At 42.9% G+C, this 110956-nt stretch overlaps 3 protein-coding genes and 1 pseudogene across 3 annotated transcripts; all 4 read right to left on the minus strand.

Annotated features, from left to right (window-relative positions):
• Nucleotides 1–24885: 24885 nt before the first annotated feature.
• LOC130070687 (chymotrypsin-like protease CTRL-1) lies at nt 24886–27265 on the minus strand. The gene is made up of 7 exons (XM_056235172.1): nt 27161–27265; nt 26943–27043; nt 26771–26850; nt 26585–26666; nt 25647–25827; nt 25393–25523; nt 24886–25297 (listed from the first exon to the last, which is right to left on the minus strand). The coding sequence occupies exons 1-7, from the start codon at nt 27204–27206 to the stop codon at nt 25136–25138; spliced, it is 783 nt and encodes a 260-aa protein (XP_056091147.1). The 5' UTR covers nt 27207–27265; the 3' UTR covers nt 24886–25135.
• Nucleotides 27266–35549: 8284 nt separating this feature from the next.
• LOC130070688 (chymotrypsin-like protease CTRL-1) lies at nt 35550–37902 on the minus strand. The gene is made up of 7 exons (XM_056235173.1): nt 37822–37902; nt 37607–37707; nt 37435–37514; nt 37249–37330; nt 36311–36491; nt 36057–36187; nt 35550–35961 (listed from the first exon to the last, which is right to left on the minus strand). Exons 1-7 carry the CDS (start codon nt 37865–37867, stop codon nt 35800–35802), a joined length of 783 nt encoding a protein of 260 aa, XP_056091148.1. The 5' UTR covers nt 37868–37902; the 3' UTR covers nt 35550–35799.
• Nucleotides 37903–46206: 8304 nt separating this feature from the next.
• On the minus strand, nt 46207–65107 carry LOC130070668 (transmembrane protease serine 9-like). The gene is made up of 21 exons (XM_056235150.1): nt 65016–65107; nt 64798–64898; nt 58645–58724; nt 58459–58540; nt 57534–57714; nt 57280–57410; nt 57031–57184; nt 53761–53913; nt 53546–53646; nt 53374–53453; nt 53188–53269; nt 52263–52443; nt 52009–52139; nt 51754–51913; nt 48479–48631; nt 48264–48364; nt 48092–48171; nt 47906–47987; nt 46968–47148; nt 46714–46844; nt 46207–46618 (listed from the first exon to the last, which is right to left on the minus strand). The coding sequence occupies exons 1-21, from the start codon at nt 65059–65061 to the stop codon at nt 46457–46459; spliced, it is 2553 nt and encodes an 850-aa protein (XP_056091125.1). The 5' UTR covers nt 65062–65107; the 3' UTR covers nt 46207–46456.
• A 28952-nt stretch (nt 65108–94059) lies between these two features.
• Nucleotides 94060–97444, minus strand: LOC130070669 (uncharacterized; annotated as a pseudogene).
• Nucleotides 97445–110956: the final 13512 nt, after the last annotated feature.

The following is a 110956-nucleotide window of genomic DNA, read 5'->3' on the forward strand; positions in this document are numbered from 1 at the left end:
CTAAAAAATATCTTTGCATGCCGGCAGCAGCAACAAAGGTCCCTTGTGAGGGGATTTTTTCAAAGGCTGGAGAAATTATCCGTAAAAAAAGAAGTAGGCTAAGTCTTTCCACAGCAGAGACATTCATATTTTTGAATACAAATCTCTAAAAAAGTGAGACATTGTGGCTTGATTTCTTTTATTAATATTCATTTTGCAGGACCAAAATAACATTATGCACAGTGAGGAGCCTATAGGTTACAAGCTTCACATATTAGAAAAATACAATAATAAAAAAACAACACATTTTTTAATGGCTCGTAAAGGTTGTTTCAGATCAACACCTGCAAGTGACCACTAGGTGTCACCGTGGAGACGGGTGTCGGATTGATTCGAAGCCTCGAAACAAAATGGCCCATTTGGTTCAACTGTTTCATTGCTTCACGAAGCCTCGATCTGCCCATCACTACCTGATGAATTGAGTGCTGAAGGGAGACTTGTATGGCAAGCCGTTTTAGCTTTAATTGTACCCAGCATTACTCGTCGTAATTACATTTTTACTAGTAATAATTCAATTAGAGAGCTCTACAATTCAATTATTACTAGTAACAATTACAATTAGAGAGCTCTCTAATTCAATTATTACTAGTAACAATTACAATTAGAGAGCTCTCTAATTCAATTATTACTAGTAACAATTACAATTAGAGAGCTCTATAATTGAATTGTTACTAGTAAGAATTACAATTAGAGAGCTCTCTAATTCAATTCTTACTAGTAACAATTATTATTAGAGAGCTCTCTAATTCAATTATTACTAGTAAGAATTACAATTACAGAGCTCTCTAATTCAATTCTTACTAGTAACAATTGCAATTAGAGAGCTCTACAAATGAATTTTTACTAGTCATATGTCTCCATTGACTTCCATTCATTTTTAATTGGAGAGCTCTATAATTGAATTGTTACTAGTAAGAATTACAATTAGAGAGCTCTCTAATTCAATTATTACTAGTAAGAATTACAATTAGAGAGCTCTCTAATCCAATTCTTACTAGTAACAATTACAATTAGAGAGCTCTCTAATTCAATTCTTACTAGTAACAATTACAATTAGAGAGCTCTCTATTTCAATTCTTACTAGTAAGAATGCAATTGCAGAGCTCTCTAATTCAATTATTACTAGTAAGAATTACAATTAGCGAGCTCTCTAATCCAATTATTACTAGTAACAATTACAATTAGAGAGCTCTCTAATTCAATTCTTACTAGTAAGAATGCAATTACAGAGCTCTCTAATTGAATTTTTACTAGTAAAAAAACAAATTAAAGATATGTATAATTGCAGAGCTCTGTAATTGAATTAAAGAGCTCTGCAATTGCATTCTTACTAGTAACAACTGAATTAGAGAGCTCTCTAATTGGAATTCTTACTAGTAATAATTGGATTAGAGAGCTCTCTAATTGGAATTCTTACTAGTAATAATTGGATTAGAGAGCTCTTTAATTGCATTCTTACTAGTAACAATTGAAATAGAGAGCTCTCTAATTGAATTAAAGAGCTCTGCAATTGAGTTGTTACTAGTAAGAATTGAATTAGAGAGCTCTATAATTGAATTGTTACTAGTAAGAATGCAATTAGAGAGCTCTATAATTAAATTACAGAGCTCTTTAATTGTAATTGTTACTAGTAACAATTCAATTAGAGAGCTCTACAATCAAATTGTTACTAGTAAGAATTGAATTAGAGAGCTCTCTAATTGTAATTGTTACTAGTCATAATTGGATTAGAGAGCTCTCTAATGGAATTGTTACTAGTAACAATTGAATTAGAGAGCTCTCTAATGGTAATTCTTACTAGTAACAATTCAATTGTAGAGCTCTCTAATTGTAATTCTTACTAGTAACAATTCAATTAAAGACCTCTGTAATTAAAAATGAATGGAAGTCAATGGAGACATATGACTAGTAAGAATTCATTTGTAGAGCTCTCTAATTGGAATTGTTACTAGTAAGAATTGAATTAGAGAGCTCTGCAATTGTAATTGTTACTAGTAATAACTGAATTAGAGAGCTCTCTAATTGTATTTTCACTAGTAAGAATTGAATTAGAGAGCTCTCTAATTGTAATTGCTACTAGTAAGAATTGAATTGTAGAGCTCTCTAATTGAATTAAAGAGCTCTGCAATTGCATTCTTACTAGTAAGAACTGAATTAGAGAGCTCTCTAAATCAGTTTTTACTAGTAATAATTGCATTAAAGAGCTCTCCTAATGTAATTCTTACTAGTAAAAACTGATTTAGAGAGCTCTCTAATTTAATTCTTACTAGTAAGAATGCAATTGCAGAGCTCTTTAATTGAATTAAAGAGCTCTGCAATTACATTCTTACTAGTAAGAATCGAATTAGAGAGCTCTCTAATCGCAATTGTTACTAGTAAGAATTGAATTAGAGAGCTCTCTAATTGTAATTGCTACTAGTACGAATTGAATTGTAAAGTTCTCTAATTAAATTTTTACTAGTAAAAATGAAATTACAACAAGTAAGGCTGGGTACAATTTAAGCTAAAACGGCTTGCCATAGACTTGATTCTCATGTTGAGTTGAAGAGGTCCCACAGAGAGAAGAGATCCCCAAGTGAATTGAATTAAATTCTAGCCATTTAGGCTTTATTTGGATTGTAATGTTGTCAACATTATCATGTGTACATTATAAAGTATTGACTTCAGTTTGTACACAGTGCTGGGAAAGACAATCTTCCTCACGAACAACACAATAATTCCGGCTCGCGTACCCCGAAGTGATAAAATAAAAACAAAATTCTGTATCAAAATTTTTAGGCAAGAAAAGTAGTTTGTTTAGGCTGGGTTGTATGAATTACAAACCTGCGCACATATTTTAAAAAGCACATAACTATAGAATTCTGAATGAGCATGTGAACGCCGTCAGCGTTAATCACAGGTTCGCGTTTAAAGTCTGATCATTTCGACGGAGGTGAATCAATCAAAGTTAACTTTAGCTGGAAGTAACATTATTCAAGAACCGCTATAACGCCAAAACAATCTGTTACCTTAAATGATATGCTTATCTCTGTAAAGCTGCTTTGAAACAATCCATTGTTAAAAGCGCTATATAAATGAAGATGACTTGACTTGACTTGACAATAGAATATGAAAGATATTTTACATAACCACTGAGAAACATGTAAAAACACCTTTGCTTCATCCAATCACACTTATAAGAAAGCGATGGACCATGTCTGCTTAGAAAAAGGAAACTGTATTTAAAACATTTATAGAATCACCATATCTCTGTGAACCGTAAAAAAAAAACAGCAAGATATACTGGCTCATCTTGTTTCAAACACATAAAAAATAAATAAAAAAAAAACAGTGTACTGATTCTGCTCCTGAATTGTTACTAATGTAAACTTCCTTTTTTAAAGTTCTTGAGTTGCCAGAAGTGCCAGGCTATTTTAAAAAAAACTGGATCATTATGGAAAAGATTGTAATAAATGTTAATGATTGATATAATTACTGTAGAGTCTAGTTGTGGCTGAAATCTTGTTTACTTAATGGCTGGTTTTGTATTCCTTATGCTCTTTTTATTTTATTAAAATATTTTATGCTCTCAAGCTAATATATTTTTAACTTGATCGAGTCAGCGATCAGTGTGTTTGTGTCTGTCTTCATGTGCAATTTCAACTGTTGACATGGGACATTAATGAAGAACAGTTTGCAAGTCTTCACAAAACTATTATTGGATTCCACATGGCACAAAATAGTAGCCTAATTATTGTGCAGTCTCTTTAAGATCATTCATTTTAAAATACGAGTACAGCTAAAAGTGGGTTTAGTTTCGGTTTTAATCATCAGTTACATCTCAGATATTCACAAATGTTCTGTGACGACAATGCAAGACAACAATGATGTCCTCCAGATGTCCTGAGAAGGAGGATATGGTTCCCTTTCGAGGGAACTCGCGATGCGTCACTTGACGCTTTGGGAACGCCCCCAGCGTGCATGCGTCTGAGCATCAATGTCAACTAGTCGAATGGAAAGAATGAGCGTCACGGGCGGGTGACGTCATGACCAGGAAGGGATAAAGGCTCGCCCAGTGAAATGCGGCATTAGCTTCTGCGTCTCAGCAAGCGATCTGTGTCATTTTGTCTCTGTCTATTTACTGTTGTCTGTTGCGGAAAAGGATGGAAACTAAACAAGTGTACAAACAGTGTGCTTCTCCCTGCCCGCGTTATTTAACGGGTGGGGACACACACGAGCTTTGTGTCGTTTGTTTGGGAGTGGAGCATGCGGTCTCAGCCTTCGAGGGGGCTGAGTGCCAGCATTGTGAGATGTTACCGCTTCGCATGCTCCGCTCTCGCCTGTGTAAGGACTGGGCTAAAAGGGTGAATCTGAAAGGACTAAAGACATCCTGCTAAAGACCCAAAAAGCCTGGAATGTAAATTTACACACACACACAGCCACACACACACACACACACGCACGCATCCCCCACAAATGAAGCCTGCTCAGGACAGAGCGTGGTTTCCTGTTACGAGACACTTGTATGACTGACTTGGAATTTGATGTTCAAAGAGAAAGAAACTTCTTTTCTTTAAAAGACATTTAACCCGATATATTCGATGTGTTTTTATGTGTGTCCATTTGCCCATGTCACATTGTAATGACTATAATTTGTCCGTAACTTAAAAGTGAATTATAAATACCCTAGGTGTATTTTTAATGTAAATGTTTACCTATAACAGTCGTGTTTGATATCGTAAAAATGCCCTTGACTTGACTCAGCCAGATATATGTATGAACACACCGTAAAAGGTATGATTATGTGTATAACACATCTCTGCAGTAGAAATGACCCTTCCTAACACAGGTCATAATTTAATTAGACAAGCAGTCTGACAAGACAAAGAGAAATAAAACCCAAAGTCCCGCCTGTAAACTTCCAACCCTCTAATTGGCCAAGCCAACAGGAAGAGGCTGGATTTCTCATAGTGTGATAAATGACGCTTCTCCCCTGCGCTCACTCTCTTCCTCCCGTGTCCTCGTGTCATGATGTAACGTCTCGCCTCCGGGCGAGTTCTTCGCCTTTCTTTTATTTGTTTCTAGTTTAGTTTGTGTTTTTCAGTTGTAGATAAGTCTCTGTGTTTAATTCCAATCGACGATTGAAAAGAAAACCCCGTGACATATCTCTTCAGTAAATCCATCTACAAGGGACCTTTAAACGAGCGCGCGCTCGCTTTGAAGGAGAAACACGCGCACGTGACCGCGTGACGCGCCGGACCGAGCGAAGCACGCGCTTCTTCGCCAGCCATGCACAGATGGAACATTAACTCCTCGTGATTCCTCCGTTCTACGAAGTGAAACGAACTCAGCCGAACTATTTTCCTTCGGTAATGTTACCCCAAAGACTGTGAACCTCCGTTCAACACGCGCGCCAAGCAGCCCACGTGATGCTTCCTCACACACAAAGGAATCCTCTCACGCACGCGGCCAGACAAGGCCGCGCAGGATTTCCGCGACACAGAGAGAGACCATAACATAAGTTGATTGCAAGTATATCTCTTTATAGAGCTTCTAAGAAGTTTTAAGATGATGTTTCGTGTTGTTATCAGAGAGGTGAATGTCTTCCTGCCAATGAAATTCTCCCAATTTCTCTGTTCTCTCTCTCCCCATCCCCTTTCCTCTCTCTCTTACTCGCTCACGCGTGTAAGTTATCCATTGTCCAAACTTTACGCATTTCTCGTTCATTGATGTCTTATTGTATTGTTCATTGATGTCTATGTGTTTGTAAATACATATATCCCGTGTAACCGTAGTAAATACATAAGTAGTCATGCCTTTATTAAATCCATTATATTCATTTTGATTGATGTTACTGTGTCTGCTCATACTCCAGGTCTCTGAAATGAATAGATCAAGCTACGGCTTTATAAATTAAACATACTTTAAAGAGTATGTGTTTATAGGGCAGAAAACCCAGTTCTTCTGGCCAGAGAATTGCGTTTCCTGAAATCCTATGAAGTAAGATGATATGTGGGATTCCCCCAATATTAATCTGACAATTGAGCTAATTAAATTTTACCTGTCTGTAAAACGTGATCTATGCAATCAACTTGTAGTTAAAATGCAAGGATACACGTATGCATGCAGGTAAAATGATAGATCCTCCCTTAGAGGGAGAGTAAATTCAATGTAAGACTGATCTAATCCAAACATGTATGAATAATTATTAATTACCAATTATTAATTAATTTATGCAAATTCCCCACGGATTAGATCCGCCCTGAATCCTTACAAAATGGTGGAGAAAATGCTAAGCACATTTTAAACTTGTTTATGAGCAATTCAGATTCAATCTAATGTGTATATTGTTATTTAATATTGTTTATGTAATATTTAATATTACACGTGCGCATCGGAGTGAACGCTTGCGAACTCCCGATCTGATTTAACAAGCTGCTAAATGTTCAAACATCTTAGTCACTTTTAATCGCTAAAAGTAAACTGCAGTTCATAGTATTAAATTTGTCCCACAAAAGACGAAGAAACCTCTTTTGAACGACGACATTTTTAATGTTAAACTCCCCTGTCCGAACGATGTTCTTCTGTCAGGGTGAAGACAAGACTTAGTGAATCGATGCTCTTTCACTATTCTTAAAAAGGCCTTATTTTATAATCGTTAGATTAACGATAAAACTCCTGGTTAAAACATTGACTTAGCTACTCAATTGTAAAAAACCGAAAAGCATATTATCACAAGTGCTATTTGATATATGCTTGGAGTCGAAAACAGATGAATAATTCCTGTTTCCTTTTGCACGACGCAGCGAAGAAAACCTGCTAACGTGTTAAATAAATATAGCACCGATAAAAATCCAAAACTGAAAACATTTTTAATCAATGCCATTTGATAAATGTTATTTGGAGTTGAAAACAGATGAATAATTCCTGTTTCCTTTTGCACGACGCAGCGAAGAAAACCTGCTAACGTGTTAAATAAATATAGCACCGATAAAAATCCAAAACTGAAAACATTTTTAATCAATGCTATTTGATATATGTTATGGGAGTCGAAAAACAGATGAATAATTCCTGTTTTCTCTCGCACAACGCAGCGACGAATCCTGCTAGATGTGCTTGTAAAACATAGCACCGAGAAAAAAAAAATCCAACACTGAAAACATTTTTCATCATATATGCTATTTGATAAATGTTATTTGGATCCGAAAAACAGATGCCTAATTCCTGTTGTCCACAATTTACGTGTAGTGCAGCGAAGAAATCCTGCCACACACTTGTGTGAAATATAGCATCGAAAAAAAATCCAAAGCCTAAAAAAACATTGTAAATCATAAAATGCTATTTGATAAATGTATTTGTATCCGAACGACAGACGTATAATTCCTGTTGTCCCTATGTGTGTGTGTAGGAAAAATCCTGCCACGCCGTTTTGTGAAATATAGAACCGGAAAGAAATCAGTCGATATTTAAATTCCGCACTATTTCGGATTGATGCAGCAATTGAGGCGTGTAATTCTTTGCACGTCCTCTGAGACAGTCACATGTGAAAGCAGGCGGGTTGCCATGCTACTGCCAAACGCTAGGGCGCGCCCTTGAGTTTCCCAGTATCAGACGGCCTCCACGTCCTGACTTTACCCTCCATGAGCGAGATGTCGCCATCGTGTGGACAATGGTAACAAGGTCATCCTTTCCTAAATAATTTTCTCTCAGCACCATTTCAGATTGTTCCAGTGAATTCCTGAAATTGTGTTTCTAACTTTCAATGCATGTGCAAGTTCCAGTTTTAATAACATGATTTCACTACTGACTGTGTACATTTATTTTGAATTTAGTTCAAACCACGTTTGAATTTAAAATTCAAAAGTAGGTATTAGCAGTTTCTGATGACTAATCAAATATAATGCCAACCTTCAATTTCCTACACTTATTCAAATTTGGTTTGAAACAAACAAATTTCAAATTAATTTGAAGGAAGTCTCCGTTCCTGTCGGGAATGGTTTTATGGCTTTATTTCTATATTTCCTTTTTCAAATTATTTTTAGTAATTTTGATTCGATACGTTATGACAACTGTATCCTTACTTTCTAGAAGTTACTTAACATCTATGCATATGCTTGATTTGAATTGTAGTTAAACCAGTTTGAATGCAATTTACATCAAGGTCTCTGTCAGCCAGATTGACCACTAGGAGGAAGTGGCCCAAACCCTTAGTGGCCCAAACACGCCACTGCAGCTTGCTTCCTCCTGTGCTCTTCCTGCTGCACTTAATCTCTTCTCTGAATGGAGGCTAGGTTGTTCCGATAATTAACATCGTCATAATTTCCTTTTTGTTTGTACCATAATTTTAGTAAAGCCGCTGCCTTCGATTTTTTTTTCTACAATAAATAGACACTCAATTTGATTGAGATAAAGAGAGCTTTAATTCACGTTGAGGTTCACTTGTCCTTCATCCTGTTTTGTGTTTGTAGGTAGAAATTTATCTCGTGCTGTGGTGATTTGACAGTCATCTCTGCTTGGGGTCCAGCAAGCGGGTTCGTCTGACCTGCGTCACCAGCGCTGACTGAGCGCGAGTCTCGGACTTTCCCGTATCTCTCCGTTGGTGCGGCCCGCAACACATTACCAATTTGGCACTGCCGGTTGCGTGAGAGGGCGCACATCGGTACAGATATACGGAAGGGCCCGGGACACTGCTGTCAAGTGTTTGGGGATGACAGGAAGACCAACCACAATGCTGACTCCAACCCGAATGACCTCATTTCACCCCAGGCAAACTAGAAAAAGGTATTAAACCCATCCACTTAGTATTGGCCACAGAATCTATGAATTCCCCCGGTCATTGAAGCGTGTGGCTCCCTTCTCCTCTCCGAGCCACAAACCGCAGGCTTAGGCCTCCTCTTCCCTTGTAACACTTCCTGTGTACTATTGACGCCATTTCATTACAGACCTTTCCATCTTTGATGGTTGCATGTTATTTCAAACTCTGCTATCTTGCCACTGCTCTTTTCTGTTGTGCTCTGTTCCTTTCAGTTCACCTAGAAGACAGAGCCTATCTGAGACAACAAGGAACGCTGAATAATAGTTTGACACACCAAGCCGTTAGCATCAACAGGTGACCACTAAGCTACCGCCCTGTTAAATTTTATTCAGGCCCATACTGAACTACCTAAATTGTCCCACCGAATGATTTAACTGTCTGCATCAGTTAACCAAAATTTTCATACACGGCATAACCCGTATTATAGCTCGTTAAACGTAGAACGAAATTGCACTGGTCTCTCTGCGTGTGTTGTGTTCCTCTCGCCCACAGTGAAGCCAGTTTGTTCCGGTCCTACAGTCCCACAACCCGCTGGGACAACCTCGACACATGGCTGACGGCCATGACGGCTAACTTCCTGCCCGAGGACGCTAGTGACTCAGAGCCTCGAGCCAAGAGCATCGCAGACGTGGACAAGCTGACGGCGCACAAACCAAGCCAAAGCTCCCACGACAAAGACCGGTCAGACACGTCAACCTCACTTGCCAGCTCATCACACAAGAACGTCTCCACGAAAGGAGCCGCATCGCCCTGGAGCACAAAGTTGCAACGCTAAGGATGCAAGCCGAGGATGACAACGACCCCGAGCTACAAGAAGGAAGTGGAAAGACTTCAAACCGCCCTGGCTAACCTTCATCGACACAGACCGAAGTGAATAGTCAGAGAAAAGAACCAGAGAGGAACTCGACGAGAAACTCCGACAAAGTGAAGCCTCTTGCAAAGAGCAGAGACAAGATCTCGAACACGAACTTGGCACCGATCACACAGAGTCGCCACACTCTGTTAGACTGCAGCATGACCTGAAAAGGGGAAACACACACCACAAGTTTCCCCTGACCGGTCCGCACATTTCAGCCAACGTACAAGAGCTGAAAAGGGGGGTGAAAAAGCCCGCCTTCCACACATCTCTGACAATCTACAGGACATTGATTTTTCACCTGCAGTCTCCAACCGGTGAACACACGTCACAGACACCCAGCAGCACAGACCTAGAAGAACCTGTGCTACCACCACCGGCTCCGAACGAGTTTGCTGAGGAACTTACAACGAACCTGTGACTGAGGACACAAGTTTCAAGAAACTTTCCCTCCAAAACCCGTCAGCCACCATAGTTCTTCTGCCCCCACGCAATGCCCACTCAACGATGCGTGAAGGTCCCCTCAGTAAGAATTCCTAAAACCCCAAATTCCTGAACTGCAAAACCAGAAGACACACTGCACGAACACCGTGCAAGACTCAGCTAAAAGGTCCTTGATCAACATCGGACATAAAACTTTTAAAAGTAGATGAAAGTGTGCTCAAAGAGTTGCAAGACTCTGCGTCTGTAAAATTAGAATTTTACTGATTTAAAGGAATCTTAGACGGACATGTAAGCCTAAACGGCCGACAGACTATGCACGACTCTTTTGAAACAAACGGTTTCTAGATGTTGAGTAAATCGGCACCGCTAAACATTAGGTTCCGTGACAGTGAAGAGTTACATAGAACACCAGCTCCAAATAGGGTATACGTTACCTTGACGCCAGAGTGTAGTAAAATCACCTGAGTTCTAAACTACCGTTAACCCACGGGCGTGCACTTGATCATCGCGATCCAACTAAAACAAAACGTGCAATACGTGTTTCGATCGCTGGCTTGTCTAAATGCCGATAAAACAATAGCCGGAATTGACATCTCTACTTCAAGTAAAAGAGCCTTAGATTCTCAACTGGTATCAGTAACTTCAGCATTAAAGCGTAAGTCTGTGTGAAAAAGGTATCATCTCAGCAGCTTGTAATCTGTACCGATATCCATTCCGCTTTGGTTAAAAAGAAATCCAAATCGCGGTATGACTAAAACCTGTTTCTGACAAAGAAAACTCAGAACAGTGTTATCTATGTAGACCCGGGTGATGCTCCCCTTTCTACGATGTAAAGGCCCTCAGAAAAAAAAAAGAAAAATTTATTTGTTGCTAGATTGATGTAATTCACCTAAATTTTGGCTGCATCTACAAGCAGAAAGCTACTAAGCGATCAAACCAAGTCACGTGCTGAAAAATCAGCATTTATGCACGAGAAGAAACGTAACTACATACGCTTAGACAAGCGTTGACTTGCAGCAATTCTATTTCCTTACTTTGTAAACAAATAGAATAAGTCATGTAAAGTAAAGAGCAAAGTTCCATTAGTACAATTAGCAAATGCCAAAACACATCTGCAGTTTACTAAATGGAACATCAAGTTCTTGAAAAACAAAGTATAGGCGCCTCCTGTTAACCCGTTAAAACGTGTGTGATTCATGTAAAATGTACAGACATTCTTCAAGTACTGTTGAATTGTTCTGACATGCTCTGGTTCCCATGACAACAACTTGCCACAGGAAGTGTTAACTCGTAATGTCACTTTTGTAAACAAACCAGCCTGGGTGGCTAAGCTAAATCTAGCCTAGCATCCAGTTAACTTGGGCTAAGCTAACCTAGCCTAGCATCAAGCTAACTTAGGCTAAGCTAACCTAGCTTAGCATCAAGCTAACTTAGGCTAAGCTAACCTAACCTAGCTCCCGTACAGCATAGGCTAAGCTAAATAACTTCCACAGTTAGCAGCTAGCATCATTTACTTGAACCCTTTAATCACCGCCTGTGTTCCACAGGGCAAAGTATTCTAGAATACTTTCCTCAACACCAGTTAGGGTTTCTAATTATCCACTTTCCGTGTTTGCAATTCTTATTAGCTAAAGTTCACCTTCACTGGTTTAGGAATACTCCTTGCTAACCGTTGAAGACTAACTTCGCAGATCCCCTGTTAATTAAACTTAAGTTTAACTACATGTAAACTGCGTAACTAACTACAGAAGAATTTGTATAACCATAGGAATTTTCATCTGCATGTGGACTAAACCTTTGGAGGGACACACACGAGGTGGTTTTGAACATGCAACCGCTACAACCCACTATAAAGTGTTGATCAAAGCAAATCCAAAGTTTAGTCACTAATGCCACTGATTATTCTCGACTTCAGATCATTCCCGTAGTTTTGATCACTTTTATTTCTTTTCGCTTTTAATTTTTTTTTGCTCTTTGTTAATTCTTTAATTTCTTTGACTTTAAAAATAATAGCACTCAGCTATTCCCTTGGCTATTCGATCATCTATATGATTTACTTTTATTTCCTCTCTTATTCAAATGTGGTTCCAGTCCCCATAGGGCCCAGAAAGGAAACAGAGACACCTATACTTGTGATTGTGTTTATTTTCAACAAGCGCACTCATTTTTGTGACCCTGAAACACAAGTATTTCAGCACTTTACTAGGGCACAACTATAGTCCAGAGAATTGATAATAAGGATTATTCAAATAGGACAGCTGTCCTTTTTCCCCCTATCATTCACTTCGTCAAGCCGTAGTGAACCATGACTATGCCCTTTTCAGGACATACTCTCGGAACCACATAAAGTCTTGGCCTCCTAACATCCACAGCTAAGATAAGGATACAAGACACACTTCACTAGCTAGCCACACGTGAAACACCTAGCTTTATGCTACATACCTAGTGAACCCGTTAAACCGTGGTTCTGAACTTTTAGGGTAATGGATTAGTCTCTCCCCACAAGTGTGACAAAAGTCACAGAGCCCCTGCTTCACCTGACCTTAACCTTTCAGCTTACCAAAGACTATGACAAAACAATGGACACTATGAGAAACCACCTCTAACCCCTCCAACCACCCACGGACGCCGTCTGCACAAACCGACAACCGGTGCCCCAGACAACCTACGTCAACAAGCACATGCTGCGTGCACTAAACAACATTCAGCGTTCTGCACCTGATGCCATCACCGCGCCACAACTTGTGATGCCACAGTGCAAAAGGGGGGTAATGCCATAGACAGTAAAAGAAATGGACAGAGCGATCTCATTGGAACTCAGTTGAGACAGTTGAAGCCCACTTTTAGCGATTTTTGAGAACTTCCGTTCCTGACGCGCAGACTCAGACCGACTCAAACTAAGCTTGATGACGTGAGCAACCTGTCTGACAGACGTGAATCTTCTAGTAGCTGTGCGTGAAAATTGCCAACGTTAATCTTGCAGAGACGGGGAACTTGAGCAAAGAGTTCTTTGGCGTGAGTGAGCAGGAGTAAGTATTCCGTTGCTTTTATGGACTCATTATCTATGGGCTTCTCCCTTGACGGGACGTGCCCCCGATTGCCTGCGAGCTTCTCCTGCTGTCTATACGGTCATTTCTGCACAGCGCGACAGAGAGTCGAGTGGTTATGACGCAATCGTTAGCTTATTTTTACTAAATCTGTTTCTACGGGGCCATAATGTAACATAGAAGGTAATGGAGCACTTTATACATTGTCGTGTTTCTTTAGAAATAAATAATGGACAAATGGAGTCTTTAAACGCCTCAGATGTAAAGTTATTCGCTGTCAAAGTGACGCCAAAATGAATGGGATTCAATGGGAATGCTAACGCAAGTGAAGTTCTGCTACAACATGGCGGCACCCGGCGGGCTTCAACATCCGGTCGATGGATTACCCCCTTGGGTAATGCCAATGTATGCCGCTGCACGCCGCAGCACCAGAGACACTTGCAAGACACCGAAGCAAGTGGCATACCGGCGTTCTCAAAATGCCAATGTATGCCGCTGCACGCCGCAGCACCAGAGACACTTGCAAGACACCGAAGCAAGTGGCATACCGGCGTTCTCAAAGTGAAAAAAAAAAAAAAACTGTCCTAGCCAAAAGGACGAGACTCACTGAAATTTTTCCTCCCTTTCTCTCTTTCTCTCTCCCTTTCACTTTTACCAGGATGCTGCTGTGCCTCCAGCCAACCAGAGGGCAACCGTAATCGGACATCTCACCAGGTCTGGCACCAGGACTCCTTTTCTGCCGGACCCGCACTCAGAAAGTGAATGTGCCACCTGATCCTCACAACGCCTACAGAACACACTACCCCAACGTAACAACACAATACAGCTGGGTAGGTGCCGATGGACAAAGGACTCCCGCACTCACGCTGAGACCGTGGTTGAACACATGCTCAAGCAACTTGAGAAAATGACTGTCACGCTAGCGGAGCCAGGTGGCCACAACCACCGCCGCACTGCCGTCAGAACTCTGTTTAACACTTGTATGTCCAGCATGAATGCAGCAAACCTCGCCAACGTGGGACGGCATGTAGCCGAAATTCAGACTGAGATTCCACAGATAAAAGAGCACTCACAACAGAGTGCATCCCTGCAGACCATCGACAAGACACTAAAGGGAACTGTGGTAACTTTCAACACTCACAGCGTTGAACCCCATGCACTCCAACACTCACTCCATGAAACAGCTGTTTACTGTCTTCCAGAATGACTTTGCTCAAACTGAGCTGGTAACAGCCCTGATGACAAACCTGCTGCAGGGGGTGAATTCCTCCATCGACAGCCTCGCCAGGGGTAGAATTCCACCGCACCTGATACCCTTAAGCCTCGTGAAAACCGTGCTGGCGTCCGCCATCACCACGCCAACTGACTCTTTACAAATACACCTTTCCTACTCTCTGGGTAGTGCCATCCCTCTCTGCGTCGACTACAAGCAGAGAAGGGGGGGGGCTTTCTCTCGAACTTGCCCATCATAGAGTCAAGCCGAATCTACCGGCTCAAGAACATTGTCAAGGTCAGATTTTGAAAAGTAACATTCACATCAAGATCCACACGCCGGACGGGGTTGACTGCAACGACAGCAACACAAAGCCGTCCTAAGCTCCGAACCCGTACGTGTGCACATTGACCAAAGAAATTCACTATCTCTGCCCTAACAAGCCTTTCCTCAGAGACAACACTGACGGAATCTGCGGGCTGCAGATCAGCGACACCCGCTGCCCTGCCGAAGCCAAGCTACGCACTCAAGGCATCAAGACCCAAGCAGAGAGTGTAAGTGACAGGCGGCTCGCTAACACTCCTGTGCGCACAGCTGCACTCACTTACGACCAGAATGACACTGACACCTGTGTCACCTCGCTCCACTAGAGCCTGTGAATCCAAGCACCGGAAAGTGCCATCCTTCACCTTGACGACCTGGCATGATACCATCTTCCATGCAAAGAGTACAAATTAAAACTGGAAATCCCATCCTTCTCCAGGTACCACACTTTCACCCTAACTCCAGAACGGGAGTTGTGGTTTGCGAAAGGGGGGTGATCCCAGCTAATTGACATTGCTCCTATCGACACAGCTCTCCAAGCTTTGTCTCGACTACCCATTCTGACTACCTCACCTGTTGTCCAAGCCGGGACCGCAGCCGACACTGCACTGTGTACCTCTATGGTAGTCAGACACACCCTGACACTGGGCTTGACCTTCATCCTATACAGGAGAATCAACGAGATACCAACATCTTCAGCCAAGCTCACGAAAGGTTTCGGACGAAACCCGCAAAAAGGGGGTGCCAAGTCAGAGACCAGGCCAGAGGCAGCTTCGAACCTCATAGAGCTGAATCCTCAGCCTTAACAGCAACCTGCTACCCGATCATCATGATTCACCTGTCATCCGTCCATTGTGATGATTGTGTCCGATGATGTCCACACCGGGACTTCATCAGACAAAAAGGGGGACTGTAAGGACTGGGCTAAAATGGTGAATCTGAAAGGACTAAAGACATCCTGCTAAAGACCCAAAAAGCCTGGAATGTAAATTTACACACACACACAGCCACACACACACACACACACACGCACGCATCCCCCACAAATGAAGCCTGCTCAGGACAGAGCGTGGTTTCCTGTTACGAGACACTTGTATGACTGACTTGGAATTTGATGTTCAAAGAGAAAGAAACTTCTTTTCTTTAAAAGACATTTAACCCGATATATTCGATGTGTTTTTATGTGTGTCCATTTGCCCATGTCACATTGTAATGACTATAATTTGTCCGTAACTTAAAAGTGAATTATAAATACCCTAGGTGTATTTTTAATGTAAATGTTTACCTATAACAGTCGTGTTTGATATCGTAAAAATGCCCTTGACTTGACTCAGCCAGATATATGTATGAACACACCGTAAAAGGTATGATTATGTGCATAACACATCTCTGCAGTAGAAATGACCCTTCCTAACACAGGTCATAATTTAATTAGACAAGCAGTCTGACAAGACAAAGAGAAATAAAACCCAAAGTCCCGCCTGTAAACTTCCAACCCTCTAATTGGCCAAGCCAACAGGAAGAGGCTGGATTTCTCATAGTGTGATAAATGACGCTTCTCCCCTGCGCTCGCTCTCTTCCTCCCGTGTCCTCGTGTCATGATGTAACGTCTCGCCTCCGGGCGAGTTCTTCGCCTTTCTTTTATTTGTTTCTAGTTTAGTTTGTGTTTTTCAGTTGTAGATAAGTCTCTGTGTTTAATTCCAATCGACGATTGAAAAGAAAACCCCGTGACATATCTCTTCAGTAAATCCATCTACAAGGGACCTTTAAACGAGCGCGCGCTCGCTTTGAAGGAGAAACACGCGCACGTGACCGCGTGACGCGCCGGACCGAGCGAAGCACGCGCTTCTTCGCCAGCCATGCACAGATGGAACATTAACTCCTCGTGATTCCTCCGTTCTACGAAGTGAAACGAACTCAGCCGAACTATTTTCCTTCGGTAATGTTACCCCAAAGACTGTGAACCTCCGTTCAACACGCGCGCCAAGCAGCCCACGTGATGCTTCCTCACACACAAAGGAATCCTCTCACGCACGCGGCCAGACAAGGCCGCGCAGGATTTCCGCGACACAGAGAGAGACCATAACATAAGTTGATTGCAAGTATATCTCTTTATAGAGCTTCTAAGAAGTTTTAAGATGATGTTTCGTGTTGTTATCAGAGAGGTGAATGTCTTCCTGCCAATGAAATTCTCCCAATTTCTCTGTTCTCTCTCTCCCCATCCCCTTTCCTCTCTCTCTTACTCGCTCACGCGTGTAAGTTATCCATTGTCCAAACTTTACGCATTTCTCGTTCATTGATGTCTTATTGTATTGTTCATTGATGTCTATGTGTTTGTAAATACATATATCCCGTGTAACCGTAGTAAATACATAAGTAGTCATGCCTTTATTAAATCCATTATATTCATTTTGATTGATGTTACTGTGTCTGCTCATACTCCAGGTCTCTGAAATGAATAGATCAAGCTACGGCTTTATAAATTAAACATACTTTAAAGAGTATGTGTTTATAGGGCAGAAAACCCAGTTCTTCTGGCCAGAGAATTGCGTTTCCTGAAATCCTATGAAGTAAGATGATATGTGGGATTCCCCCAATATTAATCTGACAATTGAGCTAATTAAATTTTACCTGTCTGTAAAACGTGATCTATGCAATCAACTTGTAGTTAAAATGCAAGGATACACGTATGCATGCAGGTAAAATGATAGATCCTCCCTTAGAGGGAGAGTAAATTCAATGTAAGACTGATCTAATCCAAACATGTATGAATAATTATTAATTACCAATTATTAATTAATTTATGAAAATTCCCCACGGATTAGATCCGCCCTGAATCCTTACACCTGTCACTCTTTGATAAAGAGAGTGGGCAGGCTCGCGATCCACAGGGATCAGGACCCGCGTCTGCTGAGGCAGCGCGGAGAATGCATTCCTGGGGATCGCAAAAGGATCTTTCGGAGGGGTTGGAGACGGGTCCGAGGGCTCTTTCTCCTTCCTTACCCGAGAGATCCAGTGCTCTCTCCCCGGTGTCGGAAGCACGCTCTGCGGTTTCTTTCGCCCGGGGAGAGAGCCCTCCATTACTTTATTGCTCTTCCTCCGAGGAGGTTGATGCGATGAGTGTGGAGAGTGTAAGCACACACATGGGGGAAAGAGATTCACAATTTATTTCCCCAGCATATGATGAGCTGGTGGATGTTATGTCGCGGGCTGTAGAGAAATTAAATATTGAATGGCCATCTGAGAAGAAGGGCGCTCGTCCTAAAAGCAAATTAGATGAGCGCTTTTTATCTTCCACCACATTATCTCCACCACGAGGGCTTCCATTTTTTCCCGATTTGCACAATGAAATTTCTAAATCGTGGAATAAACCATACTCATCACGTCTTTTCAGCCCTCATGTTAACACTTATTCGAGAATAAGAGGGCTGAAAGAGTATGGTTATGAGGCGATGCCCCAGGCGGAAGAGAATTTAGCCAGTTATCTTTCCCCTGGTCCCGCATCGTCTCTGAAAGCCTCGGCTTTGCCCACTAGACCGCTTAAAGCCACTTCGGTGTTAGTGGGCAAAGCTTATACGGCAGCAGGTCAAGCTGGAGCATGTCTGCATACTATGGCAGTGCTCCAGGCTTATCAAGCTGACCTGCTGGGGGATCTGGATAGTAGTGAGGGAGTCAGTCATGACGATATTCGTGAACTTCGTGGGCTACCGATCTTTCTCTCAGGGCTACTAAGGAGACCGCCAGAGCAATTGGGCGGTCTATGGCAGCCTTGGTAGCTACTGAGAGACATTTGTGGTTAAATCTGTCTGAAATTAAAGAAAAAGATCGAGCTTTTTTATTAGATGCTCCGCTTGAACCTTCTGGTCTCTTCGGCGACGCAGTCCACGCGGTCGTCGAGAGATTTCAGGAGTCAAAGAAACAAGCGGACGTTTTTAAAAAGTTTATCCCTCGCCGGGTCCAGCCCCCTGGGACTGCTGGGCGTGAGCAGCCCCAGCCGTCGAGCTCATCATATCGTGTGCATCAGAAAGAGAGTGTTGCGTCTCGTGCACCTCCACGTAGAGACTGGAGACGGACGCAACCCTCTCAACCGAAGTCTTCTAAGTCGAAGCCGGATCTGAGGACCGTTCTTCAGGCGAAGAAGACTTCGGTTAAAAAAAAAAAAAGGTCCTGATGTTCATGCATCAGGCCTGTGAGGACAGCCCCGACCGAAGTGGAGCGGTGTACACCTCATTATACGGTGCCCGTTCCATTTCGGGGTCCTCACGAGACCGTTCTGCCAACCCTGCCACCCTTGGTGCTTCAGGGCGCAGCGGTCTCCAGCGAGTCGCTGATGCTATGCTGCGGCACAGCATCGGTTTCGCGCCCTCTGAGGGGGGCCTTAGAGCGGCCAGTTCAGGTAGTTCCTGCCATTATGTTTCAGGCTCCGGAATTGGCTGTCTCGATAACACCAGAGACCAGCCTCGAGAGGCTGGTTCCCTTAGTAAATTTTCTGGCAGCGTGGAAGCTTCTGCCGAATATTTCTCATTGGGTCCTGCAGATTGTAGAGAAAGGATACAGAATCCAGTTTGGTTCTCGTCCTCCTCGTTACAACGGGGTGCTGCCCACAGTGGTGCATCCCGAGCAGGCTCTGGTAATGGAGCAAGAGGTAAAGGCCCTGTTAGCAAAGGAAGCTATAGAACAGGTGTACTCACCCGACAGAGAGTCGGGTTTTTACAGCCGTTATTTCATTGTTCCAAAAAAGGATGGGGGGTTGCGTCCCATTTTAGATCTTCGTCTGTTGAATCGTTCAGTACAGAAACTCAAGTTCAAGATGCTGACACTCAAACAGATCGTGACTCAAATCAGATCCGAGGACTGGTTTGTCACGATAGATCTGAAGGACGCCTACTTCCATATCTCCATCCTCCCTCAGCACAGGAAGTTCCTAAGGTTTTCTTTCGGGGGCAAAGAATACCAATATCGGGTTCTTCCTTTCGGTCTAGCTTTATCACCCCGCACGTTCACGAAATGCGTGGATGCAGCTCTAGCCCCTCTCAGGCTTCAGGGCATACGTATTCTGAACTACATCGACGACTGGCTGATTCTGGCGGAATCAGAGCAGTTGGCGGTTCGGCACCGAGGTGTCGTTCTCGCCCATATGCAGATGTTGGGGTTGAGGCTCAACGCCAAGAAGAGTGTTCTTTCTCCAGTACAGAGAACCACTTTCCTTGGTGTGGTATGGGATTCAGTGACGATGCGGGCCACTCTATCGCCCGTTCGTGTAGCTGCTATCCTGACAGCCACCAAAGAGCTAAAGCTAGGCCAGTCACGCACTGTGAAACAGTTCGAGAGACTGTTGGGTCTCTTGGCGGCAGCGTCCAACGTGATTCCTTTTGGCCTGCTGTACATGAGACCTCTACAGTGGTGGCTAAGGACCAGAGGGTTCTCCCCGAGGGGAAACCCACTTCGTATGATCAAGGTCACGCGGCGGTGCCTTCGTGCCTTAATTATATGGAGGAAACATTGGTTCTTAACCCAGGGTCCGGTATTGGGAGCTCTTTGCCATCGTGTCACGATCTCGACAGATGCTTCCCTCACCGGCTGGGGAGCGGTAATGGAAGGCCGCTCGGTTCAGGGTCTGTGGAAAAGTCATCATCTTTCGTGGCACATCAATTGCCTGGAGATGATGGCTGTCTTCAATGCGTTGAGACAGTTTCTCCCAGACCTGAGGGGCCATCATGTGCTTGTACGAACAGACAACACATCAGTGGTCTCTTATCTGAACCGTCAGGGGGGTCTGCGGTCGCGTCCGCTCTGCAAACTGGCGCACCAGATCCTCCTGTGGTCTCTGGGGAAGGTACTCTCCCTGAGGGCAGTGTATATTCCTGGGGACCAGAATGTGGGGGCAGACATCCTGTCGAGGCAGGAGCTGAGGCCAGGGGACTGGAGACTCCACCCCGAGGCGGTGGAGAAAATTTGGGAGTTTTACGGCCAAGCAGAGGTGGATCTGTTTGCGTCTCAGCACACGACGCACTGTCCACTTTGGTTCTCCCTTACTCACCCAGCCCCCCTGGGGCTGGATGCTATGGTGCAGACGTGGCCGAGGCTACGTCTGTACGCATTTCCCCCTGTTGCTCTGCTCCCAGGAGTTCTGGAACGAGTCCGCCAGTACGGAATAAGCCTACTGCTTGTAGCACCACGCTGGCCGAGTCGGATCTGGTTTGCGGACCTGATCCATCTCTTAGACGGTCCTCCCTTGGAGATCCCGATCAGGAGAGACCTTCTGTCTCAGGCCGGGGGCACAATATTTCACCCTCGACCAGAGATTTGGAACCTGTGGGTTTGGCCTCTGAGGGGGCCCAACTCATAGAGAGTGGTCTCTCAGCTGAGGCTGCTGAGACCATCCTAAGCTCCAGAGCTCCAGCTACTAGGAAACTATATGCGCTGAAATGGAAAGTTTTTTCTGTATGGTGTCACCGACATCAGTGGGATCCGGTTAACTGTTCTGTGAACACAGTACTCGAGTTCTTGCAGGAGCGCTTTACGTCAGGTTTATGTCCTTCCACACTTAAGGTTTACGTGGCGGCCATTGCGGCTTACCACGCCCTGGTTGGGGGTACATCGTTGGGTCGAGACCCCCTGATTACACGTTTCCTTCGTGGCACATTGAGGCTGAGGCCTGCAACTCGCACTAGGGTGCCAGCTTGGGATTTGGCAATAGTACTAGAAGGCCTGTCTAGGGCTCCATTCGAGCCCTTAGATTCGGTTTCAGAGAAATTTCTTACCCTTAAGACTATCTTTCTGCTAGCTATTTCGTCCCTTAAAGTGTCTATGTCAGGTTAAATTTTTTTTTTAGATATATTAAATAAGGGTTAGATGTCTGAGTGAAAATGTAATTATCATTAAAATTATTACTGTAATTACCCTACAGTAAGCTTTATAGCCATTTCTGTCAAGATCATATTTTTAAAACACAGCTGAGCTGTGACGTCAGAAGAGGGAGTCGTGCCACAAACGTTCTATTCAAGTATGGAGAGTTTTGAGTCTGAGCAGATCCAAAATCCCCCTCAAAATCCCCCCACAGCCATACACTTTTGAGCCTCCCAGGCGTGAGACAGATGAGGAGGCAAACAGAAATTTAAATAATTCCTATCGAAGAAACATAAATATCTGGTGTGAAGATAACCAGTGGAGAGTTGGGCAGGTGCATAGGCATAACTTAGAGGTGGAACGGTAGGCTACATGTATACCGATACGGTACGGGCGTCACGGTTCAGTGCATGAATACACGAGTATTAAAATAAATAAAACTCGCGTGCACATTAATTAATGCGGAACTACTGTTAGATACGCGGGTTATTTAGGGACACATAATCTGTAGCTCCGCCTTAGCTCTGAAGCTCCGTGGCTATAATGAACAGGCTTCGATGTCAAGATTGCAATGCTGGAATATGTTGGTGTTGGTGTGTGTGTGTGAAGCAGCACTAAAGTAGAGAGAGAGACGCGCGAGAGAGAGAGACGCGCGAGAGAGAGAGACGCGAGAGAGAGAGAGAGACTCGAGAGAGAGAGATAGAGAGAGAGAGAGAGACACGCGGGCGCGATCGAACAGTGGAAACATAAAAACTGGAAGAAATGTGCGCTGCAAATGACCGAAGTCTTGGATACCGAAGCAGCACTGAAGTCAGCGCGTTTGGTCCGAACAAAGTTGACCCAGGCACGGAACACAGACCTGCTTTTTGGGAAAAAGTGGACTCTGTGACCGGTTTTAACTGTGTTTTAGCACCCAGCACAAACGCAGTAATTCACCATTGTGAAAATACGCCTGCATATACCTAACTAACTACCTAACTTAAATAGCCAACTAAATAAATAAATGTCCTAATCACTAATTCTCTCGATCTATCACTCGTACAATTATCAACACAGCTCACAGACTCACTTTCTCAGCGACCTGGGGAGACGTCTCCCTCTTATGACGTCAAACGATCCGTTTGGGCGGAGGAGCAGTTTTAAGTGAGTCCTGAAAATAACGAACTTTTTCATCTTATATTCTGCCTTTAGGTATCGAAAATCATACAAAACAATACAACAACTTGTCAAACGTGCATTTCCCCTAACTATTTTGTGTTAATCCTAATTACAAATTTAACCTGACATACGCACTTTAAGAGAGTTGGAGACCTTCAGGCCCTTTCGGTTTCCCCCACTTGCCTTGAGTTTGCACCGGGGATGGTCAAGGCATTCTTATATCCAAAACAGGGATACGTCCCTAAGGTGCCGACCTTGATTCCGAGGCCTATCGTGCTGCAGGCTTTCTGTCCTCCTCCTTTTACATCTGCGGACCAGGAAAGGCTGAACCTCTTGTGTCCAGTGCGAGCACTGGATACTTATGTTCATCGGACATCTTCTATGAGGAAGTCCGACCAGTTATTTATTTGCTTTGGATCACCTAAGAAGGGTCTTCCTGCTTCTAAACAGACGGTTAGCAAGTGGATAGTCGAGGCTATTTCACTTGCATACGAGTACTCTGACCATCCGTGTCCCTTGGTGGTCAGAGCTCACTCAACGAGGGGTATGGCGGCCTCTAAAGCCTTGTTATTTGGGGTTTCCCTCCAAGACGTTTGTGATGCGGCAGGCTGGTCCTCAACGCTCACATTCGTCAGGTTTTACAGTTTGGACCTGGATGCTGCCCCAGGTTCTCAGTTGCTTAGTGCTTAGTTCCAACAGACTGACACTACTTGGAATTCTGGCGGTTTGGGTATTCTCGTTCCCAAAGCGTCAAGTGACGCATCGCGAGTTCCCTCGAAAGGGAACGTCTCAGGTTACTACTGTAACCATAGTTCCCTGAGTAAGGGAACGAGACGATGCGTCACCCTGCCATACTTCCTGCTTCCCTGTGATCGGCTTGCTTCGACTTTTTGAAGCTAATGCCGCGTTTCACCGGGCGAGCCTTTATCCCTTCCTGGTCATGACGTCACCCGCCCGTGACGCTCATTCTTTCCATTGGACTAGTTGACATTGATGCTCAGACGCATGCACGCTGGGGGCGTTCCCAAAGCGTCAAGTGACGCATCGTCTCGTTCCCTTACTCAGGGAACTATGGTTACAGTAGTAACCTGAGACGTTTTGTGGGTATGAGGAAGTTTCTCAAGGAAGGAACTTAATTAAAAACACTGCAGCTTGCTGAAAAATCATTGAGTTTCTGTCACCAGTGGAGACGGCAAACTATATCTTTATTTAATGTCACAATGTTCCGGCTCCTGCTCATTCTGTACATCAAAATGGACAGTTTGCTTGTAAACAAAAATAATCAAAACAATCAAAATGTGATTTTCCCCCTCAAAAGCATTTTGTTCTATTGACAATGGCCACTTATCTGTAAAATGCAACCCCCCCCCCCCCCCCCCCCCCATCATTTCAAATCTTTTTAAAGTTGTGTACATAAGATAATGTTATGAAACTGAAAAACAACAGAGTATTACTAAGTCATCCACTAGACTAACAAACAGTCATAACAGTATAGTGCTCATAAAAGTGCATCTAAATCTATAAACAATAAGAATTTTTATACTTGTGCTATGACTTAAATTTTAGTCATTGTCTGAATCAGTATATGGACCAGTGTTTGTCATATTCTAATGGAAGCGTTTCAACAAGTTTCTCTCCAGTTTGTATCTGGGTGTCTTTTGCTTCTGATTGAAGACATCACACAGGTTTCAGCACCATGGATAGAGGATTAAACATATCTGTGTCATCTTGGCATGTTTACAAAAGGGAATACCAAAGAAGATTTTCAACGTGATCAGAAGGATTTTTTCTGGCTGTCTTTATCTATCTTTATGCCTGTATGTTTGGTGATAAGAGAACATCATGAGCATTGTATTACCTTTGGTAAATAGTTTATCTGTACAGGTGAGAACATCTGATAATCCTGACTTGTTTGGAAGTTAGTATCTAGTAGCTTTTCATGCACTGTTGTTAAATATTGCAACACTTTTGTCAGTCATTTGTTACTGTGAAAGTGGAACAGTTTTTTTTTTTTAAATTGCAAATTAAATGTATATATTTGTAAAGTACTTATATTTTTAAGGAAAATATTTTATATTTAATTTTGTTTGCTGTACATTATGTGGATTATTGGTTGTAATTTATATTTTAAGTCCAGATAAATGAGTGCACTTCATTACAATTTATTGCATTCGTTTCATTTTATTTTCATTATTTCATTACCATAAGTTTTCATTTATTGTTTAAAACCGTTACATGTAACATGAACCAAAAACAAAACATTGAACTCAACAGGCAGGTCACGGGAGCCCAGACTGACACAAGGCCAAAAGTCATAAACAAAAAGACCATCAACAAGGACCAACTGTGATACAGATTAATGATTAAACTCTGCTTTTGCCTCCTTTGAAGGGTAAATGCTCAGACTGGCTCTAGTTGGAAGCGATAGTCTTGTCGATCCAGGAGCGCTGTTGGGAGATGCGGGCGTAGACTACTGGGTAACGGGTGTCACAAGTGCTGGTGCCCCAGGACACAGACCCTACCAGAGTCCAGACCCCTGAACTCTCACACACCAGAGGACCACCAGAATCACCCTGTGGGAAACACACAGACACAAACACACATTTGAGATCGAAACAGCAGCAACGTTAATATGGTAATGTGTTTTTCTTGATCTGTCTTCACGTACCATGCAAGATGAGGATCCAGAGGCTCCAGCACAGATCATGGCATCAGTGATTCTGCTCTGACCCCAGATCTGTCTGCACACAGCAGGACTTGTGATGGGCAGACCTGTTTGCTGCAGGATTAGAGGACTCGCTGAAAAAAGAGAACATCAGACAGACTGTTCAGATTCATGTGGAAAAAACAAAACAAAACAAGTAATATACAAGAGTAAATTTTGCAATTTGTCTTTGTCTAACAGGTCTTTGTCTAACTTACTTGTGGTGGCAGTTTTGCCCCATCCAGTGGTGAAGCAGCGAGTTCCAGGCAGGATGTTGATGGTTGATGGAGCCAGACATACAGGAGAGATACGGGGAGTGAAGACAACTGGAGACGCAAGTTTCAGCAACGCAATATCATTGTTGGTGGTCGAGCTGCTGTAGAGCGGATGTGTGATGACCTGCACAGACAGAAACAAGCGAAAAAGATGGGCGGTTACTATAGTGGACTTTATGGATGGTAATCTAAGATATACATGTAAGCATGTCTTAACGTCTTAAGCCTGTCATGCATTTCCTTTTACATTCAGAATGAATGTTCATTTGAGAATATGGTACAGATGTTTTCTTTCCTATGCTCAATTTAAAATCTGTAAATCTATTTGGGTAATTTTTAGGAGTAAACTAGACTTCAAAGCTGACAGACATTGACCAAAAGTTAATCTATAGATAATTTGACTACTACCTATTTCCCCACTTAATTCAATTTAACAGGTAAAAAAAAAAAAAAATCGTATTTTTTGGATGAACTTTCAAGTAATTTAAAAATTATAATAATGGATTCATAATAACATTTATAATGCATATAATTTGGTATGTCTTTGTTGTTCTAGTCCAGTAATCTCTTGTTTTATTATTGTCAAGTGAAGTCACCTTTATTTATATAGCACTTTAATATTGATCACAGTAATACACAGGAAAATAACAGAATCAATGATGCAAAATTCACCAAATATAAGACACATACACATTCTACTGTAAAGCAGCACTAAAAACACAATAGTGTCATTATTCAGCTCAAGTCAGTTCAGTGTTGATTCAGTTCAATTCAGTTGTGTGAAAAAGCAGAAATGAACTAACAATTACAAAACGTTCCGTTATTGAACACTGAAATAAATAGTATGAGTTGATCTCTAATTTTGATATTCATCGCTTTACCTTGGAAACTAGTTTGACCTGGATGGGTTCAACATTGGAGCCACGATCATGTTCTCCAAGAATGACACGATGATAGCCGACCCTAAAAAGAGAGCAGTAAAGACAAAACTAACTGTAAAAACGAAAGATAAACAGCATCTATAAAGCACTATTGTATGTGGCGTTTGTCAGATTAAAGACTCTTACGCGACACCACAGTGAGCAGCAGTGAGAACCCAGTTCTGGTTGATCAGGGATCCACCGCAGAAGTGGAATCCGCTGGGTTGCTGTTTCAGAGGTAAAAGCATTGAAAACATGACATATACTCGATGACCAAATCAGGCAAATGCAGGATAAAAGTCGGTCAATACACAGTTACCTGGAGAGAGACCTGCCAGGGCCAAGAACCAGAGATGGCATTCTGTCCGTTCACAATCTTGCTGCCAATCGTCTGTGGCTTAATCGAAGGCACTCCACAACCTGTAGATAAAGAACAGAAGTTCATGACACATGAAGCTCTGTGTGTAGGTTTTGCATTTTGTGAATATATATGTTCACCCATACCTTTTCTTGCAAACTTCTAAAGAAGACACTTACCCAGAGCAGAGGCCACTAGGGCAAGGCATGTGATGGCGAAGATCATGATGTCGATGAGTTCGTGATGTCTCACTGTTGTACCTGTAGGTTCTCTCTCTCTCGCTTTTATATCATCTATTAAATGTGGGATGTGATCGAGGTCCATCCCAGCAGCTCAAATGACCTCACAGCTGAGGAATGTTGAGATCTGTTATCGCTGGAGACAATGTGCATCTTCTGAAGGTGTGACTTCTTTCTGTATCTTTGAAAAGCATCATACTTCCTCTGTCATTGTAGGTTATGAAATATATCTGATGTGAACAACTTTTTGTTGTTGTCTGTTGTGAGGTTATTTATTATATGTAAAGTGTTTCTGTAAATGAAGTGAAGACTAAAAAATGTATTTCTTAATGCTCACGGTTAATTAGTGGCTTTACCATTAAGTCTTTGACCTGTTGATCTGTCTATCTGTCTGTTTCTATCTATATATCTGACTGTCTACCTATCTATCTATCTAGCTGCCTCCTTAATCAACCTGTCAAGTCATTTAAGGCAGTGATGCGAAGAGGAAGAGAATGATGTTGAGTGATTAAGTTACATTGTGATTAAGTCACACTATTAGAGCTGAGGGAAAGTAAAACTAAAAATTCTTAATGTTAATCAACCGGTTGAATAAGTTGACAATCACAGTTACCGGACAGAGTGTTGTGCAACTGTGTGCTTTTCTGCAACATCACTTACATTTACTTTTTAGAAAGAATTATATTACAGTAAACTCTATTGATAAAAATAAAGTTTGTTACATGTACCTTTAACACAGTAATGGCAATTTTTTGGGTTAGTTTTGTTTTAGTTTATTTGTATGTATTACTTTTCATTTCCTTTTGATTGGTTTGTTTTATTTATTTATTTTTTATAAAAAAAAAATATATTGAATATATATATATATATATATATATATATATATATATATAAATAAATTATTGCCATATATTGACATAGTCAGTGAGACTCACAGTATGTGGACTGATGATGTAATGAAAGTTAACGCTAATTGTTAAATGCAATTGAAGTGTTTTATTAGAATTCAGATTTGTGAGACTCATTTTGATTCGAGCTGATTTAAATTCTAGCCATTTAGGCTTTATTTTGAATTGTAATGTTGTCAACATTATTATGTGTACATTTTGAAGTATTTACACAGTGTGTACACAGTAGGAAAGACAATCAAACTTCCAAAAACAGGAAAGAAAACCAGCAAGATAATCGTGTTCATCTTGTTTCAAACACATGAAGGAAAAAAAAGAAAGAAAAAAAACAGAGGTAAAAAAAGCAAGATTATCTGGCTCATCTTGTTTCAAACACATGAAGGAAAAAAACGGGGCAAAAAAAAAAAACAGCAAGATAATCTGCTCATCTCATTCCAAACACATGATTCTGCTCCTGATTTGTTATTAATGTAAACTTCCTTTTTTAAAGTTCTTGAGTTGCCAGAAGTGCCAGGCTATTTTAAAAAAAACTGGATCATTAAGTAAAAGATTGTAATAAATATTAATATTTCGTATAATTACTGTAGATACAGTCTAGTTGTGCATGATATCTTGTTCACTTTATGGTTGGTTTTGTATTCCTTATGCCTCTTTTTTGTTTTATTTAAATATTGTATGCTCTCAAGCTAAAATATTATTAACTTGATCGAGTCAGCGATCAGTGTGTTTGTGTCTGTCTACATGTGCATTTCAACTGACATGACATGGGACATCAATGACAGTGGAACAGTTTAGAAGTCTTCACAAAACTATTATTGGATTCCACATGGCACAAAATAGTAGCCTAATTATTGTGCAGTCTCTTTAAGATCATTCATTTTAAAATACGAATACAGCTAAAAGTGGGTTTAGTTTCGGTTTTAATCATCAGTTACATCTCAGATATTCACAAATGTTCTGTGACGACAATGCAAGACAACAATGATGTCCTCCAGATGTCCTGAGAAGGAGGATATGGTTCCCTTTCGAGGGAACTCGCGATGCGTCACTTGACGCTTTGGGAGCGTGCATGCGTGCATGCGTCTGAGCATCAATGTCAACTAGTCCAATGGAAAGAATGAGCGTCACAGGCGGGTGACGTCATGACCAGGAAGGGATAAAGGCTCGCCCGGTGAAACGCGGCATTAGCTTCTGCGTCTCAGCAAGCGATCTGTGTCATTTTGTCTCTGTCTATTTACTGTTGTCTGTTGCGGAAAAGGATGGAAACTAAACAAGTGTACAAACAGTGTGCTTCTCCCTGCCCGCGTTATTTAACGGGTGGGGACACACACGAGCTTTGTGTCGTTTGTTTGGGAGTGGAGCATGCAGTCTCAGCCTTCGAGGGGGCTGAGTGCCAGCATTGTGAGATGTTACCGCTTCGCATGCTCCGCTCTCGCCTGTCACTCTTTGATAAAGAGAGTGGGCAGGCTCGCGATCCACAGGGATCAGGACCCGCGTCTGCTGAGGCAGCGCGGAGAATGCATTCCTGGGGATCGCAAAAGGATCTTTCGGAGGGGTTGGAGACGGGTCCGAGGGCTCTTTCTCCTTCCTTACCCGAGAGATCCAGTGCTCTCTCCCCGGTGTCGGAAGCACGCTCTGCGGTTTCTTTCGCCCGGGGAGAGAGCCCTCCATTACTTTATTGCTCTTCCTCCGAGGAGGTTGATGCGATGAGTGTGGAGAGTGTAAGCACACACATGGGGGAAAGAGATTCACAATTTATTTCCCCAGCATATGATGAGCTGGTGGATGTTATGTCGCGGGCTGTAGAGAAATTAAATATTGAATGGCCATCTGAGAAGAAGGGCGCTCGTCCTAAAAGCAAATTAGATGAGCGCTTTTTATCTTCCACCACATTATCTCCACTACGAGGGCTTCCATTTTTTCCCGATTTGCACAATGAAATTTCTAAATCGTGGAATAAACCATACTCATCACGTCTTTTCAGCCCTCATGTTAACACTTATTCGAGAATAAGAGGGCTGAAAGAGTATGGTTATGAGGCGATGCCCCAGGCGGAAGAGAATTTAGCCAGTTATCTTTCCCCTGGTCCCGCATCGTCTCTGAAAGCCTCGGCTTTGCCCACTAGACCGCTTAAAGCCACTTCGGTGTTAGTGGGCAAAGCTTATACGGCAGCAGGTCAAGCTGGAGCATGTCTGCATACTATGGCAGTGCTCCAGGCTTATCAAGCTGACCTGCTGGGGGATCTGGATAGTAGTGAGGGAGTCAGTCATGACGATATTCGTGAACTTCGTGGGCTACCGATCTTTCTCTCAGGGCTACTAAGGAGACCGCCAGAGCAATTGGGCGGTCTATGGCAGCCTTGGTAGCTACTGAGAGACATTTGTGGTTAAATCTGTCTGAAATTAAAGAAAAAGATCGAGCTTTTTTATTAGATGCTCCGCTTGAACCTTCTGGTCTCTTCGGCGACGCAGTCCACGCGGTCGTCGAGAGATTTCAGGAGTCAAAGAAACAAGCGGACGTTTTTAAAAAGTTTATCCCTCGCCGGGTCCAGCCCCCTGGGACTGCTGGGCGTGAGCAGCCCCAGCCGTCGAGCTCATCATATCGTGTGCATCAGAAAGAGAGTGTTGCGTCTCGTGCACCTCCACGTAGAGACTGGAGACGGACGCAACCCTCTCAACCGAAGTCTTCTAAGTCGAAGCCGGATCTGAGGACCGTTCTTCAGGCGAAGAAGATTTCGGTTAAAAAAAAAAAAAAGGTCCTGATGTTCATGCATCAGGCCTGTGAGGACAGCCCCGACCGAAGTGGAGCGGTGTACACCTCATTATACGGTGCCCGTTCCATTTCGGGGTCCTCACGAGACCGTTCTGCCAACCCTGCCACCCTTGGTGCTTCAGGGCGCAGCGGTCTCCAGCGAGTCGCTGATGCTATGCTGCGGCACAGCATCGGTTTCGCGCCCTCTGAGGGGGGCCTTAGAGCGGCCAGTTCAGGTAGTTCCTGCCATTATGTTTCAGGCTCCGGAATTGGCTGTCTCGATAACACCAGAGACCAGCCTCGAGAGGCTGGTTCCCTTAGTAAATTTTCTGGCAGCGTGGAAGCTTCTGCCGAATATTTCTCATTGGGTCCTGCAGATTGTAGAGAAAGGATACAGAATCCAGTTTGGTTCTCGTCCTCCTCGTTACAACGGGGTGCTGCCCACAGTGGTGCATCCCGAGCAGGCTCTGGTAATGGAGCAAGAGGTAAAGGCCCTGTTAGCAAAGGAAGCTATAGAACAGGTGTACTCACCCGACAGAGAGTCGGGTTTTTACAGCCGTTATTTCATTGTTCCAAAAAAGGATGGGGGGTTGCGTCCCATTTTAGATCTTCGTCTGTTGAATCGTTCAGTACAGAAACTCAAGTTCAAGATGCTGACACTCAAACAGATCGTGACTCAAATCAGATCCGAGGACTGGTTTGTCACGATAGATCTGAAGGACGCCTACTTCCATATCTCCATCCTCCCTCAGCACAGGAAGTTCCTAAGGTTTTCTTTCGGGGGCAAAGAATACCAATATCGGGTTCTTCCTTTCGGTCTAGCTTTATCACCCCGCACGTTCACGAAATGCGTGGATGCAGCTCTAGCCCCTCTCAGGCTTCAGGGCATACGTATTCTGAACTACATCGACGACTGGCTGATTCTGGCGGAATCAGAGCAGTTGGCGGTTCGGCACCGAGGTGTCGTTCTCGCCCATATGCAGATGTTGGGGTTGAGGCTCAACGCCAAGAAGAGTGTTCTTTCTCCAGTACAGAGAACCACTTTCCTTGGTGTGGTATGGGATTCAGTGACGATGCGGGCCACTCTATCGCCCGTTCGTGTAGCTGCTATCCTGACAGCCACCAAAGAGCTAAAGCTAGGCCAGTCACGCACTGTGAAACAGTTCGAGAGACTGTTGGGTCTCTTGGCGGCAGCGTCCAACGTGATTCCTTTTGGCCTGCTGTACATGAGACCTCTACAGTGGTGGCTAAGGACCAGAGGGTTCTCCCCGAGGGGAAACCCACTTCGTATGATCAAGGTCACGCGGCGGTGCCTTCGTGCCTTAATTATATGGAGGAAACATTGGTTCTTAACCCAGGGTCCGGTATTGGGAGCTCTTTGCCATCGTGTCACGATCTCGACAGATGCTTCCCTCACCGGCTGGGGAGCGGTAATGGAAGGCCGCTCGGTTCAGGGTCTGTGGAAAAGTCATCATCTTTCGTGGCACATCAATTGCCTGGAGATGATGGCTGTCTTCAATGCGTTGAGACAGTTTCTCCCAGACCTGAGGGGCCATCATGTGCTTGTACGAACAGACAACACATCAGTGGTCTCTTATCTGAACCGTCAGGGGGGTCTGCGGTCGCGTCCGCTCTGCAAACTGGCGCACCAGATCCTCCTGTGGTCTCTGGGGAAGGTACTCTCCCTGAGGGCAGTGTATATTCCTGGGGACCAGAATGTGGGGGCAGACATCCTGTCGAGGCAGGAGCTGAGGCCAGGGGACTGGAGACTCCACCCCGAGGCGGTGGAGAAAATTTGGGAGTTTTACGGCCAAGCAGAGGTGGATCTGTTTGCGTCTCAGCACACGACGCACTGTCCACTTTGGTTCTCCCTTACTCACCCAGCCCCCCTGGGGCTGGATGCTATGGTGCAGACGTGGCCGAGGCTACGTCTGTACGCATTTCCCCCTGTTGCTCTGCTCCCAGGAGTTCTGGAACGAGTCCGCCAGTACGGAATAAGCCTACTGCTTGTAGCACCACGCTGGCCGAGTCGGATCTGGTTTGCGGACCTGATCCATCTCTTAGACGGTCCTCCCTTGGAGATCCCGATCAGGAGAGACCTTCTGTCTCAGGCCGGGGGCACAATATTTCACCCTCGACCAGAGATTTGGAACCTGTGGGTTTGGCCTCTGAGGGGGCCCAACTCATAGAGAGTGGTCTCTCAGCTGAGGCTGCTGAGACCATCCTAAGCTCCAGAGCTCCAGCTACTAGGAAACTATATGCGCTGAAATGGAAAGTTTTTTCTGTATGGTGTCACCGACATCAGTGGGATCCGGTTAACTGTTCTGTGAACACAGTACTCGAGTTCTTGCAGGAGCGCTTTACGTCAGGTTTATGTCCTTCCACACTTAAGGTTTACGTGGCGGCCATTGCGGCTTACCACGCCCTGGTTGGGGGTACATCGTTGGGTCGAGACCCCCTGATTACACGTTTCCTTCGTGGCACATTGAGGCTGAGGCCTGCAACTCGCACTAGGGTGCCAGCTTGGGATTTGGCAATAGTACTAGAAGGCCTGTCTAGGGCTCCATTCGAGCCCTTAGATTCGGTTTCAGAGAAATTTCTTACGCTTAAGACTATCTTTCTGCTAGCTATTTCGTCCCTTAAGAGAGTTGGAGACCTTCAGGCCCTTTCGGTTTCCCCCACTTGCCTTGAGTTTGCACCGGGGATGGTCAAGGCATTCTTATATCCAAAACAGGGATACGTCCCTAAGGTGCCGACCTTGATTCCGAGGCCTATCGTGCTGCAGGCTTTCTGTCCTCCTCCTTTTACATCTGCGGACCAGGAAAGGCTGAACCTCTTGTGTCCAGTGCGAGCACTGGATACTTATGTTCATCGGACATCTTCTATGAGGAAGTCCGACCAGTTATTTATTTGCTTTGGATCACCTAAGAAGGGTCTTCCTGCTTCTAAACAGACGGTTAGCAAGTGGATAGTCGAGGCTATTTCACTTGCATACGAGTACTCTGACCATCCGTGTCCCTTGGTGGTCAGAGCTCACTCAACGAGGGGTATGGCGGCCTCTAAAGCCTTGTTATTTGGGGTTTCCCTCCAAGACGTTTGTGATGCGGCAGGCTGGTCCTCACCGCTCACATTCGTCAGGTTTTACAGTTTGGACCTGGATGCTGCCCCAGGTTCTCAGGTGCTTAGTGCTTAGTTCCAACAGACTGACACTACTTGGAATTCTGGCGGTTTGGGTATTCTCGTTCCCAAAGCGTCAAGTGACGCATCGCGAGTTCCCTCGAAAGGGAACGTCTCAGGTTACTACTGTAACCATAGTTCCCTGAGTAAGGGAACGAGACGATGCGTCACCCTGCCATACTTCCTGCTTCCCTGTGATCGGCTTGCTTCGACTTTTTGAAGCTAATGCCGCGTTTCACCGGGCGAGCCTTTATCCCTTCCTGGTCATGACGTCACCCGCCCGTGACGCTCATTCTTTCCATTGGACTAGTTGACATTGATGCTCAGACGCATGCACGCTGGGGGCGTTCCCAAAGCGTCAAGTGATGCATCGTCTCGTTCCCTTACTCAGGGAACTATGGTTACAGTAGTAACCTGAGACGTTTTGTGGGTATGAGGAAGTTTCTCAAGGAAGGAACTTAATTAAAAACACTGCAGCTTGCTGAAAAATCATTGAGTTGCTGTCACCAGTGGAGACGGCAAACTATATCTTTATTTAATGTCACAATGTTCCGGCTCCTGCTCATTCTGTACATCAAAATGGACAGTTTGCTTGTAAACAAAAATAATCAAAACAATCAAAATGTGATTTTCCCCCTCAAAAGCATTTTGTTCTATTGACAATGGCCACTTATCTGTAAAATGCAACCCCCCCCCCCCAAACCCCCCCCCCCCATCATTTCAAATCTTTTTAAAGTTGTGTACATAAGATAATGTTATGAAACTGAAAAACAACAGAGTATTACTAAGTCATCCACTAGACTAACAAACAGTCATAACAGTATAGTGCTCATAAAAGTGCATCTAAATCTATAAACAATAAGAATTTTTATACTTGTGCTATGACTTAAATTTTAGTCATTGTCTGAATCAGTATATGGACCAGTGTTTGTCATTATTCTAATGGAAGCGTTTCAACAAGTTTCTCTCCAGTTTGTATCTGGGTGTCTTTTGCTTCTGATTGAAGACATCACACAGGTTTCAGCACCATGGATAGAGGATTAAACATATCTGTGTCATCTTGGCATGTTTACAAAAGGGAATACCAAAGAAGATTTTCAACGTGATCAGAAGGATTTTTTCTGGCTGTCTTTATCTATCTTTATGCCTGTATGTTTGGTGATAAGAGAACATCATGAGCATTGTATTACCTTTGGTAAATAGTTTATCTGTACAGGTGAGAACATCTGATAATCCTGACTTGTTTGGAAGTTAGTATCTAGTAGCTTTTCATGCACTGTTGTTAAATATTGCAACACTTTTGTCAGTCATTTGTTACTGTGAAAGTGGAACAGTTTTTTTTTTTTAAATTGCAAATTAAATGTATATATTTGTAAAGTACTTATATTTTTAAGGAAAATATTTTATATTTAATTTTGTTTGCTGTACATTATGTGGATTATTGGTTGTAATTTATATTTTAAGTCCAGATAAATGAGTGCACTTCATTACAATTTATTGCATTCGTTTCATTTTATTTTCATTATTTCATTACCATAAGTTTTCATTTATTGTTTAAAACCGTTACATGTAACATGAACCAAAAACAAAACATTGAACTCAACAGGCAGGTCACGGGAGCCCAGACTGACACAAGGCCAAAAGTCATAAACAAAAAGACCATCAACAAGGACCAACTGTGATACAGATTAATGATTAAACTCTGCTTTTGCCTCCTTTGAAGGGTAAATGCTCAGACTGGCTCTAGTTGGAAGCGATAGTCTTGTCGATCCAGGAGCGCTGTTGGGAGATGCGGGCGTAGACTACTGGGTAACGGGTGTCACAAGTGCTGGTGCCCCAGGACACAGACCCTACCAGAGTCCAGACCCCTGAACTCTCACACACCAGAGGACCACCAGAATCACCCTGTGGGAAACACACAGACACAAACACACATTTGAGATCGAAACAGCAGCAACGTTAATATGGTAATGTGTTTTTCTTGATCTGTCTTCACGTACCATGCAAGATGAGGATCCAGAGGCTCCAGCACAGATCATGGCATCAGTGATTCTGCTCTGACCCCAGATCTGTCTGCACACAGCAGGACTTGTGATGGGCAGACCTGTTTGCTGCAGGATTAGAGGACTCGCTGAAAAAAGAGAACATCAGACAGACTGTTCAGATTCATGTGGAAAAAACAAAACAAAACAAGTAATATACAAGAGTAAATTTTGCAATTTGTCTTTGTCTAACAGGTCTTTGTCTAACTTACTTGTGGTGGCAGTTTTGCCCCATCCAGTGGTGAAGCAGCGAGTTCCAGGCAGGATGTTGATGGTTGATGGAGCCAGACATACAGGAGAGATACGGGGAGTGAAGACAACTGGAGACGCAAGTTTCAGCAACGCAATATCATTGTTGGTGGTCGAGCTGCTGTAGAGCGGATGTGTGATGACCTGCACAGACAGAAACAAGCGAAAAAGATGGGCGGTTACTATAGTGGACTTTATGGATGGTAATCTAAGATATACATGTAAGCATGTCTTAACGTCTTAAGCCTGTCATGCATTTCCTTTTACATTCAGAATGAATGTTCATTTGAGAATATGGTACAGATGTTTTCTTTCCTATGCTCAATTTAAAATCTGTAAATCTATTTGGGTAATTTTTAGGAGTAAACTAGACTTCAAAGCTGACAGACATTGACCAAAAGTTAATCTATAGATAATTTGACTACTACCTATTTCCCCACTTAATTCAATTTAACAGGTAAAAAAAAAAAAAAATCGTATTTTTTGGATGAACTTTCAAGTAATTTAAAAATTATAATAATGGATTCATAATAACATTTATAATGCATATAATTTGGTATGTCTTTGTTGTTCTAGTCCAGTAATCTCTTGTTTTATTATTGTCAAGTGAAGTCACCTTTATTTATATAGCACTTTAATATTGATCACAGTAATACACAGGAAAATAACAGAATCAATGATGCAAAATTCACCAAATATAAGACACATACACATTCTACTGTAAAGCAGCACTAAAAACACAATAGTGTCATTATTCAGCTCAAGTCAGTTCAGTGTTGATTCAGTTCAATTCAGTTGTGTGAAAAAGCAGAAATGAACTAACAATTACAAAACGTTCCGTTATTGAACACTGAAATAAATAGTATGAGTTGATCTCTAATTTTGATATTCATCGCTTTACCTTGGAAACTAGTTTGACCTGGATGGGTTCAACATTGGAGCCACGATCATGTTCTCCAAGAATGACACGATGATAGCCGACCCTAAAAAGAGAGCAGTAAAGACAAAACTAACTGTAAAAACGAAAGATAAACAGCATCTATAAAGCACTATTGTATGTGGCGTTTGTCAGATTAAAGACTCTTACGCGACACCACAGTGAGCAGCAGTGAGAACCCAGTTCTGGTTGATCAGGGATCCACCGCAGAAGTGGAATCCGCTGGGTTGCTGTTTCAGAGGTAAAAGCATTGAAAACATGACATATACTCGATGACCAAATCAGGCAAATGCAGGATAAAAGTCGGTCAATACACAGTTACCTGGAGAGAGACCTGCCAGGGCCAAGAACCAGAGATGGCATTCTGTCCGTTCACAATCTTGCTGCCAATCGTCTGTGGCTTAATCGAAGGCACTCCACAACCTGTAGATAAAGAACAGAAGTTCATGACACATGAAGCTCTGTGTGTAGGTTTTGCATTTTGTAAATATATATGTTCACCCATACCTTTTCTTGCAAACTTCTAAAAACACTTACCCAGAGCAGAGGCCACTAGGGCAAGGCATGTGATGGCGAAGATCATGATGTCGATGAGTTCGTGATGTCTCACTGTTGTACCTGTAGGTTCTCTCTCTCTCGCTTTTATATCATCTATTAAATGTGGGATGTGATCGAGGTCCATCCCAGCAGCTCAAATGACCTCACAGCTGAGGAATGTTGAGATCTGTTATCGCTGGAGACAATGTGCATCTTCTGAAGGTGTGACTTCTTTCTGTATCTTTGAAAAGCATCATACTTCCTCTGTCATTGTAGGTTATGAAATATATCTGATGTGAACAACTTTTTGTTGTTGTCTGTTGTGAGGTTATTTATTATATGTAAAGTGTTTCTGTAAATGAAGTGAAGACTAAAAAATGTATTTCTTAATGCTCACGGTTAATTAGTGGCTTTACCATTAAGTCTTTGACCTGTTGATCTGTCTATCTGTCTGTTTCTATCTATATATCTGACTGTCTACCTATCTATCTATCTAGCTGCCTCCTTAATCAACCTGTCAAGTCATTTAAGGCAGTGATGCGAAGAGGAAGAGAATGATGTTGAGTGATTAAGTTACATTGTGATTAAGTCACACTATTAGAGCTGAGGGAAAGTAAAACTAAAAATTCTTAATGTTAATCAACCGGTTGAATAAGTTGACAATCACAGTTACCGGACAGAGTGTTGTGCAACTGTGTGCTTTTCTGCAACATCACTTACATTTACTTTTTAGAAAGAATTATATTACAGTAAACTCTATTGATAAAAATAAAGTTTGTTACATGTACCTTTAACACAGTAATGGCAATTTTTTGGGTTAGTTTTGTTTTAGTTTATTTGTATGTATTACTTTTCATTTCCTTTTGATTGGTTTGTTTTATTTATTTATTTTTTATAAAAAAAAAATATATTGAATATATATATATATATATATATATATATATATATATATAAATAAATTATTGCCATATATTGACATAGTCAGTGAGACTCACAGTATGTGGACTGATGATGTAATGAAAGTTAACGCTAATTGTTAAATGCAATTGAAGTGTTTTATTAGAATTCAGATTTGTGAGACTCATTTTGATTCGAGCTGATTTAAATTCTAGCCATTTAGGCTTTATTTTGAATTGTAATGTTGTCAACATTATTATGTGTACATTTTGAAGTATTTACACAGTGTGTACACAGTAGGAAAGACAATCAAACTTCCAAAAACAGGAAAGAAAACCAGCAAGATAATCGTGTTCATCTTGTTTCAAACACATGAAGGAAAAAAAAGAAAGAAAAAAAACAGAGGTAAAAAAAGCAAGATTATCTGGCTCATCTTGTTTCAAACACATGAAGGAAAAAAACGGGGCAAAAAAAAAAAAACAGCAAGATAATCTGCTCATCTCATTCCAAACACATGATTCTGCTCCTGATTTGTTATTAATGTAAACTTCCTTTTTTAAAGTTCTTGAGTTGCCAGAAGTGCCAGGCTATTTTAAAAAAAACTGGATCATTAAGTAAAAGATTGTAATAAATATTAATATTTCGTATAATTACTGTAGATACAGTCTAGTTGTGCATGATATCTTGTTCACTTTATGGTTGGTTTTGTATTCCTTATGCCTCTTTTTTGTTTTATTTAAATATTGTATGCTCTCAAGCTAAAATATTATTAACTTGATCGAGTCAGCGATCAGTGTGTTTGTGTCTGTCTACATGTGCATTTCAACTGACATGACATGGGACATCAATGACAGTGGAACAGTTTAGAAGTCTTCACAAAACTATTATTGGATTCCACATGGCACAAAATAGTAGCCTAATTATTGTGCAGTCTCTTTAAGATCATTCATTTTAAAATACGAATACAGCTAAAAGTGGGTTTAGTTTCGGTTTTAATCATCAGTTACATCTCAGATATTCACAAATGTTCTGTGACGACAATGCAAGACAACAATGATGTCCTCCAGATGTCCTGAGAAGGAGGATATGGTTCCCTTTCGAGGGAACTCGCGATGCGTCACTTGACGCTTTGGGAGCGTGCATGCGTGCATGCGTCTGAGCATCAATGTCAACTAGTCCAATGGAAAGAATGAGCGTCACAGGCGGGTGACGTCATGACCAGGAAGGGATAAAGGCTCGCCCGGTGAAACGCGGCATTAGCTTCTGCGTCTCAGCAAGCGATCTGTGTCATTTTGTCTCTGTCTATTTACTGTTGTCTGTTGCGGAAAAGGATGGAAACTAAACAAGTGTACAAACAGTGTGCTTCTCCCTGCCCGCGTTATTTAACGGGTGGGGACACACACGAGCTTTGTGTCGTTTGTTTGGGAGTGGAGCATGCAGTCTCAGCCTTCGAGGGGGCTGAGTGCCAGCATTGTGAGATGTTACCGCTTCGCATGCTCCGCTCTCGCCTGTCACTCTTTGATAAAGAGAGTGGGCAGGCTCGCGATCCACAGGGATCAGGACCCGCGTCTGCTGAGGCAGCGCGGAGAATGCATTCCTGGGGATCGCAAAAGGATCTTTCGGAGGGGTTGGAGACGGGTCCGAGGGCTCTTTCTCCTTCCTTACCCGAGAGATCCAGTGCTCTCTCCCCGGTGTCGGAAGCACGCTCTGCGGTTTCTTTCGCCCGGGGAGAGAGCCCTCCATTACTTTATTGCTCTTCCTCCGAGGAGGTTGATGCGATGAGTGTGGAGAGTGTAAGCACACACATGGGGGAAAGAGATTCACAATTTATTTCCCCAGCATATGATGAGCTGGTGGATGTTATGTCGCGGGCTGTAGAGAAATTAAATATTGAATGGCCATCTGAGAAGAAGGGCGCTCGTCCTAAAAGCAAATTAGATGAGCGCTTTTTATCTTCCACCACATTATCTCCACCACGAGGGCTTCCATTTTTTCCCGATTTGCACAATGAAATTTCTAAATCATGGAATAAACCATACTCATCACGTCTTTTCAGCCCTCATGTTAACACTTATTCGAGAATAAGAGGGCTGAAAGAGTATGGTTATGAGGCGATGCCCCAGGCGGAAGAGAATTTAGCCAGTTATCTTTCCCCTGGTCCCGCATCGTCTCTGAAAGCCTCGGCTTTGCCCACTAGACCGCTTAAAGCCACTTCGGTGTTAGTGGGCAAAGCTTATACGGCAGCAGGTCAAGCTGGAGCATGTCTGCATACTATGGCAGTGCTCCAGGCTTATCAAGCTGACCTGCTGGGGGATCTGGATAGTAGTGAGGGAGTCAGTCATGACGATATTCGTGAACTTCGTGGGCTACCGATCTTTCTCTCAGGGCTACTAAGGAGACCGCCAGAGCAATTGGGCGGTCTATGGCAGCCTTGGTAGCTACTGAGAGACATTTGTGGTTAAATCTGTCTGAAATTAAAGAAAAAGATCGAGCTTTTTTATTAGATGCTCCGCTTGAACCTTCTGGTCTCTTCGGCGACGCAGTCCACGCGGTCGTCGAGAGATTTCAGGAGTCAAAGAAACAAGCGGACGTTTTTAAAAAGTTTATCCCTCGCCGGGTCCAGCCCCCTGGGACTGCTGGGCGTGAGCAGCCCCAGCCGTCGAGCTCATCATATCGTGTGCATCAGAAAGAGAGTGTTGCGTCTCGTGCACCTCCACGTAGAGACTGGAGACGGACGCAACCCTCTCAACCGAAGTCTTCTAAGTCGAAGCCGGATCTGAGGACCGTTCTTCAGGCGAAGAAGACTTCGGTTAAAAAAAAAAAGGTCCTGATGTTCATGCATCAGGCCTGTGAGGACAGCCCCGACCGAAGTGGAGCGGTGTACACCTCATTATACGGTGCCCGTTCCATTTCGGGGTCCTCACGAGACCGTTCTGCCAACCCTGCCACCCTTGGTGCTTCAGGGCGCAGCGGTCTCCAGCGAGTCGCTGATGCTATGCTGCGGCACAGCATCGGTTTCGCGCCCTCTGAGGGGGGCCTTAGAGCGGCCAGTTCAGGTAGTTCCTGCCATTATGTTTCAGGCTCCGGAATTGGCTGTCTCGATAACACCAGAGACCAGCCTCGAGAGGCTGGTTCCCTTAGTAAATTTTCTGGCAGCGTGGAAGCTTCTGCCGAATATTTCTCATTGGGTCCTGCAGATTGTAGAGAAAGGATACAGAATCCAGTTTGGTTCTCGTCCTCCTCGTTACAACGGGGTGCTGCCCACAGTGGTGCATCCCGAGCAGGCTCTGGTAATGGAGCAAGAGGTAAAGGCCCTGTTAGCAAAGGAAGCTATAGAACAGGTGTACTCACCCGACAGAGAGTCGGGTTTTTACAGCCGTTATTTCATTGTTCCAAAAAAGGATGGGGGGTTGCGTCCCATTTTAGATCTTCGTCTGTTGAATCGTTCAGTACAGAAACTCAAGTTCAAGATGCTGACACTCAAACAGATCGTGACTCAAATCAGATCCGAGGACTGGTTTGTCACGATAGATCTGAAGGACGCCTACTTCCATATCTCCATCCTCCCTCAGCACAGGAAGTTCCTAAGGTTTTCTTTCGGGGGCAAAGAATACCAATATCGGGTTCTTCCTTTCGGTCTAGCTTTATCACCCCGCACGTTCACGAAATGCGTGGATGCAGCTCTAGCCCCTCTCAGGCTTCAGGGCATACGTATTCTGAACTACATCGACGACTGGCTGATTCTGGCGGAATCAGAGCAGTTGGCGGTTCGGCACCGAGGTGTCGTTCTCGCCCATATGCAGATGTTGGGGTTGAGGCTCAACGCCAAGAAGAGTGTTCTTTCTCCAGTACAGAGAACCACTTTCCTTGGTGTGGTATGGGATTCAGTGACGATGCGGGCCACTCTATCGCCCGTTCGTGTAGCTGCTATCCTGACAGCCACCAAAGAGCTAAAGCTAGGCCAGTCACGCACTGTGAAAAAGTTCGAGAGACTGTTGGGTCTCTTGGCGGCAGCGTCCAACGTGATTCCTTTTGGCCTGCTGTACATGAGACCTCTACAGTGGTGGCTAAGGACCAGAGGGTTCTCCCCGAGGGGAAACCCACTTCGTATGATCAAGGTCACGCGGCGGTGCCTTCGTGCCTTAATTATATGGAGGAAACATTGGTTCTTAACCCAGGGTCCGGTATTGGGAGCTCTTTGCCATCGTGTCACGATCTCGACAGATGCTTCCCTCACCGGCTGGGGAGCGGTAATGGAAGGCCGCTCGGTTCAGGGTCTGTGGAAAAGTCATCATCTTTCGTGGCACATCAATTGCCTGGAGATGATGGCTGTCTTCAATGCGTTGAGACAGTTTCTCCCAGACCTGAGGGGCCATCATGTGCTTGTACGAACAGACAACACATCAGTGGTCTCTTATCTGAACCGTCAGGGGGGTCTGCGGTCGCGTCCGCTCTGCAAACTGGCGCACCAGATCCTCCTGTGGTCTCTGGGGAAGGTACTCTCCCTGAGGGCAGTGTATATTCCTGGGGACCAGAATGTGGGGGCAGACATCCTGTCGAGGCAGGAGCTGAGGCCAGGGGACTGGAGACTCCACCCCGAGGCGGTGGAGAAAATTTGGGAGTTTTACGGCCAAGCAGAGGTGGATCTGTTTGCGTCTCAGCACACGACGCACTGTCCACTTTGGTTCTCCCTTACTCACCCAGCCCCCCTGGGGCTGGATGCTATGGTGCAGACGTGGCCGAGGCTACGTCTGTACGCATTTCCCCCTGTTGCTCTGCTCCCAGGAGTTCTGGAACGAGTCCGCCAGTACGGAATAAGCCTACTGCTTGTAGCACCACGCTGGCCGAGTCGGATCTGGTTTGCGGACCTGATCCATCTCTTAGACGGTCCTCCCTTGGAGATCCCGATCAGGAGAGACCTTCTGTCTCAGGCCGGGGGCACAATATTTCACCCTCGACCAGAGATTTGGAACCTGTGGGTTTGGCCTCTGAGGGGGCCCAACTCATAGAGAGTGGTCTCTCAGCTGAGGCTGCTGAGACCATCCTAAGCTCCAGAGCTCCAGCTACTAGGAAACTATATGCGCTGAAATGGAAAGTTTTTTCTGTATGGTGTCACTGACATCAGTGGGATCCGGTTAACTGTTCTGTGAACACAGTACTCGAGTTCTTGCAGGAGCGCTTTACGTCAGGTTTATGTCCTTCCACACTTAAGGTTTACGTGGCGGCCATTGCGGCTTACCACGCCCTGGTTGGGGGTACATCGTTGGGTCGAGACCCCCTGATTACACGTTTCCTTCGTGGCACATTGAGGCTGAGGCCTGCAACTCGCACTAGGGTGCCAGCTTGGGATTTGGCAATAGTACTAGAAGGCCTGTCTAGGGCTCCATTCGAGCCCTTAGATTCGGTTTCAGAGAAATTTCTTACCCTTAAGACTATCTTTCTGCTAGCTATTTCGTCCCTTAAGAGAGTTGGAGACCTTCAGGCCCTTTCGGTTTCCCCCACTTGCCTTGAGTTTGCACCGGGGATGGTCAAGGCATTCTTATATCCAAAACAGGGATACGTCCCTAAGGTGCCGACCTTGATTCCGAGGCCTATCGTGCTGCAGGCTTTCTGTCCTCCTCCTTTTACATCTGCGGACCAGGAAAGGCTGAACCTCTTGTGTCCAGTGCGAGCACTGGATACTTATGTTCATCGGACATCTTCTATGAGGAAGTCCGACCAGTTATTTATTTGCTTTGGATCACCTAAGAAGGGTCTTCCTGCTTCTAAACAGACGGTTAGCAAGTGGATAGTCGAGGCTATTTCACTTGCATACGAGTACTCTGACCATCCGTGTCCCTTGGTGGTCAGAGCTCACTCAACGAGGGGTATGGCGGCCTCTAAAGCCTTGTTATTTGGGGTTTCCCTCCAAGACGTTTGTGATGCGGCAGGCTGGTCCTCACCGCTCACATTCGTCAGGTTTTACAGTTTGGACCTGGATGCTGCCCCAGGTTCTCAGGTGCTTAGTGCTTAGTTCCAACAGACTGACACTCAGGTACTTGGAATTCTGGCGGTTTGGGTATTCTCGTTCCCAAAGCGTCAAGTGACGCATCGCGAGTTCCCTCGAAAGGGAACGTCTCAGGTTACTACTGTAACCATAGTTCCCTGAGTAAGGGAACGAGACGATGCGTCACCCTGCCATACTTCCTGCTTCCCTGTGATCGGCTTGCTTCGACTTTTTGAAGCTAATTCCGCGTTTCACCGGGCGAGCCTTTATCCCTTCCTGGTCATGACGTCACCCGCCCGTGACGCTCATTCTTTCCATTGGACTAGTTGACATTGATGCTCAGACGCATGCACGCTGGGGGCGTTCCCAAAGCGTCAAGTGACGCATCGTCTCGTTCCCTTACTCAGGGAACTATGGTTACAGTAGTAACCTGAGACGTTTTGTGGGTATGAGGAAGTTTCTCAAGGAAGGAACTTAATTAAAAACACTGCAGCTTGCTGAAAAATCATTGAGTTTCTGTCACCAGTGGAGACGGCAAACTATATCTTTATTTAATGTCACAATGTTCCGGCTCCTGCTCATTCTGTACATCAAAATGGACAGTTTGCTTGTAAACAAAAATAATCAAAACAATCAAAATGTGATTTTCCCCCTCAAAAGCATTTTGTTCTATTGACAATGGCCACTTATCTGTAAAATGCAACTCCCCCCCCCCCCCCCCCCCATCATTTCAAATCTTTTTAAAGCTGTGTACATAAGATAATGTTATGAAACTGAAAAACAACAGAGTATTACTAAGTCATCCACTAGACTAACAAACAGTCATAACAGTATAGTGCTCATAAAAGTGCATCTAAATCTATAAACAATAAGAATTTTTATACTTGTGCTATGACTTAAATTTTAGTCATTGTCTGAATCAGTATATGGACCAGTGTTTGTCATATTCTAATGGAAGCGTTTCAACAAGTTTCTCTCCAGTTTGTATCTGGGTGTCTTTTGCTTCTGATTGAAGACATCACACAGGTTTCAGCACCATGGATAGAGGATTAAACATATCTGTGTCATCTTGGCATGTTTACAAAAGGGAATACCAAAGAAGATTTTCAACGTGATCAGAAGGATTTTTTCTGGCTGTCTTTATCTATCTTTATGCCTGTATGTTTGGTGATAAGAGAACATCATGAGCATTGTATTACCTTTGGTAAATAGTTTATCTGTACAGGTGAGAACATCTGATAATCCTGACTTGTTTGGAAGTTAGTATCTAGTAGCTTTTCATGCACTGTTGTTAAATATTGCAACACTTTTGTCAGTCATTTGTTACTGTGAAAGTGGAACAGTTTTTTTTTTTTAAATTGCAAATTAAATGTATATATTTGTAAAGTACTTATATTTTTAAGGAAAATATTTTATATTTAATTTTGTTTGCTGTACATTATGTGGATTATTGGTTGTAATTTATATTTTAAGTCCAGATAAATGAGTGCACTTCATTACAATTTATTGCATTCGTTTCATTTTATTTTCATTATTTCATTACCATAAGTTTTCATTTATTGTTTAAAACCGTTACATGTAACATGAACCAAAAACAAAACATTGAACTCAACAGGCAGGTCACGGGAGCCCAGACTGACACAAGGCCAAAAGTCATAAACAAAAAGACCATCAACAAGGACCAACTGTGATACAGATTAATGATTAAACTCTGCTTTTGCCTCCTTTGAAGGGTAAATGCTCAGACTGGCTCTAGTTGGAAGCGATAGTCTTGTCGATCCAGGAGCGCTGTTGGGAGATGCGGGCGTAGACTACTGGGTAACGGGTGTCACAAGTGCTGGTGCCCCAGGACACAGACCCTACCAGAGTCCAGACCCCTGAACTCTCACACACCAGAGGACCACCAGAATCACCCTGTGGGAAACACACAGACACAAACACACATTTGAGATCGAAACAGCAGCAACGTTAATATGGTAATGTGTTTTTCTTGATCTGTCTTCACGTACCATGCAAGATGAGGATCCAGAGGCTCCAGCACAGATCATGGCATCAGTGATTCTGCTCTGACCCCAGATCTGTCTGCACACAGCAGGACTTGTGATGGGCAGACCTGTTTGCTGCAGGATTAGAGGACTCGCTGAAAAAAGAGAACATCAGACAGACTGTTCAGATTCATGTGGAAAAAACAAAACAAAACAAGTAATATACAAGAGTAAATTTTGCAATTTGTCTTTGTCTAACAGGTCTTTGTCTAACTTACTTGTGGTGGCAGTTTTGCCCCATCCAGTGGTGAAGCAGCGAGTTCCAGGCAGGATGTTGATGGTTGATGGAGCCAGACATACAGGAGAGATACGGGGAGTGAAGACAACTGGAGACGCAAGTTTCAGCAACGCAATATCATTGTTGGTGGTCGAGCTGCTGTAGAGCGGATGTGTGATGACCTGCACAGACAGAAACAAGCGAAAAAGATGGGCGGTTACTATAGTGGACTTTATGGATGGTAATCTAAGATATACATGTAAGCATGTCTTAACGTCTTAAGCCTGTCATGCATTTCCTTTTACATTCAGAATGAATGTTCATTTGAGAATATGGTACAGATGTTTTCTTTCCTATGCTCAATTTAAAATCTGTAAATCTATTTGGGTAATTTTTAGGAGTAAACTAGACTTCAAAGCTGACAGACATTGACCAAAAGTTAATCTATAGATAATTTGACTACTACCTATTTCCCCACTTAATTCAATTTAACAGGTAAAAAAAAAAAAAAATCGTATTTTTTGGATGAACTTTCAAGTAATTTAAAAATTATAATAATGGATTCATAATAACATTTATAATGCATATAATTTGGTATGTCTTTGTTGTTCTAGTCCAGTAATCTCTTGTTTTATTATTGTCAAGTGAAGTCACCTTTATTTATATAGCACTTTAATATTGATCACAGTAATACACAGGAAAATAACAGAATCAATGATGCAAAATTCACCAAATATAAGACACATACACATTCTACTGTAAAGCAGCACTAAAAACACAATAGTGTCATTATTCAGCTCAAGTCAGTTCAGCGTTGATTCAGTTCAATTCAGTTGTGTGAAAAAGCAGAAATGAACTAACAATTACAAAACGTTCCGTTATTGAACACTGAAATAAATAGTATGAGTTGATCTCTAATTTTGATATTCATCGCTTTACCTTGGAAACTAGTTTGACCTGGATGGGTTCAACATTGGAGCCACGATCATGTTCTCCAAGAATGACACGATGATAGCCGACCCTAAAAAGAGAGCAGTAAAGACAAAACTAACTGTAAAAACGAAAGATAAACAGCATCTATAAAGCACTATTGTATGTGGCGTTTGTCAGATTAAAGACTCTTACGCGACACCACAGTGAGCAGCAGTGAGAACCCAGTTCTGGTTGATCAGGGATCCACCGCAGAAGTGGAATCCGCTGGGTTGCTGTTTCAGAGGTAAAAGCATTGAAAACATGACATATACTCGATGACCAAATCAGGCAAATGCAGGATAAAAGTCGGTCAATACACAGTTACCTGGAGAGAGACCTGCCAGGGCCAAGAACCAGAGATGGCATTCTGTCCGTTCACAATCTTGCTGCCAATCGTCTGTGGCTTAATCGAAGGCACTCCACAACCTGTAGATAAAGAACAGAAGTTCATGACACATGAAGCTCTGTGTGTAGGTTTTGCATTTTGTAAATATATATGTTCACCCATACCTTTTCTTGCAAACTTCTAAAAACACTTACCCAGAGCAGAGGCCACTAGGGCAAGGCATGTGATGGCGAAGATCATGATGTCGATGAGTTCGTGATGTCTCACTGTTGTACCTGTAGGTTCTCTCTCTCTCGCTTTTATATCATCTATTAAATGTGGGATGTGATCGAGGTCCATCCCAGCAGCTCAAATGACCTCACAGCTGAGGAATGTTGAGATCTGTTATCGCTGGAGACAATGTGCATCTTCTGAAGGTGTGACTTCTTTCTGTATCTTTGAAAAGCATCATACTTCCTCTGTCATTGTAGGTTATGAAATATATCTGATGTGAACAACTTTTTGTTGTTGTCTGTTGTGAGGTTATTTATTATATGTAAAGTGTTTCTGTAAATGAAGTGAAGACTAAAAAATGTATTTCTTAATGCTCACGGTTAATTAGTGGCTTTACCATTAAGTCTTTGACCTGTTGATCTGTCTATCTGTCTGTTTCTATCTATATATCTGACTGTCTACCTATCTATCTATCTAGCTGCCTCCTTAATCAACCTGTCAAGTCATTTAAGGCAGTGATGCGAAGAGGAAGAGAATGATGTTGAGTGATTAAGTTACATTGTGATTAAGTCACACTATTAGAGCTGAGGGAAAGTAAAACTAAAAATTCTTAATGTTAATCAACCGGTTGAATAAGTTGACAATCACAGTTACCGGACAGAGTGTTGTGCAACTGTGTGCTTTTCTGCAACATCACTTACATTTACTTTTTAGAAAGAATTATATTACAGTAAACTCTATTGATAAAAATAAAGTTTGTTACATGTACCTTTAACACAGTAATGGCAATATTTTGGGTTAGTTTTGTTTTAGTTTATTTGTATGTATTACTTTTCATTTCCTTTTGATTGGTTTGTTTTATTTATTTATTTTTTATAAAAAAAAAATATATTGAATATATATATATATATATATATATATATATATATATATATATATATATATATATATATATAAATAAATTATTGCCATATATTGACATAGTCAGTGAGACTCACAGTATGTGGACTGATGATGTAATGAAAGTTAACGCTAATTGTTAAATGCAATTGAAGTGTTTTATTAGAATTCAGATTTGTGAGACTCATTTTGATTCGAGCTGATTTAAATTCTAGCCATTTAGGCTTTATTTTGAATTGTAATGTTATCAACATTATTATGTGTACATTTTGAAGTATTTACACAGTGTGTACACAGTAGGAAAGACAATCAAACTTCCAAAAACAGGAAAGAAAACCAGCAAGATAATCGTGTTCATCTTGTTTCAAACACATGAAGGAAAAAAAAGAAAGAAAAAAAACAGAGGTAAAAAAAGCAAGATTATCTGGCTCATCTTGTTTCAAACACATGAAGGAAAAAAACGGGGCAAAAAAAAAAAACAGCAAGATAATCTGCTCATCTCATTCCAAACACATGATTCTGCTCCTGATTTGTTATTAATGTAAACTTCCTTTTTTAAAGTTCTTGAGTTGCCAGAAGTGCCAGGCTATTTTAAAAAAAACTGGATCATTAAGTAAAAGATTGTAATAAATATTAATATTTCGTATAATTACTGTAGATACAGTCTAGTTGTGCATGATATCTTGTTCACTTTATGGTTGGTTTTGTATTCCTTATGCCTCTTTTTTGTTTTATTTAAATATTGTATGCTCTCAAGCTAAAATATTATTAACTTGATCGAGTCAGCGATCAGTGTGTTTGTGTCTGTCTACATGTGCATTTCAACTGACATGCCATGGGACATCAATGACAGTGGAACAGTTTAGAAGTCTTCACAAAACTATTATTGGATTCCACATGGCACAAAATAGTAGCCTAATTATTGTGCAGTCTCTTTAAGATCATTCATTTTAAAATACGAATACAGCTAAAAGTGGGTTTTCGGTTTTAATCATCAGTTACATCTCAGATATTCACAAATGTTCTGTGACGACAATGCAAGACAACAATGATGTCCTCCAGATGTCCTGAGAAGGAGGATATGGTTTTGTGGGTATGAGGAAGTTTCTCAAGGAAGGAACTTAATTAAAAACACTGCAGCTTGCTGAAAAATCATTGAGTTTCTGTCACCAGTGGAGACGGCAAACTATATCTTTATTTAATGTCACAATGTTCCGGCTCCTGCTCATTCTGTACATCAAAATGGACAGTTTGCTTGTAAACAAAAATAATCAAAACAATCAAAATGTGATTTTCCCCCTCAAAAGCATTTTGTTCTATTGACAATGGCCACTTATCTGTAAAATGCAACCCCCCCCCTACCCCCATCATTTCAAATCTTTTTAAAGTTGTGTACATAAGATAATGTTATGAAACTGAAAAACAACAGAGTATTACTAAGTCATCCACTAGACTAACAAACAGTCATAAAAGTATAGTGCTCATAAAAGTGCATCTAAATCTATAAACAATAAGAATTATTATACTTGTGACTTAAATTTTAGTCATTGTCTGAATCAGTATATGGAACAGTGTTTGTCATATTCTAATGGAAGCGTTTCAACAAGTTTCTCTCCAGTTTGTATCTGGGTGTCTTTTGCTTCTGATTGAAGACATCACACAGGTTTCAGCACCATGGATAGAGGATTAAACATATCTGTGTCATCTTGGCATGTTTACAAAAGGGAATACCAAAGAAGATTTTCAACGTGATCAGAAGGATTTTTTCTGGCTGTCTTTATCTATCTTTATGCCTGTATGTTTGGTGGTTAGTGAACATCATGTGCATTTTATTACCTTTGGTAAATAGTTTATCTGTACAGGTGAGAACATCTGATAATCCTGACTTGTTTGGAAGTTAGTATCTAGTAGCTTTTCATGCACTGTTGTTAAATACACTTTTGTCAGTCATTTGTTACTGTGAAAGTGGAACAGTTGTATATATTTTTAAAGTACTTATATTTTTAAGGAAAATATTTTATATTTAATTTTGTTTGCTGTACTTTATGTGGATTATTGTAATTTATGTTTTAACTTCAGATAAATGAGTACACTTCATTTCAATTTATTGTATTCATTTCATTTTATTTTCATTATTTCATTACCAGAAGTTTTCATTATTTTTTTTAAGCCGATACATGTAACATGAACCAAAAAACAAAACATTAAACATAACAGGCAGATCACAAGAGCCCAGACTGACACAAGGCCAAAAGTCATAAACAAAAAGACCATCAACAAGGACCAACTGTGATACAGATTAATGATTAAACTCTGCTTTTGCCTCCTTTGAAGGGTAAATGCTCAGACTGGCTCTAGTTGGAAGCGATAGTCTTGTCGATCCAGGAGCGCTGTTGGGAGATGCGGGCGTAGACTACTGGGTAACGGGTGTCACAAGTGCTGGTGCCCCAGGACACAGACCCCACCAGAGTCCAGACCCCTGAACTCTCACACACCAGAGGACCACCAGAATCACCCTGTGGGAAACACACAGACACAAACACACATTTGAGATCGAAACAGCAGCAACGTTAATATGGTAATGTGTTTTTCTTGATCTGTCTTCACGTACCATGCAAGATGAGGATCCAGAGGCTCCAGCACAGATCATGGCATCAGTGATTCTTCTCTGACCCCAGATCTGTCTGCACACAGCAGGACTTGTGATGGGCAGACCTGTTTGCTGCAGGATTAGAGGACTCGCTGAAAAAAGAGAACATCAGACAGACTGTTCAGAGTCATGTGGAAAAAACAAAACAAAACAAGTAATATACAAGAGTAAATTTTGCAATTTGTCTTTGTCTAACAGGTCTTTGTCTAACTTACATGTGGTGGCAGTTGCGCCCCATCCAGTGGTGAAGCAGCGAGTTCCAGGCAGGATGTTGATGGTTGATGGAGCCAGACATACAGGAGAGATACGGGGAGTGAAGACAACTGGAGACGCAAGTTTCAGCAACGCAATATCATTGTTGGTGGTCGAGCTGCTGTAGAGCGGATGTGTGATGACCTGCACAGACAGAAACAAGTGAAAAAGATGGGCGGTTACTATAGTCGACTTTATGGATGGTAATCTAAGATATACATGTAAGCATGTCTTAACGTCTTAAGCCTTTCATGCATTTCCTTTTACCTTCAGCATGAATGTTAATTTGAGAAAATGGTACAGATGTTTTCCTTCCTATGCTCAATTTTAAATCTGTAAATCTATTTGGGTAATTTTTAGGAGTAAACTAGACTTCAAAGCTGACAGACATTGACCAAAAGTGAATCTAGAAATAATTTGACTACTACCTATTTTTCCACTTAATTCAAATGAACAGGTAAAAAATCTTATTTTATTGGATAAACTTTCAAGTAATTTAAAATGATAATAATGGATTCATAATGAACATTTATAATGCATATTATTTGTAGTTTCTATATTCTTCTAGTCCAGTGATCTCTTGTTTTATTATTGTCAAGTGAAGTCACCTTTATTTATATAGCACTTTATACAATATTGATCACTATTAAACAGGAAAATAACAGAATCAAGGATGAAAACTTTACCAAATATAAGACACATACACATTCTGCTGTAAAGCAGCTCTAAAAACACAATAGTGTCATTATTCAGCTCAAGTCAGTTCAGTGTTGATTAAGTTCAATTCAGTTGTGTGAAAAAGCAGAAATTAACCAACAATTAAAAAATAGTATATAGTATTGATCTCTAATTTTGATATTCATCGCTGAAATTATTCAACATCTTTACCTTGGAAACTAGTTTGACCTGGATGGGTTCAACATTGGAGCCACGATCATGTTCTCCAAAAATGACACGATGATAGCCGACCCTAAAAAGAGAGCAGTAAAGACAAAACTAACTGTAAAAACGAAAGATAAACAGCATCTATAAAGCACTATTGTATGTGGCGTTTGTCAGATTAAAGACTCTTACGCGACACCACAGTGAGCAGCAGTGAGAACCCAGTTCTGGTTGATCAGGGATCCACCGCAGAAGTGGAATCCGCTGGGTTGCTGTTTCAGAGGTAAAAGCATTGAAAACATGACATATACTCGATGACCAAATCAGGCAAATGCAGGATAAAAGTCGGTCAATACACAGTTACCTGGAGAGAGACCTGCCAGGGCCAAGAACCAGAGATGGCATTCTGTCCGTTCACAATCTTGCTGCCAATCGTCTGTGGCTTAATCGAAGGCACTCCACAACCTGTAGATAAAGAACAGAAGTTCATGACACATGAAGCTCTGTGTGTAGGTTTTGCATTTTGTAAATATATATGTTCACCCATACCTTTTCTTGCAAACTTCTAAAAACACTTACCCAGAGCAGAGGCCACTAGGGCAAGGCATGTGATGGCGAAGATCATGATGTCGATGAGTTCGTGATGTCTCACTGTTGTACCTGTAGGTTCTCTCTCTCTCGCTTTTATATCATCTATTAAATGTGGGATGTGATCGAGGTCCATCCCAGCAGCTCAAATGACCTCACAGCTGAGGAATGTTGAGATCTGTTATCGCTGGAGACAATGTGCATCTTCTGAAGGTGTGACTTCTTTCTGTATCTTTGAAAAGCATCATACTTCCTCTGTCATTGTAGGTTATGAAATATATCTGATGTGAACAACTTTTTGTTGTTGTCTGTTGTGAGGTTATTTATTATATGTAAAGTGTTTCTGTAAATGAAGTGAAGACTAAAAAATGTATTTCTTAATGCTCACGGTTAATTAGTGGCTTTACCATTAAGTCTTTGACCTGTTGATCTGTCTATCTGTCTGTTTCTATCTATATATCTGACTGTCTACCTATCTATCTATCTAGCTGCCTCCTTAATCAACCTGTCAAGTCATTTAAGGCAGTGATGCGAAGAGGAAGAGAATGATGTTGAGTGATTAAGTTACATTGTGATTAAGTCACACTATTAGAGCTGAGGGAAAGTAAAACTAAAAATTCTTAATGTTAATCAACCGGTTGAATAAGTTGACAATCACAGTTACCGGACAGAGTGTTGTGCAACTGCGTGCTTTTCTGCAACATCACTTACATTTACTTTTTAGAAAGAATTATATTACAGTAAACTCTATTGATAAAAATAAAGTTTGTTACATGTACCTTTAACACAGTAATGGCAATTTTTTGGGTTAGTTTTGTTTTAGTTTATTTGTATGTATTACTTTTCATTTCCTTTTGATTGGTTTGTTTTATTTATTTATTTTTTATAAAAAAAAAATATATTGAATATATATATATATATATATATATATATATATATATATAAATAAATTATTGCCATATATTGACATAGTCAGTGAGACTCACAGTATGTGGACTGATGATGTAATGAAAGTTAACGCTAATTGTTAAATGCAATTGAAGTGTTTTATTAGAATTCAGATTTGTGAGACTCATTTTGATTCGAGCTGATTTAAATTCTAGCCATTTAGGCTTTATTTTGAATTGTAATGTTGTCAACATTATTATGTGTACATTTTGAAGTATTTACACAGTGTGTACACAGTAGGAAAGACAATCAAACTTCCAAAAACAGGAAAGAAAACCAGCAAGATAATCGTGTTCATCTTGTTTCAAACACATGAAGGAAAAAAAAGAAAGAAAAAAAACAGAGGTTTAAAAAAGCAAGATTATCTGGCTCATCTTGTTTCAAACACATGAAGGAAAAAAACGGGGCAAAAAAAAAAAACAGCAAGATAATCTGCTCATCTCATTCCAAACACATGATTCTGCTCCTGATTTGTTATTAATGTAAACTTCCTTTTTTAAAGTTCTTGAGTTGCCAGAAGTGCCAGGCTATTTTAAAAAAAACTGGATCATTAAGTAAAAGATTGTAATAAATATTAATATTTCGTATAATTACTGTAGATACAGTCTAGTTGTGCATGATATCTTGTTCACTTTATGGTTGGTTTTGTATTCCTTATGCCTCTTTTTTGTTTTATTTAAATATTGTATGCTCTCAAGCTAAAATATTATTAACTTGATCGAGTCAGCGATCAGTGTGTTTGTGTCTGTCTACATGTGCATTTCAACTGACATGCCATGGGACATCAATGACAGTGGAACAGTTTAGAAGTCTTCACAAAACTATTATTGGATTCCACATGGCACAAAATAGTAGCCTAATTATTGTGCAGTCTCTTTAAGATCATTCATTTTAAAATACGAATACAGCTAAAAGTGGGTTTAGTTTCGGTTTTAATCATCAGTTACATCTCAGATATTCACAAATGTTCTGTGACGACAATGCAAGACAACAATGATGTCCTCCAGATGTCCTGAGAAGGAGGATATGGTTTTGTGGGTATGAGGAAGTTTCTCAAGGAAGGAACTTAATTAAAAACACTGCAGCTTGCTGAAAAATCATTGAGTTTCTGTCACCAGTGGAGACGGCAAACTATATCTTTATTTAATGTCACAATGTTCCGGCTCCTGCTCATTCTGTACATCAAAATGGACAGTTTGCTTGTAAACAAAAATAATCAAAACAATCAAAATGTGATTTTCCCCCTCAAAAGCATTTTGTTCTATTGACAATGGCCACTTATCTGTAAAATGCAACCCCCCCCCCTACCCCCATCATTTCAAATCTTTTTAAAGTTGTGTACATAAGATAATGTTATGAAACTGAAAAACAACAGAGTATTACTAAGTCATCCACTAGACTAACAAACAGTCATAAAAGTATAGTGCTCATAAAAGTGCATCTAAATCTATAAACAATAAGAATTATTATACTTGTGCTATGACTTAAATTTTAGTCATTGTCTGAATCAGTATATGGAACAGTGTTTGTCATATTCTAATGGAAGCGTTTCAACAAGTTTCTCTCCAGTTTGTATCTGGGTGTCTTTTGCTTCTGATTGAAGACATCACACAGGTTTCAGCACCATGGATAGAGGATTAAACATATCTGTGTCATCTTGGCATGTTTACAAAAGGGAATACCAAAGAAGATTTTCAACGTGATCAGAAGGATTTTTTCTGGCTGTCTTTATCTATCTTTATGCCTGTATGTTTGGTGGTTAGTGAACATCATGTGCATTTTATTACCTTTGGTAAATAGTTTATCTGTACAGGTGAGAACATCTGATAATCCTGACTTGTTTGGAAGTTAGTATCTAGTAGCTTTTCATGCACTGTTGTTAAATACACTTTTGTCAGTCATTTGTTACTGTGAAAGTGGAACAGTTGTATATATTTTTAAAGTACTTATATTTTTAAGGAAAATATTTTATATTTAATTTTGTTTGCTGTACTTTATGTGGATTATTGTAATTTATGTTTTAACTTCAGATAAATGAGTACACTTCATTTCAATTTATTGTATTCATTTCATTTTATTTTCATTATTTCATTACCAGAAGTTTTCATTATTTTTTTTAAGCCGATACATGTAACATGAACCAAAAAACAAAACATTAAACATAACAGGCAGATCACAAGAGCCCAGACTGACACAAGGCCAAAAGTCATAAACAAAAAGACCATCAACAAGGACCAATTGTGATACAGATTAATGATTAAACTCTGCTTTTGCCTCCTTTGAAGGGTAAATGCTCAGACTGGCTCTAGTTGGAAGCGATAGTCTTGTCGATCCAGGAGCGCTGTTGGGAGATGCGGGCGTAGACTACTGGGTAACGGGTGTCACAAGTGCTGGTGCCCCAGGACACAGACCCCACCAGAGTCCAGACCCCTGAACTCTCACACACCAGAGGACCACCAGAATCACCCTGTGGGAAACACACAGACACAAACACACATTTGAGATCGAAACAGCAGCAACGTTAATATGGTAATGTGTTTTTCTTGATCTGTCTTCACGTACCATGCAAGATGAGGATCCAGAGGCTCCAGCACAGATCATGGCATCAGTGATTCTTCTCTGACCCCAGATCTGTCTGCACACAGCAGGACTTGTGATGGGCAGACCTGTTTGCTGCAGGATTAGAGGACTCGCTGAAAAAAGAGAACATCAGACAGACTGTTCAGAGTCATGTGGAAAAAACAAAACAAAACAAGTAATATACAAGAGTAAATTTTGCAATTTGTCTTTGTCTAACAGGTCTTTGTCTAACTTACATGTGGTGGCAGTTGCGCCCCATCCAGTGGTGAAGCAGCGAGTTCCAGGCAGGATGTTGATGGTTGATGGAGCCAGACATACAGGAGAGATACGGGGAGTGAAGACAACTGGAGACGCAAGTTTCAGCAACGCAATGTCATTGTTGGTGGTCGAGCTGCTGTAGAGCGGATGTGTGATGACCTGCACAGACAGAAACAAGTGAAAAAGATGGGCGGTTACTATAGTGGACTTTATGGATGGTAATCTAAGATATACATGTAAGCATGTCTTAACGTCTTAAGCCTTTCATGCATTTCCTTTTACCTTCAGCATGAATGTTAATTTGAGAAAATGGTACAGATGTTTTCCTTCCTATGCTCAATTTTAAATCTGTAAATCTATTTGGGTAATTTTTAGGAGTAAACTAGACTTCAAAGCTGACAGACATTGACCAAAAGTGAATCTAGAAATAATTTGACTACTACCTATTTTTCCACTTAATTCAAATGAACAGGTAAAAAATCTTATTTTATTGGATAAACTTTCAAGTAATTTAAAATGATAATAATGGATTCATAATGAACATTTATAATGCATATTATTTGTAGTTTCTATATTCTTCTAGTCCAGTGATCTCTTGTTTTATTATTGTCAAGTGAAGTCACCTTTATTTATATAGCACTTTATACAATATTGATCACTATTAAACAGGAAAATAACAGAATCAAGGATGAAAACTTTACCAAATATAAGACACATACACATTCTGCTGTAAAGCAGCTCTAAAAACACAATAGTGTCATTATTCAGCTCAAGTCAGTTCAGTGTTGATTAAGTTCAATTCAGTTGTGTGAAAAAGCAGAAATTAACCAACAATTAAAAAATAGTATATAGTATTGATCTCTAATTTTGATATTCATCGCTGAAATTATTCAACATCTTTACCTTGGAAACTAGTTTGACCTGGATGGGTTCAACATTGGAGCCACGATCATGTTCTCCAAGAATGACACGATGATAGCCGACCCTAAAAAGAGAGCAGTAAAGACAAAACTAACTGTAAAAACGAAAGATAAACAGCATCTATAAAGCACTATTGTATGTGGCGTTTGTCAGATTAAAGACTCTTACGCGACACCACAGTGAGCAGCAGTGAGAACCCAGTTCTGGTTGATCAGGGATCCACCGCAGAAGTGGAATCCACTGGGTTGCTGTTTCAGAGGTAAAAGCATTGAAAACGTCTCAGGTTACTACTGTAACCATAGTTCCCTGAGAAAGGGAACGAGACGATGCGTCACTTGACGCTTTGGGAACGCCCCCAGCGTGAATGCGTCTGAGCATCAATGTCAACTAGTCCAATGGAAAGAATGAGCGTCACGGGCGGGTGACGTCATGACCAGGAAGGGATAAAGGCTCACCCGGTGAAACGCGGCATTAGCTTCAAAAAGTCGAAGCAAGCCGATCACAGGGAAGCAGGAAGTATGGCAGGGTGACGCATCGTCTCGTTCCCTTTCTCAGGGAACTATGGTTACAGTAGTAACCTGAGACGTTCCCTTTCGAGGGAACTCGCGATAAGTCACTTGACGCTTTGGGAACGAGAATACCCAAAACGCCAGAATTCCAAGTACCTGAGTGTCAGTCTGTTGGAACTAAGCACTAAGCACCTGAGAACCTGGGGCAGCATCCAGGTCCAAACTGTAAAACCTGACGAATGTGAGCGGTGAGGACTAGCCTGCCGCATCACAAACGTCTTGGAGGGAAACCCCAAATAACAAGGCTTTAGAGGCCGCCATACCCCTCGTTGAGTGAGCTCTGACCACCAAGGGACACGGATGGTCAGAGTACTCGTATGCAAGTGAAATAGCCTCGACTATCCACTTGCTAACCGTCTGTTTAGAAGCAGGAAGACCCTTCTTAGGTGATCCAAAGCAAATAAATAACTGGTTGGACTTCCTCATAGAAGATGTCCGATGAACATAAGTATCCAGTGCTCGCACTGGACACAAGAGGTTCAGCCTTTCCTGGTCCGCAGATGTAAAAGGAGGACAGAAACCTGCAGCACAACAGGCCTCGGAATAATGGTAGGCACCTTTGGAACATATCCATGTTTCGGGTAAGAATGCCTTGGCCATCCCCGGTGCACTCAAGGCAGGTGGGGACCGAAAGGGCCTGAAGGTCTGACTCTAATAGGGACGAAATAGCTAGCAGAAAATAGTCTTAAAAGAAAGGAACTTCTCTGAGACCAAATCTAAGGGCTCGAAGGGAGCCCCAGATAGGCCTTCTAGAACTATTGCAAGGTCCCAAGCCAGCACCCTAGTGCAAGTTGCAGGCCTCAGCCTCAAAGTGCCACGAAGGAAACGAGTGATCAGGGGGTCTCGACCCAAAAATGTACTACCCACCAGGGCGTGGAAAGCCGCAATGGCCGCCACGTATACCTTAAGCGTGGAAGGACATAGACCTGATACAAAGCGTTCTTGCAGAAACTCGAATACTGTGTTTACTGAACAGTTAACCGGATCCCACTGACGCTGGTAACACCAAGAAGTGAAAAACTCTCGAAATAGTGAATATAGTTTCCTCGTAGCGGGAGCTCTGGAGCTTAGAATGGTCTCAACAACCTCGGTTGAGAGACCACTCTCTATGAGTTGGGCTCCCTCAGAGGCCAAACCCACAGTTTCCAAATCCCCTGCCGGGGGTGCAATATTGCATCCCCTGCCTGAGACGGAAGGTCTCTCCTGATCGGGACCTCCAAGGGAGGTCCGTCGAGGAGAAAAATTAGGTCCGCAAACCAAATTCAGCTCGGCCAGGGTGGTGCTACTAAATAGGCTTATTCCATCCTGGCGGAATCACTCCAGAACTCCTGGGAGCAGAGCAACAGGGGGAAATGCGTACAGACGTAGCCTCAGCCACGTCTGCACCATAGCAACCAGCCCTGTGGGGACTGGTTGAGTGAGGGATAACCAGAGTGGACAGTGCGTCGTATGCTGAGACGAGAACAAATCCACTTCTGCCTGGCCATAAAACTCCCATATTTGCTCCACCGCCTCGGGGTGGAGTCCCCTGGCCTCAGCCCCTGCCTCGACAGGGTGTCTGCTCCAATATTCTGGCCCCCCTGGAATATACACTGCCCTCAGACAGCGTAATTTCCTGAGGGACCAAAATAATAGGCCACCACCGTGTTGTCTGTGGGTCAAGAACCAGAGTTTCCTCCATATAACCAAGGCGCGGGGATACTGCCGCGTGATCTTGATCGTACGGAGTGGGTTTCCCCTCAGGGAGAACCCTCTGGTCCTGAGCCACCACTGTAAAGGTCTCACGTACAGCAGGTCAAAGGGTATCACATTGAACGCTGCTGCCCTGAGGCCTAACAGTCACTGTTTCAGAACAACACATGATGGCCCCTCAGGTCTGGGAGGAGATGTCTCAACGCATTGAAGACGACCATCATCTCTAGGCAATTCATGTGCCAAGCGAGATGATGACTCCTCCCAAGCCCTGAGCTGAGCGGCCTTCCAATACCGCTCCCCAGCCGGTGAGGGAAGCATCTGTCGAGATAGCAACTCGATGGCAAAGAGCTCCCAACACCGAACCCTGGGTTAAGAACCAGTGTTTCCTCCATATAACCAAGGCACGAAGGCACGGCCGCGTGATCTTGATCATACGAAGTGGGTTTCCCCTCGGGGAGAACCCTCTGGTCCTGCGCCACCACTGCAAAGGTCTCATGTACAGCAGGCCAAAAGGTATCCCGTTGGACGCTACTGCCACAAGACCCAACAGTCTCTCGAACTGTTTTACAGTGCGTGACTGGCCTAGCTTTAGCTCTATGGTGGCTGTCAGGATAGCAGCTACACGAACGGGCAATAGATTGGCCCGCATCGTCACTGAATCCCATACCACACCAAGGAAAGTGGTTCTCTGTACTGGAGAAAGAACACTCTTCTTGGCATTGAGCCTCAACCCCAACATCTGCATATGAGCGAGAACGACACCTCGGTGCCGAACCGCTAACTGTTCTGATTCCGCTAGAATCAGCCAGTCATCTATGCAATTCAGAATGCGTATACACTGCAGCCTGGCGGGGCCAGAGCTGCGTCTATACCAGGGCTGGACTGGGACAAAAAATCGGCCCGGGCATTTTTGGCCCAGACTGGCCCACCATATAACACAACCGAACTTTGCACGCCCTTGAATATGTATACCAACTCCTATTAAAACCACTAATGCCATAAGTGAATAGTAGTGATTAAGAGTTTAACCGATGAAATAACTACTAAGTTGAACTATACTCCACAGTGATGAATTCTAAAGAAAGCTATAAGCTGGGATAGCAATACCGTTTTTTCGCACAGGTTTCTTGTGAAATCTGTGGTGAGTGCACCTCTGTCCCTCTAGGGGGGTTCGGGGGCATGCTCCCCCGTAAGAAAATTTTGTGCTTTTTAATGTTAAATTCATCAATCTGGTGCACTTTGAGAGTTAAAAATAAAGAGCTCCAACTCATATTCAGTGTGCAAATTGAACAAAGAAAAACTCAAAACTCTTTTAGTTGTGATATAGTGTCTGTCTACATTAAACTACTGCATAATAATAGTTATAATATTAATCCCATGGCAGTAATAGCCATATGTTGTAAAACAAATGCACTGAAAAATAAAAGCAACTTTCATAATTAGTTTCGTACTAATTTCTATACAGAGAAGCACATGATCTTTTATTTTGACGGAAACGGCATCGAGCTTTTATTTTGAAGAAAAATATGGTTTACAAACTCATTACTCATTATTGTCTCATTACAATTCGAATAAAATTCGTAATCGTCAAATATGCAGATGTGTAAATAATGGGTAACTGGGTAGTGGGTTCCTACATAGCATGGTGTGTTCACACCGAACGCGAATTTAATTATTTGGGCGAGTAGATTACATACAAAGTCAATACAAAGACGCGAATAGACGCATCATTCGCGCCGGGCGTTGCGAATGACGCGAATTGAACGACGCGTTTGCCGCGAATGTCTTCCGCGCAAGTTGAAAAATTTGAACTCGAGCGAATGTTCAAGCGTCTAACTAAACGCGATAGACGCGTATTTGACGCTCTATTCGCGTTCGGTGTGAACACACCAAGTGTTGTGACAGTAGCCTAGTTCTGCTTACCACAGTTCTCTGCACTCACTCATCTCTCTCCTTATCCTCCTCACTATCCTCATCAGACACTTGAAGGGCCTTTGAAGTTTCTTTTTTCACGCTATTTCTCTGCACATTCCTTGCGTTTCTTCTCCATCGCTCTGACTATTTTGACAGATACACACTGACATTGCTCGCTCACTCAGAGCTCAAAGGGGGAGGAGTTTAAAGATGTGATTGGACCAGCCCAGTGTCAATCAAGAAAATAACCAATGCGCTGCTGATTTACGCGTTTCATCATGCGCCGGTCTGTGAGAAAAAGAAAAAACTACGTGGACTTTTTTGTCCAATGCATTACACCGGCACAAAGATCCCAGAGCCGCCAATTAAACAAAACTAAACGCAATGGGCCGCCGATGTACAAGTTTTATGGGCCGTTCAGACAAAAAAAAAAAAAAAAAAAAAAACTTTTTGTGTACACTTTCAATGCCCAGCACATCTACCTCCTCGGAGGTAGAGCACTGAAGCATTGATTTCTCTCCCCGGGCGGAAGAGACCGCAGCGCGGGCTTCCGAGACCGGAGAGAGAGCACTGGATCACTCGTGGAAAGGGAGGAGATAAGATCCGCGGACCCGTCTCCAACCCCGTAACGAGATCCTATTCGCGATCCACAGGAATGCATTCTCCGCGCTAGGGCTGACTTCTAATAGTCGAGGATTCGACGATTCGATTCGGAGAGGTCTGATTCGACTGTGAACCTCATAGTCGAATAATAGGGAAGTGTTATGTTACGTAACCAATAGGGGTGTATTATATTACCGTGAGACGATGGTTATAGGTGAACACCGTCATTAGAACTCTATAACCGCCAAAACCGTGCTATTCAAATATTTTTTACAAACATTTTTTATCATAGAGAATGTTTAAATACTAATATCATCTTATGAGGGAAGCGGAGGCGGAGTTAGTGGTGCGATCGGAGGCTGAGTGCTGGAGATGATTCGGGAGAGGTCTGTGCCCCTTTACCGATCAGAGCGCGCGCTGACACGGAGTAAAGCCTTGTTTATACTCGACGCGTCCGCACGAGCGCGAAGGTGCGCACGGCAAAAAATGACGCGTTGGGTGCAAGACCGGCAAGACCCCATTTCGCTTGGCTGTGTGCACAGCTTTTTTTGTAACAGCGCGCGGCGCCGCATCCGAGGATGAACGACTTCAAGCCGAATCTGCCCGAGCATGTAGGCTATGTCTCACCGCACCGGCTCGCAGTTTGCGCGTCTAAATTGCAAAGTTCATTGCAAAGTTTTTGTTGTTAAGGTTTTGTTTACTGTGTGTGATTTATTTAAAACAAAGCACGTTCATTGCAACGTTTTTTTTTTTTTTTGTTAAGGATATATTTAATGGAAAGCACATTCACTTCTAGTTGTCTTGCTGTTCATTTTAAATAAACGTAGAGCGAGTTGTCCTATAACAGACGAACAGTTATTCAACCGAACGTCTAGCTGCTATCTAAAAAAAAAAAAACGACTATCAGTCGACTACGGCAAAATCTAACGAATCAGATTCGACTATGAAAATCCTTAGTCGAAAACAGCCCTACTCCGCGCTGCCTCGGCAGACGCGTGTCCTGCACCCCGAGGATCGCGAGCCTGGCCACTTTCCTCGAAAAGTGACAGGCGGGAGTGGAGCATGCGAAGCGAAAGCTTCTCACAATGTTGCAATCAGCCCCCTCGGAGGCTGATACCGCATGCTCCACTCCCAAACAAACTACACAAAGCTCGTGTGTGTCCCCACCCGTTAAATAACGCGAGCAGGGAGAAGCACAGAGTTTGTAAAGTTGTTTCGCCATAACTCTTCCCAATAATATCGTAACAGACAACAATAAATAGACAGAGACAGAGTAACACAGATCGCTTGCTGAGACACAGAAGCTAATGCCGCGTTTCACCGGGTGAGCCTTTATCCCTTCCTGGTCATGACGTCACCCGCCCGTGACGCTCATTCTTTCCATTGGACTAGTTGACATTGATGCTCAGACGCATTCACGCTGGGGGCGTTCCCAAAGCGTCAAGTGACGCATCGCGAGTTCCCTCGAAAGGGAACATGACATATACTCTATGACCAAATCAGGCAAATGCAGGATAAAAGTCGGTCAATACACAGTTACCTGGAGAGAGACCTGCCAGGGCCAAGAACCAGAGATGGCATTCTGTCCATTCACAATCTTGCTGCCAATCGTCTGTGGCTTAATCGAAGGCACTCCACAACCTGTAGATAAAGAACAGAAGTTCATGACACATGAAGCTCTGTGTGTAGGTTTTGCATTTTGTAAATATATATGTTCAGCCATACCTTTTCTTGCAAACTTCTAAAGAAGACACTTACCCAGAGCAGAGGCCACTAGGGCAAGGCATGTGATGGCGAAGATCATGATGTCGATGAGTTTGTGATGTCTCACTGTTGTACCTGTAGGTTCTCTCTCTCTCGCTTTTATATCATCTATTAAATGTGGGATGTGATCGAGGTCCATCCCAGCAGCTCAAATGACCTCACAGCTGAGGAATGTTGAGATCTGTTATCGCTGGAGACAATGTGCATCTTCTGAAGGTGTGACTTCTTTCTATATCTTTGAAAAGCATCATACTTCCTCTGTCATTGTAGGTTATGAAATATATCTGATGGGAACAACTTTTTGTTGTTGTCTGTTGTGAGGTTCTATTTATTATATGTAAAGTGTTTCTGTAAATGAAGTGAAGAGTAAAAAATGTATTTCTGAATCCTCACGGTTAATTAGTGGGTTTACCATTAAGTCTTTGACCTGTTGGAAATTACTTAATCAACCTGTCAAGTCATTTAAGCCAGTGATGCCGAAAAGGAAGACAGTGACGTTGAGTGATTAAGTTACATTGTGATTAAGTCACACTATTAGAGATGAGGGAAAGTAAAACTAAAAATTCTTAATGTTAATCAACCGGTCGAATAAGTTGACATCACAGTTACCAGACAGAGTGTTGTGTAACTTTTTGGAAAGAATTATATTACAGTAAACTCTCTATTGATAAAAAATAAAGTTTGTTACATACCTTTAACACAGTAATGGCAAATTTTTGGGTTAGTTTTGTTTTTAGTTTATTTCTATTTATCACTTTTTATTTCCTTGTTTATTGGTTTGTTTTATTTATTTATATATATATTATTGTTGGCAAGTTGCATTTATAGCCATGGCATTTTGTACTGACCACCTTTATATATACCTCATCTATCTTCTCTCTGTCCCCTGGTTATACTTACACTCACCTAAAGGATTATTAGGAACACCATACGAATACTGTGTTTGACCCCCTTTCGCCTTCAGAACTGCCTTAATTCTATGTGGCATTCATTCAACAAGGTGCTGAAAGCATTCTTTAGAAATGTTGGCCCATATTCATAGGATAGCATCTTGCAGTTGATGGAGATTTGTGGGATGCACATCCAGGGCAAAAAGGTCCCGTTCCACCATATCCCAAAGATGCTCTATTGGGTTGAGATCTGGTGACTGTGGGGGCCATTTTAGTACAGTGAACTCATTGTCATGTTTAAGAAACCAATTTGAAATGATTCGAGCTTTGTGACATGGTGCATTATCCTGCTGGAAGTAGCCATCAGATGATGGATACATGGTGGCCATAAAGGGATGGACATGGCCAGAAACAATGCTCAGGTAGGCCGTGGCATTTAAACGATGCCCAATTGGCACTAAGGGGCCTAAAGTGTGCCAAGAAAACATCCCCCACACCATTACACCACCACCACCAGCCTGCACAGTGGTAACAAGGCATGATGGATCCATGTTCTCATTCTGTTTACGCCAAATTCTGACTCAACCATCTGAATGTCTCAACAGAAATCGAGACTCATCAACATTTTTCCAGCCTTCAACTGTCCAATTTTGGTGAGCTCTTGCAAATTGTAGCCTCTTTTTCCTATTTGTAGTGGAGATGAGTGGTACCCGGTGGGGTCTTCCGCTGTTGTAGCCCATCCGCCTCAAGGTTGTGCGTGTTGTGGCTTCACAAATGCTTTGCTGCATACCTCGGTTGTAATGAGTGGTTATTTCAGTAAAAAGTTGCTCTTCTATCAGCTTGAATCAGTCGGCCCATTCTCCTCTGACCTCCAGCATCAACAAGGCATTTTCGCCCACAGGACTGCCGCATACTGGATGTTTTTCCCTTTTCACAGCATTCTTTGTAAACCCTAGAAATGGTTGTGCGTGAAAATCCCAGTAACTGAGCAGATTGTGAAATACTCAGACCGGCCCGTCTGGCACCAACATCCATGCCACACTCAAAATTGCTTAAATCACCTTTCTTTCCCATTCTGACATTCAGTTTGGAGTTCAGGAGATTGTCTTGACCAGGACCACACCCCTAAATGCATTGAAGCAACTGCCATGTGATTGGTTGATTAGATAATTGATTAATAAGATTAATCAATTATTAATGAGATTAATTTCTCATTAATGAAAAATTTAACAGGTGTTCCTAATAATCCTTTAGGTGAGTGTATATTGGTTATACTTAGTAATACAGTATTTATGACTGGAAGATAAAGCCACCCTGCTTTACTTTATTAACTGTTAAATGCAATTTAAGTGTTTTATTAGAATTCAGATTTGTGAGACTCATTTTGATTCGAGCTGATTTAAATTGTAGCCATTTAGGCTTTATTTTGAATTGTAATGTTGTCAACATTATTATGTGTACATTATAAAGTATTAACATCAGTTTGTACACAGTGCTAGGAAAGACAATCAAACTTCCTCACAAACAGCACAAAATAAAATAAAAGATATTTTACATAACCACTGAGAAACATGTGAAAACGCCTTTGCTTCATTCAATCACACTTCTGAGAAAGCGAAAGAAAATATGTCTGCTTAAAAAAAGGAAACCTGCTTTTAAAACATTTATAGAATCACCATATCTCTGTGAACCATAAAAAAAACCCAGCAAAATAATCTGGCTCATCTAGTTTCAAACACATGAAAAAAAAAACAACAACTAAAAAACAGCAGGATAATCTGGCTCATCTTGTTTCAAACACATGAAAGAAAAACAACGGGAAAAAACAGCAAGATAATCTGGCTCATCTTGTTTCAAACACGTTCTGTTTCTGCTCCTGATTTGTTGCTACTGTTATCTTCCTCTTTTTTAAGTTCTTGAGTTGCCAGAAGTGGCTATTTAAAAAAAAAACTGGATCATTATGTAAAAGATTGTAATAAATGTTAATATGGTATAATAAATGTTAATATGGTATAATTACTGTACATACAGTCTAGTTGTGCCTGCTATCTTATTCACATTATGGCTGGTTTTGTGTTCCTTATGCCTCTTTTTATTTTATTAAAATATTGGTAACACTTTATTTTAAGGTGCTTGTAATAAGCAGTAATTAACAGTTAATAAGACACTTATAAGACCTTATAAGATGCATATAAGATGCATATAAGCATTAACTAATGATAATAAATAAATTAAATTAAATAATACATTTCTCAAGTATCAATACATTGCACTTTTAGAACAGCCGAACAAACATAAATGGTAACACAAACTCCCAGTACCTTAAAAATTGGCCTTCCCAAGAGGGAGTAGTTTCCCTGATCTCTTCAGGGCCTGGACCTTTAATTAACCCTTATATGAAGTAGTTAATGCTTATATGCATCTTATATGCATATTATATGCATCTTATAAGGTCTTATAAGTGTCTTATTAACTGTTAATTACTGCTTATTACAAGCACCTTAAAATAAAGTGTTACCAAAATATTTTATGCTCTCAAGCTAAAATATTATTAACTTGATCGATCGATCGAGTCAGCGATCAGTGTGTTTGTGTCTGTCTACATGTGCATTCCAACTGTTGACATGGGACATCAATGACAGTGGAATAGTGAAGTCTTCACAAAATTATTATTGGATTCCACATGGCACAAAATATAATAGCCTAATTATTGTGCAGTCTCTTTAAAATCATTCAATTTAAAATACGAGTACAGCTAAAAGTGGGTTTAGTTTCGGTTTTAATCATCAGTTACATCTCAGATATTCACAAATGTTCTGTGACGACAATGGTTTTGTGGGTATGAGGAAGTTTCTCAAGGAAGGAACTTAATTAAAAACACTGCAGCTTGCTGAAAAATCATTGAGTTTCTGTCACCAGTGGAGACGGCAAACTTTACATATCTTTATTTAATGTCATAATGTTCCGGCTCCTGCTCATTCTGTACATCAAAATGGACAGTTTGCTTTAAAACAAAAGTAATCTGTAAATTCAGTCACTTATCTTTAAAATCTTTTTTAAGTTGTGTTCATAAGCTAATTTTATAAATCTGAGTCATCCACTCACAGTAGACTAATGCCGAGTTCAGACTGCACGATTTTAGCCCCGATTTTGGCTCGCCGACAGGTTTTGAGAAATCGCAGACAAATGCCCGAAATCACAGGCAAATCGGTGCTCGTTCACGCGAGTGTCAATCACGCAGTGTGAATGAGCAAATACGCGATCTGAGAGAATCGCCGACGAGTCGCCGATGCCCGTGAGATATTTGGCATAATAAATATCTGGACCTGTCAGCGATTCACAATCCTGCTGTGTGAATGTGTTCTGACTGAAAACTACATCGGCGATGACCGACAGCCAATGAGAGAGCAAGATACAGGGAGGAGGAGGACCAGAATATCAGTATTTTAATAGATATGCCTATATTTACAATTATATCAAACAGAAACAAAGCACAAACATTTTGATGACCAGCAGCAACAGCAAGACATTTGCAAAATGATTTATTTACCCCCAACTCTCTTTGCAAAACACAGTCCTTGCTCCCCTCGTCTTCCCAACCATTTCCTGCATAAACTGTTTATTATTATTTTTTTTTTCATTTTCGCTACAAATCAGTGCACAGACAATTTGTAGGCTATCATTTTTAATAACAAATTCAGTGTCGCGCAAGAACTCCGGTCTCACGCATGTGTGATCTTCCGTTATTTCCTATCACTTCTCGCGTTTGTTTGGTTGTGAAACGTAGTTTGCGGACCAGGCAGAAGTTGTCGGCGATTCTTTCTTTTGTAAAGTCATGCAGTGTGAAACCTCCTGTCGCCGATCCATCGTGCAGTGTGAACACAGCAGCAACTGAATGTTACCCCAGATAGTCATGCAGTGTGAAAACAACAGTGACCCGATTATTTTGAAAATCGTGGAGTCTGAATTCGGCATAACAGTCATAAAAGTAGTTCTCGAGAGGTTCTCTCGTACTGCGTAATATCTTACGCTAGGGGAAAACCTCTTTTCCACAAGATATTGAAGCCAAAAATGATCCTTAATTTTGTATTCATTTAAAACGTGTTGCGGCAGCATGCAGACATAGGCAAGGCGGCTTGCGTGCCTATTGGCCGTCCTGCGGCAACTGCAGGAGCCTATCGAGGGAGGCCCTTTGGTGACGGTCAAAAGGGGGCACTTCGCGCCCACTGCGTCACCTTCCCGCCGATGTAGGCGTGGCCTAGCCCTATAAATATACCTCGATGGGCTATAAGGGGTATACAGTCAAAGACCCAGAACCAGATATGAAGAATGAAGACCCGGAGTCAGAATTATAAAAAATTAAAGAAAAGTTTTACTGAAGATAGTTTGCATTTTCATCAGCAGAAGTCAGCTTCAAGACTCACACAGGAGTTCGTAGGCCGCCCCGCTTACAGTTACAAAGATCACAGCAGTTATACCATTTCCAAGGTCTAAGCTACGTCATTGCTTACAGGTTGAATGATTCTCATTGGCTAAGAAACATGAAAGCCTAAACAATTTAACACATGTGAGGAGATAGGGGTGCCTATCGCCATTAGTAAAGATAGTTGTCGTCCACTCATTGGATTTAGGTCTGTGGTGGCCTCGCAGGTTAGAGAAGGGCGCCGGGTGTCTGGTCCGACCGTCCAGAACCTACATAGAATGTCATACGCACACACACACAAATAACAGACACTAGCAAATAACAGCTCCCATCAAGGCTGAAGAGAGTCTGAGCTCCTTATTATCAGTTAAGTATACCAAAACATAATGCTAAAACATTCACTCATTTAGGAGAAAAACAGATCACTGGCATTTACTCCCAAGGAAGGAAATATACTGAAAAGAATACATTTTAATACAACAATTAAAGTTTGATAGTAACGCTCAATATAGCTTGACCATATGTCCAGCGAAGAATCATATGTGCCCACGCTGCCTTTAGGACCCTCTAACCTTTCTACTGATCCCAGAGAAAGAGACAAACGGCCTTGTGGGTTACGTGGCCTTCGTGTCCTGCGTGTACTACGTGCAATCTCAAAGTAAGATTGGAATGCACCTAAAAGAAACTGGTTACTTGCATCCATGCATTTAAGAAAATATAACTTCACAAGCACAAGAATATAAAAATTATTATGTGATAATGAATATATTTGATTATTGATTTTTATAAAGGAAGTATATAACCATTCAAAATGATATATGATTATATATGTATTTGAAGAGGCAAGGGATTTTGACCAACCCTTCAATCTGAAGTCGCTGGCCTTCATCTCGCCGCCTTCAGTCGCCGTCCTGCTACGCTATCCGGCGTCTATATCCTTTACACTCTGCAAAGTGTTTGCCTTCGCGACTCACACTCTCTCTCTTTACCTAAAAGAGCAGCGTCTTTTTAAAGATGCTTCGTTCCTGTGGCTCGTGCCGAGCCGCACTCAGCGACGGGGACCGCCATTTCATCTGCGTTTCCCGCCTGGGTAAGGATCATGCAGCTCTCGCGCTCGCTGACGGCAGCTGCCATCATTGCGAGCTGTTGCCATGGTGACTCTGAGGACTCGCCTGGCATTTTTTCTCCGAGTCTGCACTTCCACCCGCTGTAATGCCGCGCCGTAAAAGTGCCGTACTCAGCGGGTCCCTGAGCCTTCTCCAGCCCATGAAAGCTCGCCGGTTCGCCCGCCAGCTCGAGTCGCTCACTGACGGACAACGGCCGCCGCACGCCGCCGCTTTCGCCATTAATGACGACGAGATAGCTGCATCTGTAGAGAAGGCCAGCTGCTCTATCCTGGCGTCGGACAGTGAGGATTGGGCGAGCTCTGTGGACCTCCCCCTTCTGTCGTCAGGGAAACGGGCCAGCATCAAAACTGCGGCTAGCTTTCTTTACGTTATAAGAAAGCTGCCCCGCCCCCGCCCCCCGTGGGCATGCGTCACCGGCGAAATGAGGAAAGAGTGTGTTTTAGTCCCGCCGAGGCCGGACCAATCTCCATTTCTCAAACATTTCTCAGCTCCTCTTAGTTTGAGCGGCTGAAAATCTCAATATTGCAGCAATGAGCCTGTTGTATAACATGCACGCCTGCAAACAAACGCCGACACACTCTCTTATCTGCTCAAGCAAATGTCGTTTCCCCCTGTGGCTCAGTGGCGAAACCCAAAGCCTTCGCACAAGAGACCGGTGTTTGATCCCGGCTCTCGCAGCAGATAAAATTTAGTCTCGCCGCGGCCAGACTTCCACCGAAACTTTTCGCTCGTTCAGTTCCAGAAAATGCGACTGTTCCAGTGTATTTTGCAGTAACCAAGCCGGTACCACGGTCCGCTTGCCTGCACACAAATGCCGTTTCCACGGTGACCCAGATAAATCACATAAGCAGTGTATTTTCTGGTTTTCTGGCCACAGCCGATGGTGTTATGAGTGTAATAAAATGCCCACAGCCCAGTGTTCATTTCTACACACAAACACAGCCCGCCACATTACAGGGCTCGCACAAATAAAATCGACTCATGTCAATTGTGCATTAAATGTAGTGAACGTGCCCACGGCTCAGTGCCCACAAACACTACACACCACATGTCCACATGTTCTGTAAAAACGAAACCAACACACATACAGTCAGCTCTGGCTGACAGTGTTTTCAGTGTAGTAAATGTGCCCGCTGTCCAGAGCCCCCATATATACTCACAGACATGTTAAGCCCCACGGGGCTCGGCCCGCTCGCTCTCTCTCAGCAAACTGCTATAAGGGAAACGAGCGCGGCCAGGCTGCCCGCCGCGATCTGCACGCCCCCCGCCTCAGTCACTGCAAGCACAGTGTTTACGTTACAGCACACCAGAGCTCCCTTGTTGCCACTATGTCGCGACCAGAGCCCAGCTCTCATTCTATCCCTAGCTATTCATGCAAACACGTGGGCACAGCTTCCAGGGGTATAAGAATGGGTGCTGAACACTAAAAAAAGAGGCTATTCGCTACAGTTCGCTCGACGCCCCCGCCACTACACGGCACGTCGAATCTACGGTAAAAACCGAAGTAGCCCATCTACTTCGAGCCGAAATAGCAACATTATTGAGCAAAGGGGCAATAGAGCCTTTATCTCAAGCTCAGAGCGAAGGGGGTCAGTACAGTAGATATTTTCTGGTACCGAAAAAAGACGGGGGTCTCAGACCCATTCTAGATCTAAGACAGCTGAACAAATTGCTTATGAAACGCCAGTTCAGAATGCTCACAACCAGGAAAATATTCGCGCAAATTCGCCAAGGGGATTGGTTTATGTCAATAGATCTGAAGGACGCTTACTTCTAGATACAAGTAGCGTCACGTCACAGGCGATTCTTGAGATTCGCCTTCGAGGGCCAGGCATATTAATACACAGTCCTAACGGTTGGCCTGTCTCTTGCACCCCGTACATTTACAATGTGCATGGACGCAGCTCTCGCACCCCTGAGACTTCGGGGCATGCGAGTTTTGAACTACTTGGACGATTGGCTGATTCTAGCTCGATCTCATTCAGAGCTCATAGAACACAGGACCATATTACTCGAGCACCTCGAGAATCTGGGTCTCACAGTCAATTGGGCGAAAAGTTCGCTGTCTCCCAGTCAGGAAATATCCTTCCTGGACACAGAACTGAACTTGCTGTCTATGACAGCGCAACTGTCGCCAGAGCGCAGACTGAACATTCAGCGCATCACAAAATCCTTCCGCTGCGGCACTATAGTCCCGCCCAAGAGGTTTAAAAAAATGCTGGGTCTCATGGCCTCAGCATCATCAGTACTCCAGCTGGGTCTACTACGCATGCGCCCACTGCAGTTATGGCTAATAGCACGAGTACCGCCTCAAGCTTGGGCCTCCGGTCTGTTTCGCCTCAAGGTCGATCAGAAATGCGTCACAGCTCTGATACCTTGGAGAGTGACCGACTGGTACCAGTCAGGTGTAAGCCTGGGGACTTCCTCGAGTGTGCAGGTGGTGTCCACGGACGCCTCCACCTCGGGATGGGGAGCGCTGCACGAGGGCAGACCGTTCTTCGGCCAGTGGTCAGAGCGAGAGAAGCTCCTACACATAAACTGTCTAGAAATGATGGCAGTCGACAGTGCGCTGAGGCGCCTTTGTCCCCGTGTAAAAGGGCACCACATCTTGGTCCGCTTGGACAACATGTCGGTGGTAGCCTACATAAATCACCAGGGCGGCGCCAGATCCTGAAACCTTTACAGGCTGACGGAACGCCTCCTGGTCTGGGCTCAGTACAATCTGCGCTCACTGGGAGCAGGACATGTGCCTGGTTGCCTGAATTTGGGGCCAGACAGACTGTCCAGAAACAATGTTCCAGCAGGAGAATGGTCTCTGCACCCGCAGACGGTCCTTCTGCTGTGGGAGACATTCGGCAGAGCGCAGGTAGACCTGTTTACGTCCCAAGAGAACGCTCACTGTCTGAAATTTTTCTCCAAGAGCAGGGATGCGCTGGCCCATGTCTGGCCCCGCTGCCCGCTCTATGCTTTTCCCCCAGTTTCGCTCCTGCCTCAGGTGTTGGAACGAATCAGGGAAAACGGATGCTCAGTGCTCCTTGTGGCTCCGCTCTGGAAAAACCAAGCTTGGTTTCCAGTCCTGATGCAGCTGACGAGCACTGCCCCATGGCCAATACCGATGAGGAAAGACCTCCTCTCTCAGGCCAAGGGCTCAATTTGGCATCCTCGCCCGGAGCTGTGGTCCCTGCACGCATGGGCCATCAACGGGTACCCGCAAATCTCCCCAAAGGGAGTGTTAAACACGATCACGCAGGCTAGAGCGCTGTCTACTAGACGACTCTATGCCTCGAAATGGTCAGTGTTTGCTGGCTGGTGCAAAGCCCGAGGCTTTTCACCCCCAGACTGCGGGGTTACAGAAGTGCTTTCCTTCCTTCAAGAGCTGCTGGATAAGGGCAGAACCCCATCCACGCTCAAAGTTTATGTGGCGGCCATAGCTGCGTTTACAAAACCCGCGACTGGCCAGTCACTGGGGAAAAAATATCTGGTCATCCGCTTCCTAAAAGGAGCTAAGAGGTTAACCCTCTTGGGACCAAGAACGCACCTGTGTGTTTTGGCAGATTTTTTTCACATAGCAGAAAAATAGACTTAAACTACTCCATCATTTCTGGTCATACAGAGTTATGAAACATAAAAAAAAAACTGTTAAATGTCTACTTTTTTATGTGCCCACCTACAATCGAAATAAAATATTGTGCTTTTGTAAAATAAAGAAAATAAACAGGGTGTGCGTTCTGCCTCTCCGTGTCCGTGAACTTTTTTTCTGGAGCACGTCTCTTAAACTTAAACAAAACTCAGCGAATACTATTCACCCAGACATGAGCAATATATGTTTATGATCATTTAAGTTTGTATTTTTAAATTATCTAATTTAAAACTAAAATAAATATTCCCTGTTTATGTAATATATATAAAAAGAGAGAGGTGTCAGCCGTTCTCAGTATCGTTCTCACATCTCATTATTCTGCTAATGTGACACGCCCACGGAGTTCGCACGCTATTCAAACGCTAATGATCTGAAGCAACACATTGAGACGTGTAAACGCCCATATAAACTCTGTAAACACACTATATTTAGTCAGATTAATGTACTGCCGTCTTGCGCGGCTGTGAGGAATAATCCTGGGACATTTACCTACCTCATAACAAGTGCTGGTTTATTTTCACTTCGAGGAGCGAGCTGAACGGTAAGTGTTTTTATTTTTGTGCTTTGTTCTAATCGCGATATATAATAACGTTAGTGTCTGTAAACGCAAAAATAGCCTGTTTAAATTTGAATCATGTTTCTGTGTGTGTGTGTGTGTGTGTGTGTGTGTGTGTGTGTGTGTGTGTGTGTGTGTGTGTGTGTGTGTGTGTGTGTGTGACTAGTTTTGGATAGATTATAAAGTTTTAACTCTAAAATAGACATCAAATAAGCTTTTGTTAGCAGTTTCTGCTCATATGTTAAATATACAGTATGTTTTGTCAATAAACTAACCAACTAAGAATAGTGTTTGTTCCAATGCAAGCTATATCAAAATAATGAATCCTTAACTTTGAAATATTTATGATAAAATGTATTGGCCTAATAAGACATTTATGGAAAAAGACCATTTTCTTTTCAAGATGTTTCCAACTCTAACTTTGAACCAATTCTGTAGAATGGCCCATATAACCTATTTGAACAGGATTTGTTTCCAGGTATGACAAAAAATGTGCTTTTGACTTTCATTTTATATTTTGATTTTGATATATATATATATATATATATATATATATATATATATATATATATGTATATGTATGTATGTATGTATGTGTGTGTGTGTGTGTGTGTGTGTGTGTATATATTGTCCTTGCATTCTTTCTTGTGTGACACACCTGAATGAAGGGCTCATTAATATGTGGGTCGTCTTTGTCTTCTCAACCACCTAATTATTCACAATGTGGTTGGGCCGTTCACGCCCATTCGCATATTGCCTTGGCTAACAAAAAAATGTTTTTCACAATTTAAAAGAATCTATTGTACGGAATTTAGCTCTGGGAAATATCAATAATCAAAAATAACTTGTTATGATTCATTATGAATATATGGGTCAGTTAATTGAATTATCTTGACATGGCTAAATTAATATTACAATCAATTAATCCGTTCATCCCACGAACTCTTTTGATTATTAATTTATTCTATGAAAAGGGTATCTTCCACCACCACATACACTCTATTTACACATGACTGTGTAGAAGCTCCTACACATAAACTGTCTAGAAATGATGGCAGTCGACAGTGCGCTGAGGCGCCTTTGTCCCCGTGTAAAAGGGCACCACATCTTGGTCCGCTTGGACAACATGTCGGTGGTAGCCTACATAAATCACCAGGGCGGCGCCAGATCCCGAAACCTTTACAGGCTGACGGAACGCCTCCTGGTCTGGGCTCAGTACAATCTGCGCTCACTGGGAGCAGGACATGTGCCTGGTTGCCTGAATTTGGGGCCAGACAGACTGTCCAGAAACAATGTTCCAGCAGGAGAATGGTCTCTGCACCCGCAGACGGTCCTTCTGCTGTGGGAGACATTCGGCAGAGCGCAGGTAGACCTGTTTACGTCCCAAGAGAACGCTCACTGTCCGAAATTTTTCTCCAAGAGCAGGGATGCGCTGGCCCATGTCTGGCCCCGCTGCCCGCTCTATGCTTTTCCCCCAGTTTCGCTCCTGCCTCAGGTGTTGGAACGAATCAGGGAAAACGGATGCTCAGTGCTCCTTGTGGCTCCGCTCTGGAAAAACCAAGCTTGGTTTCCAGTCCCGATGCAGCTGACGAGCACTGCCCCATGGCCAATACCGATGAGGAAAGACCTCCTCTCTCAGGCCAAGGGCTCAATTTGGCATCCTCGCCCGGAGCTGTGGTCCCTGCACGCATGGGCCATCAACGGGTACCCGCAAATCTCCCCAAAGGGAGTGTTAAACACGATCACGCAGGCTAGAGCGCCGTCTACTAGACGACTCTATGCCTCGAAATGGTCAGTGTTTGCTGGCTGGTGCAAAGCCCGAGGCTTTTCACCCCCAGACTGCGGGGTTACGGAAGTGCTTTCCTTCCTTCAAGAGCTGCTGGATAAGGGCAGAACCCCATCCACGCTCAAAGTTTATGTGGCGGCCATAGCTGCGTTTACAAAACCCGCAACTGGCCAGTCACTGGGGAAAAAATATCTGGTCATCCGCTTCCTAAAAGGAGCTAAGAGGTTAACCCTCTTGGGACCAAGAACGCACCTGTGTGTTTTGGCAGATTTTTTTCACATAGCAGAAAAATAGACTTAAACTACTCCATCATTTCTGGTCATACAGATTTATGAAACATAAAAAAAAAACTGTTAAATGTCTACTTTTTTATGTGCCCACCTACAATCGAAATAAAATATTGTGCTTTTGTAAAATAAAGAAAATAAACAGGGTGTGCGTTCTGCCTCTCCGTGTCCGTGATCTTTTTTTCTGGAGCACGTCTCTTAAACTTAAACAAAACTCAGCGAATACTATTCACCCAGACATGAGCAATATATGTTTATGATCATTTAAGTTTGTATTTTTAAATTATCTAATTTAAAACTAAAATAAATATTCCCTGTTTATGTAATATATATAAAAAGAGAGAGGTGTCAGCCGTTCTCAGTATCGTTCTCACATCTCATTATTCTGCTAATGTGACACGCCCACGGAGTTCGCACGCTATTCAAACGCTAATGATCTGAAGCAACACATTGAGACGTGTAAACGCCCATATAAACTCTGTAAACACACTATATTTAGTCAGATTAATGTACTGCCGTCTTGCGCGGCTGTGAGGAATAATCCTGGGACATTTACCTACCTCATAACAAGTGCTGGTTTATTTTCACTTCGAGGAGCGAGCTGAACGGTAAGTGTTTTTATTTTTGTGCTTTGTTCTAATCGCGATATATAATAACGTTAGTGTCTGTAAACGCAAAAATAGCCTGTTTAAATTTGAATCATGTTTCTGTGTGTGTGTGTGTGTGTGTGTGTGTGTGTGTGTGTGTGTGTGTGTGTGTGTGTGTGACTAGTTTTGGATAGATTATAAAGTTTTAACTCTAAAATAGACATCAAATAAGCTTTTGTTAGCAGTTTCTGCTCATATGTTAAATATACAGTATGTTTTGTCAATAAACTAACCAACTAAGAATAGTGTTTGTTCCAATGCAAGCTATATCAAAATAATGAATCCTTAACTTTGAAATATGTATGATAAAATGTATTGGCCTACTAAGACATTTATGGAAAAAGACCATTTTCTTTTCAAGATGTTTCCAACTCTAACTTTGAACCAATTCTGTAGAATGGCCCATATAACCTATTTGAACAGGATTTGTTTGCAGGTATGACAAAAAATGTGCTTTTGACTTTCATTTTATATTTTGATTTTGATATATATATATATATATGTATATGTATGTATGTATGTATGTGTGTGTGTGTGTGTGTGTGTGTGTGTGTGTATATATTGTCCTTGCATTCTTTCTTGTGTGACACACCTGAATGAAGGGCTCATTAATATGTGGGTCGTCTTTGTCTTCTCAACCACCTAATTATTCACAATGTGGTTGGGCCGTTCACGCCCATTCGCATATTGCCTTGGCTAACAAAAAAATGTTTTTCACAATTTAAAAGAATCTATTGTACGGAATTTAGCTCTGGGAAATATCAATAATCAAAAATAACTTGTTATGATTCATTATGAATATATGGGTCAGTTAATTGAATTATCTTGACATGGCTAAATTAATATTACAATCAATTAATCCGTTCATCCCACGAACTCTTTTGATTATTAATTTATTCTATGAAAAGGGTATTTTCCACCACCACATACACTCTATTTACACATGACTGCTCTGCTTCTCTCTGCTCCAATCTCATTGTTAAATTTGCAGACGACACAACAGTGCTCGGACTAATTAACAACAACAATGAGGCGGATTACCGGACCGAGGTGCAACATCTAGCGTCATGGTGTGTCAAAAATAACCTGTCTTTGAACATCAAAAAGACTAAGGAGATTATTGTGGACTTCCGCAAAAGCAGACCCAATCACTCTCCTCTCTGTATTGGAAATGAAGTGGTAGAGAGGGTGCCACATTTTAAATTTTTGGGAGTATCTGTGACTGATGACCTGTCCTGGGGAATCAACATCACCTCTGTGATAGGGAAGGCCCAGCAACGCCTCTACTATCTGAGGCAATTGAGGAGCGCCAGGATTCCTAAACAGCTGATGGTCAACTTTTACAACTGTGCCATCAGCAGTGCTCTGACGTATGGCTTCTTAGTGTGGTATTCCAGCTGCACTAAAGCCCATCAGCAAGCACTCCAACGAGTGGTTAATACAGCGGGTAAAATCATTGGGACCACTCTTCCAGAGATCAGCAACATCTATGATACCCGCTGTCTGCAGAGAGTGCATAGCATCTTACTGGACCGGCATCACCCGGCCCATCATTTGTTCCACCTGCTGCCTTCAGGGAGAAGGTACAGGTCTATTGGTGCCAGTAAAACCAGACTGGCTAACAGCCTGTACCCTTACGCAGTGAGGCTGCTTAATGCTGCTTAATGATGCCCTTCCTCACCCTCCCCCCTAAGGACAGTAAACTATATCTCATTGTGAAACAGCTGTGAACAGGACGTTGCATTGTTGCATTAACCACATCCATCCTGCTTAATGATGCTTAATGATGCACCCCCCCCTCCCCCTCCCCCTCCCCCTCCCCCTCCCCCTCCCCCTCATACCCCTCATACCTATCTGTGAAATAACTGTGAACTGGACTTTGCATTGTTGCATTAATCACATCCATATCCAACTCTGATTATCATACTCATCATACTTTTTGTCCTGGTTGTCTTTTTGTTTTGTAAAGCCTCTTGCTGCTATTAAGAGTGAATGTCACTGGTTCTGTGTTTTAAACAACTATATACTTCGATGTGCCATGTTTACACAGGGGTATTTATTACTTATTTTGTTAGTGCACTCTAAGACACCATGTACGGTTGTGGTATGCTCCAAACACAATTTCGTTGTTGTTCTCTGGATGACAATGACAATAAACGTGAAATGAAATAATTATTTCTTAGCATGTACAGCGCTTTGAGGCTGTAGCAAGATCAAGATCGTAAAAGAGACGTTGTCTGCAAGCAGTGAATCAGAACCAAATACATAAAGTGCACAAGTTTTATTAACTAAATCATTAACATGAATAAACTAAACAAACATACATAAATACATGGGTAGGAAAAAGGAGTGAGAGATGGAATGATGTAACGATGGAGAAGATCCATCTAACTATGAGAAGAACCAACAGCATTTCATTTTCACATTTCATTGAATTGAATACTTGCATTTGTAGTGGGAACAATTCTTGAAGTTGTGGAAAATTGAAGTTGTTGAGGGTTCCGGCTGTGGCAAGTGGAAGTTGTTTGAAAGTTATCTTTCTCCATGAGCACATGAGGTTTGGTCAAGCACCCAGGAGAAGGGAGGAAGTTGGTGGTTGTTGGTGGTTCCGTTCGTTGTTGGTTGAGAGAGTCTTCTCTCTCCATCCTAAATGTGAGTCCAGGGCTAGCAGTTTTCTGGATTGAAGAAAAGGCAGTCTGACTCCCTTTTGAGCGCATGAAAGCATGGCCTGCTGGGCCATTGGGCCCCCGTGGAGGGGGAGGGGTTCCCCAGTATCAGCAGCAGTGTGTTGCATCCGAATGAGAAAACTAAGAGAGAGCGGTCACATGTGGACTGTCTCTAATAAGGCCTGAGATAGATCCAACCCCTAAGGGTTGACTGACCAATAAGAAAGGTGACATGTCTGAGAGGGAAAGTGGCTCTTAGTTGATTTATGGTCTTTGTCTCCAGCGTGCTTAGACTATTCATTCATGCTCAGATAGATATAACAAATCCACATTGCATTCTAAGAGAAGGTAATGTACATCAAAGTGTGAGTCATTAATTAGGTAGGAGGCATGATACAGGTGAGGTTACATTGACCGTTAGCTGGTTGTATAATAAAATACATACCGTAATATAATCGTACACAAGACAGTAAATCATTTACACCATGCTATGATGCATGTTCATTTATAGATCAGTTAGTCTATGATTAATGCAGAAAAGTCTGTTTTAAAGAGGGTTTCTGTCTTCCCATTGTCTCTCTCTTGTGCATGTGGCCAAAGGAATGTGGTCGTAAAATCCTCCTTATCAGCCCTGTAACACGACACTTTGTTTCTGCCCTTGTGTTCATTTCATTTGGGATGTTAGTTTTGGAGTTTCATAAACCTTTGTATATAATGAATAATTAGTGTGTGTCTGATGGGTCCAGACCCTACACTATTGTGTTATGTGAATGATTAGAAAGGATGATTTTCAGATCATTTTGAAGCAAAAACTCTAGGCCACAACTTCCATTAGTCAAAGGTCTTGTGGAGACATTTTTAGTATGTTTGTGGCTTTATTTCAGAAACTTGAATTTTTAGTTTTTCAATAACCAGGCATAAACAATATTCTCTCAAAAAAATACAAACATGTACATACATGTTGCTCACATATTATGGTAGCCCTGCTTGTGCTAAATAGAGTGTAATTTCACCTGTGCCATTAATATATTTATAAGCAACTGAAAAAAGCACAAATGTCAGGACCCCAAAAACACCTTGGTCCCCAGAGGGTTGAATCCTACCAGACCCCCCTCAATCCCCATGTGGGACCTTTCCACGGTTCTGGAAGCCATGAAAGGTGCCCTGTTTGAGCCGATCCATCTGTCGGACATGAAACACCTGGTTGGTTGGTTGGTTGGTTGGTTGGTTGGTTGGTTGGTTGGTTGATACTTTATTGATCCTTTGCAGGAAATTATATTGTCACGGCAGCTTTAACACTCAGTAGCAAAAACATAATACAAAAAAAAAAAAAAAAAAAAAAATAAAAAAAAAAAATAATACCTATATAGAATATTCAGTAATAGATGCATATTCAATACAGAATATTCAATAACAAAATTAATATAGTACATTCAGTAACATGTGAATATTCATAACACATTAAACATTCTGATGGCCGCTGGTACAAAGGACTTCCTGGTACGTTCAGACTTGCACTTTGGTGCAATCAATCTATGGCTGAAGGTGCTCTTGTTGATCACCCCAAGAGCATGGATTGGATGTAAGGTATTGTCCATGATTGATTTTAGCTTAGAGATTATTCTTTTCTCAGCCACGTGCTGGATCATATCAAATTCAGTCCCCACAACCGAGCCTGCTTTCTTTATCAATTTGTTGACTCGATTTAGATCTCCCATACGAGCACCCTCTCCCCAGCACACCACAGCAAAGAACAGAGCACTTGCCACCACTGTCTGATAGACGTTGCACAGTAGAGGACGGCAGATGTTAAATGACCTTAGCCTTCTTAAAAAATACAGTCGGCTTTGACCCTTCTTATACACTGTCTCCATGTGGCTCCTCCAGTCCAGCTTATCATCAAGCTGCACACCGAGATATCTGTGACTGGAGACCATCTCCACTTCACTGCCCTGGATGGCGATTGGGATTAACGGTGTCTTCTTCCTCCTACTCCTAAAATCCACAACCATCTCCTTTGTTTTTAAGATGTTAAGTTGGAGATGGTTGCGGTCGCTCCAACCAACAAACTCCTTAATAGTTCTCCTGTACTCCTCCTCCTCACCTCCTGTAATTAGGCCAACAACGGCCGTGTCGTCTGAAAATTTCTGGAGGAAGCAACTGCCACTATTGTACTGGAAATCTGCTGTATAGATAGTAAACAGTAACGGGGCCAGCACGGTTCCTTGCGGCACCCCCGTATTACTCAGAATAGTGTTAGAGACACTATTCTGCAGACGCACGTACTGTGGTCTATTGGATAAGTAGTTCATACACCACTGAACCAATGCTGAATCCAGCTGCATCCTCCTCATCTTCTCACACAACAGTCGGGGCTGGATCGTATTGAAGGCGCTTGAGAAGTCGAAAAACGTGAACCTCACAGATGCATCAGGAACCTGTCGTTCAAGACAGCGTTTCTTATGGCTCTCGGTTCAGTAAAGCGCAGAGGGGATTTGCAAGCGCTCTCGGTGAGCGCCACGTGTTTGGAATTTGGGCCAAATGACTCGAAAGTCATACTCAAACCAAGACACGTGCTGCGTCCCAATTCGCCTACTTATACTACGCCCCAAAAGTATGTACTCTTTTTGTGAAGAAAAAGTACATACTTTTGAGTGTGTAGCAAAAGAGTAGGCAAGCTTTGGGACATACTACACTGCCCTGACAATCATTTCGTCACAGTTAAAATCCTCCATTCAATCTAATATAACTTCTTACCATTTCGGAGAGAAATGTTGTCGCACGTTCATCTGCCAGTCGTGGGTATTTCATGCCGAGACTCTCCTCATGTGTTTGGAATTTGAATTTAATAATGCATTTCAAAGTTAATGGCTAAACGTATCTTTGCAAAAGATCACAATGCTGCTGCAGATGCAATATAATGTAGACAACATTGAATAAATACATTTTCGTCAGGTTAGATACTGATAATTAATCACTCAAACCCCTTTATCTAAACCTCTCTACATAACCGCCAGACTCGCGCGTCCTCCATGTCTGTAGTTTTTAAACACTTTTTACTCGTGTTTGTAGTTCTAACCGAATCCTCGTCCAACGCGCGATGGGTTGTGGGCAATATCAGCCGTTAGAGTGCGCATCGATCTGCACTTCGGATTCTGACGGGATATAGTAGACCATCCGGGTCTCTTTGGAACACTCATTTCAACATACTACGATTTGGGACGTACTAATTCTATTTTCGAATACTATTTAGGACGGATAGTATGCGAATTGGGACGCAGGAACGGATATGTGCCTAAATCCCTCAACACGCCGTTCAGGGCCCAGGTTATTTCCCTGTCCGCCCTGCCGGTTTATAACGAGGAGATGGACGCGAGCTTTCTTTGCCCAGTCAGGGCATTAAGAGCTTATGTGTCTCGCTCGTCCGTTTTCAGACAGACTGAGCAGCTTTTCGTTTCGTTTAGCGGTCGTGCTTAGGGACTAGCCACGTCGAAACAGAGCCTATCCAGATGGATAGTTGACGCCATAGCGCTGGCATACATGTCAAAGTGCCTTAAGTGCCCTTTAGGTGTTAGAGCGCACTCCACAAGAGGCATGGCCTCGTCGTGGGCTTGGTCTTGCGGGATTACCTTACAAGATATCTGCATGGCGGCAGGCTGGGCCTCCCCGTCTACATTTATAAGGTTTTATAACCTAGAGGTTCCCGCCTTACAGCCTAAACTACTATCGGTATAAAATCAAGGACTGTCTGCCCCGCTGCTTCGGCGCAGAATACTACAATCGCTTGAGCACCGCTCACTGACCGATAAAATTACCCCATGGGCAAAAAGTAAGATCCATACTGTTACACAGTTCAGGCCGAATGTTTTCACCCTGACTGTGTGAAACACTGTGACAGTGATTAGCTCCTTTGGGATGCTAACTTATTGGGAATGACGCTGTTAGCCTCTCTTCTCAGACTCTCTGTGAGTCCTTTAGTGATTGTGCACTATATGAGCCCCGGGCACCTGCCCTTAGGACTTTGGTGTCGGATCCCAGCACGCATGGCGTTTTACACTGTGTTCCCCTAGCGTAAGATATTACGCAGTACGAGAGAACCTCTCGTAAGAAAACGTACTTGGTTACTAACGTAACCTCGGTTCTGTCTAGAAGAGGGAACGAGTACTGCGTATCTTGCCGTGCATGCAACACGCTCTGGTTCGCATCGGCGATGAAAAACCAGTGATATCAGCCCATCGAGCTATATTTATAGGGCTAGGCCACGCCTACTTCGGCGGGAAGGTGACGCAGTGGGCGCAAAGCGCCCCCATTGGACCGTCACCAAAGGGCCTCTCTCGATAGGCTGCTGCAGTTGCCGCAGGACAGCCAATAGGCACGCAAGCCGCCTTGCCTATGTCTGCATGCTGCCGCAACGCGTTTTACATTAATACAAAATTAAAGATAATTTTTGGCTTCAATATCTCGTGGAAAAGAGGTTTTCCCCTAGCGTAAGATATTACGCAGTATTGTTCCCTCTTCTAGAGAGAACCAAGGTTACGTTAGTAACCGAGTCCGTTCTCATAAAAAAAGAGAACTACTGAATTTACCCTTCAAAGGAGGCAAAATCAGACTTTAATCATTAATCTGTATCACAGTTGGTCCCTGTTGATGGTCTTTTTGTTTAGGACTTTTGGCCTTGTGTCAGTCTGGGCTCCTGTGACCTGCCTGTTGAGTTTAATGTTTTGTTTTTGGTTCATGTAACATGTAACGGTTTTAAACAAATAATGAAAACTTCTGGTAATGAAATAAGGAAAATTTAATTAAATGAATACAATAAATTGTAATGAAGTGTAATCATTTTTATGAACTTAAAACACAAATTACAATAATCCACATAAAGTACAGCAAACAAAATTAAATATAAAATATTTTCCTTAAAAATATAAGTACTTTAAAAACATATACATTTAAATGGCAATTTAAAAAAACTGTATTCCACTTTCACAGTAACAAATGACTGACAAAAGTGTTGCAATATTTAACAACAGTGCATTAAAAGCTACTAGATACTAACTACCAAGCAATTCAGGATTATCAGATGTTCTCACCTGTACAGATAAACTATTTACCAAAGGTAATAAAATGCACATGATGTTCTCTTACCACCAAACAGGCATAAATATTGATAAAGACAGCCAGAAAAAAATCCTTCTGATCACATTGAAAATCTTCTTTGGTATTATAACGACTTGGTCCATATAACGACTTGGGGCTCGAACAAGTCGCCCCCTTTTTGTCTTCGTCCCCACTTTTCCACAGGGAATAGGATCACAGTTAGAGTCAAGTCAAGTCAAGTCACATTTATTTATATAGCGCTTTTCACAATACAGATTGCATCAAAGCAGCTTCACAGTGATAACATGAAAGTAGTACAACACAGTTCAATAATATTGTTGAATATTAAATATCCCCAACTAAGCAAGCCAAAAGCAAGGCGACAGTGGCAAGGAACCAAAACTCCATCAGATTGGATGGAGAAAAAAACCTTGGGAGAACCCAGGCTAGTCAGGGGCCAGTTCTCCTCTGGCTAACAATCATAGGGTTTTAAAGAAGCTTTACAGTAAGTCCATATCAGAGAGTACCTGGAAAAAATACATTTAGTTAATCATGTAATATTTAGGGGATAACATATCGCCGGCGTTGAGTCGTCTCTTCGCAGGCGTTGAGTCGTCTCTTCACAGGCGTTGGTCTTCTCATCACAGGCATTGAGGCATCCGAAATCCCCGTGAGAGGCAGGATACCAAACTGGAGCCTACGAACGCCATTTTTCTCGGGACAAGCGTCCCGAGATAACAGCAGAAAGGCAGATGGGAAATAATTAGCATAGCTGATGTTCATAATGATTTCCATTACACGGGAGTAGGTGTTAGAAAACCATAATCTCACAACTCTCCGTAACCCAAACTCTCCGCAACCCAACCGCAACCATACGGACCGACCCGTTTGTCTATAAGGCTGTCGAGCCCCACTGGTGCGTTAAGCAGTTTCAGTGGCAAACGGTTCCGTATGGCATAGCAGAGGACTAAAAGGTAAGCATTATGTGAATGCTTGACTAAAGAGACACGTCTTTAGTCTAGTTTTAAACTGTGTCAGCGAGTCAGAGCATCGGACCGTATCGGGAAGGCTATTCCAGAGTTTTGGAGCTAAATGCGAGAATGCCCTCCCTCCTTTCGTGGACTTCGATATCCTAGGAATGACCAGAAGCCTTGAATTTAGTGATCTTAGAGAACGCGGTGGATTGTAGGGCGAAAGAAGGTCCGTTAAGTACATAGGAGCTAAACCATTAAGGGCTTTATAGGTCAGTAGTAGTACTTTGTAATTGATACGGAACTTAATAGGTAACCAGTGCAGAGATGATAAAATCGGTGTTATATGATCATATTTTCTTGATCTAGTAAGAACTCTAGCGGCTGCATTTTGCACTAACTGTAGCTTGTTTATTGAGGATGCAGGACAACCAGCTAATAAAGCATTACAGTAATCTAGTCTCGAGGTCATGAATGCATGAACTAACTTTTCTGCATCAGAAACAGATAGCATGTTACGTAATTTAGCAATGTTTCTAAGGTGGAAAAAGGCTGTTCTTGTAACAGATGAAATATGATTTTCGAAAGACAAGTTGCGGTCTAGTATAACACCCAGGTATTTTACTGTAGTGGAAAAAGTAACAGGGCATCCTTCTATATTAAAGTCGTATTGTAAGAGGTTTTGTGTGTAGTTTTTTGGACCAATAAGTAATACCTCCGTTTTATCTGAATTTAATAGCAGGAAATTACGCGTCATCCAGCATTTTATATCTTTGAGACATTCTGTCAATTTAGATGAGGTAATGTTTTCATCTGGTCGTGATGAAATATATAATTGAGTGTCGTCAGCATAACAGTGGAAATTAATTCCATGTTTTCTTATAATATTACCAAGTGGCAGCATATATATTGAGAATAGCAGAGGGCCTAGCACCGATCCTTGCGGTACTCCGTAGTCTACTGACGTTAACTTTGATTTTCCCCCGTGTAAAGAGACAAAATGATAACGGTCAGATAAGTACGATCTAAACCAGCTTAATGCCTGTCCCTGAACACCAGTGTAGTTTTGTAGTCGATCCAAGAGTATTTTATGATCTATAGTGTCGAACGCGGCGCTAAGATCAAGTAGGACTAGTATTGAGATACAGCCTTGGTCAGAAGCTAAGAGTAGATCATTTGTAATTTTAACTAGCGCAGTTTCTGTACTATGATGCGGTCTGAATCCTGACTGGAATTTTTCATAGATATCATTTTCTTGCAAAAAAGAGCACAGTTGAGCGGATACAACTTTTTCTAGTATTTTGGACATAAATGGAAGATTTGAAATGGGTCTGTAATTTGCTAGGTTATTTGGATCTAGTTGCGGTTTCTTAATGAGAGGTTTTATTACTGCCAACTTGAATATTCTTGGAACATGACCTAAGAATAAAGACGAGTTAATAATATTAAGAAGAGGCTCTTCCACTACAGGTAACACTTCTTTCAGTAGTTTAGTGGGTATTGGATCTAATGAGCATGTTGTTGGTTTAGATGCAATAATAAGTTTATTTAGCTCTTCCTGTCCTATCGTTGCAAAGCGGTGTAGTTGTTCTTGAGGGACGATAATTGAGGCTGAATCATAAGAGACCATAGAGGATTGTACATTTATAATTGTGTTTCGAATGCTTTCTATTTTCTCATTGAAATAATTCATAAAATCATTACTACTAAACTGTAACGGTATATTTTGCTCTGGTGATGTCTGTTTATTTGTTAGTCTAGCCACGGTGTTAAATAAGAACCTTGGATTATTTTGGTTATTTTCTATTAGTTTGCGGAGGTGCTCAGCCCTGGCTGTTTTTAGAGCCTTTTTATAACGTGACATACTGTCTTTCCACGCGATTCTAAAGACCTCTAAATTAGTTTGTTTCCATTTACGCTCTAGGTTACGAGTTTCTCTCTTGATATCATGCGTAACACTGTTGTACCATGGTGCTTTAGTTTTCTCTTTAACCTTTTTTAATCTAATTGGTGCAACAATATCTAATGTACTAGTGAAAATGGTGCTCAAACTGCTAGTCATTTCCTCTAGTTCATCTGTTAGTTTGGGTTCACTGAGCAGCTGAGATAGATCAGGTAAGCTATTTGAGAATCTATCTATAGTGGTTGGAAGGATTGTTCTGCCTGGTCTATAACGTGGCGCAACATGACATATTTCAGCAGTACGTATTATGCACGTTACCATGTAATGATCAGTGACATCATCACTTTGCGGTATAATATCTATATCAGTTGGATTGGTTCCATATGATATAATTAAATCTAGTGTATGATTTAGACGATGAGTGGGACCACGGACGTTTTGCTTGACCCCAAAGGAGTTTAATAAATCTGTAAACGCAGCCCCTAAGGCATCATTTTTGTTGTCTACGTGTATGTTAAAATCTCCAACAATTATTGCTTTATCGACATTGACCAATAGATCCGAGAGAAAGTCTGCAAACTCTTTTAGGAATTCAGCATATGGCCCTGGAGGTCTATATACAGTAGCCAAGGCTAGAGATAATATGGATTTCTTTCTTACATCTAAGAGCGTAACATTTAGCATAAGTACTTCAAACGAATTAAATCTGTGACCTGTTTTCTGAGAAATATTAAGAATATCTTTATAGATTGTTGCAACACCGCCGCCACGACCAGTCAGACGGGGCTCATGCTTATAACAGTATCTTGGCGGAGTAGACTCATTTAGACCGAAATACTCATTTGGTTTAAGCCAGGTCTCAGTAAGGCAAAGTATATCGAAATTATTATCTGTGACCATTTCATTTACAATAACCGCTTTAGGTGTGAGCGATCTAATGTTTAGAAGACCTAGCTTTAGAAATTCTAAAGAGTCCAATACAAGAAGGGTCGGAGGCTCTTCCGACACAGAGTTGTTAGAGGGTGAAGGGTTTGGCACTTCTGCCTCTGTGGCTACAGGTACCTGAGCAGTTATTGGAACCAGGGAGCCTTCCTCAGTGCAGGTGTATTTACGTCGCAGACGCTGAATCCAGGCAGGTATGTGGTCACTTTGATAGGGTTGTAAGCGATCATGATGCAGTATTTTCTCACTTCGTCTGTCCCTGACTCTGTAGACCACTGGTCCAAGGCATGATGTGATGACGAATGGCCCTTGCCATGGGGCTTGGAGTTTTGGACTGTAGCCCTTTCTCCTGCTGACCCTCACTAACACAAGATCACCTACTTGATAGGACTTCTCTCTGGCTCGTATGTCATAGACCTTCTTCTGGCGAGTCTGTGCTGAGTGTAAGTTCTGGCGCGCCACTTGATGAGCCTGCTGCAGGTTAGCTTGCAGTTCCTGGACAAACTCAGGTGTACCTTTAGATTCCCTGTAGTAAATCCCTTTAGTCAGAACCCCTTAAATTCCCTGTAGTCAGATTCCCTTAGGAAATCGATGTTGCTTCCCGCCATCAAGTGCACATTGACTTCCAGCGAATGTATTGCACACAGTGTTCCTTCAACATCTATAGCCCAGACACATTCGCTCTCACGAGGCCTGTAGAAAAAAAAAATGTGGTTAGTTCCTGCCAGGAAATTGCTTCAGGTCACCGAAAAAATAAATACAACACCTGAGGTCAGCCCTGAGAGACTGATCCCCTTAGTAGATTATTTAGACATCTGGAAAGGTCTTCAAAAATATCTGAGTGGGTCCTGAATACAGTTGAGAAAGGATATAGAATCCAGTACCAGGATAGACCACCTAGATTTAGTGGTATTACTCACACACTGGTATCTCCTGTCCAGGATCAGGTGATGAAACAAGAAGTCCAGTCCCTCTTAGCTAAGGGGGCCATATAATATGTGCCCCCCACCCACCAGAGGGAGTCCGGGTTCTACAGCCGTTACTTCATAGTTCCAAAAAAGTAGGGATGCACCGAATATTCGGCCACCGAAAATTTTCGGGCGAAAATGGCCCAAAAGTGCATTTTTGGTTTTCGGCCAAAATACTTTTATCACCGAAACAATACGGAATGTTGTGATGACGCAAACAGAAACCGCGACCTGCACGTGCTTGTCTGAAGCAACATGTCTGCAGTGTGGGCGTATTTCAGTGTATCTGAACCCCTGAGGAGACGGAAGCCTTGTTAATACTTTTGCCTGCGAGTCTCCACAGACAGCACGCGCACCTCTCCAAACGGTCGAGGCGTTTATACTTGACGCGCTCGCCGTTGTACTATTCTTTGAAACGACAGGGGACGACTCAAGTAACTAACCATCAGGAATCGGTGAGAAGAAGAAAGATAAACACGTGACAATGTTTATTTTTTAGTATACCACCACCAATACAAAAATAATCATGTAAAACCCAGTAAACCCTGAGATTATTACTTGTGACATTACAAAAAAAATATTTATATGGGAACATGTATGTATACAACTAAATTAACGCTCTCTTAAATATTTTCTAATTTCACTAAACATATTTCATTAAGTTTCGTGTACATTTGTATTAAACATGGAAATTAAAAAAAAATTATGCTATTCTATGCTCATTTTTAAAATGTAAGCAACTAATTTAGACGTGCAAACTGGGTGCTGGTGTGATGAGAAGTTCGTGCTCGGCTTTGTTTTTATGAGAGAACATTTAATTTTAAAACCTTTCTGCAGGCCAGTAGATTATTATTTAATGTACACATGAGTGGGGTCAAGTTAAACATTTTAGTTTGAATTTTATTTTATATTGTGCATTGTGCTAAATAAATATTTGCATAATTTGTAATTGATTTATTCTTTGAAAATGTTATGGAAGAAACCATGGTTCCTGTCTCAAGGCCCGGCTTTGGGAGCACCCTGTCAGAGAAAGACTCTGACTACAGATGCGTCCCTCACGGGCTGGGGTGCAGTTATGGAGGGCCGTAACACCCGAGGTACTTGGAAGGACCATCATCTCTCATGGCACATTAATCGCTTGGAGATGTTGGCCGTATTCTTTGCCCTGAGGCACTTCCTTGTAGACCTCAGAGGCCATCATGTTCGTATTATATATATATAAATTATATTTCGGTGGTCTCTTATATCAACCCCCAAGGAGGCCTGAGATCACGCCCTCTTTCTAGACTGGCACATCAGATTCTTCTATGGTCCCAGGGTAAAATTTCTCTCTGTTAGATATATTTACTCACTGGGGTTGATATTGTGGGAGCAGATATTCTGTCGAGGCAGGGGCTGAGGCCCGGGGAATGGAGTAGTTGAGCTCATATGGAAGCACACCCTGAAGTAGTTGAGCTCATATGGAGAGAGTTTGGCCGGGCGGTGGTTGACCTGTTCGCCTCTCATGAGAACTTCCACTGGCCGCTTTGGTACTCTCTCTTACATCCAGCTCCTTTGGACCTGGATTCCATGGTACAGATGTGGCCGAGGTCACGTCTACACACTTTTCCCCCGATCACTCTGCTCCCTGGGGTTCTGGAAAGGGTCAGGAGGTACGGTGTGAGCTTACTCCTTGTAGCTCAGTTCTGGCCGCCCCGAATTTGGTTCTCGGACCTTATTAGTTTCTTGTAGAGTCCTCCCTGGTGAGTCCCTATTAGGAGAGATCTTCTTTCCCAGGCCGGTGGTACAATATTTAATCCACAGCCGGAGTTGTGGAGACTATGGGTCTGGCCCCTGAGGGGGACCAACCCGTAAATAGGTTGCCCTTTCCACCGAGGTGGTTAGGTCATCCATTCTAGAACCCCACTCTACTAGAAACTAAATATTTTTTTTAAAAGTTAGGTACGGCATTGAACCCAGTTAAATACTGCCCACTGGCTTCAGTACTGGCATTCCATCCTGTTCTCTAACGGGACCTCCCATTCATGCCTAGGGCCACTGTGGCGGCCTCAGTGCCCTCCGCAAGCTTCTAAGGGTGAGCACGTAGGGACATTCCCACTAAAAATGTCCATGTTCCTGTAGATTGGAGGATGAATCCTGTCATCCAACCTATTGGCATCAGGCTGACGGGTTATACCTGGCACCCATCATGTCCTGTGGATGAGATATATGAGATATGTAAGAATCTATTGAGTCTGCTTCCTGCTCATTCTACTCCCTGAAGAGCGGTGTTAAATGGTACATGGTAAATGGACTGCATTTATATAGCGCTTTCACAGACCCAATGGCCACCAAAGCGCTTTACATTTTGCCTCACATTCACCCATTCACTCACTCATTCATACACCGACGGCGGTGTCAGCCATACAAGGCGCCATCCAGCTCGTCGGGAGCAGCTGGGGTTAGGTGTTTTGCTCATGGACACCTCGACACTTGGTCAGGTGGAACCGGGGATTTAACCATTTCTGCCCCGGCACTGAGGTGCCTGTAGACAATGTTATGATTCTTCAGGTATTCCATCCTCCATCGCATGTGTCGGATGGTCAAGGTCATAGCCTTGGAGGCCCCTATGTTAAGCCTCAGGCTGGGAGGAGTCAGTCCATCTAGATATGTATCAAGGGCTAGGAACTATTCCCCTTTATCAATGAGACAGTTGGTTATTTGCGGAAACCTCTCATAACTGATGTACGAGGTGCGCTTTTGCCTTCACCTCTCATCTAATACTTTCTACTGTCCGGGGTTCCCATCCATGGGGTCAGTTGACCTTTTGACTTATGGATGTTACCGCCTAGAGTTTTTGCTTCAAAGTGATGTGGAAATCATCCTGCCTACTCATTCACATAAAACAATACCTTGATTTAAATTTTGTAAGACACTGTTTGTTTAGAAAGACAATATGCGTGGGGTGTGAATGATCAGGAATATTGATGTGATTCACATCTGAGAAGACAATGACCCGCATAATGAGCCGCATAATGAGCCTCTCAGTCAGGTATGTCACTGAGAGAGAATCACAAGAAAGAATGCGAGGACAGTTGTAATGATACATCTTCTGATGCTAAGCTAGGGCACATCATCAGTGATGTTCCTGATCTCATTGGGTGTTTCGGGTCTTTCGAAACATCAGACACCCTCCTTCAGGCGACCCAGCTGAGGTTGATCAGGCCTCAGCTTGTGCCCTAGCAGCATTTAACCACGGATCCGCTCTTTTGATCCAGAGCCACCTCGACGCCTTCTCTGCAGCCTCTGTGGTATTGCTGATAGCCCTTCTCCTTCTCTCACCTGTGATGCCAAGGGCAGTGTAGGCCCCGTAGAGGGACTTCGCTGCAAAGCCTCTGCACCCCACCTCCACAGGTAAGCACCTTGCCTTCCAGCCTTGGTTGTGGCAGTCGCTGACGAGGCCATCATATTTCTCCTTCTTCCTCTCAAAGGCTTTCTCCATTCGGTCTTCCCATGGCACAGTGAGCTCCAACATGACCAGGTTCTTTGTTGCCTCTGATATCACGACAATGTCAGGTCTCAGGGTGGTCTCGACGACATGCTGGGGGAACTTAAGTTGTTTGCCCAAGTCCACTTTCAGTTGCCAATCCTGTGCCGTGTTCAGAAGCCCTGCTGTTGTCCTGAGAGATTTTCCTGGCTTCTCTCCGGCCCTGACGAAGCTGATGGTTTGTTTGCAGGGCTTTGACCTCCGGCAGCTGCTGATAGTAACCTGGATGCTCTCTGCAATTGTTTTGAGCACCTGGTCATGCCGCCAGCGATATCGGCCTTCCCCCAGAGCTCTTGGGCAGCAGCTCATGATGTGCTCAAGGGTTCCCTTTCTCTGGCACAGGGCGCATCCTGGTGTATCGACCAGCCCCCAGGTGTGCAGGTTGGACGGGCTGGGGAGGACGTCATAGACTGCCTGGACCAGAAACTTGATGCGGTGTGGCTCTGCCCGCCAAAGGTCAGTCCACGTGATCTTCCTCTCCACAGCTTGTTCCCATCTAATCCAGGCACCCTGACGTGCCATTCCCACTGCTTTGCTGGACCTCTCCTCCTCCACCGCCGCCCTCACCTCACTTTGAACTAGCTGCCTCCTCTCCTTCCCCCGAGCCTTGTCGAACCGGGGCCCTTGAAAGGTTCCTAGCCCAGCCCTTCCTCTGGCCACTGCTCCCACTAGGACTCCATGGTGCAGCCGTGACTCTGCCTGGTCTACTGCCGCCTCTGCCCTCCATTTCCTGCCAGTCTTGACCTCTACACCTGCCCCAGAGACTTTGGGGTCCCTAGACTCACGGAGCTGCAGCACCTCTCTTGCACGCAAGACCTTGAACTCCTCTTCGATGGATTTTAGCGGGAGCTGCAGCTTGCAGGTGTTTCCATAAAGGGCGATACTGCTTAAACTCCTCGGGAATCCCAGCCATCTTCTTAGGTAGCGGCTGACTCTCCTTTCTAGTTCTGAGATGGTGGAGATCGGAAACTCGTACAGAAGCAGAGGCCACAGTATTCTTGGCAGAATCCCATGTTGGTACACCCATGCCTTAAATTTTCAAGGCGAGGTGACATTCTTCAGCCACCTCTCCAGCTCCTCGCAGGTGTTTTTGATGGATGTTGTATCCCTGAGGCTGCTGTCGAAGATCTTTCCCAGGCTTTTTACTGGTTTTTCAGACAGGGTCGGCATTTGAGTTCCTGAGATGATAAAACGAAACTTCTCCACCATCCTGCCCTTCTTTAGCACTAAAGATCTGGATTTGTTTGGCTTGAATGACATCCTGGCCCATCCAATCACCCTCTCCAGACCCTTCAGGATCCATCTGGCTCCAGGCACTGACTCCGTTGTCACTGTGAGGTCATCCATGAAGGCACGGATTGGTGGTTGCCACATTCCAGTCTTAGATTTGGGCCCTCTGCACTCCGGTTCAGCAGATTTCACCAACATGTTCATTGCCAGAGCGAACAGGATCACTGAAATGGTGCAGCCTGTGATGATTCCCACCTCCAGCCTGTGCCACTCTGATGTTGTTGACCCAGATGAGACTCTCAGCTTGAAATCTCTATAGTAATCCTGGATAAGGTCTCTCACTATGGCAGGAACATGGTGCCTCTCCAGAGCCTCCTGTACCAGCTTGTGGGGCATAGAGCCATAGGCGTTGGCCAGGTCTAACCACAGCACCACCAGATCACCCCTATTCTCCTTTGCTTCTCTGAGGAGCTGTGTAACCACGCCTGTGTGCTCTAGGCAGCCTGGAACACCTGGTATGCCACCTTTCTGCACAGAGGTGTCAATGTATCCATTTTTGAGGAAGAACTCTGCCAACCGCTTCGCAACTATGCTGAAGAAGATCTTTCCTTCAACGCTTAAAAGCGAGATGATTCTGAACTGGCTAATGGTCTTGGAGTCTTCTTCTTTTGGGATCCACACTCCATCTGCACACCGCCACTGTTTTAGAGTTTTCCCTTTCCTCCAGATGACTTTTAGGATCCTCCAAAGCCGATGTAGCAGCTTGGGGCAGTACTTGTACACCTTATACGATGTTCCGCTTGGTCCTGGTGCAGACCTAGACCTTGCCTTCCTTACTACTTCCTGTACTTCTTTCAGGAGTGGCTCCCTCAGGTCGAATGCCTCTACAGGCTCTGGTGGTGTTATCAAGGCATCGCACTGCCCCAACTCTTGTTCTCTGGAGGGGTCACTAAATGTATCTGCAAGGTGTTGGTCAATTTCACCCTTAGATGAGACTAGGCGTCCACCTCTCTTCTGCCCGAGGAGCTGTTTGGTGAACTCGAATGGGTTTCTAATGAAGGCTGCTCTCCTCCTAGCCCTCTCCCTTCGCCGCCTCCTGTGCCGCTCGGCTCTGCGCAGGGTAACAAGCTTCTTCCTTAAGATGCTGCGCAGCTCTGTCAGTGGCCCACGCTCCTCCTCACCAGCTTCCTTGTACTGCTTTTTTAGGGTTTTCAGCTCTATTCTGATGTTATGAATTTTGACTGCCCTCTGGTTTTTGGTGTACGGCTTTGCTACTCCTCTCACCTCCTCCACACCAAACCTCTCAACCGCCATGCTCACTATGATGGTCGTTATAGTTTGCAGCTTCCTCTCTGCATCACCTTTGGCCGTTACTTCCAGCACCTTGTCCACATCCTCATCAAACTTCTGCCACTCGGCTGTTTTACATGCTTGAGGCCACCTGATCCTCATCTTCTCGGGCTGCATGACTGGGGGGACAGTTTGTACCACATGGAGGCTCTGGGCTCTATGGGGTGCTTCCAGGCCCTGCTCCTCCTCTGACTCACCAGGCACTATGCCTGTGCATTGTGGTACTTGCCGTGTCTCCAGACATTTCATCCGTGACTGATGGATCTTCAAGCCTCTTGCATTTTTACAAATCTTTCCACACTGACAAACCGCGCTCGTAGTCGTTTTTCCTTTGCTGTTGGTCGATAACCTTAGGTCCGTCCGACTGGGGTTCTCTTTCTCCCCCCCTCTCGGGCTCCCCTGGGGGTATTGTTCATTTAATATATATATATATATATATATATATAGTAATGTTTGTCAGTACTGTTATATATTGGACTGCATTACCCAAGAGTACAAGAGTGATTACACTGCAAGTTATGTCTGAGGGATTCCCTCGACTTGCCTGACGAGATTCCGACAACACTCTGAGCTGATGTTCAAAGGCCCGCTCCACGAAAAATCGGAGGAGGAACATTGCATCTATCTTCTGTTGTGGGTAGGGGGAAAAGGCCGAGACATTTACAACACCTGGATGCTGACTGCCGAGAACACAAAGGTTTTAGGCACATACTACAAAAGATTCGAAGCATATGTGATGCCGAAAAAGAACCACATCTTCGCACGGTACAAATTTTATGAGAAAGTACAAGCGGAAGGTGAGAGTTTTGACAATTTTGTCACAGAAATACCAGCTTCACAATTTTGTCACAGCCAAATACGCATTTATTCTATCTGACTTATTTGTAAGTGTGAACTCGTGAACTAAAATTATTGGTTAAAGACTGTGGATATGCCAATACAGACAAAATGGTAATAGACAGGATAGTCTTCGCCATAAACTCCGCAAAAGTGAAGAGGAAATTGTTAAACTACGGACCAGATTTAACCCTTGATAGACCCATAGACATTGCACGATTTCACAAAATAGCACAGGGACAGCTAAAATCTATGGCCGGACAGCACAGCACAACTCACACGCAACAGGTTGCGCATGCCGTGTTCAAAAAGAACCATCAGAGCCGAACGATACAGCATGAGATCTACAACAAGGACAGACAACTGGACAACCAGCCTGGCTAGCTATTGGGTATTAGGCCTAAGCAGGCCTCCCTGAAAGTGAGCTTCCACATAATGTGGTTATCAGGTAGTAGGCCTCACCAGGCTTCCCTGAAGACGAGTTTTCTACATATGGTGTTTATCAGGTAGTAGGCCTCACCAGGCCTCCCTGAAGGTGAATCCCCACACAGGGTGGATATCAGGGAGTAGGCCTTAACAGGCCTCCCTGAAGGACGAGTTTCCACATGTGGTGGGTATCAGGTAGTAGGCCTCCCTGAAGGTGAGCTCCCACATATTGTGGTTGTCAGGTAGTAGGCCTCACTAGGCCTCCCTGATAGATTAAGTTTCCACTTATGGTGGTTATCAGATAGTAGGCCTCACCAGGCCTCCCTGAAGGTGAGCTCCTACTATGGTTGACAGGTAGTAGGCCTCACCACGACTCCCTGTGAGTGGTTTCCCAATGGTGCTGGGTTATAAATATTACTCCAGTAAAATTATAATTAGGCTTATTCATATTCAAATTTACCTCAGGTAAAAACAAAAAGGTCATTCATTTTTAAAGTACTTAAAAAGTAAAAAGCACTTATCAATGTTTTTGTTTAAAAATTTGTCTAGACAGTTTTAGTCTAGCTTTAGTTTCTTCAGCACTAATAAGACAGATAAGTGCAGATAGGCTATTTACCTATAGGCTATACACTCACCTAAAGGATTATTAGGAACACCTGTTCAATTTCTCATTAATGCAATTATCTAATCAACCAATCACATGGCAGTTGGTTCAATGCATTTAGGGGTGTGGTCCTGGTCAAGACAATATCCTGAACTCCAAACTGAATGTCAGAATGGGAAAGAAAGGTGATTTAAGCAATTTTGGGCGTGGCATGGTTGTTGGTGCCAGACGGGCTGGTCTGAGTATTTCACAATCTGCTCAGTTACTGGGATTTTCACGCACAACCATTTCTAGGGTTTACAAAGAATGGTGTGAAAAGGGAAAAACATCCAGTATGCGGCAGTCCTGTGGGCGAAAATGCCTTGTTGATGCTAGAGGTCAGAGGAGAATGGGCCGACTGATTCAAGCTGATAGAAGAGCAACTTTGACTGAAATAACCACTCGTTACAACCGAGGTATGCAGCAAAGCATTTGTGAAGCCACAACACGCACAACCTTGAGGCAGATGGGCTACAACAGCAGAAGACCCCATTGGAGGTAGCTCGCCAAGGGACTGTTTACATATCGCATCTTTTGCGCGCTCAAGTTCGTTCAAATGTAGGCGCGCTCATAATTGAAGCGACGCGCTCATTTTTTCCAAGCTCAGTAAAATAAAAAGGTCTCTACTTTCTAGAATGCTGCAAACGCACCGCAGGTCATGATGTGACAAGAACAAACCAATCAGCTTCACCCTTTCTGTAACAACACTGAAAGCTCAGTCAACATGAAGGATGGGGGTGCACCCAAACACTACGGGAGTTTTCTCCGTAAATAAATCTTGTAGCAGAGCTACAGCAAGCGTTTTTCGGTGGTGGAAATCCATTAGCTACCAAAACTTCTTTGTCGTTGTGTAGAGTGCAGTGCATGGTTGCATAGCAACAACAGACGCCACAGAAAATCGGACCGAATTTACTAAAAGATAAGCTAATGTGCATTATAAATGTCAGTAATTTATCTTTTTTGACTCATTCTTTTTACAAAAAAATATTTAAATGCTGAAATATGTGAGGTTTATCTTTTTATAAAACCTTTTTTGTCAAAACTTTATTTGAACTTGTACTGTTAGTAGTGTCACGATTCCTGTCTTGTGTCCCTTATGTAACCCTAGTTCGGGGAACTAGGGTTACATACGTAACCCGGGACGTTCCCCTTCAGGGACTACCGCTGCGTGTAATCGCAGTGGGAACGCAATACCCACATCCCCATACGACCAAATCCCCGTCGTGTGTCATTCGGAGACACAAACCGACGAGAGAACCTGAGCCCCGGGAGTGGAGCTAAGATCAAGGGAATAAAAACTGACAAAAGTGTGCGGTGAGGACAAGCCTGCCGCATCACAAACGTCCTGAAGAGAAGCTCCTGAAAGAAGAGCTGTAGAAGCAGCCATACTCCTGGTGGAATGAGCCCTTACAGCCAAAGGTGAAGGCTGATGGGCCGAACCGTAAGCAAGCGAGATGGCCTCGACCACCCACTTGCTCATCCTTTGCTTAGATGCAGGACACCCATTCTTAGGTGAACCGAAAACAGACGAACAGTTGTTCCGATCTCCTCCACAGGGCAGCTCTGTGGACATAAGCACCTAAAGCCCTAACTGGGCACAGCAAATTAAGTTTATCCTGGACTGATGTCAGAAAAAGGCGGAGGACAGAAAGCCTGCAGAACTATTGGTCTAACAAAAGTAGTTGGTACCTTAGGAACATAACCTGGTCTGGGACAGAGAAAAGCCTTAACCATACCAGGAGCAAATTCCAGGCACGAGGGAGCCACCGAAAGTGCTTGAATATCTCCAATTCTTTTTAGAGATGAGATAGTGAGAAGAAGGATAGTCTTTAGAGTAAGAAACTTTTCCGAAACTTCCTCGATGGGCTCGAAAGGAGCAAGGGAGAGACCTTCTAAGATGATGGCCAGATCCCAAGCTGGTACCCTCGTGCGAACTGCAGGCCTCAGCCTCAAGGTGCCACGAAGGAAGCGAGACATAAGTGGGTGTTTCCCGAGGGAACCTCCACTTGAAGGGGTGTGGTAAGCAGCTAAGGCCGCCACATACACCTTCAGTGTGGAGTGGGATAACCCTGTGGAGAGACGGTCCTGCAGGAAATCCAGCACTGTACCAGTTAACTGGGTCCTGCTGGCGCTCTCCACACCAAGAGGTGAAAAGTTTCCACCTCGCGGCCTATAACTTCCTCGTGGAGCGAGCTCTGGATTGGAGGATGGTCTCAACGACCTCAGCCGAGAGACCAGAATCTATGAGCTGGGCCCCCTCAGAGGCCAAGCCCACAGCCTCCATAGCTCTGGGCGGGGGTGATTTTTTAGGATCGACCCGCTCGCCTGAGAGAGCAGATCTCTCCTGATCGGTATCTCCAGGGGAGAGCCGTCGAGGAGAGACACTAGGTCCGCAAACCATACTCGGGCCGGCCAGAACGGGGCTATTAGCAGGAGACTGAGCCCGTCCCGGCGAACCCTCTCCAGAACTCCCGGGAGCAGAGCGATTGGGGGAAAAGCGTACAGACGTGACCTGGGCCACGGATGTACCATCGCATCCAACCCCAGCGGGGCTGGATGGCTGAGAGAGAACCACAGCGGGTAGAGTGATGTTTCTCGAGAAGCAAATAGGTATTCCTCGGCACGACCGAAATGTTTCCATAGGAGTTCCACCACCTCGGGGTGAAGACTCCATTCCCCGGGCCTCGGCCCCTGTCTTGACAGGATGTCTGCCCCCTGATTTAAATACCCCGGGAGATAAAAAGCTCTCAGAGAAAGAATTTTCCCCTGGGAACATAGAAGGATCTGACGTGCCAGTTTGTAAAGCGGGCGAGAATGCAGACCCCCTGATGGTTGATATAAGAAACCACCGATGTGTTGTCTGTCCGGACAAGAACATGGTGGCCCCTTAGGTCTGGGAGGAAGTGTTTCAGAGCCTGAAACACCGCCAACATCTCTAGGCAGTTTATGTGCCACAGACGATGATGGTCCTCCCACAGACCCTGAGCCGGGCGACCATTCATGATCGCCCCCCAACCCGTGAGAGAGGTATCTGTCGTTAGCATAACGCGACGACAAGGAGCTCCTAACACAGGGCCTTGGGACAGAAACCAAGGATCTTTCCACATGATCAGGGCGCGATGACACCGTCGCGAACTCACGATCATGCAAAGCGGATTTCCCCTCGGAGAGAATCCCTTGGTTCTGAGCCACCACTGTAACGGTCTCATGTGCAAGAGGCCAAAAGGTATCACGTTGGACGCAGCTGCCATGAGACCTAACAGTCTCTGGAACTGTTTTACAGTGGATGACTGGCCTAGCTTGACCTGATCTACTGCGGCGAGAATCAAAGCAATACGAGCAGGTGACAATCGTGCCTGCATCGTCGTTGAATCCCACACTACACCTAGAAAAGTGGTTCTCTGTAATGGAGAAAGAACACTCTTTTTGGCGTTGAGCCTCAGCCCCAGTCTCTTGATATGAGCAAGAACGACATCTCGGTGCCGAACTGCCTGTTGTTCCGATTGAGCTAAAATCAAGCAATCGTCTATATAATTCAGAATGCGGATGCCCTGTAACCTAAGCGGGGCTAAAGCAGCATCCATACACTTCGTGAATGTTCGGGGTGACAGTGCTAGGGCGAACGGAAGAACCCGATATTGGTACGCTTCGCCCCCGAAAGCGAACCTCAGGAACTTCCTGTGTTGAGGGAGGATAGATACATGGAAGTAAGCGTCCTTTAGATCTATCGTGACAAACCAGTCCTCGGATCTGATTTGAACATCCCGAGTGACAGACACAGCGCCCTGTAACGTACTGGTAGGGAACAGCTGGTCTGGGCACTCCACAACCCTCCTCGGAGGGGGCGAGCGTCCCTCGGGAAATCGCTCGCCGAGTCTCTCTATGCCCTGTGAAGGCAGGGTTAGTAGAGCAGACCCCTGAGGGCATCGGAAAAGAAAGGGCACCGTGTTTTTGTGCAGTGAACTCAAGTCTTTCACGATGGGGACCACCCTCAGAGTCCTGACGTTCAGCACGTCAGGATTTTTTTTCCCCCGATGAAGTACCGGCTGTAGTATCCTAACTCCCTGCTGGGTGGGGGAACCCGTTCTATAGCCCCTTTTTGTAGCAGAGTTTTTACCTCCTGTTCTAATACCAGAGCCTGCTCGGGGCCCACCACTGTGGGCAGAACCCCTCTAAACCGGGGTGGACGTGTTCTGAACTGAATAGCGTACCCGTTCTCTATAGTATTCAGGACCCACTGAGAAACGTTGGGGAGAATTTTCCATTCCACCAGGAACTCTACTAAGGGAACCAGCCTCTCGAGGCTGGCCTCTGGATGAACATCCCGAGTGACAGACACAGCGCCCTGTAACACACAGGCAGGGAACAGCTGGTCTGGGCACTCCACAACCCTCCTCGGAGGGGGCGAGCGTCCCTCAGGAAATCGCTCGCCGAGTCTCTCTACGCCCTGTAAAGGCAGGGTAAGTAGAGCAGACCCCTGAGGGCATCGGGAAAGACAGGGCACCGTGTTTTTGTGCAGTGAACTCAAGTCTTTCACGATGGGGACCACCCTCAGTGTCCTGACGTTCAGTACGTCAGGATTTTTTCGACGCGGCCTTCTTGGCGATAATGACTGTCCTCAGATCAGCCCTACCGAATTGTCGCGTCGGTGCACGCGACGCGACAATTCGTTTCTGCTGCGCTCTTTTTGAGGTACTCGGCGACTGGGACTGCCCTCGCTCAGCAGCCCCAGCAACACGCACTTTAAGGCGCATAAATTTCTGAAAAGCAGCCGCCTGTTTCTTCTCTTCCTGGAACCTCTCCGTGACAGAAAGAAGAGCGTCACCAAAGAGGCCCATAGGCGAAACTGGAGCATTTAAAAGGAGAGTCTTATCTTTTTCCTTCATAGAGGTCTGACTCAACCACAAGTGTCTCTCTGTGGCCACCATGGCTGCCATAGACCGGCCGATAGATTTAGCTGTCTCCCTGGTGGCCCGGAGAGTGAGATCAGCAGTCTGCCTGAGCTCATTAATCATTTCAACATAAATTTCCCCCCCTTCACACGCATCTTTAAGCAGGTCAGCCTGATAAGCCTGCATAATGGCCATAGTGTGTAGACATGCAGCCGCCTGACCCGGTGGTAAGCCTTGCCGAGTAAGCCTTCCCCACTGACACAGAAGTATTTTTTAGTGGTTTAGAGGGCAGAGCCGGTGCTTTAAGTGAAGATGATGAAGCTGGAGAGAGATAGCTCGCGAGCGTCTCCTCCGCCTACGGCATCGTCACATAACCAGCAGATTTAGCACCAACAATGTTACCAAAAGCATTGGACTGATTTGTGTAAATTCTGCTTGAAACCGGTCTAACCCAGGTCTTTGAAACCTCAGCATGAAAATCTGGGAAGAACGATAAGCACCGGCGAGAAGACAGAAATCTATCATCTAGTTTACTTTTATTACTAGACTCCTGTCTATCAGCTGGCCACTCGAGACTGAGCTTTTCAACAGCCCGAGATAATACATCCATCAAACCTTCTTCATTTGCAGTATAATGTGACAAACTAGTTTCCTCTGATGCAAAACTTTCGACATCCAGCTCCTCAGAACTGGATAATCTTAATTCAACATCATCATGTGCCTCCACCCGGGCAGAAGTAACCGCCGCAGCGCGTGCTTCCAGAGCCGGGTGAGAGGCACTAGATCTCGCCGGAGATAGCTGAGATAGGGCGGAGCCTGTCTCAACGTTGCCAGTGAGATCCATCTGCGAGCCCCAAGACAAGCGCCGCCGCTCTGCCTCAGCAGAAGCGGGACCCGAGCCTCGGGGAGCTCGCAGCAAACCACTCTCCTCGAAGAGCGATCGCCGCGAGCGCAGAGTTCTCAAGGGAAAACGCTCGCAATGCTGACAATCGACTCCCTCGAGAGCTGACTGGGCATGCTGCACTCCCAAACAAGCCACACAAAGCTCGTGTGAATCCCCACCTGTGATGTATCGTGTACAGGGGGGAACACACTTCCTATACTGCTCGCTCATATTGTTTTTTTTAATATATAATATATATATATATATATATAGTGATAAACTCCTGTCTAAAACAGACAAACACAATCGATAGATTTCAGACACACACAGAGGTTGCTGAAGTAACAAAAGCTGGCGTATTGTGTGCTCAGGGGATATTTATAGCTTCCTGGTCGATGACGTCACTCGCCGTACGCTCATTCTCTCCATTGACTGATTTCATTCATGCTTCAGACGCGTCACGCTGGAGGGCGTTCCCACTGCGATTGCACGCAGCGGTAGTCCCTGAAGGGGAACGACTGTTTCGTGTCAGCCATCCCTACTTAGTCCTTGCCGCATCATTACAAGTAGCTAGATGGTGCAAGACACCCTTTTGAAATCTGGCCATCATTTTTAATGTTATTATTTTAATGTTTATGTAAACAAAAAGTGCATATTGATGCTAATTTTATTTGTTAATTGCTAATTTTCGACATAAAACTTGTTGAATTGATTTCATTGTGTAGTAGTACTTTTTGAACAGTATTCTGTGATAACCGAGATCATTTTGGCCATTTTGGCCATGTTCATGCCATTTCATCTCTAGTTATGATCAACTATGATCAACTAAAATCAACTATAATTATGTACTTTTACAGTATAATATGCAAAGTACAATTTCTATAAAAAATTTTTATCTCTGATTCTGTTATTTTCTCTGACATTTGAGGGTGAGATATACAGGCCTACAAAACTCGTTTAGGCCTAAAACAGTTTGGATAGTTGTTAATAGGATAGTTATGAGGCATTATTTAAGAGATTTAAGTATTGTATTACATGAGTAGCTCTGCCACTTTCATTTATAAAAAGTAGCTCTCAAATGAAAAAAACTTGGAGGGGTTTGTCTCGCCCGGGGTGTAATTCAATGTAGAACCGCCACTGATTACACCTTATTATTATATTTAGTTATTAAACATTTTAAACTTCTTTTGCACCATTCAAGTTCTGGCAATTTCGCGGTAGCCTACAGTTCTACCATAAAGACTCAGAAGAGTTCTCAAATAAATAGAATTTATTTTGTGAAAGGAGTTTACAGACGAAAATAAAGGTAAATGCTCGACAAGCTCCGTCTCTGAGTTCTTTGGCGTAGGCCTCGTCCTCCGTCAGGGTCTGAATGTTAGCTTGTAGGTCCTGCCTGATGTTCGAGGCAGGGGCGGAGCCTACCCCCCCGACGAGTGGACGGGAGCCATCCTGGTGGTGGTGGGGAGGATGGGGGAAAACTTTGCTACGACACCTGCGGGCAACAACATGGAACGGTAGGATCAGTCTTTTATATTCAATGTCGAGCTGTGATTGGTTGCGTGGAATTATAAATTAGTGACGTGCAATGGAGTCTTTCTGGTAGAACTTACGCTTACGCTTTCATTGATTTGGTGATGCAAGAGCGCGGGCATTTGCATCCTCTTTTGGAGGGTTCTCAGCGCTGCCGATATGGTGCATTTCTTCGGCGAAATACAGGTTTGTGTACGTTTTATTTAATCTATAAAATCATTACTGTGCTGTAAATCATTTTATTTTTATGCAAGGCAACATACAAGGACGCGATGTCAGTAAGCCTTCTAACGAATCAGTCTTGTTTGCGTGATGGAAACGCCTTGCATAAATTTATTTAATTTTTTTCTAAAGATACTAAATCAGATCATCAGATGTAAAAACATGTTCTTAGAGCTGTGCACTGTTTGTTTATGGGCAGGTTATGGAGTCAGTCACACAGAATATTTTGTCAATGAGTGAAATGCAGGGCGGCGGTCTGGAGTTAAGCAGTTTCCCCGCCGAACATGAGCCCAGCTCCCACAAGAGATCCAGCATCACTACCGTGGAGACATGAGAACAGAGACCACTTGATTTGGGGGAGTGATTATGTGGTGGTTACAAAAGTAGATAAGTAATTGTAAATAAATAAATAAGTAGATAAATAGTAGTAAATAAATATATGATATGTAAGATGTGACGACAAGAGAATGTATTTCTAATACATGTTTTTTTTGTGATTATTTCTTTGACGATTAATGTTCCCTGCTCAATCGTTCGATTATTTGATTGCTTTTACCTTTTGGGAGTGTTCGCCTGCTTGAGGGAGGGGGCTCACGCGCGCTGCTCAAACAATACAGACTCTGATAAGTGAAGCAGCAGCAGCTCCGTGTCCTGTATTAATTTATACATATATCTCCCCTCATCAGGTGAATTACATTAAAGCAATGAGAGTATGCTTTTTTGACATGTAAGAGTTTAAGAAATGTTAATTACATTGTTTAAAGTGTTTAAGTTTACTGTTATTACGGACATGTAAAAGTTCGCTGCAAGTCACGTCTGTGTGCTGCGTCACGCGTGCTAGTTATATATATTTCATGCTAGTGATGGAGACCATGCGGTCTCAGAGAGAAGGCGCAATATTAGAGTAAGTCCACAAATAATATGTGTCTTGGTGAAATAATGCAATGAGTAAGTTGTAAGTGCCAAATGACTTTGAAAATGAGTGTCTGTACTAAAAATGTATCAGGAAGAATAATTCTGGCAAACATGAACAAATTTTTAGTATTTATTCACGTGTAAAATGTTATATATGTTATCAGTGAATATTTCATAGTACCTATGCTTAACCTGTGGACACAGTAGTAAAAGAGAAACACCGGTACTGTATATGTAATTCTGTTATATATTGTGATTAGCCTACTCTTGAAGTGATGCACTGTCATTGATTGACATAAGAGTGATTGAACTGTTTTACATTGTATAAAAAAACAATACAGACTCTGATAAGTGAAGCAGCAGCAGCTCCGTGGCCTGTATTAATTTATACATATATCTCCCCTCATCAGGCGGTGAGGGTACTACATTTACACTTGAATTGCTTTTAAAGGTTTAAGTTTTGATTTTAAAATGTTTGTTAAACGGGTTTAAATAGGCAGCCGTATTGTACATGTTAAAACGAAATAAAACATATGCTGTATTAACCCTCTGGGGACCAGAAACGCGCCCGCGCGTTTTGCCGTTTTTTTTTCACATAGCAGAAAAATAGACTTAAAATACTCTGTTGATTTTGATCGTACATATAAGTGTTATACATCAATCGATCCTGTTAATTGTCTATTATTTTTCTGTATACTCACAATAAAAACAAAGTTTTTTGCTTTTTGTCAAATAAAGAAAAATAAACATGATGCGAGTTTTGCCTTCTCTCTGTCAGTGCAGTCCATTCTGAAACACGTCCGAAAAATTAACTCTAACTCTGCAAATACTTGTCATACAGGCACGAGAGGTTTTTCTTTATGAAGCTTGAATTCTCTTCTTTTTAATGATGTAATTTATATAAAAAACAAATATTCTCAGTTTATGTAATCTGTATGAAAAGAGAGTGCTGTCAGATTTTTTTTCCCCAGCTCATTACACTTCATTACGCGTTAATCTGACACGCCCACGGAGGACGCGCGCTATTCAAACGCAAATGTCGAGGCAAGCCATGACAATGCCCACATCAGCCGTTCCACCGCGGCGGTAAAATGTGGGGTGTATTTGCTGCCTTTTACCGCCAAGAGGCGCTACAATCATAGACTCTGAAAAGTGTTTGTTTATTCTCTCTAATGCGTAATCTGCTGCCGCACCGCACTGATTCAGAGCGTTTGAAAGCTGGTAGCAGATGAATTCAACAAGTGAAACGTAGTTAAAATAATTCATAATCACAATACTGAAATTAGGCTACTGAAATGAAATTGAATAAATAATGAAAAAGTAAAACATTGCAATAAAAACAGTCACAGACGTATAGACGATAGCTCAGTGGTTAACGCAACAACACGAGCTTCGAGGAGCTTCAATCGACTCGGATCGAATCTCAATGTAGCATACATGTTGTTAACCGATGTTGCCCTACAGCGTTTATGTTTAACCTTCTTGATGCTTAAATAGCTAACTGTTTATAACTGTTTACTTATTTAAAGTCAAGAGTTTTGTTTAATTATTATTACAACATAAATTTGCTACATTCCTGGAACCGCAGCCGCTGCACAAAGGACAAAAACTGATGAAGGAAGATTGTCAGCCGATTGCATCAGAAAATGAAAATGAAGAAGCACGTCTTTAGTCTGCTAAATTATTGTGTAATGTAAAAGAACACTAAAATTACTTAAGTTTGAAACCAAGTTCGAACATTTCAAGGTTTAAATAAAGTGTCGGGACAGTTTTTTTTATTTAAAACAGGGTTGCATCGGGTTTAGAGTTTATTTCTTTTGCGATGCAAAATAAGAAACACTAGGCTAATCTTATTCTTGCGACATTTTAAATTTGTATTGCCAAAGAAATGACAGCTATATTAAACAATTAAAACAGTAGGCCTACAAAACGAAAATTGTCCAAAGCAACATAATTAAATTAAAACATGCGTTTTTCTTTGCCTCTCTCGCGCTGAATCTCTTTTTAACAAGTTTATTTAGTCTCCCTCGCTCTCCATATGAAAGAGGAACATTAACACCTATGCCTATTGTCCTGCGCGCTCGATACAGCACTGAACTGTCCCTCCAACCCCCCACCGGCTATTGGAGTCTGAGGCTGATTTAACACAAAGAGAAGTCACAATTCACACTTAAATCGCTATTCTAGACAGTGTTGATAATGAAGGAATTAAATGATTTAAGTTACATGTAGCCTAGTGATATTTCTGTCATAAAAGCTTATTACTAAATATTTAATTATTTCAGTAATTGATGAAATAAAACTGGTTTGGGCCAGCTTTTTCCAAGCAAAACTAAATATAATCTGAAAAAACGCATGTTAATTTGTTTTCATGAACAAAATGTTCAACTCAATATTAAAGTCTACAGGGATCTTTGGATCCTTTCAACCAGGCATGCAATTTGTGAATTAAGTTTTTTTATTTTTATTTTTTATTCAAATAAATATCGAACCACGGTGCTTCGTGGTAATGCTGCTAAATTAAATAACATGTATTGAATAATTATGAACTTAAATGAAACAACATCGCAACATTTCGACAAATGCATTATTTGATCTGTTTTTACATTTTAATTCAGGGCGATTTAGCCTGCTACATTTAATTAGAGCGAGATTTTCACCCTTGTCTTGTCATTTTCTCATTGGGAAGCGCTTACAGGCTACATGTTTGAGTACATCCTCTGTACCTCTCGTTTTCATATGGATTACATAATCAGATAACATTTATTAGCCAGAATATTTAGACATTTAAAGGCTTTAGACAGAGCCGATTTCTTATAGTGACTGAGCTGAAGTGGCTTTCGGTTCATTTTTGTGACGCGCAGTTCCCGGAGACAGAGACGACAGATAAACTGTTTTTGTCGTTAGCAAAAGTTCGAATAAAACCCGACTTTAGAAAAATGCATAGGGCCACTCGGCGTGGTCTGCCAAAACACTTAATTATAAACTTCAATATTTCATTCAAAATAATCTCAAAACGCTTTGTGAAATTTTGAAAAGCCGTGCATGCATTAAGGCCACTTGAACTAATGAACAACTGAAACGCTGGTTTTGATTTTATTGTTTGTCGTTGTTTAAACGTGCTTGTTGCATATCTCTATTTTATATTTGATATGGTCTATTGGTGAAGTAGCCTATAGCATTGATTAGCTGTGGAGGGAGGGGTGTGGGGATTCAAATAATTCAGCAGAAGCAGGGATGTTTAGACCAGAAGGAAATCCCCGTCCCTCCTGGCAAATCACACTTTACTTAAAACCATGTTTTTAAAAACTCTAGGTTGTAGGGAATCAAAATAATAATAATAATAGGCCTAATAAAAAAAATAAAAAAAAATATATATAGGCTATATATGTAAAATTACTTTTTTTACAGAACTGCTTTTGAAATTATGATTGGTAGCCTCGTACGATTGGTACAGATGCAACGTCGTTCTGTTCGATAGTGTAAAATGGAAATGCATGGTAATTTTATTTTATAAATATAACCAAAAAACTGTATGGTGTAACAGAGTTTTAGAGCTAGACAAATCTCTCTGCATTAAT

Source organism: Rhinichthys klamathensis, unplaced genomic scaffold (genome assembly GCF_029890125.1).
Source record: "Rhinichthys klamathensis goyatoka isolate OS25496 unplaced genomic scaffold, OSU_Roscu_1.1 h1tg000413l_1, whole genome shotgun sequence".
Taxonomy (NCBI): Eukaryota; Metazoa; Chordata; class Actinopteri; order Cypriniformes; family Leuciscidae; genus Rhinichthys; species Rhinichthys klamathensis.

Bases quoted from the DNA above. Each gene is read 5' to 3' on its own strand.
- LOC130070688 (XM_056235173.1), bottom strand. From the start codon at position 37,867: ATGATCTTCGCCATCACATGCCTTGCCCTAGTGGCCTCTGCTCTGG. The intron at 37,515-37,606 runs GTAACTGTGTAT...CCTCTGAAACAG, and splicing joins CCTGGCAGGTCTCTCTCCAG to CAACCCAGCGGATTCCACTT. The intron at 37,331-37,434 runs GTAAGAGTCTTT...CTCTCTTTTTAG, and splicing joins GCTGCTCACTGTGGTGTCGC to GGTCGGCTATCATCGTGTCA.
- LOC130070668 (XM_056235150.1), bottom strand. From the start codon at position 65,061: ATGATCTTCGCCATCACATGCCTTGCCCTAGTGGCCTCTGCTCTGG. The intron at 64,899-65,015 runs GTAAGTGTCTTC...CTTTATCTACAG, and splicing joins CCTAGTGGCCTCTGCTCTGG to GTTGTGGAGTGCCTTCGATT. The intron at 48,632-51,753 runs AGAGCCAGTCTG...AGGTCATTTGAG, and splicing joins CAAGACTATCGCTTCCAACT to CTGCTGGGATGGACCTCGAT.
- LOC130070687 (XM_056235172.1), bottom strand. From the start codon at position 27,206: ATGATCTTCGCCATCACATGCCTTGCCCTAGTGGCCTCTGCTCTGG. The intron at 26,667-26,770 runs GTAAGAGTCTTT...CTCTCTTTTTAG, and splicing joins GCTGCTCACTGTGGTGTCGC to GGTCGGCTATCATCGTGTCA. The intron at 25,524-25,646 runs GTAAGTTAGACA...CTCTTTTTTCAG, and splicing joins GGGCAAAACTGCCACCACAA to CGAGTCCTCTAATCCTGCAG.